Source organism: Chiloscyllium punctatum, chromosome 25, assembly GCF_047496795.1.
Source record: "Chiloscyllium punctatum isolate Juve2018m chromosome 25, sChiPun1.3, whole genome shotgun sequence".
NCBI classification, from domain to species: Eukaryota; Metazoa; Chordata; class Chondrichthyes; order Orectolobiformes; family Hemiscylliidae; genus Chiloscyllium; species Chiloscyllium punctatum.
The window spans coordinates 38,785,727-38,929,905 of NC_092763.1; the positions used below are offsets into that span (position 1 = coordinate 38,785,727).

At 41.5% G+C, this 144,179-nt stretch overlaps 1 protein-coding gene across 3 annotated transcripts; it reads right to left on the minus strand.

The window, feature by feature from the left end:
• Positions 1 to 7,583: 7,583 nt before the first annotated feature.
• Positions 7,584 to 87,368, minus strand: xpnpep2 (X-prolyl aminopeptidase (aminopeptidase P) 2, membrane-bound). Of its 3 annotated transcripts, none has more exons than XM_072595074.1 (22): positions 87,083 to 87,368; positions 80,017 to 80,114; positions 77,470 to 77,555; positions 75,132 to 75,242; positions 65,984 to 66,047; positions 60,071 to 60,178; positions 59,907 to 59,984; positions 55,990 to 56,136; positions 53,784 to 53,885; positions 51,360 to 51,441; positions 43,391 to 43,586; positions 37,642 to 37,731; positions 37,014 to 37,123; positions 35,369 to 35,446; positions 33,826 to 33,897; positions 32,678 to 32,738; positions 31,208 to 31,277; positions 23,917 to 24,021; positions 20,152 to 20,214; positions 17,781 to 17,857; positions 14,042 to 14,140; positions 7,584 to 10,287 (listed from the first exon to the last, which is right to left on the minus strand). In XM_072595074.1, exons 2-22 carry the CDS (start codon positions 80,063 to 80,065, stop codon positions 10,087 to 10,089), a joined length of 2,049 nt encoding a protein of 682 aa, XP_072451175.1. In that variant the 5' UTR covers positions 80,066 to 80,114; positions 87,083 to 87,368; the 3' UTR covers positions 7,584 to 10,086. The 3 variants fall into 3 exon arrangements, with proteins under 3 accessions (XP_072451175.1, XP_072451176.1, XP_072451177.1); XM_072595075.1 differs by lacking the exon at positions 87,083 to 87,368 and adding an exon at positions 80,947 to 81,039; XM_072595076.1 differs by lacking the exon at positions 80,017 to 80,114.
• Positions 87,369 to 144,179: the final 56,811 nt, after the last annotated feature.

Genomic DNA, 144,179 nt, shown 5'->3' on the forward strand with positions numbered 1-144,179 from the left:
TACTGTGCTGTAGATCTCTATGACTCTGACTTCAAAGATGTAAACGAACTATAGAAATAATTTTGTTCCATATTAGAGCAACATAATTTATTGGACTTTTAATCAGTGACCGCAATTACAGAGGAAACTCGATTATCTGACATTCAATTATCTAAATATCAGATTATCCAACAAGATCACAAGGTCCCAATGCTTGGCCAAACGATGTTATCCGGCATTTGATTATCCAGAATTCAATTAACCGAATGAAACACTCCCCACCCATGTCCTTCGGATAATCGAGGTTCCTCTGTACTATTTAGACTAGATTAGACTCCCTACAGTGTGGAAACAGGCCCTTCAGCCCAACAAGTCCACACCGACCCTCTGAACAGCAACCCACCCAGACCCATTCCCCTATATTTACCCCTTCACCTAACACTATGCGCAATTTAGCATGGCCAATTCACCTAACCTTTATTCTTTAATCTGCAGTTTTTATACACATCTTTCCTTGCTGCTTCAAAACTTAACTGTATTTTTTATTTAAAGGATACACCACAATGAAGGTAACTAATCAATGAAGTAACACAAGAATAGAAAATATCTTACTGAACTGTGAAAAGGAAAACTCTTGAACTTAAATGGACAAGGTAAAGCACATTCTCAACATTTTTTGAAAAATTTGGAGACTTGGGCTTAGATTTTCACAAAGTAGTGGGGACTTCAGGAGGTATCCAAAATGATTCTGGGAATCCAGATTCAGAAGGCCCATGCCTGTAACTGACAGACCTTATGTTTGTTGTCAGGGGAAAACATGAATGAAATTGGGCAACCCTGAACTCATAAGAATAATTTAATCACGTTGCTGAGTTCAAACAAGTCCCATTTTTTGTTGGAATGTGGCCTACTTAGAATCATAGAGTCATAGAGATGTACAGCATGAAAACAGACCCTTCGGTCCAACCCGTCCATGCCGACCAGATATTTCAACCCAATCTAGTCCCACCCACCAGAACTCGACCCATATCCCTCCAAACCTTTCCTATTCATGTACCCAACCAGATGTGCTTTAAATGCTGTAATTGTACCAGCCACCACCACTTCCTCTGGCAGTTCATTCCATACATGCACCAACCTCTGCGTGAAAACGTTGCCCCTTAGATCCCTTTTATATCTTTCCTCTCTCACCCTAAACCTACACCCTCCAGTTCTGGACTCCCCCACTCCAGGGAAAAGACCTTGTCTCTTTATCCTCATGATTTTCTAAACCTCTACAAGGTCACCCCTCAGCCTCCAATGCTCCAAGGAAAACAGCCCCAGCCTATTTAGCCTCACTCTATAGCTCAAATCCTCCAACCCTGATAACATCCTTGTAAATTTTTCAAGTTTCACAACATTTTTCTGATAAGAAGGAGACCAGAATTGCACGCAATACTCTAACAGCAGCCTAACCAATGTCCTGTACAGCCGCAACATGACCTCCCAACTCCTGTACTCAATACTTTGACCAAGAAAAGCATACCAAATGCCTTCTTCACTATCCTATCTACCTGCGACTCCACTTTCAAGGAGCTATGAACTTGCATTCTAAGGTCTCTTTGTTTAGCAACACTCCCTAGGACCTTACCATTAAGTGTATAAGTCCTGCTAAGATTTGCTTTCCCAAAATGCAGCACCTCACATTTATCTAAACTAAACTCCATCTGGCAATACTCATTCCATTGACACATCTGATAAGATCCAATTGTACTCTGAGGCAATCTTCTTTGCTGTTCACTACACCTCCAATTTTGGTGTCATTTGCAAACTTTCTAACTATACCTTCTATGTTCACATCCAAATCATTTATATAAATGTCAAAAGATAGTAGACCTAGTGCTGATCCTTGTGGCACTCCACTTGTCACAGGCCTCCAGTCTGAAAAGCAACTCTCCACCACTACCCTCTGTCTTCTACCTTTGAGCCAGTTCTGTATCCAAATGGATAGTTCTCCCTGTATTCCATGTGATCTGACCTTGCTAATCAACCTCCCATGGGGAGCCTTGTCGAACGCCTTACTGAAGTCCATACAGATCATGTCCACTGCTCTGCCTGACTTGTTATGACATCAGACCCCTTTACTTACATGATATAGGCTGGAGTAATGGATGGTGATTGCAAAGGCTCCTTTCAAGCGTGTGGCTGACCAGGAAACTCTTTATTCCTGCCATTGATGAAAGTCGGAAGTATTTATAGGCCACAAAATGAACACACCTTCCTTGGTCACTAGCCCTGCAATGGGACTTCAACCAAGAGCTTCTGAATTAGAGACAGAGACACTATTGACACTGCCAGAAGACATCTATAGAATATGTTTAGAGAGTTTATAATTATAATTGGTGAGTTGATTTTAACTAATACTCCATATTTGTAAGTTCATCTGCTTCATTTTCTTCATAATGGACAAATGAGTTTGCAAGTGTTGAGTTATTGGTAAGTTACATTTTTCTGGTATACAATTTATGCAAATTAATTATTTTTCATAATTTTTACTTGATATCAAATATATTTTTGACTAAAGTCATGCTGATATAAATGTGAAAATATCATTTTAGGACAATAAGATGAACAATTTTGATAAAATAACAGGGATTATTTTGGTACAAGCACATTGTATTTGTGTGCTAGTCTTAGTACCAATAATTTCTATTCTCTTGTCTTTGTGCTGGGAAACTCTTCCCTCATGACAGATAAAAATCAAAAACAACTGTCTAAGTGGTGTAGCTCTTAGCACAGGATTGAGCAGTGCAAATAAACCACACCAAGCTACAATGTTTTCCTGCTATCTGTGAAGATCTTTAACCATTAAAGCTGTGTGTGGTAATGCCAATTATCTCGTGCAGTACTACAGGTCACAGCTGCACTCTACTTCATGCCACAACCCCACTGCAATAGATCTGCAAAACTTAACAGTAATAAATCCTGTTCCGATGTGCTTCATACTCACATCAAATGATTGCAATTAACCAAGGATTCTAATAGTTCAGCTGTACTTGTGAGTCATTGTATGCCAATTTGTATCTGTTTGGTTCCTCCTATTATATTGTTACTACCATATATGCTGAAGTAATAGTCAAATTTTTTGACTACTTTTAAAGGTTAAATTTATTGGGTCGACTATTACATGGACACTACTTTTGAGGAGCTGAAATTCATGCCCATGAAAATTCATACTTTATCAGTAACAGAAGTCCAACTGATCTCCAAACGAATAAAGAAAAATAAACAAATTATGGTAATTGTGAAAATCTGGAGTGGAACACAATAGCCAGCGGTCTGGAAGACTGGGAGTGGAGCGGAACAATTGGTACACTGACTCATAAATGTTGATTTGTTATCTGTGAAGAACTAGGGTCAAGCTTCACACAAGATGTATGGAAAATTCCAGATTATTTATCCAAAGATAGTGGATTGACTTTTACATGAAATCAACTGTTCCTCACGTGTAATATGGTATATTGCCTTGTGCTTAGTCCTACAAAGGTATATAATGAAAAACCAAAATGGTGTTATAAAGATTGCTTCACTTCTTCCAGTTGGAGAATATGCTAAGGGTTAGTCAGATGGGGCACTATTGTGACAGCAATATCTCACTTTTTAAAATCTAATTGTGTTTTGTGGCATTTAACTGATCTTTATCATGTTTAAAACTTTTTTAAACATGTGAAAAGCGATATGATAACTAACATCATGTGGCTGATTTAAAGCAGGCCTCATAGAATCTGTAGAGAGAAACAGAGAGTAGAATTTAATAGTCAGGCCAGTGCCCCTTCCACTAAATGAGGAATTGTTACTACTCCATTGTGGCCATTTCTTGGCATCCCATTTGGATTAAATATGAATGAGGTATGCCCACTGTATGCCTTTAAGGTTGCTAACTCTGCTGGGGCAAATCCTTCCCTCCATCCACAATTTCATTGCCAAATAATCAGAGGCTACAGCTCTTTCTCTCTAGTATCAACAGTGCTGCTGGGATCTAAGGAAACTGGTGGTGCTGCAGCAGGCCAAATGCTGAATGTCAGTACTGAAGCATCGAGGTGAAGGTAGGTGGGATTAGATTACCAAAGTCAATCAGGAGACGGCAATGAGGAAAAAGTCATTGTAAAGGATGGAGAGGGCTCCCTTCCATTTCTATTCTGTCAATGATTGGTCCCTCCTTTGGGAGCAGGATGATTGAGAAGGAAGAAAATCTCATTAAGATGCAAGCATTCTTGCCAGGGTTCAATACCAGAGGTGGTGAGATGAAGTACCATGCTTGGCTTACAGTGTGGAATATCCATCCTCCACTATTTCTGCTCCAGACCAAATTGTAGATTTGGAGGGAATGAGGGTTGAAATCTGAAAGGTGACAAGGCTACACCTGAGGAGCAATAAATTCTAAGCAGAGTTTTGGCTTCATTTCAAAGATCTCTGATCAGATTATTATGTTAGCATTTGGTTCAAGGGAATTTGACTGAACAAAATGGTTGCTGTACTTGTATAAAGCCTGGTGACCTCACCTGGACTATTATGTAAAGTTTTGGTATCCTTATCTGAGGAAAGATATTTTTAGCATGGAGAGAATTCAGCAAAGTTATACCAGATTCATCACTGGTATGGCAGTGTTGTTTTATGAGATTGAGGAAGTTGGGTTTCTATTCTCTATAGTCTTGAAGAATGAGGTGAACTAATTGAAACTTGTAAAGTTCATTCAGGTCATGACAGTATAAATGTAGATAGATGTTTCCCCTGCTAGAACTCGGGGTCATAATCTTAATTTAAAAAGTAAGGCATTGGAAAATGAAATGAGGAAGAATACTCTCACTCAGAGCATGATGAATCTTTGGAATTCTCTAGCTCAGAGAGCTATAAAACCTCAATCATTGAGCAGGATGAATACAGAAACTGATAGACCTCTGGACACCATTAATGTCATACGATAGTTAGAAGATCAGCCATTATTGAATGGCAGGACAGGATCAATGGGCTGACTGGCCTACTCTTGTTCCTATGTTTCTAGGGAACTGTGCCTGAATATATAAACATGTTACCACTAGGCAGGTTTTCAAATCATGTTCATCTGACAAAACAGATGTAACTTGGTGGAATTAAGTTGGAAACTGTATGTAGTTTTCTTAGGTTGGATTTACTCCCTGTTTTCACCATACTTTCATTTTGTCAATAAGAAATGGGGTTATGGAGCTTAATTGTAAAAATTTGCAGTGGAAAGTTATGCTGTTGTTTGTTTAATACTATTTACTGGCATTTAAGTGTGTACAATACTGAGATATATCAAACCCATAAATACTAAGCAGTCAGGCAATAGATTTTGTATAGGTCGATACAGTGGGTCTACTCAGAAGATTACTGAAGTTTAGAGTTATTTCTGAACTATATTGCTTGCTTGTTTAATATCCATTTCCAAGATGTTTTTGTGGCTAAATTGAACAGAGTCTCTTTCTTCTAAACTGCCTCAGTGGTACCATATACAACAGTGACAGATGGTAGGAAGAATAGTCATACAGATATCCAGCACAGAAACAGACCCTTCGGTCCAACTGCACTGACCAGATATCCCAATCTGACTGAGTATCATTTGCCAAACATTTGGCCTATCTTCCTCTAAATGTTACCTGTTCATACATCCATCCAGGTGCATTTTAAGTGCAGTAATTGAACCCACCTCCACCACTACCACTGGCAGCTTTTTCCATACATACACGTGAAAAGGTTACCCCTCAGGTTCTTTTCAAATGTTTCTCCTCTTACCTTAATCCGCTGTACTCTAGTTTTGGACTCTCCCACTCAAGGAAAAAGGCCTCGGCTATTCACCATATCACTGCCCTGCATGATTTTATAGGTCTGGTTCAGGGAGGCATCAATTACTTTCTAAATGGGGAGAAATTTTAGAACGTCCAGAAGACTGAAGTGCAAAGAGCCTTGGGAGTCCCAGTCTGGGTTTCTCTTAAGGTAAACTTGAGATTGGTAGTTAGGAAGGCAAATACAATGTTGTCATCTATCGCAAGAGGTCTAGAATATAAAGGTAAGGACGTACTTCTGAGGATTTATAAAGCTCTGGTCAGACCACATTTAGAGTATTGTACCTCAGGAAAGATGTAATGGCCCTGGAGTGGGTCCAGAGGAGGTTCACGAAAATGATCCCAAGATTGAAAAGCTTAACATATGAGGAATGTTTGAGGACTCTAGGATATACTCAATGAAGTTTGGAAGGATAGGTGGGGGTGGGGGGGGGGGGGGGGGGGCGGGGTGGGTGGTCTGAAACATTAAGAATACTGAATAGCCCAGACAGAGCGGATGTTGGGAAGACAGTTCCATTGGCAAAAGAGACGAGGACCTGAAGGCACAGCCTTAGAGGAAGACCCTTGAGAACAAGAGTGGTGAATCTATGGAATTCATTGCCACAGAAGGCTGTGCAGGCCAGGTCATTGAGTATATTTGAAACAGAGATAGATATATTCTTGATTTCCATGGGGATCAAAGGTTTTGGCAGAGAGCCGGAACATAGGGTTGAGAAACCTATCAATGATGGCAAAGCAGACTCAAGGAGCCGAATGGCCTAATTTCTGCTCCTATGTCTTATGGTCTTATGGCCATACAATTTGTGGTGATGTTAAAGTCTCAATACTAGTCAGGTATGGGAGAACTTCAAATAGCAGTTTGGAATATTTTCATCCAAAATATTGTAGCTGTAACAGTCTTTATTTAAGAATATGGGGTAGGCCTTTTAGAATTGGGATGAGGAGAAATTTCTTCAGATGGAGAGTGGTGAGCCTGTGCAATTCTCTGCCTAAGAAATTAGTTGAAGCCAAAACATTGAAGTTTTCAACGAGTTAATATAGTTCTTTGTGTTAAAGGGACCAAAGATTACGGGGAGAAAGAGGAACGCGGTACAGGTACTGAGTTGCTCAGCTGTGATCATAATGAGTGGTGGAGCAAGCTTGAAGGACAGACTAGCTTACTCCCGCTCCTATTTACTCTGTTTCTATACAGTACTCCTTCACTGCTGTATGAACACTAAGTAAGATTAAGCGCTCAAAGCTCTGGACCAACGTTTGACATGTGACCTTGTACCTTCCAAGGAAAAGTGCTAGAATGGAGCTAATGCTGAAGAGAATTTATGAATGGAACATAATGAATCAGATAGTGTGAGAAAATTAAACTGTCTTCGTGCATTATGATACAGAGAAGTGATTTTGCAGCTAAATGTACCATAGGGAAATGTAAAACCACAAAACCATTATATATTTTTATAAAACTGAAACTGTCCTGTTTCTCACAGTGGTAGAAGTCTAAGTCCTTCTGTTCCCATAAAGACGAAAATAAAATAAAGTGTTAGTTCTTCAGTCTTAGAAGAACTCCACCTTCATATAAATAAAATGCTTTTAACAAAGTAAAACATCCCAAGGAACTTTAGAGGATGATAATAAACAGATACCAAAACTCAGAATTTAAAAATCAAGGACTTGTTTACCAATGAGCCGAAGTAAATCACAAAGCATGATGTTGATGGGGCTTGGTTTGAGTATGATAAACAAGGAGAAATCCAGACACAGTTACTGGTTAATGTTCATAGCAATCCAATGATCACAGTTTATTTTATTGTACACTTTAACATTTAAAAATCTAAAAAGAGTGAGAAGAGATATACTTTACTATTTCTCATGCTCACCTTTCAAAATAAGTAAAACTCTGAATACCAAGTTGGTAAGTTGAGGGCAAAGTGAGATTTTCTGAAGCAACAACAGAAAATTTGCGACTGGATTTTATAGAGGGGGAGAAGGTGCTCACCTCTGGAAGGAAAGGAAATCTTTTTGAAGGTCTAGCCCACAATAATAACAAACTGAATCGGTCGACACAGACTGCAAGGAAGAATTCCACACCTCAATGGACAGGAGGTCCCACCCTGATCAGTTGGCATTTCTACTAATCCTAGCAGCCCCAGAACTCAGTATTGTGCGCGATTGGGACCAAAACCGGTCCAGGAACAGGACAATGGCAAACAGAGACTGGGGAGGTCCAGGCTTTTAAAGTGGCAAGAGATTTGAAAAATTAGGGCAAGGGGACAAAGATTGGGGAGGAACAAAAGGGAGGTTACATCTTAAGGAGAGTGCCTTGAAGTACACAGGTCACCCCTTTCCTCTCTATCTTTGCATGGAAAGTCTTGTAGAAAAATGACATTTGCACTCTGGCAGCCTGCTATTGCTCAGGATCTTAAGGGCAGTGGAGGCAGATTGAGGCACTTATGTAGGTAGGTAGAAGTGGGTGCAGCAGATGCTGGAAATCAGAGTCTAGATTAGAGTTGTGTTGGAAAACCACAGCAGGTCAGGCAGCATCTGAGGAGCAGGAAAATCGACATTTAGGGCAAAAGCCCTTCACCAGGAATGAAGAATTCTTATGAAGGTAGTAAGGCGTCAATAGGTCTTAGTGCAGGTCGCTTTGTGAGCAACTAAACCTGCAGTAGCAAAATGGGGAACGAGTTAGAGATGAGTGGGATGGAGATATGCTAAGTATTCAATGTATTTTACACATTTCCAACTGCTACCCTGAAAACATGTCATGTGGGGTGGGAGGGGTATGTGCAAAGCAGAAACATCCTCGTTGCTTTGGTTAATTGCTGGGTTTCTGAGTCAGCTTGGGTGTTCCTTGCTCCCTCCCAAATATCTAGGGCACATATCAAGAAGCTATGTTTCCATTGAACAAGTTTCCATTGTGGCAAGGTTTTGTCAGAAGTAAGTTGTGGCAGAATTTCAACAGCCTGTGCAACTTCAGAATGAATTCTGCTAAATTCACAGGATCAAACTGATTTATAATGTTCATTGAAGATTCAAAGCATAATTAGGCCCCACAAAACAATACCCCTGGGATAGGGAACATAGAAATTAACTGCAGATCCTGCCATTTTGTGCCATGGTTGACTGTGTCAGCTGAAGAAAAAAAACCTTGTAAGTAAATTTGAATTTGGGATATTGATTGGTGTGAGAATGTTAATAGCAAGGCAACTTAATCTGAGACAACTAAAATATATAAGATCAAATGTGCTTTGTTTGTTGTTTGCTTCTTGCATTCTTCCTTTGATTACCTTTGAAAAATGCTACAAGATTGAATATTAGTGGAATCTACCATGGTAGATTGGTAAATTGGATACAAAATTGGGCTGGCATAGTTGAGCAGGATTATTTTTCTGACTGATGGTCTATAACCAGTGGCGTTCTGTAAGAATCAGTGGTGGGACCTCTGTTTGTAATTTATATAAATTATTTAGATGACAATGTAGGTGGTCCGATTAGTGGATAGTGAGGAAGGTTGTCAGGATGTAGATTAGTTAGAAAGTGGGCTGAGACATGACAGAAGGATTTTAATTTGTACAAGTGGGAGATCAAATGCAAGAAGAAAGTATACAGTAATAATCAGAGGGATCTTGGGGAGCAAGTCCATAACTCCCTGAAAGTGGCAACACAATTGGATAAGGTGGTAAAGAGGCATATAGCATACCTGCCTTCATTAATTGGCAAGTCATTTTGCAGCTGTATAAAATTTCAGTTAGGCCACATTGTGTGCAGTTCTGATTGCCACACTGTAGAAAGGATGTGGAGACTTTAGAGAGGGTGCAGAAGGGGTTTACTAGGATGTTGCCTGGATTGGAGTGTATTATCTATGAGATAGAAGTATATAAAATGATGAGAAGCCTGGATAAGGTGGATGGTGGGAGTCCTTTACCTGGAGTAAAAATATCAGGTACTCAGGGGCATAGGTTTAAGGTAAGAGGGGAAAAGTTTAAAGGGGTTCTGCAAGGCAATTATTTACACAGAGGGTAATGGATGCTGGGGAGCTGGTAGAAGCAGATATGATATCAACTTTTAGACAGACACTTGAACAGGCAGGGAATGGAGGGATATGGATCAAGTGCAGACAGCTGGGATTGGTTTAGAATGGCCAATGTTTGGCACTGACTCAATGGCCTGCAAGGCTGTTTCTGTGCTATACTGATCAATATTCTGTTTCTTTTAAGGAAGTGTCTTGTCTGTAAATAGTGAAAAAGATCAGATCCAAAGATTTTGGGTATTTTTAGAGAATCTTTCCTTGTAATAGAAAGCTTCCCAGCAAGGCTGTGGCCAGACTGATAAATGAGTATGTTACGATGATACCATGTGAAAACGGCTGTGTGTGTCTCTGAAGCCAATCGTACTCTTCTGTCAACTGTTGTGCTTGCAGTTCAGGGGACACAGTCCTCCAAATCCTCTCATAGTAATTGTTAAGCCAGTCAATCTAGAAAACAGCATTGAGAAGACAAATTAAGTTTTTGTATACAATACATAGTAACATTATGGGAAATAATAGAATATTATCATAATTAAAATTCTTTGCAAATGCATATTAATAATTGACTTGTGCTTCTGTTCTAATGTGAAATGTCATGTCTACTTAGACTATAAAACTGACCACAAATCCTAAAACACAGTGATGTGCTGATTATTGGTATCTTGTTAAGATGAAGTATAGAGTAGAATTAAAATGCTTATCATAGAGGGGAAATGAACCCTCCAGATGAATTATCATACTATAGAATAATGTCCATAGATTTCACTAAGAACTGCTTCCTAATTCATTGTTGGACTTGTGTTCTGAAAATAGAATACCCAACAGCAATTTCATCTCAGTCAAGGCCTTTTGCTTTGTGACTTGTAATGATAATTAATTTAATGGAATAAAGTGCTAATGGGAATAATTTTCCCCAGTGATATTTGTAAACTTTCTTTGTTTTGACTATATTTATACTTTCATTTCACGCAATCACTAGATCAATATTTGCTCTCCAGACAAACCTCAAATGTATATATTTATGAGTGACTTCTAAAGGACAATACAGGCAGAGAAAATGGCACTATAAAATCGAAGGTGATTTAAAACCATTTGTCTGCCTCAATATAGCCTATTTTATGATAAGGTTTATCATCATAGTCGCACACTTCCATTCTTGATTTGCATGGATATATAATAGATATTTTTAAACACCATTGCAATATGTGTGGGGTAGGTGGGATTTGAACCTAGACTTTTTAGCTCAGTAGTAAGGACACTACCACTGCACCGGAAGAGTCTGAATGGAGGTACATTATAAACAAAAAGTCACACTGCTCAGAGATGTTATGCCCCCTCTATGGAGCAGGTGGGACTTGAACCCAGACCTCCTGGTCCAGAAGTAGAGATACGACTGCTACAGCATAAAAATCACTGGAGCCATTATGTGAAACTGCAGCTTATTTGCCATTAAATTGGCAAACACATTCCCAGTGTCCTACGCAGGGTGGGTGCAGTGGGAAACTGAAAAACATCATAGTGAAGAAGAGGCCAATTCTCGAAGTATAGGACTGTCGACAGAAAACCTTACTCTGCAGCAAAATATGCTGTTCCTAACTTGCAATTGATCAGCAGCATTAAAATGGTCACCTTAGATACATAATTGCTGAAACAAAATGTTGATGTTGGACTACAACAGCATTTAAATCAAAATTGGAGCTAAGAAGATACCAGTGATATCAAAGAACACTATAAATAAAAGAAATGTAAATTTCACCTAAGTGTTATGCATAATAGTGTCATAAATATTTTCTATACAAGATTTTGATTCTCTTTTGCATTACACCCAGGGAATTTTCAGCCTCCAGTCACAAAGCAGAGGTTGTGGAAATGGAAACATTATGCTCGGTTGTATCTCTCATGGCCTGAGCTTTGCGGTACTTTCATTGAAGAATGATACAGAATTTTTATATGCAGCAAAGTCAAGCAGTAAAATAGTTTTAAATGAGGTGAATGGGTGTACACATGCCTTTCACCTAATTTCCCTGATTCTGCATGGATTAGTGCACATTTGGATGGACAAGAAGGAGGTAGGCTCTTGGTCCAGTGATGCATTGGCGAGAGGAATTGCAGAGAACCTGAGCACCAAATCTCAGAGCCAGGTTGAATGCAAGTGCTCCTTTCCTTAGCCCCACCAATACCAGCGTTAGGCTACAGGAGTTCAAAATGTTGTTACTGGATAATGACTAGACATGCTGTGCATGCTCATATGTCTTCCTCTTTACAGATGTTGGAACGTGGACTTTGGCAGAAAGGTGTCTGACCAACTTAGTTGAGGTTAATAAGGGTGAATGCAATGTTCCTCAGGTGTAGCGCATTTTCTCTGTGCGTTCGATGACTCTGCCCCGAAGCTTTTACGGTAGAAGTGCAAACAGAGGTTCAGCATAAGAGCAGAAATAGACCATTCAGCCCATCCAGTCTGCGCCACCATTCAATGAAATTGCAGCTGATTTGATAGCCCTCATCCCGAGTTTAAAAATAAGTGAATGAAAATTGTCGAATAAATATTCCTGATTGAAAAATCAAGGCTTTAGTGTGCTACAAGATGGTGATGATAAATCATCATAAAATATATAAAAGTGACAACAACAGAAATTGTTGGAAAAAAAGAACAAAAATAGAAGTTAATAGAAAAGCTCAGCAGCTCTGGCAGCATCTGTGGAGAGAAATCAGAGTTAATGTTTCAGGTTCTGTGACTCTTCCTCAGAACTGATGGTAGCTAGGAAAATGTTGGTTTACATGCAGAAGATAGGGTAGGATGAGGGGGTAAGGAGTAAATGACAAGTGGGGATGGAGCCCAAAGAGAGAGAGAGAGAGGGAGAGAGAGAGAAACAATTGGACAGACAAAGTAGTGGGTAATGTTCTGGCTAGGAACATGAATAGCTATTATTGGCTAACAATGGGTTACGTGTAATAGCAGACAATGTGATAACAAGGCCCAGTTGTGGGGGTCAGGGTAAGGACATGGGACAGCTCAAGTTATTAAACTCAGTATGGAATCCGGAAGGCTGCTAGGTACACAAGTGAAAAATGAGGTGCACTGCAGCAAGCCTGAGACAGAGGTGTTGGCTGGGAACATGACTGTGTGTTGGAGGAGTAGCAGGCAACTGGAAATTCAGGGATGTTTTTGCAGATGGAACACATGTGCTCTGCAAAGCGATCACCCAGTCTACACTTTGTTTCCCTAGTGTAGAGGAGATCACATGTGAGCAGCAAATGCGATCGACTAGATTGTGTGAAGTGCAGATAAATGCTACTTCACCTGGATGATGTGTTTGGGCCCATGGATACTGAAGAGGGAGAAAGTAAACAGGTGTTACACCTTCTGCAGTCGCAGCAGACGGTGCTATGAGGCTTCTGGGGGTGTTGGGAGTGAAGGAAGAATGGACCAGGGTATCTCAGAGGGAACAGTCCCTGTGGAAGGCTGATAAGGGAGGTGAGGTGAAAATGTGTCTAATGGTGCTTCTCACTGGAGGTGGCGGAAGTGGTGGCTAATGATCCTCTGGATATGGATGCTATTGGGATGAGAGGTAAGGACAAGGGGGGAGAGGGGGTGAGGGCTGAAGTGTGGGATATGGGTCAGATCCAGCTGAGGGTTTTGTCAACAACAATGCTGGGGAATGTTTTGTTAAGGAAGAAGTTCAACATTATGGAGGCTCCTTTGTCAAAGTTGGTACCATCGGACCAAATGCAACAGAGACAAAGGAATTGGAGGAATGGAATATAGTTGAATTGTTGGAAAATCTCAGACAGTCTGGCAGCATTTGTGGAGAGAAAGCAGAGGAAATATTTCGGGGCCACTGAACCTTCTTCAGAACTGACTACTTCAGATGTTGTTTTATCCACTTACAGCACATGCATTGTGTTCTGATGAAGAAGCTTGCTGAGCTGCGCAATCACAAATCTCGAACAACTTTTATTTATATTGCGCTTTTACTGTGGTAAAATAGCCAATGACATTCCACAGAAATATTTTCAAATAAACATTTGATACCAAGCCACACAGGGGTATATCAAGACAAGGGGGGAAAAGCTTGTCCAAAGGGGTAGATTTTAAGGAGAGAGAGAGGTGGAGTAGTTTATAGAAGGAATTCTAGAATTCTAGGATCAAGGCAAATTCAACACTGAAGTCGCACAGATTGGTCATACAAAAACAACACACCTGTTCCTTGTTCATGATGGACACATCGATCAGTTTTCGTTCATATGGAACAAGAGAAATATGCTCAAATGTCAGGTAGGGAACGCCTCTAAATGTGTACTATATAAAGAAAAAAACATTGTTATTTCATACAACTTTAATTTTCATAAATATCACTTGTACCTTTTGTTATGACTGTTTGTGATTCTTTAATCTGGCATAACGTATTTAAGCATTAACCTCATCTGTTTGACTAGGCTTAACCCAACATTTCAACAAAATATTGTTGGCAGAAATTGTGGCAGTCACAAACAGCAATACGGTAATAACCACCCAATTGTTTAACACAATTATTTACAAAATAAAAGGCTTAGATGAGGAAAGCGAACAGATAGCCAAGTTTATGGATGACAAAACATCATTGTGTTTTGAGGAGGGAGAGCAAGTGGTGAGGATGGTGCAAAGAATTTGCAGAGGAATATAGACAGGTTAGGTAAATTGGCAAAACGTGGCAGATGGAAAATGTGAGGTTATGTACTTTGTCAGGAAGAACAGAGGAGCTGAATATTATTTACATAGAGAATGACAGCAGAAAGTTACCACACAGGGATTTCAGAGTCTTTGTGTATAGATCACAAAAAGCTGGCATCCAGGTTTGGCAGGACATAGAATGTTGGCCTTATTTCAAGGAAAACAGTGTATTAAAGTCGGGAAGGTTTGTTAAAACCATATAAGGCTTTAGTCTGACCACTAGGAGAAAGTGAGGACTGCTGATGCTGGAGATCAGAGCTGAAAATGTGTTGCTGGAAAAGCGCAGCAGGTCAGGCAGCATCCAAGGAGCAGGAGAATCAATATTTCGGGCATTAGCCTTCTTCAGGATTCCTGAAGAAGGGCTTACGCCTGAAATGTTGATTCTCCTGCTCCTTGGATGCTGCCTGACCTGCTGCGCTTTTCCAGCAACACATTTTCAGCTTTAGTCTGACCACAGCTGGAACACTGTGAACAGTTTTGGGCCCCTCTGTAACAATGGATATATTGTCATTGGAGGCAGTCCAGAGAAGACTTATTAGATTGATTTGAGTATGGAGAGACTTTTCTTATAGGAAGAGGTTGAGTAAAATGGACCAGTATGCATTGGAATATAGAATAATGAGAAATAATCTTGCAGAGACAACATTTTTAGAAGGCTTGACAGGGTAAATATGGGAATGTGTTTGCGCTGTCAGGGACCAGAGATTGTCATCTCAGGATCAGGGGCCATCCCAGAATCATTGGTAGAAGGAGTAAGAAAGCAATTGGCAGCATGTACTGGAGCATTTTCAAAAAATGTTTGTTTTACAAAGAAGAAAAAGAACTGGTTTCCTGCTTCAGATCAGGTTGTACCATTTGTAATTAATAAAGCCATCTAATACAGCAAAGCACTGAATTCATTGGCATGCAGCTAAATAAGAGTCGCTGTCCACACAACATATAAATTGTCTTAAAAATGTGACATAAGTTTTACAATAAATTGCAATACCTGTTTACAATTACAAATTCAAATTTTCATTTGAACCTAGTGTAAGGTCGGAAACCACAATGTTGATCCACTTATTTCTACAAAGATTACAACAAAGTTGCTGTGTTTCTGACCATCTTTCTAACCTCTTTAAATGATGCAAGTAAAATGATGAGCAAAACCTAATGTGTTCATAAAAATCGTCTAAGCCTTATCATACAGACATTCAAGTAACAGGAGTTGGTTTGTGTCTGTTTTGATCTCATCTCTCGATAGATAGGTGGTGTCATGTTGGGAATCAGCACTCCATACATCTTCCAGGAAGTGATGATAAAGTTCATTTGGGAATGCCACATGCTGACGTGTAGACAGGCTGAGGTTCTGCAGCATGGTGAAGCATTAGGATCTTACCAGCTTGCTGGAGAGACTCATGTTACCTCATTTCAGGAAATTAAAAATCACACAACACCAGGTTGTAGTCCACAGGATTATTTGGAGGCACGAGATTTTGAAGCATTGCTTCCTCATCAGCACAACCACCTGATGAAGGAGCAGCACTCCAAAAGCTGGAGCCTCCAAATAAACCTGTTGGACTACAACCTGGTGCTGTGTTGATTTGTAACTTTGCCCACCCCAGTCCAACACTGGCACCTCCACATCATTTCAGGAAGGTTGTCAAACCATGAGCCACCCTACCAACCTTCGCATAAACCAAATCATCCGCCGACATTTCCGCCACCTCCAGAAAGACCCCACCACCAGGGATATATTTCCCTCCCCACCCCTTTCCGCCTTCCGCAAAGACCGTTCCCTCCGTGACTACCTGGTCAGGTCCACACCCCCCTACGACCCACCCTCCCATCCTGGCACTTTCCCCTGCCACCGCAGGAACTGTAAAACCTGTGCCCACACCTCCTCCCTCACCTCTATCCAAGGCCCTAAAGGAGCCTTCCACATCCATCAAAGTTTTACTTGCACATCCACTAATATCATTTATTGTATCCGTTGCTCCCGATGTGGTCTCCTCTACACTGGGGAGACTGGGCGCCTCCTAGCAGAGCGCTTTAGGGAACATCTCCGAGACACCCGCACCAATCAACCAAACCGCCCCGTGGCCCAACATTTCAACTCCCCCTCCCACTCTGCCGAGGACATGGAGGTCCTGGGCCTCCTTCACCACCGCTCCCTCACACCAGACGCCTGGAGGAAGAACGCCTCATCTTCTGCCTCGGAACACTTCAACCCCAGGGCATCAATGTGGACTTCAACAGTTTCCTCATTTCCCCTTCCCCCATCTCATCCTAGTTTCAAACTTCCAGCTCAGCACTGTCTCCTTGACTTGTCTGGACTTGTCCGACCTGCCTATCTCCTTTTCCACCTATCCACTCCACCCTCTCCTCCTTGACCTATCACCTTCATCTCCTCTCCCACTCACCCATTGTACTCTATGCTACTCTCTCCCCACCCCCACCCTCCTCTAGCTTATCTCTCCACGCTTCAGGCTCACTGCCTTTATTCCTGATGAAGTGCTTTTGCCCGAAATGTCGATTTCGAAGCTCCTGGGATGCTGCCTGAACTGCCATGCTCTTCCAGCACCACTAATCCAGAATTTGGTTTTCAGCATTTGCAGTTATTGTTTTTATCTCCGTTTTTAAACCATGAGCCAGTCAGGTAGTAGTTGGTCAGTCAGTCTTCCATCAGAATCAGTACCCCAGGCATGGATGCTTGCCTACTAATAGTTGCTGGCACGTCAGAGGGCAGCAGCTGATTGTTCAGCAGCAACACCGGGAAGGCTGCTGTTGTTGCAGCAAGGACAGGCACTGGAATACCAGAACTGACGAATGATCCAGGGTACAGGCAGGTAATATTTGGAAGGCATTTGTAAGATGGGATCGCTAGGAGGGGGTATAAGGGAGTTGGCAGTAATGACATGAGCATGTGGGTGGTTCTCAACAGGACCAAGCTTATTGATGTCAAGTCCCTCAATCAAGACTGACAGGCGGTGATGGAGACATTCAGGTTCATCACCATCCTGACTAATTAAATATCCTTTTTGCCTCCAAGCTTGCCATTAAGAGGGATGAAGATTCTGGCCATGGTTGCAAACTCAAAGGTTGACATTGGCATTGTTGGTAGGATAGAATTTGAATTTTAGATTTAAATAATAAGGTTATTGTTTTTATAAAACAATTGCTGCTAACCAAATGGAAAACTTTATCTGGGGTACATGAGACATAATGCAGACAAATGGACAAATATTACCTTAGTTTCTGCCTTTACTACAACAGAAACATCTTCAATTCGAATTCCAAATTCATTATCTTGATAATAACCAGGCTCTGGAAAGGAAAAATTAACATATCAGATGCAACATTATAAAGTACTTTCGGAGAAGAAGCAACAGGTGTAATTGTCGGCCTGATGATCATTTTTTTCACACAAAAGATGATCAATGCATACAGTGGGGTGGGTTACATGAAAAACTTAAAATCTGTTAACACTGTGCTGCTAACACAGCTCAATACTGTGACGGTGGGGTGTAGGTTGATATTTTCATTTCAGGTTAATTGGTGAATATAGGCCTTCCACATCTGTATTCACTTTTAGACTGTGTGAAATTTATCTACCAACAGTAAAATATTTCATTGTTTTCAGATGTACAGTTTGCACTTTGCATCAGTGTCTGTAGCACCTAAGACCACAGGACCATAAGAAATAGGAACAGGAGTAGACCGTTCTACCCCTAGAGTTGATCCACTACTCAGAAGGTTCATGACTGATCTGATATTCCTTGTGTTTTCCCTGTAAATCTCGATTCCCTAACTGATCTAAAATCAACTATCTCAGACTTTAACATACACAAGGACGCTGCCCACAGGTCACTGTGACAAGGCAACCCAAAGACTCAACCCACCTCACTTCAGTTTTAATTTGGTGCCCCTTTATTCAGAGACTCTGCCCTTTAGTACTAAACTATCAATAGGTAGTAAAGTGCATAAGTTCTGTAAATACATTGATGTAGTGTGTGAAAAGACATCAATTTAATGTGAAAATAACAGGGCCATAAATGGAATGACCTGTGGCCAAAGAAAATTGAGCTGGAAAATCTTGCCCTCTGTTTATATTAATTTCTCATTTTCTGTATAGAAAGGGGAAGAATTTTGGGAAATGATTGTTGATCTGCTGTGTCTCGACACATTTGTCAGGGGCTTCTACGTTCATGAGGAGAAGGGATGGCATTTCTTTGGCCTCACTGTGTACTCATCAGAAGATAAGGCAGAATGATGAAGAAGACTAAGGCTACCAACTTGGCCTCCAAATAACTGGGCAATTCATTCCTATTAGAAGTATCAATCAGAATCTTACTGTCAAATTTGGCATTTGGCTGCACATCTGATAGCACAGTGTCATTTTTGCAGCAGTCAGCAATGAAGGGAGAGTGTCTGTACTTGCCATCCAATTAAGCATGTCTAGCAGGTCCACAAGGTGGATTGTCCCTTGTGAGGACCCACACTACTGAATGGATGATAACACCTGCTTGTCCTGATGGCTATGAGACAGGTAGAAGACTTCAAGGGCCCTTCAAAATGGAGACCGCTCCGTAGCATTTTGAAAATGTCAGGATCATTCAGGGTCACAGATATCAGGGATCATCAGTATGGAGGGGAAGTCCCTTCACAAAATGGTTTGTGGTTGTGGCTGTGGTTCTATCATGTCAGTGGCTCCATGAGTAAAAGAAGAGCAGTCTCCTCTCTACTGCTAGGAGAAATCCACTACGTTTCTGTCGGATCACGGGCATTTCATGGGCGTGTACATCTGCTGTCAGGAGACTGCTTTGCTGGCACCCCACTCAATTTTGGTCACACAAACAACTTCAACAAAAACAGGTTTGTCACTTTGTTATTTATTGGCCTTTACAGTGTGCAAATTGGCTGCAAAATTTCTCTAGGTAAGAACAGTGAGTGCACTTTTAAAAGCAATTAGCAAGTTCTTGACAGTATGATAAAATTCCATGCATGTCCTCCAATTCACTCTGATGTAATTTGAAAGTGTTTAACTCAATCATAAAAGATTTGCCTTTTTGATCTCTTCTACTAGTTTGATCCCTTTCACAACACATGCCCCATCCACCCACCCACTGTCACTGACGGTGCATTCTGCAGTGTTAGAATGACCACTGCCATTCTCCACCAACTGCCACTGCCACAACACCCTCACACCTCAGGCGACTCTCTGTGTGGAGTTTGCACATTCTTCCCGTGTCTGCGTGGGTTTCCTCCGGGTGCTCCGGTTTCCTCCCATAATCCAAAAATGTGCAGGTTAGGTGAATTGACCATGCTAAATTGTCCATAGTGTTAGGTGAAGGGGTAAATGTAGGAGTATGGGTCTGGGTGATATACGCTTCGGCGGGTCGGTGTGGAGTTGTTGGGCCGAAGACCCTGTTTCCACACACTGTAAGTAATCTAATCTAATCTAATCTAAACCCTCCCCCAACCCCGCATCCAAGAACTTCCATGATTTTGAAATTGAAGAAATTAACAAAGAAATATGAAATGTCTGAGCTCTAGCTTTTCTTCATAAACTCTTCTGGCACAATTTACTGTTTAAATAATTTTCTTACGGGCAAACTTACCGATAGATGTAAACATCCCCTCCTGAAGTGGGCACGTATGAGGGCTTCCAATGCCAACTGGCCCTGTGCATCAACCAAAAACATAAACAAAATTCAATAATTTTCCAAATAATTAACTTGTTTTATGCTTCTAACCTATTCACTCTGAAGGTTCTGAATGACCAATACATGGAACAACTTTCTTGAAAGTGGAGTCGCAGGTCGACAGGATAGTGAAGGCGGCATTTGGCAAACTTGCCTTCATTAGTCAGTGCATTGAGTACAGAAATTGGAACATCATACACGACACTGTGGAGCTTCTTTTAGAATACTCCATTCAATTCCGGTTGTCCTACTTCAGGAAAGATGTTGGAGAAAGTGAGGGGTACAGATGCTGGACGGTCAGAGTCAACAAGTGTGGCACTGAAAAAGCGCAGCAAGTCAGGCAGCATCTGAGGAGCAGGAGAGTTGAAGTTTCAGATATAAGCCCTCCATCAGGAAGGTGGGGGTGGGAAGGGGCTGAGAGACAAATAGGTGACTGGGGATGGGGAAAGGTAGCTGGGAAGGTGATAGGTAGGTGCATGTTGGGGTGATGAGGATAGGTCAGTGGGGAGGGTGGAGTGGATGGGTGGGAAGGAAGATGGACAGGTAGGACAGTTCAAGAGTGTGGTGTCATGTTGGAAGGTTGGATCTGGGATGAAGTGGGGGGAAGGGGAGGTTTGGAAACTAGTGAATTTGTTGTGGATGCTGTGTGGTTGAAGGGCCCTAAAGCAGAAGATGAGGCATTCTTCCTCCAGGTGTTGAGTTGTTGAATTTGGCTGTGGAGGAGGCCCAAGACTTGCATGTTCTTGGTGAAATGGGAGAGAGAGTTGAAGTTGGTGGCCACAGGGTGGAGGGGTTGTTTGGTGTGTGTGTCCCAGAGATGTTCCCTAAAACATTCCATGAGTTGGCATCCTGTCTCTCCAATGTAGAGGAGATCACATTGAGAACAACTGACACGGTTGATGAGGTACTTGGATGTGCAGGAAAATCTCTGCTAGTGTGAAAAGATGCTTTGGGGCCTTGGGTGGGTGAGGGGGGAGATGCGGGCGGAGGTTTTAGACCTATTGTGTGGCAAGGGAAGGTGCAGGTGTGGAGGGTGGGTTGGTGGTGGGGGGCTAACGAGGGAGTCACAGAGGGAATGGTCTCTGTGGAACGCAGATGGGGTGGGAAGGGAAATATATCTCTGCTGGTGGGGTTCTGACTGTAGGTGGTGAAAATGGTGGAGGATGATGTGCAGCATGGGGTGGAAGGTGAGGACCAAGGGGGTTCTGTCCTTGTTGCAGTTGGAGGAGTGAGGTTCAAGAGCAGAGGTGCAGGAAGTGGAGGAGATGCATTGGAGAACATTGTTGATAATGTGGGAATGGAAATTGCAGTCCATGAAATAGGTGGCCATCTGGGATGTCCTGGAGTGGAATTGCTCCTCCTGGGAGCAGATACGGTGGAGGAATTCAGAATTAGAAGTAAGGAATCAGCGTTTATACAGGAGATAGGGGTGAGAGGAGGTGTAGTCCAGGTAGCTGTGGGAGTTGGTGGGTTTAAAATTCATGTCCATGTTGAGTCGGTCGCCACAGATGGAAACGGACGTATCCAGGAAGGGGAGGGAGGTGTCCAAGATGGTCAAGGTGAACTTAAGGTCAGGGTGGAAGGTGTTAGTGAAGTTGATGAAGTGTTCAACCTCCTCATGGGAGCACAAGGTGGCGCCGATATCAATGTAGCAGAGGAAATGATGGGGGATGGCGCAAGTGTAACTGCAAAAGATGGACTGCACCACGTACCCGATGAAGAAGCAAGCATAGCTGGAGCCCATGTAAGTGACCATGGCTACCCCTTTGGTCTGGAGGAAGTGGGAGGATTCGAGGGAGAGATTATTGAAGGTGAGGACCAGTTCTTCCAATTGAATGAGTGGGTTGGGTGGAAGGCTTCTGGTTTAGTCAGCACGAGAGGAAGAAACCAAGGGCTTGGAGGTCTTTGTCATGGTGGACGGATGTGTATAGGGACTGGATGTCCATGGTGAAAATGAGGCATTGGAAATCGGGAAAATGAAAGTCATGGAGGAGGTGGAGGGTGTGGGTGATATGGGAGGTGTCTCAAATGTATGTGCGGAGTTCCTGGACCACGTGGGACAAGGTGATGTCAAGATATGAGGAGATAAATTCAGTGGGGTAGGAGCAGGCAGAGACAATAGGTCAACTGCGCAGCCAATTTGTGGATTTTGGGTAAGAGGCAGAACTGGGTGGTACGGAGTTCCAGGGTTGGCTGCTGTGGATGGAAGATCCCCTGAGGTGATGAGATTGTGGATGGTCTGAGAGATGGTGGTTTGGTGATGGGAGGTGAGGTCCTGTTCGAGGGGTTAGTAGGAGGAGGTGTCTGTGAGTTCAGCGGTGTAGAGGTCAGTGCACCAAACTGTCACTGTGCCCCCTTGTCTGCTGGTTTGATGGTGATGTTGGAGTTGGAATGGATGAAGTGGAGCATGTGCATTGTGAGGGTGCGAGGTTGGAGTGGGTGAGTGAGGTGGACAGGTTGAGACAGTCAGTGTCACAGCAGCAGCTGGAGATGAAGAGTTTGAGAGCAGGTAACAGATATAGGAAAGATGTTGTCAAACTTGGAGTGGGTTCAGAAAAGATTTACAAGGATATTGCCAGGATTGGCGGGTTTGAGCTACAGGGAGAGGCTGACTAGGCTTGGGCTATTTTCCCAGAAACTGAGGGGTGACCTGATAGAGGATTATAAAATCATGAGGGGCATGGATAAATTGAATAGCCAAGATCTTTTTCCAAGGGTGGGGAAATCAAAAACTAAAGGGCATTAGTTTCAGATGAGAGAGGAAAGATTTAAAAGGGATCCGAGAGGCAATCTTTTCCTGCATAGGAAGGGTTTGGAAGGATATGGGCTAAATGCTGGCAAGTGGGACTAAATCAGTTTGGGTTATTTGGTTGATGCAGCCAAGTTGGACGAAGGGTCTGTTTCTATGCTGTGTAACTCTCTGACACTATAACTTGTCTTCAGCAATATTAGAAATTAACATTTGAAATAATAAACTCTCTCATTGGTCAATTTTATGAATATTATAGATTAGTTCTTTTTATAGAAATGTGTTTAACCAAATAGACAAAAATGGTTCAAAAGAGATTGGGTCTTTGACCCGATACAATACAAAAGTATTTGTTTATACCTGTCAATCATACGCCTATAAACTGACTCTAATATTATACTGATTGATTTATTGTCATGTGTCCCAAAGTACAGTGAAAAGCTTTGTTTATGAGCAATCTAAGCAGATCATAATAAGCAAGGATGCATAGATCAGAGTGTATTTGTTGATTTGGGTTGGTTACAAATGGATCAGAGTACTGATGCACACAGACATCATAGATAGCAAACACACAAACCTGAATACATTTCTTATTCCGAAACATACTAATTTTCATTCCTATGACTTGCTGTTTACAAACCTCCACCAGAGTGAGTGATTTCCTGGATTAATTTGGTCATTCCCTTCATAATGCTGAAAATGTTTGATAGTCAATTGCTTTTAAAACGAATTTTTTTTTTACTACCTTGGAAAGCAGGAAAATGTCTACATTTATGTACCACTTTTCATAAATGCCGAATGTTCACTGTGTTTTACATTCATGGACACGTTTCTGAAGAGTTGCCACTGTTGTAATGTAGAAATGTTTTTGTTATCTACCTGCATAATTAACTAAGTTGAAATGTAATGATTGCCAGTTTGATCATACTCACATTCATGTACACTGAGGAAGGTGCCAATTCCATGACCAGTTCCATGCATGTAGTTTAGTCCCGCCTCCCACAAAGCATGTCGAGCCCATACATCAAGCTCATCTCCTAATAACAAAAACATTATTAATATAGGACAGACAGTTTTGTGAGTTGAATCTTACCTTATTTGCAAAGTCTCATTTTTGACAAATTAATGGAAAATTTCTCTTCATGAGGCCTAGTGGATTTTATAAACACACTTATCACATTTGCCTCATTAACTATGTCCATTTGGCATCCCTCATTTGATGCTAGCATGTTTCTCTACTTGCCACAACCAGAATTATTTATAACAACTGGGGTACCCTAGGATTCCTGGTGCTGACACAATTTTTAAAAGTCTGTTGTACAAGTCAAACATTGTCAGTCTAGAGTAGTCTTGCACAGGATCCTGACACTGACTCATCTGTGTTGTCAAATGACTGTCCCCAAGCTCCTGGACTGGTATTGGATACTGCCATTGACTTACTATGCTGACAACCACGACAAGCTTTTTGGCTTTGAACCCATACTAAAAGCCAAATTAAGACAGAAACACTGTGTAAAAGTGAGGACTGCAGATGCTGGAAATCAGAGTCAAGATTAGAGTGGTGCTAGAAAAGCACAGCAGATCAGGTAGCATCTGAGGAGCAGGAAAATCGATGTTTTATAGACAATATAGACAATAGACAATAGGTGCAGGAGTAGGCCATTCTGCCCTTCGAGCCTGCACCACCATTCATTATGATCATGGCTGATCATCCTCAATCAGTATCCTGTTCCTGCCTTATTCCCATAACCTTTGATTCCACTATCCTTGAGAGCTCTATCCAACTCTTCCTTAAACGAATCCAGAGACTGGGCCTCCACTGCCTTCTGGGGCAGAGCATTCCACACACTCACAACACTCTGGGTGAAGAAGTTTCTCCTCATCTCTGTCCTAAATGGCCTTCCCCTTATTTTTAAGCTGTGTCCTCTGGTTCGGGACTCACCCATCAGCGAAAACATGTTTCCTGCCTCTAGAGTGTCCTATCCTTTAATAATCTTATACATCTCAATCAGATCCCCTCTCAGTCTTCTAAACTCAAGGGTATACAAGCCCAGTCGCTCCAATCTTTCAACATAAGATAGTCCTGCCATTCCAGGAATTGACCTCGTGAACCTACGCTGCACTCCCTCAATAGCCAGAATGTATTTCCTCAAATTTGAAGGCCAGGACTACACACAATATTCCAGGTGTGGTCTCACCAGGGCCCTGTACATCTGCAGGAGAACCTCTTTGCTTCTATACTCAATCCCTCTTGTTATTAAGGCCAGCATGCTATTAGCCTTCTTCACTACCTGCTGTACCTGCATGCTTGCCTTCATTGACTGGTGTACAAGAACACCCAGATCTCTTTGTACTGCCCCTTTACCTAACTTGACTCCATTTAGGTAGTAATCTGCCTTCCTGTTCTTGCCACCAAAGTGGATAATCATACATTTATCCACATTAAACTGCATCTGCCATGCATCTGTCCACTCACCTAACCTGTCCAGATCAACCTGTAATCTCCTAACATCCTCCTCACATTTCACCCTGCCACCCAGCTTTGTATCAGCAGCAAATTTGCTAATGTTACTATTAATACCATCTTCTATATCATTAATATATATTGTAAAAAGATGCGGTCCCAGCACTGATCCCTGCGGTACCCCTCTGGTCACCGCCTGCCATTCCAAAAGGGAGCCATTTATCACTACTCTTTGTTTCCTGTCAGCCAACTAATTTTCAATCCAAGTCAATACTTTACCCCCAATACCATGCACCCTAATTTTGCTCACTAACCTCCTATGTGGGACTTAATCAAAGGCTTTCTGAAAGTCCAGGTACACTACATCCAATGGATCTCCCTTGTCCATCTTCAGAGTTACATTCTCAAAAAATTCCAGAAGATTAGTCAAGCATGATTCCCCATTCATAAATCCATGCGGACTCTGACCTATCCTGTTACTGCTATCCAGTATCAGGCAAAAGCCTTTAATCACAGAAACACTGTGGGCCTATGCAGTATAGCTGAGGGAGCAAAATACTAAAAGGCGTGGCAACACAGAGAGGCTGTGAGCAACTGGAAAAGCACTAAGGGAGTGAGTAGTTTTGAGATGCAGCATGGTCCAAACCATACTCATACACAGGGATCCTACAGCGGCATTTCAATGATAGTTGCTGGTGCATTCTAAGCTCAGTGCTATGACAGTCAGTAAGGTTTGCACATGTTCAGTGTCAGAGCCTGTAAGCATGGGGTGCACACAGCCACTGCCCATGGAATGTGCCTTGAGATGTCGGTGCTGCGTGTCCAAGTTGGAGTTTCAGAGAATCAAATAGATTGTTGGAGTTGGTTGGTACCTGCTGACTTTCACATTGGCATTTCCTAGCATTTACCTTTATTGGATGAGTAGTAAAATGGGAAGCTGCATATTAAAAATGTCAGATTAGATAGTATGAGGGTGATAATGAGTGATAATTCACTAATAAGAATCTTGACGTGACATCCTGCGCTTAACTGGAAAAATGAGACTTGTTGGTTCTGACATTGAGAAAGGCCTCATTCAGTTCTCCATAGGATCCCAGATGCAGGGGAATGCTGGCATTTACTGTCCATTATTAAGAGCAATAATAGGCACCGGGAAAACATTAGTTCCTCGGTGGCTCAGTGAACTACAGAGAACTCATACAAGGTTTTTTGATGAAATAATCATTTCCAGTTGCTCCACAGGAGCATAATCAAATTAAGCTTGACATTCAGTGACATAAGGAGACAGGAGGGCAGGTAAACTAAAGCTGGGCCACAATGTGACTTTATACAGCATCTGAAAAGGAGCAGAGAGAGCATTAAGCTACCAGATTTGATTTTCAATCAGTTAAATAATTTCAGTCAGATCATGAGAAGTGTTACAATTAACCTTAGTGTCCTTTGGGGTTGAGGAGGATAACATCAGTTTTGAACTTTATCTCTCAATTAGTTCCAAACCATTCCTGCTGGGTACTTGAAGGTGTTGCCTGAAGAAAGTTTTATTCCCGGGTTAGATGTTCTGATGATAAAATCAGCTAGAATCAGTCATTAGTATGAGTCCTCCAAAGTACAATGACCACTTGTGTGGTGTCCTAAGTTTTTATCATCGATAGTCACAGGTGAGGTGCCGGAAGACTGGAGGTTGGCAAATGTGCTGCCACTGTTTAAGAAGGGCGGTAAAGACAAGCCAGAGAACTATAGAATGGTGAGCCTGACCTCGGTGGTGGTCAAGTTGTTGGAGGGAATCCTGAGGGACAGGATGTACATGTATTTGGAAAGGCAAGGACTGATTCGGGATAGTCAACATGGCTTTGTGCATGTCTCACAAACTTGATTGAGTTTTTTGAAGAAGTAACAAAGAAGATTGATGATGGCAGAGTAGTAGATGTAATCTATATGGACTTCAGTAAGGTGTTTGACAAGGTTCCCCATGGGAGACTGATTAGCAAGGTTAGATCTCATGGAATACAGGGAGAACTAGCCATTTGGATACAGAACCAGCTCAAAGGTAGTGATGCAGGGTTGTTTTTCAGACTGGAGGCCTGTGACCAGTGGAGTGCCACAAGGATCGGTGCTGGGCCCTCTTCTTTTTGTCATTTACATAAATGATTTCGATGCAAGCATAAGAGGTACAGTTAGTAAGCTTGCAGATGACACCAAAATTGGAGGTGTAGTGGGACAGGATCTGGGCCAATGGGTTGAGAAGTGGCAGATGGAGTTCAATTAGGATAAATGCGAGGTGCTGCATTTTGGGAAAGCAAATCTTAGCAGGCCTTATACACTTAATGGTAAGGTCCTAGGGAGTGTTGCTGAACAAAGAGACCTTGGAGTGCAGGTTCATAGCTCCTTGAAAGTGGAGTCGCAGGTAGATAGGTTAGTGAAGAAGGCTTTCCTTTATTGGTCAGAGTATTGAGTACAGGAGTTGGGAAGTCATGTTGCGGCTGTACAGGGCATTGGTTAGGCCACTGTTGGAATATTGCGTGCAATTCTGGTCTCCTTCCTATCGGAAAGATGTGAAACTTGAAAGTGTTCAGAAAAGATTTACAAGGATGTTGCCAGGGTTGGAGAATCTGAGCTACAGGGAGAGGCTGAACAGGCTGGTGCTGTTTTCCCTGGAGCGTCGGAGGCTGAGGGGTGACCTTATAGAGGTTTACAAAATTATGAGGGGCATGGATAGGATAAATAGTCAAAGTCTTTTCCCTGGGGTTGTGGGGTCCAGAACTAGAGGGCATAGGTTTAGGGTGAGAGGGGAAAGATATAAAAGAGACCTAAGGGGCAACTTTTTCATGCAGAGGATAGTACGTGTATGGAATGAGCTGCCAGAGGATGTGGTGGAGGCTGGTATAATTGCAACATTTTCGAGGCATTTGGATGGGTATATGAATAGGAAGGGTTTGGAGGGATATGGGCTGGGTGCTGGCAGGTGGGACTAGATTGGATTGGGACATCTGGTCGGTATGGATGGGTTGGACCGAAGGGTCTGTTTCCATGCTGTACGTCTCTATGACTCTATGACTCTTTCTGCAGAATAGAGTACAGCACTGGCACAGATAAGGAATCTGGTTTGAGAGCAACAATCTCATCTCTGAATGAGTCTTATTAATCACTCCAGTTTGTGAAAGAGATTTACTGATCAAATCAGAAAAATGAGTGCATGCAGCAAAAGACCTCAAAACTCAACGACCTGTTTGTAAACTCAAATAAAATCAAGCCATTTTTGTTGCATGAACTATTATATTGGTGAAATAAAGCCTATGTGGTGAAGTGGGAAATGACACAACAGATAAGAAGAGGCTCACTTGAAACTCAGAAAATGTTCCCCAAAAACTAAGTTTTAAAAGAGAAATGGCACATGTAGTGTTGCTTAATAATGAGTTTGAGAGAGAGTGTACTTCAAGGTAGCTATTACTCATAAATGAGATCCTCAACAAGAAATCCTATGTACCAATGACTAGTACACAGTAGCACTTCTGTTTAGTAACTCTTGCACAAGTAATGCAATAGATCCCAATATAATATTAAAACAAAATAGGCTGGAATTGCTTTTGGACTAACCTAATATATTTAATGACCCAGCCTTGACAGCCCTCTGAGGTAAAGAATTTGACAGATTCATTATTCTTTGAGAGAAGAAATTCCATCTCATCTGTCTTAAATGGGTGATCCCTCACCCTAAGTTCATTTATTAAACCTGCCTTATTACATATTACTAAAATCAATACAGCTAGATCACTGGTAAGATCCACAACTTATTGCTCTAAGAAAATGCCCCAAATAACGTTTATGAATTCTTCCTTGTGGCTACCTTTGTTAAGTTAATTTTCCCAATCTTTATTAAAAATAATCTCATACATAATTTACATACTGTTTTTCTTTATATGCTTTTATTATCTCCTGATTTATTCTCTGTCCTGCAGAAAACTACAGTAAAGGAACCCATAGACTACTTCCACCAATATCTCCTTCCCTCCAGCCATATAGACTATACAGCGGCTTTGGGGTGTTTAGCACTGCTACCTCACAGTGCCAGGGGCCTGGGTTCATCTCCCACCTTGGGCGACTGTCTGTGGGAGTTTGCACATTCTCCCCGTGTCTGAGCAGTATTCCTCTAGTTTCCTCCCATGATTCAAAGATGTGCAGGTCAGGTGAATTGGTCATGCTACATTGCCCATTGTGTTAGGTGCATTAATCAGGGAAATTGGTCTGGGTGGGTCGCTCATCGGAGGGTTGGTGTGAAATTGTTGGGCCAATTGGCCTGGTTCCACACTGTACCTTTTCACAAAATTCCACAATATTGCCTTTTTACACTGTGTCCCTTGTTGCTGCACTCTGGGTATCATTACCAAAATAGGCGTCCTGCAACGCGTCTAAATCCTTCTGCTTCATAAACTTACTGATCCCCTTTTCCTGAACTCTCCCCTTTCTAAACAGGAAAATTAGTCTTTACAGAATGTGAGGCAGAGATAGAAACTTCCTTTTTGTCTGGTTTTGAAAGGGTTAATGGTGAGGAATACATTAAACTCTATCCAATATGATGATGTCTTTGGACTTGCATGGTTAGAACAGCTAATTTTGTAGCCAGACCTACTATCTAAGACTCCTCATGGTCTTAGTGACAATGTCTATCATACTGATGTATCATGTGCCTGATTGCTATCATGCAATAAACTAAAACTTGTTTAAGATAAGTAACTCTCTTCTCATTTGATTAGCTAGCAGTTTTTTTTTTAGATTAGATTACTTAGATTACTTAGATTGAACCCGGGTCTCTGGCGCTGTGAGGCAGCAGTGCTAACCACTGTGCCACTGGGCGGCACGGTGGCACAGTGGTTAGCACTGCTGCCTCACAGCGCCAGAGACCCGGGTTCAATTCCCGCCTCAGGGGACTGCCTGTGTGGAGTTTGCACATTCTCGCCGTGTCTGCGTGGGTTTCCTCCGGGTGGTCCGGTTTCCTCCCACAGTCCAAAGATGTGCAGGTCAGGTGAATTGGCCATGCTAAATTGCCCGTAGTGTTAGGTAAGGGGTAGATGTAGATGTAGGGGTATGGGTGGGTTACGCTTCGGTGGGGCGGTGTGGACTTGTTGGGCTGAAGGGCCTGTTTCCACACTGTAAGTAATCTAATCTAAAAAACTCTCTTCTCATTTGATAACCTAGCAGTTTTCTACTTTTAAGCTGCAACAATCAGCCCTGTAGACCCCTGTCTAAAAGGGAATGGTAACCAAGAGTCCAACATGATGAGCAGTTGTGAAGGTCTTACACGTAACAAAACTTTATAAGTGCTATACAGAGTTACTGACAAAAAGATGGGAATGTGGGATTAAACCAGATGGTTAATTGTTAGCTGTATATACACCATGACTTGTAGCTTCTTCATGTGCTTCTTCATAGATTTCTATGGTACTTGCCAGGACTGGTGGTGTCACTATCTGTAGGCAATTTATAGGCACAATTTTATGCCTGCAATGTAAGAGTAATTGAAATCAAAGTTTGTGAGAAGATTTGTAGCTCGGGTGCTCGTTGTTGTGATTCTGTTCGCCAAGCTGGGAATTTGTGTTGCAGACGTTTCGTCCCCTGTCTAGGTGACATCCTCAGTGCTTGGGAGCCTCCTGTGAGGCTATGTTTTGGGCAGTGGGCCAAACTTCTTCAAATACAGTATATAGCTTCCCAGATGATAGCATACATTCAGAAAATTGCCCTTATTCATTCCATTGCTGACTTACCAATTGTCAATGTAGGGAAGATAGATCGAGCCAAATCAATGTTTCCCATCAGCACTCGAGTGTAAGCTTCCTGATGAGTATGCAAAAATTAATCATTTTTTGAAGGAGAGGATCATTCTGTTTTAGAGTGAGGTTTTAATTATGTCACTTGAAGAAATCTGCAACTGATCTAGATATTTTGACACAATTTCGCAACAGACCAAAAAATAATTTTTGAACAGTTCTTCCTATGAGAATATTTTAAATAGAACTTTAGAACTTTTTGCAAATTGTTAAAGATTATTACAATTCATAGCTACATTATGATTTCTTAAAAATTAAAACTTAAGAGAAGTTACAAACGAAACAGCTTTAAAATAAATGGAGGATTAGGAACCAATAGCTGCCTGAATTTTTAAAGGAAAGATTAAAGGAACGAAAGTGAATAAAGAGTAATTTCAGGAGAAAATGAGATTCTGGCATTGATATGCAAAACAAAACACAAAATCAAAAGAGACAAAAACCAAATTGGTGCATGACTTTGGCTAAGATTTAGTTGGAGGGCTGGAAATCATTTTCAACATCCTAGAGATGCTAGAGGTATATGGAAATTACAGGATGCTAACTGGAGAATGGAGAATGCGAGGGGAGATGCCACAGATCTTGGTGTGTGCCCAAGATTTGCAAAACTGTTAACCAGGAGCAGAAACGTGTAAAATCTATTCCTTTATTTGAATTATATATTTAAAAAAACCTAAGAATGTATTCACTATTGAAGAGGAGCATTAAACAAAAGGTGTTTGTAAAATTATGGAAGAATTTATTTGGGGAGTTAGTGAATCTTGAGAGCTAGTTTACCAGGACACAAGTGTCAATGCATCCATCCCTGACTCGACAACTGATTTTGCCAAATTTTAAGTATTCTGCCAGAAGTCCTGTACTTTAGAAGGCAATGGTAAGGTCGAGCTGCATCTGAGCTATTCCATCTGTAATGAGACTGGGAAGACAACATAAATGTCTCGGGCTATGTTAAGTCATTGGGTAATCTCATCCCAAGAAAGCCTTGTGCAGTGCCCCCAGTAATCTCATTTAATAAGAACTACACTTTTTTTTAAAGAAAGGGTCCAGCCTTTCATTGGGAGTTCAGCTTACAATCTGAGACTAGTCCTTTTATACCTTTTCAGGGCGGCATTGTGGGAATCTAGTTAGATGGTGATCAGGAATGGCAGAAACATGGCCAACTTTCTAGTCTGTAGAATATAGCTTTGTAACCAGCTCCTGCATAGAGACTAACTTACTCAATTACAGTTTGGGAAATGCAGTAAGGGTATTCTTCCTCTATATGGTTAGCTTTACTCTTGCAGTGTATTTCAAAACTGAGCTAGTGGAAAGCTCAAGAGTAAATAGTTTTACTTCTGGATCCAGCCTGAATGATCAACATAAATCTGCACAATTAAATGCTTACTGAAACAGAGTTGCAGACTTACTTACCTTCTGAAAATCGGTTGGGGTTCCCCAGTGTAATGTGCGGGTAATATCAGTTGTTCCATCCCTAAAATTTCGATATGATGTCAAACAGTTTTTCAAAGGAAGATTCATTTGTTCAAGGCAAAATGTGGCTGACTATCATTTTACTTCCTCAGGGTAACATGGTATAGACAAATAAATCTCCATCAATCACGACTTTTAGCAAACTTATAAATATGATCACTTCACACGTTTTCACATCTTTCAGGAACATCTGAAAGCATTTTACACATTACAAAGTACTTTGAAGTGTAGTAACTTTGAAATGTTATGTTAAGTAAGCAAACACTTTTGTATTTATATTTTGTCTGAGATATTTAGCACATTCAGCAATGAAGTGAATGATCAATTGTTGTGTTTTTAGGCAGAGCTAATTGAGGGAAGGATTGTTGTAACCACATTGGAAAAACGTTACATTCCACTTTGATAATGTCTTTTGATTTAGTAATACAGAACATAGAAAACCTTGCTCCAATATTTCTGATGTATCTAAAATATTACGACAAGGGGAAACTACCTAATACAAAACGATTGTTAGGTGATGATCTAGAAGAGGTAGAGAAGCTGTTTTTTCAACCCAACTAAGATGGTGCAATTTCTCTTGCATGGATTTTCTCTTTCTTATGTCTGATGGCCAAAGGACCACCATGTGGAAGAGGCTTAGTCGTCAATTACATTGAAGAATTCTCAGAAGCAAAAGGGAAGTAAAAAGTGCACTGATTATTGTTAATTTGCCTGCTAACACACCCAGTTTACTTTTTGCTTGTATTTGTTCTGTGTTGAAATCAAAAATTATCCCATTACTTTAAAATCATTCCTAAATCAAAACTGGGGTCCTTTTATCTCCTTTAGGTTATTCTCCCTCATTTTTTGTGGTCTTTTAAATCCAAATTTTAGCATTAATGCTTGAAAGTGATGTCACAATTGAAATCTAAAGGAAACTGTCAATAATATGGGAGAATCATATTTAGGTAATTATAGAATTTGCTCGACATGTTGCATTCCCACTGTGGGCCCATTGTTACTAAATCTACCCTGCACTGTAGATGGAATAAGTCTTCACCAGCAAGATCTGTTTCTCTAATAATTGTGTGATTGTGTCATGTACTTACAAGTATTGTCCTCCAGAATCTATCAGGTACATCTCATCTGGATTTAGCTTCCTGTTGGTTTCATGACTTGGACTAAGTCAAAAAGTGAAAAAAAAAGTCAATAACACTGGCAATTCAGATACAGTAAAACAGACTCAAATTTGAATCAGTAATTCAGCCTGTTAGCTTTGATTGCTGACAATTTTTAAGTTTTATTGGCATAGTTGCTTTGACATGTTTTCAATTTCTTAGAGCATAGAAATAGTTTTTCCTCTTTTGCACATCCTCACAATCAAGATTTATTGAACCATCCCTTTATCTACATCCTTCTTTACTTTGGTCTCAAATTTCACAATTCTTTCTGTCAATAACCAACCTTTCATAACTTAAAGTTCAGACAATCAAATACTTACTTCCTGAAATGGGGATTCGTTTACGTGAAATATTGGGGAAAGCACAATTGAGAAGGACTGTGCACAAAATATTGTTGCAAACCTAATTTTGTCTCTGTTTTTACTGCACTTTATGTTACCTTTTTGAAATATGCTTCCTGATTTTTTTTTAACTGCAAAGAAGGGCTGAATGTTCCTAATTTTTGGCTTAATATTATTTTCAGGTAGTTTCATGGAAGGCTTCCCACCATGGCCCATGAATATTTTTCACATGCAGTCTTCTGCTGCTCTCCTCACGATCTAAGCTCAATTGCATCCTTCACATTCAATCATGCAGCAGCAGAGGCAAAAGTGCTCACCACTGCCTGGGTCTTGTGCTGTTCATACCATAAGCACAATATTTAAACTCCAGTTGTGTAAAACTTTAAAAGCTGCAAGCCATAAACCTGCTGCTCCAATGTTTTTGTCAATGAGTTGTCTCAGAAAGGGAAGTTGGTACCCCATGTCTGGAATAGGGATTTGGAGATGCTGATGGATAGTGAGGTCAAGTGGAAGGACATTCTGTTTTCAGTGGATTTTCAAAGGCTACTATACCAGACACAGCCAGTCTGAGTCCAGATAGCAACCCAAATCAGTGCTGCTTCATGCACCAGGAGAAATGCCTGCCAGTGCCTGAAGATTAATCTTGTTCATTCTGTCTCTTTCTCACATGCACTCTAATGCTGTCAGTGCACAGTATCATCAATCTAATGGGTGTACAACTCTACTCTTGCACACATCCATCTCCACACAGTGGCTCTCATCCGCCTCATCATCATTTAGCAAATCTAAGCAGCTGCTCTTAAGGTAATGATTAGAACTCAGCTATTGACCTCCAGAAAATTATGACAAGTCGAAGAGGAGATTTAAGGTCATACTAAAAACATTTTTCTGTATTGCTCACAAGGGATGGGCACTTATTTTGCTGTGGCCTAATATAATATGTTTCTATTACTTTCACTGCAAAATCCAAACCATAAATTCTGATCTTTGCATTTAGTCGTGCAAAAGCATAATTCTATGGTATTATCACACTCACCTGTACAGAAGATTTATGTTACATGCAGTGACAGATTTAGCAGAATCAACTATTTGATCTTTACCTCATGGGATCCACATTTCTCTACACTGACCTGTAGTGAGCAAGGGCTGCATTCAAACCACTGGCAGAAATCGTCTCGAAGCTGATGCCCTTGGAATACTTTTGCTTGCTGTAAAAATATGTGACAAGGTTTTCCTCAACTGGTCCATGACATTGGTGATTGTTAGCTCATACAGTTAAAAAATGCATCAGTGGCTTGGAAATTGTTGGTAACAACATTGGCTGGATGTTTCATCTGTTGATGTGGCTTTCTCAGCCTATGATTTTATTTGACTGATCCTTGATTTAAAATAAACTAATTAGTGCCTGCACTAAGGTAGCAGGCAGAGGAACATTTTTCCATTAATGTTAGCAATGTTAATTTCTGGGCTTACACTGTTAATGAAAGATGCATTGATTGTAACAATGCAAACATTATTTAAAAATCTACTTTTGTGCATAACAGATTCAGTCACAGAATAGAAATTCTGTCGCAGTAAGGTAACAGTCTGAGGGTTGTATAAATGCTTGCCCAGCCAATGATGGTCAGATTCCCTGAATGAATAGATGAATCACACCACTCTTTAGATGTAGTTTCATAGCCACACATTATCCATTGCAAGTACTACAAGGAATGATCTTACATCAGTTGTACTTATTATAGTAATGCAATGGACATTTATTTCAATATATCCCTCACAACCACAGTGCGTGTTAAAGTTTAAGGTAGTCTTGGATTCATGTATCCTTTTTCATGATGGCAGTCAAAATGAGACAAACAGCTCTTTCAAATTCAAAGTTCTATATTGGAGATGCTATGTTGAAACTATGCATATGATTCAATATCAAACTGCGATGCTAATCTGTCTTGAAATAGACAATAGCTGCCAGGATAAAGCTCTGTGGCCAAAGTACAACATACTTCATTGTTAAAGCTATAAACTACTGGTACTAAGTAGACCTGGTGTCTAACTTCAGTATACTTAAACCTCAAGATAGTTGACATAATGCATCATACTTTGTGTAGGTATTTCTACACTAAAGGTCAATGTGCATTGTATATCTGCTACTTGGTAATTTTAAAACCTACAAGGAATACAGCAAAACATGGTAATTTTGAAGAGACGTTCCTTTATAAGGTTTAGGATTAGATGGCAATGTGGCTAAGCACAATGCCCTTTTGAAAAATAAACACAGAGGGATTTCTGTTCAACTTGATGCTGGCCTTTTGCCACAAATGAAACAATGGCATCAACTGAAGTATTTGAAGATGATCAAAACTTTGGTGACAATTTGAACAAAAGAAAAATCATCAAAATTAATGCACAAATCAGTGTATGATTACTCAATTTGTGCATTTCAAATTTCTTAAAATAAAGTATAATTCTAATTTCTAAGGTATAATAGTTTATTTTAGAATATCTTAAATTAATTGCATAGGAATGTTTTCAGCATTTACAAGCATACATTCCAATTTCTTCTACAGTTTCAATACTACATTCCATGACATAGTGATGAAACATTTAATACATCTGGAGATTGAAGCTTAGTAATTGTTTCAATGTATTTCAGTTTTGAAAATATTGTCCATGTGGTATAGAATGTTGGTAAATTGTGCTTTAGTAACATATTTGAATTAAGCATGAGCCAGTGTATACATGACACAGCTTCATTTAAATTTTCTGCAAATTTTGTACCTGCGTAACTTGTTGACATAGTTTGCACCCGAGAGCTCTGTCACATTTCCTTTTGGAACAGTTTTTTCCAGCCATACAAAATAGCATATGACAGCAACTGCATCACGCACCTGAGAAAACAGCAGCTTTCAAAGTAAAGACTGCATTATTATACCCAGATCCCAACAACCCCATCGCTGTTCCCTACATGAGCATTCTCATGATCATCTCTACATCATTTCTCATACCAGCGAGATAACCGCTATTGCAGGTCTCATTCCTAGATGGGAACATTTAGTATTTCATGTAGTCTTTTCTTACTGCTTTAAATGCTTCCTTCCTGACATACAATTTACATCTTGCTTGTTTAGCTGTATCTTTAAGAGGTTATGAAGCAGTTTTAAAGAGCTTACTAAAATATTGCTTTATGAATGGACATTTTTGCACAAGTACATTCATTAGTTATTTTTAGAAAATAATGGTAAGCTTGAATTATCCTGCTCTTGTTGGATGAAAATCATGCCACGTAGGAAGCTTAGCAAACCAGTTTGCTACCAATTTTGCTGTTGCTTACACCGCCTATGGCTTCGGTTGGATATGTTTCCTGTATGGGTGCATTTGTCTCTATCTATTATGTCAGTATACTCACATGTGCTGCTTTCAGTCCTTTCTGTTCTGTGCTGTCTTTAACAGATTTGGTGAGTTGCACTGGGGAATATTTATTAACAAGCAATTTTGACTGCAAGAATGGGAAAATAAAGCAATAATTAATGTTCAAGGCTCACCATTTACAAACACATGCACATAATTTTATACAAGAAATGAATTTGCTCAATGCTGTCTGAACTCAAATATCACTTTGTGATATTTCTGTCATTATTTCTGAACCCTGTAAATTGGAACAACTATTACATTGCAAGTTGAAATCCCAATTTTCTTCTTCTTGTGATGTGCAACATTTTAATCTCTGAATAAAAACCGAAAGAACTGAGGAAGCTGTAAATCAAATCCAAAAACAGAAATTGCTGGAAAAGCTCAGCAGCTCTGGCAGCATCTGTGGAGAGAAATCAAAGTTAATATTTTGGGTTCATTGACACTTCCTCAGAACTGACGGAGAAAGGAAAATGTCAGTTTATATGCAGACGTTCGGGTGGGGGAGGGGAAAAGGAGTAAACGATAGGATGGTTAGAGCTCAAAGAGAGAGAGGGACAGTAGAACAGTTAAAGGAGTCAATAACAATCTGTCTGGGGTGGGAGTGGGGGAGGTGAAAAGCTGTTAATGGAGATGGTTAATGGCTAACAACAGAGAGTATGTACAGGCAGGTTATGTGATAACAAGGCCTGGTGTGTGTGGTAGGGGACTAGGATGTGGGGGAGTTCAGACTAAAATGATTGAACTTGATATTGAGACCGGAGGGCTGCAGGGTCCTCAAGGTGAAACTGAGGTGTTGTTCTTCCAGCTCCCAATGATGCCGCCCCCAACAGTCCTGATTAGATTAGATTATTTACAGCGTGGAAACAGGCCCTTTGGCCACACCGACCCGCCGAAGCGCACCCACCCACACCCATTCCCCTACATTTACCCTGCACCTAACACTATAGGCAATTTAGCATGGCCAATTCACCTAACCTGCACATCTTTGGACTGTGGGAGGAAAACAGAGCACCCGGAGGAAACCCATGCCGACACAGGGAGAATGTGCAAACTCCACCCAGTCAGTTGCCTGAGGCAGGAATTGAACCTGGGTCTCTGGCGCTGTGAGGCAGCAGCGCTAACCACTGTGCCACCATGTCGCCCACAAGTCCTGCAACAGCCAAAGGTGTAACACCTGCCCATTTACCTCCTCCCTCCTCAGTATCCAAGGGCCCAAACATACCTTCCAGGTGAAGCAGAACTTTACCTGCACTTCTCATAATCTAGTCTATTGCATTCGCTGCTCGCAATGTGGTCTCTTCTACATTGGGGGAAGGAAATGTAGACTGGGTGACTGCTTCGAAGAACAGCTACGTTCTGCCCTCCAAAAAGATCCTGAGCTTCCAATTGCCTTCCACTTCAATACACTACCCTGCTCCCTGGTCAACATCTCTGCCTCAGGCTTGCTGTGTTCCAGTGAAGCTCAGCTCAAGCTGGAAGAATAACACCTCATTTTATGCTTGGTGAACCCTGCAGCCCTCTGGACTCAATATCAAGTTCAATAATTTTAGGGTCTGAACTCCCCCATGTCCTAGCCCCCTACCACATACACCAGGCTTTGTTATCACATAGTCTGCCAGTACACCCTACCTATTGTTAGTCACTAACAGTCTCCATTAACATGGAGATTGTTGTTGGTTCCTTTGTCTGTCCTCTTTGGGCTCTATCCCCCTCTATTGTTTACTACTTTCCTCCTCCCCCCCCATGCTATGTTTGCATTTGACTGACATTTTCCTAGCTACCATCAGTTCTGAGGAAGGGTCACTGGACCCGAAACATTAACTTTGGTTTCTCTTTACAGATGCTGCCACACTTGCTGAGTTTTTTCCAGCAACACCCGGTTTTGATTTTAATCTCTGATCTGGCAAAGGATTGGAACAAAGAGAACATAATTTATTTTTTTCTTGATACTTGATATCTTGGCTGTGAACACTGCACAATAAATAATGATACGTCTCTTGGGGATGTCAGGTTGCACTGATTGCACAGTTGTTTGCTTCAGTCTCCTGGGGGACTCTGGTATGTGTGAATTATAAATCCAGGGTGTGCAATGCTTACAGTGGATGGAGTTAAATGTTATGTCTTCTCACCAGGACAGTTGAATGTTAGCAGTTTAGTAAAAATGGGGTAACAAGAACATAAGATGAGTCTCATGGATAAGTTGAGCTTTCAGAAAGCAACAATGATGCTCAGAGAGGAGCTAGAAGAACAGATGAGCTTAGACTATTCCAGTAAAGAAGTCAAAATTATGGGCGAAAATGAGGTGCTAGAGACTAGAGTCAAAATTAGAGCGGTGCTGAAAAAGCACAGTAGGTCAGGCAGCATCTGAGGAGCAGGAACACCGTTGTTTCAGACAAAAGCCCTTCACCAGTAATTCCTCATTCCTGAAGAAGGGCTCCTGGTGAAGGGCTTTTGCCTGAAAGGTCGATTTTCCTGCTTCTTGGATGCTGCCTGAACTGTCGTGCTTTTCGAGCACCATTCTAATCTTAAATCAAAATTATCATTCAGTGAACAATTCATTACTCATTTTATCATGTGTTTGAACACAAGTGGGAAGGTTGAACATTCTTGCCAAGCTGTTAGATATAAGTGTGTAAAATAATGAATTATCTTATTCATATGAGATGATAATTCAAGACACTTAACATGAGGAGAAGATAATATTATGGATACCCCAAAATAAAAATTAAGGAATGTAGAACAATTTCCTTGGAGCTTGTACAGCTGTAATTTTGATGGTAACAGACGGTAAGTGAATCACAGGTTTTGAAGAAGTGTTCGAAAGTAAAGTCAACTATTTGACAGAGCATGGCATGAAGACTGAAGGATCAATAGTGCAATGCACTGAGTGAAGGATAAGAAGTGAGAGGAGGCAAGGGAAGCTTGCATGCATAGCTGTAAGAAATCAACAAGGTAAGTGATTCAAGACACAATTAGAATTCAGAAGTAAAGACAATAGCCTTGAAGTCATTTCACTTGGGTACTTGATGTCAGTGAACTTGGAAAAGGAGTGGATCTTGGAAATGCAGGATGGTTTAGGAGATCTGGTTGCAACATTCTAACCCAGTTTTATGTTGTGAAGGGTAAAAATTAGACAGCAGTTCCAGAGAGAATTATTAAAGTTAAGATGATATAAGAAACACAGTTTCGAATGTGCCCTCTATGTTTCACATCTCATTCCACTTTGCAAGTTGATATACTCGTAGAAGGTTGCACTTTCTGTGAACTACAATTTTCTGTTTTGAAGTGCAAAGTTCCATCTAACTAATGTTATTAAATATTAGGAGCAAATTACTGCAGATGCTAAAACCTGTACTGAAAATAAAAATGCTGGAGATTACAGCAGGTCAGGCAGCATATAAGGAAGGAAAGCAAGCTAATGTTTTGAGTCTAGATGACTCTTTGTCAGAGCTGAAACATTAGACACTAAAAGTTAGCTTGCTTTCTTTCTCTATATGCTTCCTGACCAGTTGTAGTGTCGAACATTTTTTGGTTTCAGTCATGAAATGTTACTTGACTGCAAAGCATCTAAAAACAGCTGGAACTGCAAACGTATATCCATTATCTACAACTTAGTTTTGAGTTATATTAACACATGACAGTTTTGATCCCTATCATCTGAAAAAAGACCAATTGCTTGTTTAAGCTTTCCTACTCACATTGATGTTAATAATGGGATGCATCAAATATACAGAAATTTTGAAAAGTTCATTCACTGCACAACTCACCAACAGGTGAAGAAACTGCAGTCGGTCTAAGAGGGGGCTTTACTCTTCTTGGCTGGCTGTTTGGAGGCAAGTCTGAATATAAAATCTAATAGGTGGTCTTCCCACTGCTACCTGGCTAAAATTTCTTAGGGAGCAGTGAAAGCTGTGGGTGACCTGTTCAGCCTGTTCCCTATTGATGTCCTTAAATTACCAATTAATGGTAATTTAGTAGCATCATTGCATACAACCAGTGTTTCATGGCACTGGACCTCTTGTGTGGGTTCCCTAGATTGACCCAAAAAGTTCACCATCAAAATTTCACCCTCTTTCTGAAGCTCTGAACCAAAACCCTCATTTCACAGTTCCCCTTCTCTTCCAGAAAGCCCTGACTCCAGACTTAACTGAGTTCCTTGGTGTGGTGGGACTATGATGAGATGTGTTGCAGTGTGGCATGACAGAATCATAGAATCCTTACAGAGTTAAGCAGGTCATTCAGCTCATTGGTCCACATCAAATCTCTGAACAGTATCCTACCCAGACCCAGCCTCCCAAATCCATCCCTGTAATCCTGCATTTCTCATGGCTAATCCATCTAAACTACGCATCCCTAGATATTATGGGCAATTTAGCATAGCCAATCCACTAACCTGCACATCTTCGGACGATGGGAGGAAACTAGAGCACCTGGAGGAAACCCATAGAGATAGTGGAAGAATGTGCAAATTCCACACAGACAGTCGCCTGAGGCTGGAATCAAATTCAGGTCCCTAGCACTGTGAGGCAGCAGTGCTAACCATAGAGCCACTGTGCTGCCATGTCTGATGTAGTGAGACTGTGGTGTTGTATGGTGTGGTGGGACTGCAGTTTGATGTGGGACTTTGATGTAGCATGGTGGGACAGTGTTGTAGTGTGGTGGGATTGTGATATAATGTGGTGTGGTGGGACAGTGTTGTGGTGTGGTGGGACATTGGTGTGGTGTAGTGGGATTGTGCTATAATGTGCTGTGGTATGAGGGGATTGTAGTGTGGTGTGGTGGGATGATAGATGTGTCATAGAGTGTCCTTGGAAATGGCAACTGCTCTGGCCAAGACCGTGAGAAATTACAGAGAGTTGTGAATTCAGCCCAGTCCATCACAAAAACCTACCTTCCTTACATTGACTTCTTCTACTCTTCCCACTGACTTGGGAATGTAGCCAACATAATCAAAACCCCTCCCACTTCACTTATGAATTCTTCCATTGGGCAGAAGATAAACAAGTTTGAAAATACATACCAACAGATTTAAGAAAAGCTTCTTCCCTACTGTTAATAGACTTAATGAATGGACCTCCCATATATTAGAATTGATCTTTCTTTGCCCCTGCTCTGTAGCTGTAACAATATATTCTTTGGGATTCACTATCCAAGAGAAACGTGAAATGTGACCATTGAATGTATTCAAGGCTGAGTTAAGTAGACGTTTGGTTAATGAGGGAGTCAAATATTATTGTGCGCGGGCAAGAAATTGGAGTTAAGGTCACATTAGATTAACGTTGCCATTATTGAATAACAGAGCAAGCTTGAGGGATCAAATGGCTAACTCCTGCTCCTACTACTTATGGGATCCTTTCTGCGAGATGGTGTCAAAGTTGAAAAAGGTTGAAGAAGTGTCGCTCAGAATAGTGATTGCAGAGCATTTCTCCTTTTCTTTATCTTAACAAAATAAATGAAAAAATGTTCTGCACTCAATATTTTTCACTAAGATTGACACTCATGGGAAATATTGACCAAGGCAGGTAGAGTAGCACATTTTAATTGTGACCAATTCAAAATGCAATAACAATTTTGCATTTAAAATCAAGAAGACTTTTGGAGGAAGGGAAGGAATGCAATGTTGGGCTATGAGGAAGAGAATGATTGGAGCATTTTGGATTTTTAATATACTGAGGAGACCAGAAATAGAGAGATTGCAACAGATGATATGTTTTGGGTCTGTTACAAAACTCCTCAAAATTTACCTCAGGAATGACTTCATAGACACCATAGTTTGTGTATTCCTGACCAATCCAGATTTTGACATTTCCTTTAGCATATTCCTGCAGGTCTTTCCGGATATCTGTGTAAGGTTTCAGTTGAACACACATGTCTGTTGTACAAGTTGTATTCAAATATTCTTTAATGTGTTGAGGCAGTCGTGATTCATTCACAAATAACCTGGTCATTAAAGTACACATAGAGATATTAGTTATAATCTGACAGAGTTACAGCATCTATGTAGTTTATAAATATCTCATTTATTTTATATATAACTGATAATTATGATATCTGAGCTCCAACATTGACAAGTCACATGTATGTATGTATATGTACACACACATTTGATATTCTTCAAGAAATGTTCACAAAGAGATAATTTACAGCTGTTCAGGGACATAAAAAGTTACTGTTTCAAAGGTTAAATTCGTCATTAGCTTCAAAGTTTGGGAGAAGATTTGTAGCTCGGGTGCTCGTTGTTGTGGTTCTGTTCACCGAGCTGGGAATTTGTCTTGCAAACGTTTCGTCCCCGGTCTAGGTGACATCCTCAGTGCTTGGACACCTCCTGTGAAGCGCTTCTGTGATGTTTCCTCCGGCATTTATAGTGGCCTGTCTCTGCCGCTTCCGGTTGTCAGTTCCAGCTGTCCGCTGCAGTGGCTGGTATATTGGGTCCAGGTCGATGTGTTTGTTGATAGAGTCTGTGGATGAGTGCCATACCTCTAGGAATTCCCTGGCTGTTCTCTGTTTGGTTTGCCCTATAATGGTAGTGTTGTCCCAGTCGAATTCATGTTGCTTGTCATCTGTGTGTGTGGCTACTAAGGATAGCTGGTCGTGTCATTTCGAGGCTAGTTGGTGTTCATGGATACGGATCGTTAGCTGTCTTCCTGTTTGTCTGATGTAGTGTTTTGTGCAGTCCTTGCATGGGATTTTGTAGACTACATTAGTTTTGCTCATGTTGGGTAATGTAGTGTACAAAATCCCATGCAAGGACTGCACAAAACACTACATCGGACAAACAGGAAGACAGTTAACGATCTGTATACACGAACACCAACTAACCACGAAACGACACGACCAGCTATCCTTAGTAGCCACACACACAGATGACAAGCAACATGAATTCGACTGGGACAACACTACCATTATAGGGCAAGCCAAACAGAGAACAGCCAGGGAATTCCTAGAGGCATGGCACTCATCCACAGACTCTATCAACAAACACATCGACCTGGACCCAATATACTGGCCACTACAGCGGACAGCTGGAACTGACAACCGGAAGCAGCAGAGACAGGCCACTATAAATGCCGGAGGAAACAGCACAGAAGCGCTTCACAGGAGGCTCCCAAGCACTGAGGATGTCACCTAGACAGGGGACGAAACATTTGCAAGACAAATTCCCGACTCGGCGAACAGAACCACAACATCGTCATTAGCTTATTTTTCTGCAATGTTGGCTCTCCTCTTAGTACATGATATAAGCTCATGAGGGAGAGGTTGATTGAAGCTGACCTAATACTTTCTGTACTGACTGTGTGGCGGATGAACAATAAGAGGCTGTTTCCCCGGGCACAGGCAGGAACGGGTGAGCTGGATTGGTTTTGAGCATACAACTGTCTAAGTATGTCCGTGATGTGAAGGTGCACATGTTGGACTGGGGTGGACAAGGTCAGAAGTCACATGACACCAAGTTATAGTCCAACAGATTTATTTGAAATCACAAGCTTTCAGAGCACTGCTCCTTTGTTAGGTGAAGTCCTGACTGTACCTGACCAAGGAGCAGCGCTCCTAAAGCTTGTGCTTTCAAATAAACCTGTTGGACTATAACTTGATGACGTGTGACTTCTGACAAAGTATATCTGCATTTGCAGCATCTGCAGGTTGGAGGCAAGCTCACAGACTGATCCAGAATGAGAAGAAAATGTGAAAAATTCAGTTGGTGAATGTTTCCAGTTTTAAATTGCATCAAGCAAACTGATTTTCCCAGTTTCCAGATGACTAGCAGTTAAATCTTAAAAAGAGTCTGAGACAGTATTTTTTTTGGATAGTTTTCTTTTACACAGAGAGAAACAAATGTAGAATAACTTTATTTCTCAAGCATGGAGGCTATAGTTCATCAAACTCATTTCCAGGAGTCTGTTGCTGCCAGATTAGGGATTGATTTTGAAAGCAGCAGTTATTTTAGGTTTCGTCCTTGTGGGAAAGATCAGATGAACTGCTATCAGATGGATCGCAGATGATCTAACTAGATCAGTGGGTATTTCAAGGGGGCGGAATGTTGGGTCTGGTGTTTCCTCTCAGTGTTTTGCCTGTAGACTAACTCTCGCTTTGCACTCAAGTGATTAATGAAGAGATGGAGCATAGGTAGGGATTGGGCCTTACTGGAAGTGATGCAGTAGCTGTTATTGGAAAAATACTTTGTTTTCAGGCCATAAACAGCCCAGCACAATTGCACAATGCAATCTCAATCTGTTATACATGTGGCTAGAACATTCAGAGGGCAATTAGTCACAGTTCATATTCTATCACCAAAGGCGAGGTAACGATAGTGTTTATACACATTCCTGGGATGTGTGTATTCCTGGCTATGCCAGTATATATTCCCCATCCATAATTGCCCTGAAGAAGATGGTAGTGAGCTGACTTCTTGAACCACTCTAGTATTTGGCTATGGGTACACTCACAGTTAGAGAAAGGAGTTCCAGGACTTTGAAACAGTGAAGAAATATCAATATAGTGCCATGTCAAGATGGTGTGAGGCTTGAAAGGGATTTTGTTCATGGTGATGTCCCCACGAAACTGCTGCCCTTTTAGTTCTAGGTGATAGAGGTTACTAGTTTGGAAGTTTGCTATCGTAGGAGCCTTCATGAGAGACCACAATGCATCTTGTAGGCAGTGCATACTGCTCTAACTATGTATCAGTGGTGATGGGAGTGAATTGGTGGGTGGCACGGTGGCACAGTGGCACAGTGGTTAGCATTGCTGCCTTACAGCACCAGAGACCCGGGTTCAATTCCCGCCTCAGGCGACTGACTGTGTGGAGTTTGCACGTTCTCCCCGTGTCTGCATGGGTTTCCTCCCGGTACTTCGTTTCCTCCCACAGTCCAAAGATGTGCAGGTCAGGTGAATTGGCCATGCTAAATTGCCCGTAGTGTTAGGCAAGGGGTAAATGTAGGGATATGGGTGGGTTGTGCTTCGGCGGGTCGGTGTGGACTTGTTGGGCCGAAGGGCCTGTTTCCACACTGTAAGTAATCTAATCTGAATGTTGAAGCAGATGGATAAGCAATCAAGTGGACTATTTTGTCCTGAATGGTATTGAGTTTTTTTTATGTTCTTGGAGCTAGATCAATCCAGCCAAGTGGAGCATATTCCATCAGACTCCTGGACTATGGGCAGGGAGAAAGGAGAAAGGAGGCAGGTTACCAGCCGTAGAATCCATCATCTCTAACCTGCTCTTGTATCCACAATACTTGTGCAGCTAGTCCAGTTCAGATTCTGGTCAATGGTATGCACCCCACCGCCGCCACCAACTCCCCCCTCCTCCCAACTCCCCAGGAATATCAAGGGGTGATGGTTACATTTTCTTTAATTGCCTGTTCTGAGTAAGAGTCACCGGACCTGAAATATTAACTCTGATTTCTCTTCACAGATGCTGCCAGACCTGCTGAGCTTTTCCAGCAATTTCTGTTTTTGTTATTGCCTGGCAGTTGTGAATGTCAATTACCAGTTATCAGCCTAAGCCTGGATTTTTCCAGAACTACATACACATCCCCACCCCTGACCTAATAGTGGAGAAAAGGTCATTGATGAAACAGTTCAAGATGGTTGGGCCAGAATCACAACTCTGACATGTCCTAAAGCTGAGATGTTTGACCAACAACAAACATAATCATCATCCTTTGAGCCAGCTATGACTCCAATAGCAGGGAATCTCCTGATTCCCATTGACTCCAATTGGTTAGGGCTCCCTCCCTGCTTCATCACGTGATCAAATGCAGCCTTCAGGTTGAAAACAGTCAGTCCTTTTCATGTCACCTTATATCTCTAATTGTTGAAAAGACCATAAAATAGAGAAAAAAAACCTAAAGATCAATTGATAAGTATTGATATGGACCAGACCAAACCCCCTCAAAATATATAAAGGAAATAGGCTAGACCCTAACTTCTTCTTATTTTAAATGAAAGTGTAAGGCGTTGCATTCCAGATGCAATTGGATTAGTCAAACAACTCAACTTTAAGCAAAACGCACTTTATCTTTTCAGTACCATTAAAATGCAGTCAAAATAAAAATAAAAGCAAAGAATTGGCTGGATCATAAGAACATAAGAACTAGGAGCCTGCTCTGCCATTCAATAAGATCATAGCTCATCTAACAGTACCTCCATCAAAATGCTTAACAAAATAATGTACTAACTATTTCTAATTAATTGTTCCAATATTGTAATATCCCTAAACACACTCTTGGCAAAGGCAGATTCAGTAAAATAGATTTGTCTCACATGCAATTCTAGCAACAGGAAGAGAACGCCAGCTTTTAGCTGTAACAGAGGGAGGAATAGAAGCTTCCACATCCTGCTTCAAGATCCCAATAACTAAAGAAATGTAAACCCATGGTTCTGTGGGAGCTTGACCATTCAGACTACTTCTATTGTTCCAACTTCAAAAAAAGTCCAAGATCTCGCAAACTGTTTACTTTATTGGCTTTGAGCAAGCACTCAGTATCTCTGTTGCAACTTTTCTTAAGAAATAAAAGGACAAAATATATTTATTAAAGCCAGAATATTGTCACAGTGTGGACAATATTTTGTTGGTTCATATTGTATGGTAGAATTAAAAGAAAACTTATATTTATAAAGCACTCTTCATGTCTCCAGGGTATCCCAATGCATTTCATATACTTCTGAAGCACAGTAATTGTTAGTCTATCAAATGTGGCATCTAAATTATGCAACCAGCAATGAGATAAATGACCAACTAATCTATTTTTGAAAGAGTGATTGAATACAAGTTCAGCATCTCAATTTGAATACAACAGTAACTTGGGTGGGGTCTAAATAGATTTACATTCTTTTGCTATGGAGAGTTTATGTTATTTGGGATCAATAGCCAATGATGAAGCTCCATAGCTCAATATATTCATTCTCCTGCAGCTTGAAATGTATTGTGAATTTATATGCATTTATGACACCATAGGACTTGCTGAATAATGGACATTGATTTTCAGGGTCATATACCTGTGGTCACAAATTACCTGAATACGTGAACTGACTGTGGCATTACTTTCAATTAGTCTTTGTATTTGCCTGGATAGATGGTGCCCGGATTACCTTATTGGTTCTATATTTCTAACAGCCTGAGCTCTCAGAGGCCTTCCTTGATTTCTTTCCGCTCCAAGGGATAAAGATGTTACCTTCGTCAATCATGGCATCAGTTATTTGCTTTCTGCAAGTACGAACTGCAGAGTAGCCTATCTGCCAGATACCCACTTTAACTGTAGGGAAGGTTCCTGCTGTTTAAAATGAGAATTCTGTTGCGACTTTCACAGCTATGGGAAGAGATGTGTCAGTTATTGAGTTTGCTGGTTAGTCAGCTTGCAGCAGCTGGCATAGCTTCATAATGTCAGATTAAGGTACCAATGAGACTATTTGTACTGCTTACGTTTGCCTATTCAGCTGACAGTAGTTATGTGATTGGAGTAAATGGATTGAATTTGCTGACTGTGATAAAGTCTGGGTTAACTGAAAAATGCTACTTCAGGTAAAACGATCAAGATTCAATATTGTTAAAATACTGTGAATATTAGATTCAAAAACAATCTTTGATTATTTTTGATGAGCAAGTTTCACAGAGATATAACATAATCCTTATTGTTTAAACTTCTGCTCTCCCCCTCCACTTATCTGTGTTCCCTTCCTAAAAATATTGAGATTTGCTGAAGTAAATTCCCTGAGACACTGAACAACTTCTTGTCTAAGTAACCTTATATAAGCTTTGATAGACTATTTATCTACAGTTGGCACTACAGCTGAGCCTGAACCCAACCTCACTCAATATTCATACACACATACTTTCCAGCAGCAAGCAAGCACAGAAACCTTAGCTGCTTTCCCGTTATCGTGCTTCAGCTGAGAATGAGATCAGCTAGCTGCAGTGATCACTGACTTATTAGTCTGACAGCTTGCCATCTTTAGAATTCAGCTGCTCTTTGAAAACTGAGTGGCTGACACCCTTAATGTGTCCCAATTCACTCAGAGTCTTTACAGGCCATTCAGCCCATTTGATCAATGCTGGCTGCTTGAAAGAACTACCAAATTGCAGCAACAAAACCTGTATTTACCTCGTGCCTAGGAAATTATAAAACATCCTAAGACACATCGCACCAGACTTATAATGTGATATTTGGCAAGTAAAACCACACGAGGCAGAATTGTAGAATCTTGGAGGAGGAAAGAGACACAGAGAAGTTTCAGGAGGAGTTTGAAGAATGTCAGTCCTCAGTAACTTGATGTACACCTACCATGATGGAGCAATTAAAATCATACCATACCTTAAGGCCATATCTTGAACTGTATGTGTCTGGTAAAGTCTTCAAAAATAGGGAGAGACCAAATAGGGATTTCAATTCAAAGCAAAAATGAATTTTTTTGAATTGCCATCAAGCTTATGGTTGGTATAATGTAGGAAGTTATTCAATAGCATGTTGGAAGAGTCAATGATAAAAATAACAAAGACATGGATAAATATTTCATTAGTAGATAAGCTCAGATGATGTGCCGTTGTGTAATGCTATGGAATGGAAATTGATGTTTTTGTGATAATGCAGATGTGTGATTGGAAACCCATCTTGAAATCACATATAACTTCTGGGGTGTGAATGATAGCTTAACGTTTGACTGCTCTTAAGGAAAAGATTAGAGTCTGAATAAAAATTATGGACTCAGTTCTTCCAATATTTAATAGGAGGAAATATCTAATCATCTTGTACTGAATGTTGATAACCAGTACAATAATTGAGTGGTTGTGGAAGAGTCTTAAAAGATGGTGGTGACACTGAGCTACATTTCATTAGTGTTCATGTGAAAACCAATCCTGTATTTTTTGGATGATGTGTCTGGGAGGCAGTATGTAGGTAAGAAATAGCAGAGGACTCGAGATATCTTTGGCAGCCACCAGATCTCAGGTGCTGTAGCTGCAAAAATACACATTACAAGAAATAGAGTAACTACAATGAGAATGCTAAGAATTGAACCAGGTGGATGGAGAGGTGTCATCCACAAAACCTCACTACAGAGGAACCTCGACTATCCGTAGGATAGGGATGGGGAGTATTGTGTTCGGTTAATCGAATGCTGGATCATTGATGCTGGATAACATAGTTAGCCAGGCGTCAGGGCCTTGCGATCTTGTTTGGATGATCTGAATGCCGGATAATCGAGGTTCCTCTGTATTGTGTTCCCTACAGCCAAGCCTGGGTCACATATATAGCAAAGAAAGCAATTGTTCTAATAATATCCCCAGGAATCCCACTGCAAATGAAGAAACAACATTTGCTTCTACTCCCTGCCTCTTATTTCATAACCATTTTTGTGCCCCACTTTTCATGTTTCTATTTTCTCAGTAACTCTGTAACGTGGTTCCTTATCAATATCTTTTGAAAATACAGGTGTGAAGTATCTACTGCATTTCCTACAAAGAACTCAAACATGTTAACTGAATATGATTTGCCTTACATACATGCTGGCTGTTTCTTGATCTCTAACCTGTGTTTCTCCAGCTGAAAAATAATTTCATCCTTGACAAACATCTCTAGTGTTTTTTCTAAGTTTTAAATGATCAGTAATACAAAAACAAACATGTTTTGATTAGAGTGTAGGTGAGTTTCCTAATATAATTTCACATTCTTGATATGTTTAGTTCAATTTAAACTTTGTTGTCCTCAGGAAAGAACAAACCTGATGAAATTTGTAGCCAACAGCGTGTAAGACTTGAAAAATGGATTGTATGGAATATCATTCCCTCGCAGGTTGAACAGCCCTAGATAAAAAATTCAGACAAGTTTATTTTAATCAATATGATTTGCACAATTATTAAAACTGTATTTTAAAAAGTTGGTACATATTGATTTCTGTCAGGAATACTCCCAGGAAATGATATTACTTCTTCATTGCCCTGCGAATTTACAAACAAACAATATATCATGCAGGTCACTTCCTGACATCCTGGTGACAGACGTCACGTCTTCATTCTGCTGCAGTCCACTATATGACATGCATTTGAGCAACTATGGCTGGTTTCCGAATGATAATTCCTGAGCACTGCCTACACACATGGGCAGTAGCATTCATTACAGCCACAAGGAATGTCATGGAATGGACTGTTGTGGTATTTAATTGACAAATCCATTGCAGAGGAATCTCTGGAGTAATCCTGAGTGTGCATTGAGATTTGTAGCTCTCTGCTGCACAACCTTACCATTATGAATGCATAGCCCTTCTATCAGGTATATAGGCTGATAGGCAGAAGGACTAGGGGAAGGGTAGTGGTAACCACCCAGGTCCTTTCCATTTGGAACATCAACAATCACCTCTTCTGACTTCAATGACACTAAATGTCACTTGTGTCTCTGGTCATCCATTTGGTGAAAAAGCAAAAATAGAAGTCACTACAAAATGGACACTCCAAACTATATTTAAAAATTAATGTCATATTGCATGCAAACCTCAACTCATCATCCTTGTGCATTTGGATGCTGCCTGTTTTCTCAAAACCTTTACATGCCTTAGTGCTCCAACATGGTGCCAAATATTGGCCAAGGCAGGACTGGTGAAAGGTTTCTCATTTCAAAGAGGAAGACTGGAAATAGTCTTGCAGGATGCTGTCCAGCAGTTTTACTCCTAGAATGGTCCACCTCAGATTGTACCACATTGACATGGGTAGCAGCAGTCTGGCTGATTGGCTAAAAGGCAATAGCCAGAAAGGTGGGAGTGTAAATGCTCAGTGAGGACAGCAGTTACCTGCTCCACAATGTCACTGCATCTCTCCAGGGCTGCTACTCAAAATCTCTAGTCATCTGTTGAAGATTGCTGGACAGCCTGTAAACCTCTTCAATTATTGATATGTGTAGCCATGATGGCAATAGTTTGAACTTGAGTAATGGTAAGATAACCACTTATGCTTTCAATGTGAGCTTCCACTGCAGATGCTGCTAGTAAGCCAGCCTTTAAGATGCCAGTATCTAAGCTGAGATTGTGAGAATGAATGAGATTGCTCCTTTTCATCACTGTGTTCCAGTTCTTCCACTGCTGGATCAGTTGACTGATCTAGAGTATTTGAAAGAAGAAAGGCACAAGGGTAGAGTTCTGGTGGAATGGATAGTGGAAAAGTAAGGAATAGATGCTTACACTATCTTATAAATCAGAAGAAATTATGACAAGTAGGAGTTGGGATGGAGGAGGAGATTGAAGCATATTGCCATTGTCAATGCTTCTAGCAATACCTCTGAACATGGCCTCACCTAAGCTGTTCTTACAATGCCCAGAAACATCTTGTCCAATGGAGTGAGTACATTTCCCTACTAGTTGGGTGCTGTTGGTTCTGGTTATATGTCATCTTTGTCCTGTGACCCTTCTATATCAAATGTGATGCAATGCTTTTCAGCAGCTTTCAGCTGTTTCTTGATAGTTGATTCAAACAAATTGGTGCAGACTAGTATCCGGGGTGTTTAGGACCTCAGGAGGAGGCTGAGCTAAATCATCAACTTGGCATTTCTCCAGCTCTTTGCTTCCTCTACTCGACCCCCCACATGTTCCATAGCACAAAGATGACTAGAACCCTTACAGTCCCAACCAAGGCCTTCTGGATTTGAACCACCAGTCCCCTCCAACTTTATCAACTCAACTTAACTCTTCAACTGCTTCCATAAACTCAAACAGAGCAAGCCTTCAAGCTATTGATTTTACTTTATAAATAGAAGGGATTCCTTCCTCCATTCTGTTCAGCTGAACGTGTTTAAGAGATTATGTTACCTAAATCACTGAGCTCAAATCAGTGTTATATATTGATGGATTTCATACTTTGAATGTTTCTGGTGCACTTTCTAAATACACCATGTGATCACATTCTTATTAAGATAGCCATCATGCAGGCTGACCCAGCTTTGTACACTAGAAAGGTATCTGTAGTTTTGAAACACTATACGCTACATAATCCAATCTCAGGAAACAAACAATCCGCAGCCAAATTCAATTATTCAATTTTGCTAAGAAAATCTTAATTTTAAATAAATATCTAATTCCCTTTTTGTATGCTATTTTATCTTAATGATTTACTAACTAAAACAGAGATTAAAATGATCCTTCAAAAGGAATAGCTCTTACATGCAGTTTCATCCAATGCAGAGATCAATACTGCAGTTGGCTGATAAAGGTTTTCCTTCATCTGTGCACGGATTTCTTTTACCTTCATTTGCCATGTTCTTTCTGTAATACAACATATAGATTAAAAACTGCCATCCTCTGACACAGTAAATTTATTGAGATTTCTTTTAAGATGAATTTACAAATGCAGAAGGACAGTTGTTCTTGACAGAATCACAGAATTTTACAGCGCAGGAGACTGCCATTCAGTTCATTTTGTCTGCACCAGCTCTTCAAACAAACATCTTTCTTTAGAAGGATTCATCTTAAGTTTATTTTTAATGACAAGGTCATACGGTAAACACTTACGAGGGAGGCTGTTTGTGCCATCAGAGCATAACAGATAGAGACAAGAAGTTGTAAGCCATTTTTTTCAAAGGTTGTTCCATGTGTGGATTGCTTTTTCTGTGAAGATACTTTGCTGACACAAACCTTCAGTTTCATTTTCTGCTCTTCTTATATCCTCCTGGTTTATTGTCAGTACTGCTACAGATTTATCTGCTTTAGGGAAGGCAGTTTGGTTGTGGAATGTTATCAAAGACTTGCAAATTAATCATGGGTCAGAAACAGAGCCTTTGGTCCAACTCATCCATGCCGACCGGATATTCTAAATTAATCTAGTCCCGTGTGCCAGCATTTGGCCCATATTCCTCGAAACCTTCCTATTTATATACCCATCCAGATGCCTTTTAAATGTTGTAATTATACCAGCCTCCACCACTTCCTCTAGCAGCTCATTCCATACACACACCACCATCTGTATGAAAATGTTGCCCCTTAGGTCCTTTTTAAATCTTTCCCCTCTCACCTTAAACCTCTGCCCTCTAGTTCTGGACTCCAGTACCCTGGAGAAAAGACCTTGACTATGTACCCCATCCATGCAACGCATACTTTTACTAACTTCTATAAAGCTCCAGGGTAAAACAAACCCAGTCTATTCAGCCTCTCCTTTTGCTCAAACCCTCCAACCTGGCAACATCCTTGAAAATCTTTTCTGAACACTTTCAAGTTTTATAACATCTCTCCTATTGCAGGGAGACCAGAATTGAATGCAGTATTCCAGAAGTAGCCTAATCAATGTCTTGTACAGCTGCAACATGACCTCCCAATTCCTATACTCAGTACACTGACCAATAAAGGCAAGCGTATCAAATGCTTTCTTCACTAGTTGCCTGCAACTCCACTTTTGAGGAACTCTGACCCTGTACTCCAAAGTCTCTTTGTTTGGCAATACTCTCCAGGGCCTTGCCATTAAGTGTATAAGTCCTGCACTGATGTGCCCTACCAAAATGTAGCACCTCACATTTATCTAGATTAATTTCCATCTGCCACTCCTCAACCCATTGGCCATCTGATCAAGGTCCCACTGCAGAGTCGGCTAGGCTTCCTTGCTGTCCACTACACCTCCAATTTTGGTGTCATCTGAAAACTTATGAACAATACCTCCTATATTCACATCCAAATTATTTATCTGAAGGATGAAGAGCAGTGGATCCAACACCGGCCAACGTAGCACACTGCTGGTCACAGGCCTCCGGTCTGAAAAGCACTCTCCACCAACACCCTCTGTCTCCTACCTTAAAGCCAATTTTGTATCCAAAAGGTGGATCTCCCTGTATTCCATGTGATCTAAATTGTTAAGCAGTCTACCATTCAGAACCCGGTTGAATGCCTTACTCAAGTCTATATAGCCAATGTCTACTGCTCTACCTTCATTAAACCTCTTTGTCATTTCTTCAAAAAACTCAATCAAGTAAATAAACTAAATTAAAATTGTGCTCATGATTATTCTACACAATGAAGAAAACAGCGCCTCTTAATTGTTACCTTACATGTCCTTCCAAAAGATTTTCTCACAGTTACTTAGCTAATCATAAATTTTGTAAGTGAACTAAATAGTAAATCTACTCATTATAAGGAAATTTAAAGTTGAGTTGCAGCAGTTCTGGTCATTTTGAAATTTTACCCTCAGATTTTTGTACTGGAGTCAATGCAGGATGCAGTGGGATGTCCTCTATAATTAAGGTGCTCCAGGTTATGCCTAAAGTTAGCCTTCTTAAAAAGAAAGGCAAAGAGCAATTGTATAATTTCTCCCCAAATACAAACTTGCAAGAAACAAAATCCATCTACACTATAATTTCCTGTAAATTTAAGAGAACTAATTTACCAAAGAACTCATCTGGCACTTTGAAAATATCGTCGGTAGGGTTTGGTGGGTGGTCCCCTACCCAGATAATATCCACTAAATTCTTTTCTTCAGCAACAAATTGTCGATTGCCTTGATGCAATGGATTTTTGTAACTTTCCCACTCCCCTATTTAAAAACAAAAGCACAGCAGAAATTAGAATGCATTTACCCATTGAGATGGTATATTTGCAGAATAGTCAATGTCTTACTGGTAGAAATAGTAAATGCTTGACAGCATCTTGTCAGGTCAAAACTCTTTTATGCATTGGGCTACTGTAATCGCACAGTAACTGTCTTTACAAAAGCAAACATCGCAGCCATCCTGTGTCAGCAGCGTTCCACAAAGAAAGAGAATTGAAATTAATCTTTCCTCGTGGAATTCTGCAAGGCAAGAAATTTTATCATGACACTAGGAATACATCCTGCTAGTCTTTGAAGAATTGCATAAAGTATTTAATGGCCATCTGAATCAGTAGTTGAAATCACATTGTAAAAATTCATTTGAATTTCAACATCATTCACTTCAACAAAAAGCCTCATCCTAATTGTAACATTTTAAGACAATAGCAATTAAAGATCTGCATCATATATTCATACATTCAAATTTGATGTTATCCCCTAAATTTTGTATAACATGTTCCAGCAAGATTATTGGATAGTAAATATAATAGGAATTTTGGATGTTTTTACCTCATTGACTATGATTATGTAAGTTGGAAATTCCCTCACTCACTCTTCTGGGTTTGGTGAGCTGTGGTTAATCATCGTTTTCTCCCTTGTGTTCAGTTTTATTTTGCTGTGCCAGTTATCATGTAATTCCAATATATTCTGAATGTCCTACAATCCTTCAAGAAATTCCTGCTTGAATTTGGGGGACAGAGTGGGAATCTCCCCTGACGATAATGCCCTCCTCTCCTCCATTATGCTTATTGATCACAAGTCTAACATTCTCATACAAACCCCAATATTTTAGTAATTCCTGCTGGAAAACCCCAAAATGCCCCATCTGTTAGATGCCTGTCCATATTACATCCATAACTTCTAATACTTTGCCTGTTCCCCTTTACAATTTTTATTCATCTGTTACCTTCCTTCAGCAGGTCTGACAGCATCTTTGGAGAGAGAAAAGCAGTTAACATTATGGGTCAGATCAGCCTCTTCAATTCTGACAAATAGTCATACTCAAACTGGAATGTTAGCTTTGCTTCTCTTTCCACAGATGCTTCCAAATCTGCTAAGCATTTCCAGCACTTTATTTCAGATTTCTCACATCTGCAGCAATTTTGCTTTTGTGTTATCCTCCAGAAGAGGATACAAACAGTTCATTAACTTCATGAACAACTTCCACCCTGACCTCAAGTTCACCTGGACCATCTCGGACACCTCCATCCCCTCCTGGACCTCTCCATCTCCATTTCCTCAACACATGACTCAACATAGACATCGACTTCAAACCCACTGACTCCCTCGGCTATCTGCACTACACCTCCTCCCACCCTGCCTCGTGCAAAAACATTATCCCTTACTCCCAATTCCTCTGCCTTTTCCTCATCTGCTGCCAGGAGGACCAATTCCACCATAGAACATCCAAGATGGCCTCTTTCTTCAAGGACTGCCTTTCCCCTCCCATGTGGTCAACAATGCCCTCCAGTGTATCTCCTCCCTTCCCGCACCTCCGCCCATGAACCACACCCCTCCAATCGCAGCAAGGACAGAAGCCCCTTGGTCCTTACCTTCCACCCCACCAACCTCTGGATATAACGCATCATCCTCCACTATTTCCGGCACCTATGAACAGACTCCAGCACCAGAAATATATTTCCCTCCCCACTGCGATCTGCGTTCTGCAGAGACTATTCCTTCTGCAGCTTCCTTGTTAGATCCATGTCCCCACAAATCCACCCTTTACTCCCAGCATCTTCCCCTGGTACCGCAAGAGGTGTAACACCTGCACCCAGACCTCCCCCCTCACCTCCATCCAAGGCCCCAAAGGATCCTTTCACATCAGGCAGAGATTTTCCTGCACCTCGCACACGTCATGTACTGTATCCATTGCTCCTGATTTGGTCTCCTCCACATTAGGGAGACAGGACGCCAACTTACAGAGGGTTTCAGAGAACATCTCTGGAACATCCATACTGAACAACCCTACTGCCCTCTGGCTGAACACTTCAACTCCCCCTCCCACTCCTTTAAGGACACGCAAGTCCTGGGCCTCCTCCACCACCACATTTCGAGTCACTGGACGCCTGGAGGAAGAATGCCTCACCTTCCACTTTGGGACACGACAACCACATGGGATCAATGGTGGATTTCACCAGTTTCCTCATCTTCCCTCCCCCCCACCCTATCCCAGGTCCAACCCTCCAACTCAGCACCGCCCTCTTGAACTGCCCTACCTGTCCACTTCTTTCCCACCTATCCTCACCACCCTCTACTCCGACCTATCACCATCACCCCCCATCTTCTGCTACCTATTGCATTCCCAGCTATCTTCCGCCCTGCCCGAATCCCTCCCATTTATCTCTCAGGCCCCTTGATCCTCCCCCACATTCCTGATTAAGAGCTAATGCTTGAAACGTGGACTCTGCTGCTCCTCGGATGCTGTCTAACCGGCTGTGCTTTTCCAGCACCACACATTTTGACTCTGGCTCATCACCTCCCTTACTCCTCTCTCACTCTCCTAGAACAGTAACATTTATTAAGCTACACAGTATTGTACGTATCATCTAATTTATTAGAGGCAGTTTCTGACTTATAACTATTCCTTTTTGTAAAATATATATATATATATATATATAAAACCATATCCAGATAAAATTTCGGCAAGGTGCATTCATTACAATCTTAACATTCCCAGCACTTCAAGTGAATTATGACTGGCCCAGACATTCTGATAGTTCGGGAGAGTAATTGGAGCTGTGCAGGTTAGTATTGTGAGTTAGGACTCTGCAGATTCCTCAGCATTGCTGGTTCTGAGGGAATTGTCTTGACAATTGAAATTTCTGATGGCAATTACCCTTTGTCTGAAACTTTCTGAAAGAATCAATTAAAGTCAGAAAATTCAGCGGATTTTGATGCACATAAGATCCATTGTTAGATTAAATCTTGCTCTAAATTCTGAGTAATATTAAATCAAACTCCCAATTCACCATTGATACCAACCACTGTACCTATCCCAACTAAGTTAGACTGCCCCTGTTTTGTTCAACTCACTTGACCCTTGACAACTATGCTGCTGAACTAATCCAAATCCAGAACCATCGTAATTGGCCCTCCCCTGTCTCAACACCCACCTCCATTGCCTTGCTCTTCCAGGACCCCAAACCCCAGCTGACTTGAATATAAGTTGGTAATTTTAAAGTTAACCAGTGTTTTTGATTCTATTTGAAATATCTGGGCCATGAAATTTACAGTGAGTGAAATAACTAGGTGTGAGCCAGAGAGAGAGAGTGCCAGAATAATGCTGCTGCTAGCACATCTGGGAACATTTCTCATGCACCAATAGTGCCACATGCTGGAATTTCACTGCAAGCATTTATAAAAAGCACCGATTGAATTAATATTAAATTTATAAGAATAATAGGAAGATTACAATGGCAGTGAGAATGTGACACTTACTTGTGTTCCTTGCCATTGGGTAAAATGAGCAGTCAAGAAAATATATTCACCACCAAACAAAATATATTCAATATCAAACCTTGGGCTCTAAAACTGGATTATTGCAGAAGGGCAACACTGCAGGTGAGATTGTAAGTGTTAAAGAATTGTTCTGGTTAGAGGTCTTTGGATAAAACTGAATTAGAATTTGAGATTGCACTAAATCGTGATGTAGTTATGGTGCTGATTCTCAGAGTAAGAAGACCAGAAAAATCTTGTAAATAATGTTTCCTTACCAATGGAAAAGACAAAAGGGTCAGCAGCGACTATATCTCCTTCCCTTGTTTCATTCAAAATCCAGTCTATAATTGTTGCTAAGAGAAACAACATATGTTTAGAAAAATAAATGCAGTCAAAATAATGTTGGATCATTAAGTCTATCACTACTGTTAAGACTCACTTTCCCCTTTGTTGAGCTCCCAGTTGCAATCCATTTGACGTTCAGCTTGAATCCAGTAACGTCCATCGGTCCAGAGTGCAGCCTTCATCTTACTGACTACGGCAGTACCTATGGAACAATTAGGTGGCCACATTTTACCAGGGATGCTCTTTATTTCTCTTTGAATTGCACCTAAAAAGTGGCTTTTTCCCAAATTGATAGTGAAGGATTTTGAATTATTTTATTTGGATTAGAAGCTCTGAATTACTTCATGGAGAGCAAAATTTTGCAAACAAGCAAAATAACAAAAATAAAGCATGAACAATTGTTAAATTTGATCGAAATCGAAAGGTATACTGACAAACCTGACCAAGTGAATGCATCGTATTGTAACTTTAAATGATTGAGTAAATGAGTGATTCAAGATTTTCCATACTTTGAGAGACATAATGAACCTGCATTTAGATAATTCCCTAAATACATCTGGAGTTGAAGTCAAAGATCAGCCATGATAGTATTGTATGATGGAGCAGACTTGTTAGGCCATATCGTCTACTCCTGCAGGGCATCACCAAATGATTTATAGCCTGTGATGCATTCCGGAATTGCAGTAATTGTAATAATGTGAGAAGCATAGCTGTCAATTTGTACAGAGAAGACCACACAAACAAGAAGAAAGGAACATGGGAAATAGTAGCAGGAATAGTCTATATTTGAGTTTGCTTGGCTAGTTAGTTAGAACGTGGCTGATCAGTAAGTAATTAGGAAGGCAAATGATATGGCCTTCGTTGTAAGAGGAAGTGAATATAAGAACAAGGAAGTACTATTGCAGCTGTATATAGCTTTGATAGAATCATGCCTGGTAAATTGTATTCAGTTATAGTCTCTGTACCTAAGAAAGAATTGAGGGAATACAAAGAATTTTCACCAGATTCATTCCTGGAACGGAAAGCCTGTCATATATGGAGAGGTTGCATTAATTGGGTCTGTATTCACCAAAGTTTAGAAGAATAAAAGGGGACTTTTACTGAAATATTTACCATGCTGATCAAATTCTGACCGTTTGTAGACAACTGATCTATTCTGGCTGTTGATTGTCTTAGTGTGTATTACAAGAGCAGGAGACATTACAAGAAAGGAACCATCATTCTGGCTAGTCAAGCATTCACTGGGCTAGCTGTGCCATTCAATCTGATAGCTCAGCATCCTTTGGGAATAGAAGGCTGTGTGTGCATTCATTTACCCACTCAAGAGAAGTATGCTCATCCTTGCTTGCAGCAGGTGAATACTGAGAACTGAACTCTTCCTATGCAGCCTAAGGTTGCTTGTTATCAATGTTTCAATGTTGGATGGAGGTGAGGGGGGAGGTCAGGGTGCAGGTGTTACACCTCTTTCCAAACAGCTCAGACAGGAATATTCCCAATGGAAATTCAATCAATCCTAATTGATACTAATAGATGTTTTTGAAACATCCTAATAGATGTTTTTGAAGGCAATATTAGACATTTATACTTTGATTCATCTTTCTGGTATATGAGTTACCAATTTTTTTAAAAATCCTAATTGATACAATTAGGACTTTTAAAAAACTTGGTAACTCATATACCAGAAAGATGAATCAAAGTATAAATGTCTAATATTGCCTTCAAAAACATCTATCCCTATATTATTTTAATTATCAAATGAGTTTCCATCTATTCACCAGTTCTGTGTAAATCTGGATACTAAAGTGTAATTCAGACAGCATCCCTCAGGTAGGGACATCAGAAATTGTGTGCAAGAATCTCAGTATCTAAATAAGGCACCTTCATCTTTCAGACGGAAAGTTTGTGGGCTTCCTTCAAGGACTTTAATGCCAGAAGTATACGAAATAAGGTAGGTGAACTTGCAGCGTGGGTTGGTACCTGGGACTTCGATGTTGTGGCTATTACGGAGACATGGCTAGATCAGGGACAGGATTGGCTGTTGCAGGTTCCAGGGTTTAAATGTTTTAGTAGGGTCAGAGGTGGGGGTAAAAGAGGGGGGGGGGGTGGCTTTGCTTGTCAAAGATAGTATTACAGCGGTGGAAAGGAAGATGGACGAAGATTTGCCATCTGAGGTAGTTTGGGTTGAGGTTAGGAATAGGAGAGGTGAGGTCACCCTGTTAGGAGTCTTTTACAGGCCTCCTAATAGACCTAGAATCGTTGAAGAAAGGATTGTGAAGATGATTCAGGAGAAGAGTGACAGTAATAGGGTGATTGTTATGGGAGACTTTAACTTTCCTGATATTGATTGGGAAAGCTATAGCTCAAGTTCGTTAGATGGGTCAGTGTTTGTGCAATGTGTGCAGGAGAGTTTCCTGACACAACATGTAGATAAGCCAACAAGAGGTGAGGCCATACTGGATTTGGTTCTGGGTAACGAACCAGGCCAGGTATTAGAACTAGAGGTAGGTGAGCACTTTGGGGACAGTGACCACAATTCGGTGATTTTTACTCTCGTGATGGAGAGGGATAAGTGTGTACTCCAGGGCAAGAGTTATAGCTGGGGGCAGGGAAAGTATGATGCGTTGAGGCATGACTTAGGATGTGTGGATTGGAAAAGTAGATTCCAAGGCAAGAGCGTAATTGATATGTGGAACTTGTTCAAGGAGCAACTATTGAGTGTCCTTGATAAGTACGTACCTATCAGGCAGGGAGGAAAGGGTCGTGTGAGGGAGCCGTGGTTTAATAAGGAATTGGAATCCCTTGTTAAATGGAAGAGGGCGGCCTTTGTAAAGATGAGGCGTGAAGGTTCAATAGGGGCGATTGAGAGTTATAAGGTAGCCCGGAAGGACCTGAAGAGAGAGCTAAGAGCAGCAAGGAGGGGACATGAAAGGCCCTTAGTTGGTAGGATTAGGGAAAACCCTAAGGCTTTCTATAGGTATGTTAGGAATAAAAGAATGACTAGGGTAGGAATAGGTCCAATTAAGGATAGTAATGGGAAGTTGCGTGTGGAGGCTGAAGAGATTGGGGAGGCACTGAATGAATACTTTTCGTCAGTATTCACTCAGGAACAGGACATTGTTGTTGATATGAATACTGAGGCACGAATAAGTAGAATGGATGGCTTTGAGATATGTAGAGAAGAGGTGTTGGAAATTCTGGCAAGGGTGAAAATAGATAAGTCCCCTGGGCCTGATGGCATTTATCCTAGGATTCTCTGGGAAGCAAGGGAGGAGATTGCAGAGCCATTGGCCTTGATTTTTGTGTCCTCTTTGTCTACAGGAGTAGTGCCGGAGGACTGGAGGCTAGCAAACGTGGTTCCCTTGTTCAAGAAGGGGAGTAGGGATAATCCTAGTAACTATAGGCCAGTGAGTCTCACTTCTGTTGTGGGCAAAGTCTTAGAGAGAATTGTAAGGGATAGGATTTATGCACATCTGGATAAGAATAATGTGATCAAGGATAGTCAGCATGGTTTTGTGAAGGGCAGGTCGTGCCTCACAAACCTTATTGAATTCTTTGAGAAGGTGACTAAGGAGGTAGATGAGGGGAAAGCGGTAGATGTGGTATATATGGATTTTAGTAAGGCATTTGATAAGGTCCCCCATGGTAGGCTACTGCAGAAAATACAGAGATATGGCATTGAGGGTGAGTTGGAGGTTTGGATTAGGAATTGGCTGGCTGGAAGAAGACAGAGGGTAGTAGTTGATGGCAAAGGTTCATCTTGGAGTGCCGTCACTAGCGGTGTTCCGCAAGGATCTGTTTTGGGACCATTGCTGTTTGTAATTTTTATAAATGACCTGGAGGAAGGGTTAGAAGGTTGGGTGAGCAAGTTTGCGGATGATACGAAAGTCGGAGGAGTTGTAGACAGTGAGGAAGGATGTGGCAGGTTACAGCGGGATATAGAGAAGCTGCAGAGCTGGGCAGAAAGGTGGCAAATGGAGTTCAATGTAGCTAAGTGTGAGGTGATTCACTTTGGTAAGAGTAATAAAAAGATGGGGTACTGGGCTAATGGTCGGATACTTGGTAGTGTGGAAGAGCAGAGGGATCTTGGTGTCCATGTACACAGATCTCTGAAAGTTGCCACCCAGGTAAATAGTGCAGTGAAGAAGGCATATGGCGTACTGGCTTTTATTGGTAGAGGAATTGAGTTCCGGAGTCCTGAGGTCATGCTGCAGTTGTATAAGACTCTGGTGCGGCCGTATCTGGAATATTGTGTGCAGTTTTGGTCGCCATACTATAGGAAGGATGTGGAGGCACTGGAACGGGTGCAGAGGAAGTTTACCAGGATGTTGCCTGGTATGGTAGGAAGATCCTATGAGTAAAGGCTGAGGCACTTGGGGTTGTTTTCATTGGAGAAAAGAAGGTTTAGGGGTGACTTGATAGAGGTGTACAAGATGATTAGGGGGTTAGATAGGGTTGACAGTGAGAACCTTTTTCCACGTATGGAGTCAGCTATTACAAGGGGGCATAGCTTTAAATTAAGGGGGGTTAGATATAGGACTGATGTTAGGGGTAGGTTCTTCACTCAGCGAGTCGTAAGTTCATGGAATGCCCTGCCAGTAGCAGTAGTGGACTCTCCCTCTTTATGGGTATTTAAGCGGGCATTGGATAGGTATATGGAGGATAGTGGGTTAGTGTAGGTTAGGTGGGCTTTGATCGGCGCAACATCGAGGGCCGAAGGGCCTGTACTGCGCTGTAATGTTCTATGTTCTATGTTCTATATGAATGATCAGCTCTGTCAGTTTTTTCAGTGTGTTACACCCTCTGAACAAGGCAAGTAGAAAATTATACTCATGTGGTCTTGTAATCTTATTCTATTGGCCCATAATCCTTAATTCAAATATTTGGTTGATTTAGATTAGCATGAAGAAATCAGTTTCAACTGGTTCTGTTCCCAAGTGTTTTGTGCCCTTTCAACTCCAGCAACAAGATTCAACATCATTACAATGTGCTGGATAATGAAAAGCCGACAGCTGAGGAAGGAATATTGAAGGTATGTTCATGCACTTCCATTTTAATAGTCTGGTCTAATTGCCAAAACATTATACCACTTCAATGTGCAAAGAATCAAAATGAAGTTCAGTATATCATTGAGGAGAGGAGCAGTTAGTCCTGGCTATGAAAAATGATTTTTAAAAAAAGACTAGCAGAACAATAATCTATGTAAAGTAGTTTTTACTGCAGCAGAGCTAGAATATGCCTCCAAAGATGTGGAAATTAAATCAAAGAAATTGAAATAAAGGTACCTCTTTTAGGCAGATGCAAGACTCATCCAGTTTCAGTTCTACACAACTCCATCATACCTTCCCATTGTAATAGCGTTGAAACTGGCTTCCATTAGTTTTTGAGAGAAAGATGTGTTGTTTTTGTGTTTCTGTAGTTTGTGTGGGTGCAGAGGGGTGCATTTCAAATGAAAACTTACTTGTTTGGTTTGGGATTCCCATAACTAATCAAATTGTGTCTCTTTTGAAAGGGCAAATCTTAGGCCATGACTAATTACAATGGAATGAACAGAGTTACCTTTCAACAACATAGTGCTGAAACTAGAATAGGCTGCCATTACATTTCTATGTTTCTATGTTTTTTTGGGAACATACTTTCCTTGATCCTGTGAGTTTCAAGCAAAAGCTTGTTATAGTTCTTATTAAATGCAAGCTTGTCTACAGAAGATGATGTTTGCATTGGACATGACTAAAGAAAGTCAAATTGTAGCACTGGTGACAACTTGAGTGCTGAAACTGTACTGATAGTTATAACCATTTGCTATTATTGAATTTTAAACAATTCTGTATCCTAAGCCATTGTCATGAGGCCATGCGATGTTGTATTGTGTTACATTTGGTGTTATTTGTGGCAGATGGAAGCAAATATCTAGATTTTGATCAGCACCTGCCCAAAGAAAAGCATTAAAGTTATCCTCTTCTCCAGTGGTTTGAGTATACACGATCATTTTCTTTCTTGTCTGTGTTACCTGCAGTTCCAGTGAATCCTGTAATCCACGCCCTTCTTGCATCCTGTGGGCCAATGTACTCACTCTGAAAAACATCATAGAGTAATCTGAAATTCCACTTACAAAGAATTTCCTGGATGATTCTTTCCAATCAGTAGCACAACAAAGAACTATGCACACTGAAACAAAACAGAAATTGCTGAAGAAACTCAGGTCTGGAAGCATCTATGGAGAGAAAAGAGAGTCAATGTTTACATGGTGCTCTTCACAGGTGTTGTTGCAAGTAATTTCTGCCATTACAATGGAGAGCAGTATATCTGATTTCCACTGAAGTTACAATCAGAAAGAAAGCCTTCATGATAAACAATGCGACAACTGAGTGATAGCTCTGTGCTGCAACTTCTCTTAGTAAAAGACTGATCTCCCCTGTAAAAGGTTAAGTTTTTAGGTTATGGCTAATTACAAAGGAATGATGTTGAACATAATGTGATGCTGAAGTTGGGGTAGCCAGTCGTTAAACTTCTATGTTTCTATGTTTCCCCTGTGGAATACTATTCCTGATCCCATAGATTTCAAGCACAACATTGTTAAGTTCTTAGTAAACACAGGGTACAGAAAATTACTTTTGTAATGGACAAGACTGAAGAAATGCACATTGTAATACTGCTTATACCACCTGAGGGCTAAAACCACCCTGATACATTGCTGCAGGACATTAATAATTCAATTCACTTGTACCAGGCCGACATCAGCTGTTAGCTGCAATGCATTGGTGCTGACCCCCATCTTTAATAAGAATTATACAAAATATGATTAGCAACATCCTAATATCAGAGCAGATCTATTGTTAGAAAGAATTAGCAAAGCATTGCAGTAGTTAATTATGTTGAAAAATAAGTCTGAAAATTTGTATATTATGTCATTCAGAAGATATACGATAAACCTTTAAGGGATATTCTGATGATCAAAGATCAGCAAGGTGGCCTTTGTCTGGAGCTGCATGAGATGGGGGAGAAAATAAACGAGTATTTTGCATCAGTGTTTATGTGGAAAAGGATGTGGAAGATATAGAATGTTGGAAATAGATGGTGACATCTTGAAAAATGTCCATACTATAGAGGAGGAAGTGCTGGATGTCTTGAAACACATAAAAATGGAAAATCTGCAGGACCTGACCAGGTGTACCCTAGAACTCTTTGGGAAGTGAGAGAAGTGATTGCTGGGCCCCTTGCTGAGATATTTGTATCATCGATACTCACAGGTGAGGTGCCAGAAGTCTGGAGGTTGGCTAACGTGGTGCTATTGTTTAAGAAGGGCGGTAAAGACAAACCAGGGAACTATAGACCAGTGAGCCTGAAGTCAGTGGTGGGCAAGTTGTTGGAGGGAATCCTGAGGGACAGGATGTACATGCATTTGGAAAAGCAAGGACTGATTGGGATAATTAACATGGCTTTGTGTGTGGGAAGTCATGTCTCACAAACTTGATTGACCTTTTTGAAGATGCAACAAAGAGGATTGCTGAGGGCAGAGATCATGGTGGACGTGATCTATATGGACTTCAGTAAGGTGTTCGATAAGGTTCACCATGGGAGACTGGTTAGAAGGTTCATGGAATACAGGGAGAACTAGCCATTTGGATATAGAACTGGCTCAAAGGTAGAAGACAGAGGGTGGTGGTGGAGGGGTTGTTTTTCAGACTGGAGGCCTGTGACCATTGGAGTGCCACAAGGATTTGTGTTGAGTCCACTACTTTTTGTCATTTACATAAATGATTTGGATGCGAGCATAAGAGGCATAGTTAGTAAGTTTGCTGATGACACCAAAATTGGAGGTGTAGTGGACAGCAAAGAGGGTTACCTCAGATTAAAACCGGATCTTCATCAGATGGACCAATAGGCTGAGGAGTGGCAGATGGAATTTAATTTAGAAAAATGCGAGGTGCTGTATTTTGGGGAAGCAAACCTTAGCAGGATTTATACACTTAATGTGTTGCTGAACAAAGAGACCTTGGAGTGCAGGTTCATAGCTCCTTGAAAGTGGAGTTGCAGGTAGATAGGATCGTGAAAAAGGCTCTTGGTATGCTTTCCTTTATTGGTCAGAGTATTGAGTACAGGAGTTGGGAGGTCATGTTAAAGCTATACAGGACATTGGTGAGGCCACTTTTGGAATATTGCGTGCAATTCTGGCGTCCTTCCTATTGGAAGGATGTTGTGAAATTTGAAAAGGTTCAGAAAAGATTTACAATGATGTTGCCAGGGTTGGAGGATTTGAGCTATAGGGAGAGGCTGAATAGGCTGGGAATGTTTTCCATGGAACATCGGAGGCTGAGGGGTGACTTTACAGAGGTTTATAAAATCATGAGGGGCATGGATTGGATAAATAGACAAAGTCTCTTCCCTGGCCTGGGGGAGTCCAGAACTACAGGGCATAGATTTAGAATGAGAGGGGAAAGATATAAAAGAGACCTAAAGGGCAACTTTTTCACGCAGAGGGTGGTACATGTATGGAATGAGCTGTCAGAGGAGGTGGTGGAGGCTAATAAAAGAAAGGAAAAAACAAGTCCCATCCTCTGCTTCAATAAAATAAAAACCAAGACCTTTTAACAAAGAAAGACATATATTTGATTAAGGATTGGGCAGAGAGTGATATCTTTATTGAATTACAGCTATTTGCTCAACATGTTTGGCTTCACTTCACAGATCAAACTCTAAATATTCCAAGAGGAGATCTCTGAAAAGATTACTGACTATTAGCGCAGAATAAATATATCAGGTCCTTCTGAGGATGATCAAAAAGATCCAGAGAAGGTCTGGAGAATACTTGAAGACCAGTTGAAGGTGGAAATCAACTTCTGGATTAACAGATTCCAACTCACGTCACATAGTCAGTTGATGACTTTGCCCCTGGATACTGCGTGTTTAATGGCTGTGGGGCAGCCAATATTAACTGCAATGTGTTCACCATCTCCAGGGACTGGGAAGGCAAATTTCATCACCTTAAAGATCCCTGACCACGGAGAGGTAAACCTCAATGTGACGTGAAAACTTTCCAGCCATGTTAACCAAATACTTCACAGTAATGAGGTAAATCGTGAATTGGTCAAATCCTTTGATACCATGTGCTCATGCTCATGTTAAAAATGTCTGCAGAGGAAATTTATCATGCAATTTGTTGCTTGAAGATAGAGTTTTCTATTAAAATATTTGGAAGCAATGAACCAATGCCTTGTGAGCAGATCCAAGAAATCATTGCCATTAGCATTCAGTCAACATTAGAAACAGAAAAACAAATCTTCTGTTTCTTACTCATATTTACTGAAGATATAAAAATAATGTAAATTTAGTCCAACAGATTTGGGTCTTAATGGACATCACTGTTTCACTGACGGCTGGTTTATGGCAGCAATCTCACTGTGTGGTGTTGAGGAAATTTTCTCCCATATTGATGTGGCACTGCCTGAGTGAGGGCTGCTGCTCTCTGCGTATGCAAATCAGCAGCCTGCCATTCCTGCCATTCATTTTAACAGATGGAAATATCAAAGCAAACAAGAACCTTGAGAAGGTGTCAGGGAGGAGGAAATATATGATCAACAGGAGAAGCCTTCATAAAAAGGATCGGTTCTTGCATCATTTTTGGTGCTGTTAACTAAAGCTACATTTTATTTAGTTTTTCTTTATAGAATCCCAACAGTGTGGAAACAGGCCCTTTGGCCCAACAAGTCTACACAAACCCTCTGAGGAGTAACCCACCCAGATACATTCCCCAAATCTGTATTAACTCCCTGACTAATGGACCTAACCCACACATCCCTGAACACTATAGGCAATTTAGCATGGTCAATTCATCTAACCTGCAAATCTTTGGATTGTGGGAGGAAACCAGAGCACCTGGAGGAAACCCAAGCAGACAATGTGCAAACTCCACATAGACAGTTGCCCTAGGCTAGGATCGAACCTGGGTCCCTGGTGCTGTGAGGCAGCAGTACTGACCACTGAGCTAACGTGCTGCCTGTGATGGATGAGGAGGTCTTCCCGAGGAAGTATTGTTCTCACCCACAATCTTCCCATTGTTTGTTGCATCATCTCCTAAAAATGCGGTCATATGCTTCTTTGATGGCTGCCCCTGCCTCCCATCCATGTGCACTCTGTCCATTGGTATGCTCGAGCAGTGAGATTTACTAAGGTAGGAGCTGAGAGCAAATCATGGCTTGGTGTTAGATCCACTAGTGACCATTTGCGAGCTTGATCACTAAATTGTGATCAGGGGCTGGATTTAGTGCAGCACACGACGGCAGAAATCTTGGTGGCTATGCCCATTTAATCATGGGAAATGCTACCTGTCAGTATCCCAGAGTCAGGAAAATGTTCTGCAATTTAGATGCATAAGGAAACACACTCATTCACAGCAGGCTATCAATGAGACAATTGACATTCATTAACCCAAAACACACCAACATTTACTGTTGGTGCATGGATTACCTGTAGGTGGTGTGGCTTTTCCATGCCTCCTAAAAGTCATCAGGCCAAACCTTATCAGATTTGGGCCTGCAACCTCTTAGAGGGGGAGCTCTCTTTCCAAGCTACAGTGCAGGGACTCAGCATTGCAGAGGGCAGGGGTGGCCACTGTAGGCCAACCGTGTCTTTGCCTCCAACACCCCTGCCATATTGTCCAGCAAACAACCCCATTCCCCAGGCTCCATTCCACTCTCTCACTCTCTGTCCGGTTTTGCATTCTTATTTAGATGTTAATAACTTGATTGTGTTTTAAATTAGTTTTTCTACACATTATTAGAGAAGCAAATCTTGAGATTGCTCTCCTTAGTCATGTGACCTTACATCATCAATATATCATGTTCACCTAGACTCATGCTGTTACTCCAATAATCCACAGATCTTTCTGTTATTCCAGGCCTCTTACTGGTGCATTTCCACTGGAATCACCCCACTTTCAGCTGAGCTTCTGACAATGGAGAGTTCACAGGCACTACTTGGCTCGTAAATCTCAGGGTCCTGAATCCCTGGGAAGACCTAAAGCTGGCCACTTGAGTGCCTGACAAACAATTAGTCCTGTCAGGCCTCCTTTCAGAAACAATCAGTGTACAAATCAGTAACAGTTTCAGTAGGTTCTGTCCCAGAAGAGTAAGATTAATGTTTTCTCTCTTGAAATTGGGGCACGAATTGCACTGGCCAGGTCACCATTCTGTGTGGGTGTCAAATCCCAAACAAGAAGGGTCAGTGGCCTTAAAACATTACATCTATTTCTTTTTCCACAGATGTTGCTAGGTCTGGTGAGTTTCTCCAGCAATTTCTGTTTCTGTTTCAAGAGATCTGGCAAGTTAGTACAAAAAAAAAGGATTGACAAGATCATTGGGCTATTGGTACAAATTTAAACAAGTCCATGTAGTCATTTAGTCAGAGAGAAAGGAGGGGGCCAGCTCCATGTAGCTAAAGTGTTATCATTAGCTCCATGTAGCTCATTAGCCCCATTAGCTCTTGGTCCAAGCTAGCTGCAGAGTAGGATGCTCCAGGTGGAGCTCCTCTGTTTTGCCAGTTCTTTTTCCATCTTTTTCCTTCTTTTTTCTGCAATTTTTCTTCCACAACTCCCCAACTTTTAACTTCTTAAACTTACCCGGAGAGAATAGAGGTGAGTCCGAGCCCAGCTGGCATAGGAGGCCAGCTGGGGACTATGCCAGAGTCTGAGGCGAGTCGCAGATCGGAGCTCAGAGTTGGAGGCAGCGAGGCCTCGTGTTCTGAGGCCCAGTCGGCACAGACTCAGTGAAAATGTAAGTAATTTTTAATCTTATTCTGAATTTTGAGTAATTTGAATATTTTCTAAAACTTTATATTCCTGTGCTGGACTACTCTTTTTGAATTCTGGAAGAAACACATGAAGTATCTGTACCTAAGATGGCGCCAAAGCGGTGACATTACAGACTTTTCACTGCACTCATTCGAGTGCACATGACAATAAAGGCTATTCTATTCTATTCTATTCTAAGTAGCTGAAGTATAGAATAAAAACCTGGGAGTCATTGATATCACAGAGCTGCTGGGGAGCTAGAGCTCAGAGAATTCCAGGGCCACTGGCCCCTCAGTGAAAGTGAACAATGTCTGCGCAGTGATGATGGAGCTGAGACATGGGAAGAAAGCCATGGGGCATATTTGCCATGTCAGGAAAGTTGAAGTGAATGTCTGCTCTGTGAAGCTGGCAGTTGGAGCACAATTACAGAGCTGGGATAATGCCAGTGCTAAAATGCTGGGGTGCAGCCTTGTAAAATCAGTGGGATGTAGAAAAAGTGATTCAGTAGCTGAAAGGTGAGCAGTCACTGGAGCAACTTCAGCCAGTGTCCTATTGTCTGACAAGCCATTGCAAGCCAAAGTAACAGGAGGACTTCCAGGCTGAGTTGGATAGGCTGTTGAAGAGAAATCAAAGACAAAATCCTTGACTTGGAAGAGTTGAAATTCCTTGTGAGAAAGTTGGAATTAGAAGGACTTTGAGACTTATAGTCATCTCTGATATCTGTGTGGCCTTCTGAAAAATATTGTGGGACCTGTCCTGGTTGTATCTTCCATCTAATGTGCGGTTGTGCTGCATTTAGTTTGTCTGTTAATTAATGTTTACCTCATGTTAATTCTGGAACTTAGAGTATCAGAAAGATAGAATTGACTGTCTTGTTGACTTTTATAACAACAACATTTCTTCTGTTTGTTTAAAACCATGGAATCTTCTAGCTTTATTATCTTAGCATAATAGTTAGAATTTCAAATTTCATCTGTTTTAAAAAGTGTATTCAGTTTGATTTGTTTATTTATACGTTGCAATGTACAATGGCTGCCTAAATTATTATAACCGTTATGTAGAACTACTTAAAATTCAGAAGTGTCAGAACAGTAAAAGCAAGGCTTTTGAGGTAGTACCAATTAATATGCTTTACATTCCAGTGTATTTTGCATATTTGTCTAAGATGATTGAAAATGTTATCTATCATTTATACTTTTTCTCATTATATCAATGTGCACAAACAAGTGTGATCCAAAAGTCCAAGTGTTCACTCTTATTCAAACTAAGTCTCTTCAGTGGACTTGAAACTGTGAAGTAAAGAAGATTAATGTGAGCAGGGACAGCTAATTGTGCCTGCAGTCATGATATGTCTTAGCATCTGGATCAGTTTGTGGGGAAACTTATGTGCCCTTACTGTAACAGCTTGTTGTTGCATTTAATTGCTGATATGAATAAAAAATTGAAATTACATTTTTATTCCAACAAAAGCATATGTATAAATTTGCTGCTAGTGACATTAGGATTGAATAATCTGAAAAATAATATGATTTTCATACATCACTTTGTTAAAAAAAAGGCATGGAAATACATGATGACTGGGAAGGAGCTTTCATCAGAGGGACCTTGGTCATTGCTTACCAATCCCTTAAGGTAGCAGTTCAGGTAGATAAAGTGGTTAAGAAAGTAAGTGGGATACTTGCCTTTATTAGTCAAGGCCTAGAGTTTAAGAGTAGGGAGGTTGCGCTGGAACTGTGTAAAATGTAGGTTAGGCTACAGCTACGATAATCTGTGCAGTTTTGAAATCCACATCATAGGAGCAATGCAATTGCACTGGAGAGGTTGCAGAGGGTGTTACCTAGGCTGGGAAATTTTAATAATGCAGAGAGATTGGATAGACTGGGGTGGTTTTCTTTGGAGCAGAGGCAACTGAAGGGACATGTATAAAGTTGTAAGGGGCATAGATAGGCTGTACAGGAAGACACATCTCCCCTTGGTGGAGGGATCAATGACCAAGGGGCATATGTTTAAGGTAAGGTCCAGGTGGTTCAGAGGGGAGGTAAGGGAATTATGTTTTACCCAGAGGGCGACGGGAATCTGTAAGGGTGATAGAGGCAGAAACCTTCAAAAGATATAAGAAATATTTAGAAGTGCATTTCTTATGAGCTAATTACTACAAAAGGGGATTAGAGTCATTAGGTGCTTGCTTTTGATCAGTGCAGACTTGATTGGCTGCAGGGCCTTTTTCTTGACTCTCTATGACTCAAAGGTAATGATGTGATTTCTCTGAAGATGAACTAAAGGCTAAATGATTGTTAATAGCCTCTACTCCAATCAGAGCTTTTAGCAAAGATGCTCTGGACAAATAAGAAAGTCATGTTATTGATGCCTTATGGAAGGTGACACAAGCAAAACGCTATAGTCAATTATACGCTTTAAGTGCAGTCAACACAATTGCTATGATCAACAAAGTGGACCAGACCAGTAACATCGAGCATAGATACAGTTTGTCACAGTCACCCAGAAGTTGCTTGGAGTTTCTTCACACCTACAGATCATATAACACCAAAGACATTGGGTACACATATGTAGAAAATTTGGTTTCAAAGACCAGTGAGATTCTGGAACAAGAATCTAGTGACAAACAAGGCAGTATAATGCCACAACACTGGCAAATGGAAAGTTGTCCAAATGTATCCAAATATATTGATGAAGTGAATAACCAATAAATGTACACTAGGGACAACTTCTTTGCTGTTCTTCAAAATGATGATGTGGAGGTGTTAGGGTTGGGCTGGAGTGGACAAAGTTGAAAATCAAACAACACTAAATTATCGTCCAACACATTTATTTAAAAGTACAAGATTGTGATTTTCAACTTCAAAATAATGTCATGACATCTTTACCTCCACCTAAGAGTAGATGAAGTCTCAGTTTAATGTGTTACTTGAAAAACAACATCTTTGTTTAAATATTTATTTCATAATTTCTAATTCCTTTGTGTTTAGTAGATATTGGTCTCACTCATCAATTCAAAATCTGATGCCCAATTCTGTACATAACGTAGAATCATAGAATCCCTGCAATGTGGAAACAGGCCATTCGGCCCAACAAGTCCACACCGACCCTCCGAAGGGTATCCCACCTAGACCGATCCCCTATTGTATTATGTTACATTTCACCTGACTAATGCACCTAACCCACACACCCCTAAACACTCTGGGCAATTTAGCATGGTCAATATTACATAACCTGCACAGCCTTGGACTATGGAAGATATGAAACTGAAATTTATACAAGAATTGTACTGCCAGAGGGACGGTAAGTGTGTTCCGTCATAGATAACATTTAACTTAATCAGTTATAATTAAATAGTAGTCCATGTACTCACCAAATGGGGATCTGTGGCAGGAATCACATAGACACTGATATTGTATAAATCCATCAATGAACGGAGAGCACTTAGGCGCAGTGACGTGTTGGTAACTGTGGGAGGCAGATACTGAATACAAAAATAGATAGTAAATCTAATAGTATATAACAATAATCTTCATTATTGCAAAAGAGTCAAGAACAGAATTAGAGCTAGATTTAAGTGAAGTACTAAATTTAAGTTTTACATCAAAATTTGTTTAGGTTTTAGTCTTTAAGTTTTTACCTGTTCTCAAATTATACACTTCTCGGATAATATAAACAACACTCTTAACTGTTCTCTAGTGTTGTCCAATAAGGCCTAGTGACCATTTTGCCTCATATTACAAATATATGCAAGGGATAGGATGATTCAACACATGCAGTGAGTGTTGGGCACGATTGGGAGATAGTAACATGGTGATAGTAATCTAGAGGCCCATATTGATGTACTGGAAATATAAGCTCAAATTCATTTGGGAAGCTGGAGGAATTCAATGAATTAATCTAGAATATCAAAGTGACCATGATAACTATAATTGATTGGTATGAAACCCAACTGGATCAATGATATCCTTTCAACCATCCTTATTTGCTGGTCTTGCCTACATGGGAATTTAGAATAACAATTAAATGTAGTTGACTTTTAACTGCAATATTAATAAACCAATCTGTTAAAGGAAAGTTAAACTGGACAACCAATCTTGGTTGTGCCTGTGATACCCAGATCCCAAAAAAAGAATGAGGAAATTGGACAATGCTGTTCTAGTGGGTATATGAAGCAGAGGTGTAATACAAAGTTGTACAAGTTGAAAGGTCATCTGTCTGTGATTTGGTAGCTTAAGTCAATCAGTTGTCACTAACCCAGCCTCCTGAATCACAGATGTCAAGGTTCCTGCTTTGGACATTGTCCAGTGGGTCCCACAAAAAGGTTTACCCAGGAGGAATAAGTCTAATTACATTTATCAGCATGGCATGTACATGAAGTGTGAACATAGACATTAACTCTTAAACATTTTCTTTATGGGATGAGGCCATTGCTGGCAAGTCCAATATTTGGTTCCCCAACTTTGGTTGCTTTTGAGAAGGTGGTGGTGAGTCACTTTCTTGAATGTAAAAAAAGGTTTCTTTGATATTGTATACAAGGAAGAGCCATTGTGTATGAGAGAGGAAGGTAAGATACATTCAAAGAAATATATTACAGTCCCATGTTCGGTATCAATGATCAAATTAGCTTTTATGTATTTTACATGTTATTTAATATATTATTTCTAATTTTGGCATTGAAGATAATTTCTTCAACTGTTCTACTTACCATTTGGGTTTGTGTTGTACGCATAACAACATTTCAATCATAGCTGCTACGAACATCATCTTACATTGAAATAATCAGAAGGTGAACATTTGCTGTGGTATGTTTCCAGAGTAGTTACAAGGATAAGAATTAAAGGAAAGCTATAACTCAATAATTAAAACATTATTCTCATTTCATTTGCTTTTGTTTTTATTTTTCCCCAACATTTTCTCAGTGATTTATTTGTATGTAATTCTTCCAGCTAAAAGATAGTTTGCTTAATGCCTCATACTTCTTTTGTTGCTACTAATGTTGCTGCTGAGGCACATGAATAATTGATACCACCAGGACCTGAGGGGACAGATATCTCATCCTGTGGATATGATGCATAAATATTACATTAAAAGATCTTCAGTTTATAATCGGAATTTTTAAATTGTTTCCAGTTAAATTTATAGGATATGTTTGTCTTACTAGATATAGTTATCCTTCCATGATCTTACCCCTTTGGTCATTATAGTAAAACAGGATATCCCCTGCGATGCCACTAAAATTGCTGCAAGTCAATAAGACTCAGGAACAGAAAACTCCTCAGGAATCTTTCTGGAAGAATTTTTGTGACATTTTAAAATATTTATTTTAATGGGTTTACATTAAGGGCGTGTTAGCTAATAATGGAATTATCTCAATCAGCATCCTTCAGCGTTCAGTGATCAAAGAAGAACAAGGGAAATATGGAATCAGAAAAGTCAGCTCAGTCCATCAGGGTAGTTTATTCCATACTGTCTAATGTGATCATATAAAACCCCATATTTTTCCAATCCCACATAACCTCTGATAGACCCTAGACTCTGGCCAATATTTCGTACTGCTTAAGCACAAAAATCACTGTGTCTCATTTTTTAGAGGTAGACTTTCAGATCTTATTAATTTTTACCTCTCTCTCACCTCAACTTTCATTGCTAAGCAAATCCTATGTTAGTTCTTTTCTTTTTCTTAAGTGTCAATTATTGCAGCTACTTACTGGAGGGATGCTTTCACAATCTTTCACCAGACCTCCATCAGGTTTATCCGATTGGAAAGATCGACAGCTTGCCAGCTGGAATAATCCTAGAATAGTAAGAATCACAGTAGAGCTATGAATTATAAGTTTCAGTCTCCTGGAATCAAGAGTCAAACTAATTTAGAATAATTGAGTTGAACATTGGGACATCAATCCTTAAATCTGTTGGTGACTGAATGTGTAATTGAAAAGATGATGATAAAAGCATAAAAATAGATGCTACTGCTAGCAAGAAAACTAATTCCTTGTTTGTTAAACTGTCAGTCTAAACTTCTGGTAATGCAAATGTTAAACAGTTTGAGCAGTAAAATTAACAACGTCTGGAGTGGCTAAGTGCTTCAAATAGCAGGTGTTACAATTCCAAGTTTGATGAGATTGTTATGTTTTGGGATGTATTTTTAAATTTAAATGAAAGAGGCCAAGTGACCTGTTCTAAAGCATAACTGATTAAACACTGTGTGATTTAACTGTTACACACCATAAAACAACCCTCCACCACTTTGCATCCAAATATCAAGCTCACCCTGAATCCCATGTGATCTAACTTTACTAATCAGTTTACATTTGAAATCTTATCAAAGACTTTACTAAAGTCCAAGTAAACAATGTTTATTGCTCTGCCCTTATCAATAGTTTTGGTACTTCCTCAAAAAACTCAGTCAAGTTTGTGAGATATTATTTCCTTCATACAAAACCATGCTGACTATCCTTAATCATTCCTTGTCTCTCCAAATTACTTTGAAGAGAAAAATTATAAAAGTTAACATTAGTTTTGAAATGGTTTCTTATATTGAACAATTGGACCTAGACTTTTGCAATAACCAAGAATTTCAGAGAGGAATGGTGCCCTATTAGAACCAGTAAATTACCATGCAATAAAATACAAGCCTTTGATCTTCTTAAGTGGGAGATGGCACAGAGCAGGGTGACACTAGGCACATGGACACATAAGATGGCCGCTGAGCCATAAGTTGGCCACTTGACACACAAGACGGCCACCGGACCACAATATGGAGAGAGACAGCAGAGCAAACACAGATACTGCCTGGGTCCACCAAAATGTGAGCACAATGCACTCACAGCCTAGTTGATTAGTTTAAGGTCGGTGGGAAAGAATACACATGAGTACCGGATGCTGCCCACTGAAGTGTCTGTGTTCAGCCAACATCTTTGATAGAAATGCTATCTGTTTGATACGGACTCAATATAAAATGCTAATAGCCAGGGCTGCAGTAATCTTCTTTCTCAGGAAGAATGATTAGCACCCATTACTACAGTAATGGGCTTCCGCGCAGACATTGACATTGACAGTCATTCACTTCAAATTGCTGAAAACGTTTCCATCATGTGCAAGGTTCTTATCAAGATTATTATGAATACATAACTAATATTCAAAGAGATTCAAACCCCTCAAGATATGAAATGCAAAATCCCTCCTTTGCTATGGTTCTATATTGCAAGAAGCAGTACTGCAAATGAACAAGATTATTTCAACAGATCTTCTCCATCTGATGGCCTTTCCTAATAAGGCACTACAGCAGAAAGATCATGGAAGACCTCCAATTTCAGGCTCTCCTCTAAGCCACACACCATTTGGACTGCTGCATATGTTCTACTGACAATGATAGTCACCACTGATTGGTGGCTGGTTCAAGGAAAGACTAACATATTCTTAGGATGGGCATTAATCCCACAGTTCTGTCTGGGTTTCCCACATCACAATAACAAAAAATATTACACACGTCATAAGGAGAAAATTAAACCTATGTGAAACAACAAATATTGGTGCAATATGGAATCACACTGAAAGGAAAGGGGAGGCAATCCCTCGTGGCATAATTGCTAGACTATTAATCCAGACTGTCAGCTAATGTTCTAGGCACCTGGGTTCAAATCCTTTCACGGAACTGAATTTGAATTGAATGTTAAGAAGAATATCTGGAATTCAAAATCTACTGAGGACCATGTAACCATTGTCAATTGTCCAGAAAAACCCATTTGGCTTGCTAATTCCCTTGAGAGAAGAAAATCTACTATCCTCATGTGATTCCACACCCAAAGTTGACTCAAAACTGCCCTCTGAAATGGTCAGCTATTTAGTTTAAGGGCAGCTAGGGATGGACAAATAATAATGCCCATGTCCCATTTGTGAATAAAATAAATCCTAACTGTACTAACGGGCAGTTTAAAAGTTGCTTTAAAATGAAAAAGCTTACTAAAGTACCGTTTACTGTTCTTTTTCTTCAATGAGAGACATTCAGAAAGTGCATCATAAGCAATTTTGCAGCTTTTTAATTTTAAAGAATGACAATGTTCAACATGGTTAGCTTCAGGTGGAATATTCAGAAAATTGTGAAATGTAACAGATAGCTTAGTTAATTATTGTCTAATCCTAATTCTTCATAATTTAACCAAACTAAAATAGCACAAAGGAATCAAATTTACTAAGTACGGTTGAGATTGAAAAAATATTCACATTAATCTTTAATACAAAGCAAGTTTAATTACCTTCTAGTATGAAGAGCCATGTCCAGACAGCAATGCAGGTAAGTCTCATATTCTTAGTGTGAGTCTGCTATGTGGTGCGATGTGTTCAGCATAGCCAACTGAGAAAGTTTACGATCAGCCAAATGTTAATAATTTTTATCAAAGTCACATGGATATATTGTTGTCACATGAGCAACAAATATAATCTGTCATTGGCTCCACATTTCAGGACAATAACAATTATACCTAAATTCTCCACTGTGCACATTTAATCCTCAATTAAAGTTGTCGCTATGTCTTGAAAATTACAACTCTAAATGAAGTAGCTTTAAGTGAATCATAGGTTTATGGATGGATTAGTACTGGAGTCAGAGTTGAGTTCCTTCAAATGTTTTTCATTGGAGAAACCAATGTCTATTTCTACAACATATGTGTGCAGGTCCGTGCATTCCGAGCTAAAGTGACTTGCAAATAAAATGTCATAAAATATAAAATAAATATCATAAAGATTGAATGGAAAATATTGCATGATTATGGGAAAATACAGTGGAATGGGACGACACATAAACATGCAAATGGACAAATTAGGTGAGGTTGTAGACCGATTAGTTCCTTCAACTTGAACCCCATTTAATAAGATTATGGCTAATCTGATGCCGATTTCAACTTCACATTCCTGTCTCCCCTGATCATCACAGAATCATGACCAACAAAGGAGTCAATATACCTTGCTCTAAAAATATTCAATATCCCCACCTCCACCAATCTTTGGAAGAGAATTCCAAAGGCTGTTGCCCTTTGATATGAAAAATATCCTCCTAATCTTAGTTTCAAATGGGTGATCCTTGATTACTAAATTATGTCTTCTATTCTAATTGAATAACCTTTTCAAAAAGTCCAAGACAGGCATGAAAGATGAACATCATGTGCTGTAGAATTTGATTGACCCACCAGTAGAAGCTAAGGAGAGGCCGCTAAGTCTGGTCCTCTGGCACTGTCCCATCCACAGAAAATTTCTGCTATATTTTACTCCATGAGTTTTGAAACTCTTGATCCTAATTGCTTTCTTCTGTAGGTTTTCAAGTTCTGCCACACCCAAAAGTAAATGGTTGTCAATAATTAGACAAATAACAAATGGAGGAGGCTCCACAAATATTCTCATCTTTATACATGGAAAAGCCCAACACATTGGTGCAAATGACAAGGCTGAAGCATTTGAAGCAATCTTCAGCCAGGATAGCTAACTGGATAATCCAACTCAAATTTTTCTTGAAGTCCCCAGCAATGCAGATGCCAATCTTCAGGCATTTCAATTCATTCCACAAGAAATCAAAATATTTGAAGCTACTGAATACTGCAAAGGCTATGGGCCCTGCAATCCAACGGTAAGATTGAAGATGTGCTCCAGAGTCAGCTGCATCCTTGGTCAAACTGTTCCAGTACAACTGTAACTCTAGCACCTACTTGACTATGTGGAAAATTGCTGAGATCCATCTAGAAGGACAATGGTAACAAATGCATGGGAACATCACCACCTGCAAGTTCCCTTCCAAGCCATTCATCATCCTGACTTGGAAATATGTCATCATTCCTTCACTGTCACTTGGTCAAAATCCTGAAATTCTCTCCCTACTGACAATATGTGTCTATATTCATCAAATGGACTGCAGAGGTTCGAGGGGCAGCTCAGCACCATCTTCTCAAAGCCATTGAGGTTTGGACAATAAATGCTGGCCCAGTCAGCTATACCCACATTCCGTAATAATTTTTTTAAAAAAAGTCTTATTTCACTCATCTGGGGTGATAAACCCATGGATCAGGAGGTCCAGGTTCAAGTCACACTTGTTACAGAGGTATGTAATAACATCTCTGAACTGGTTGATTAGAAAAATAGATTAAATTTTAAAAATGACAAACAGATCTGTGAAGCTGGGAAACCCTGCTGCATCCAACTCAAAATGTTCATTTCTGTCACATGACAACAACCTGGCATCTAAACATCACATCAGAGTCACAAGTACTGCAACATCACTGGATTTTCCACACCCTTCTGAAACCATCTGCTTCCTGTATTAGAGATGTTTCATAAGTGTAAGTTTTTGGCTGTCATGACAGCGTGCTTTATCCTGTCATGTGATCTAAATGACATCTGTATAAAAGTGTCTTAATTTCACAATTACATAGTCAAGGTAGTGCAAGGAAGGTAGAGGTACACAAAATGTATCTTGAAAATATTTTATCAGAAAATAATGCTGGCTATGTTTCTCGGGTACCAGGTGTTCAGGTAAAAATATCAGTGAAAGGAATGATTTCATTCAAATTATACAGAACAGATTAATGGTCTATAAAGATGCAATTCTTGTGAATTTATTTTCCTCAGTTAACATTTCACACACACCAGTTAACAAATTAGCATAATTTACTGCCTATGTTATTTTATCATAACTTTTGACAGCACTACGTTCAAATAGGTCAGAGAGGAATGAAAGGGGGATGCAAACTTAGGTATTCAAATGTTGCAAAGAATAAGATCAACTACAGAAGAATTACACAGGCATGTTTTCATGGCAAAATTCCTGGGTTTTAAAGTTGTAAATTACTGCCTCTCCTCTGGACTGTATTTCAGTGCAACTGTAGGAAAGGGGAAGTTGGCAGGAACATAACAGAGTTATAAATAAAAAAACATACAATGTAAGCAATCCTGAAGAAGATAAATGCAATCTAAAGTTAGAAGATATCGAAAAAGTATAATTTTGTAAAACACATTATACCAATTATTGGAATATTGGAAGCAGACTGAGCTAAAGACAATGGGCAAGATCTTATATGGCCTGTCGACCTGGGCTATTATAAAATATATCCCACATTTCCAAGATCCCGGATGGCAGAAGCCACTCACTGCATTTTCTGGATTTTGAAGCCAAGATTCTCGCCAGGCAATGGTGTGATGCCTATTAATGGAGATAAGTGCTTGTTATTGGCTTCTTTAATAGAGAATCTTGCTTTGTTAATATGGAATTTCCTAGTGTGCCACCCATTACACAGAATCTAAACATCTACTATTCCTGACTTGAAGGTCTGACCAAATACTTGGTGACATCAGCTCTCTGCTTGATCCTCTGGGCCACCAACTCAGACACCTTGTGTTAACATCTCAGTGTATGTTCCAGGTCACCTACCTATGCTCACATCCCCATATAGAAAGGTTGAAATCCACCATCTATTAGAAACCCTTCAGAAATCTCATGGCACCTCTGCAATCCACTTACAATCCTGCACTTCACTGCTGCACCTCAGGAGGGATCAACCCCAACTTTTGAAATGCTGCTGCAAGGACACTTGTTTACAGGGAAAAACACCCAGCTCTTGGAATAGAGCAGTTTGCAATTTAGGGCAACTCACTTGCTCTCTTAGTACTTATTGGATTGCCCACAATATCCCTGCCACTCAATGAGAATCATGGCTGATCTAGTAATACATAACTTCACTTTCCCCTGTAACCCTTGATTCACTCACTGATTAAGAAGCTGTCTCTCTCAGACTTCAAAATACTTCATGACCAGCCTCAACAACTTCCTTTGGTAAAGAGTTCCACAGATTCACAATTCTCTGGGAGAAGAATTCCTCCTCATCTGTGGTTTTAATGTATGACCCCCTTGTTCTTAGATTATACCCTTTGGACCTAGACTTGTCCACAAGGGGAAACAATTCTTTGTTTTATTTCCGCATCCGCCCTGGCAAGTCTTCTAAGAATCGTGTATGCTCAATAAGGCTGCCCCTCTTTCTTCTAAACTCTAATGAATACAGGCCCAATCTGCTCAATCTCTCCTCATATGACAATTCCTGCATGCCTGGTATCAACTAGTGAACCTTCTCTGGCCTGTCTTCAATGCCATTGCATCTTTCCTTCGATAAACAGCCCCAAACTACTGGCATTATTCCAGCAGTGGTCTGACTATTGTTTTATATAGTTTTAGCAAAACCATAATACATTCATACTCCATTCCCTCTAAAATAAAGGCAAACATTCCATTTGCCTTCCCTATTACTTGATGAACTTGATACCAGCTTTTTATGTTTCATGGATAAAGATTCCCAAATCCATCTGTAGTTTTCTGTAGTCTTTCTCCACTTAAATAATATTCAGCTCCTTTATTCTTCATGTCAAAGTACATTACTTTACATTTCTCAATATTATATTCAATCTATCCAGATTTTGCCCACTTGCTTAACCAGTCAATATCGCTCTGTAAACTCTTTGTGTAATGCTTGTTTTCCCAGCAATTTTTGTGTTATCCACAAACATGCCAATAGTACAATCACCTTCTTTATCTGAATGAATAACATAGATTTTAAATGATTGTGACCCAAGTACTAATTCCAGGGGTATTCCATGAGTTATACACTGCCAACCCTTATTCTAACTCTCTGTCTTGTATTAGCCAATTCTCTATCCATGCTAATATATTATTATTTCCAACACCATGGCTCTTATCTCATCAAGTAGCCTAACGTGCTGTACATTATCAAACACCTTCTGAATATACAAATATATGACATTCACTGCTTCCCCTTTATCTATCCTGTTTGATACTTTCTCAAAGAATTCTAATTAATCTGTCTGGCATGATTTCCCTTTTATGAAGCTAGAATCAGTTCAAGTTTATGTTAAATTTATAATAAACTCTAATGTTTTCCCAATAAGAGATGTTAAGCCAATTGGTCTACAGTTATCAGCACTTTTGTCTCCTTCCTTTTTAAAATTTCTGTTGCTGTTTTCCACCTGGTATGAAAGGGAGGGATTGAATGAGACAAAAGTGACTTGCACTAAAGTGGGAAAGTGATTAACTGTTCCAACGAGTAGATAGAAGAGAGAGCATGCTGAGTTAGTGGTATTGGGTGGGTGAGAGCAAGTGAGCGAAAATGTTGATGAGATAGAGTGGTAGAGCATGACTCTTAATTGAAGATTTATGCAATAGCAGAGATAGAGTGAGTGTGAGATAGGAGAGACAAGATGATGGCTTTTAACTTGGCAGAATGGAGAAGGTAATTGACTTTCTTCCTACAATACTATGCATTCTTCCAGACATGTTGTGGTTTTGTTTGCTGAGCTGGAAATTTGTGTTGCATTTTGTCCCCTGTCTAGGTGACATCCTCAGTGCTTGGGAGCCTCCTGTGAAACGCTTCTGTGATGTTTCCTCCGGAATTTATAGTGATTTGTATCTGCCGCTTCCAGTTGTCAGTTCCAGCTCTCCGCTGCAGTGGCCGGTATATTGGGTCCAGGTCGATGTGCTTATTGATTGAATCTGTGGATGAGTGCCATGCCTCTAGGAATTCCCTGGCTGTTCTCTGTTTGGCTTGTCCTATAATAGTAGTGTTGTCCCAGTTGAACTCATGTTGCTTGTCATCTGAGTGTGTGGCTACTAAGGATAGCTGGTCGTGTCGTTTCGTGGCTAGTTGGTACTAACGACATGACCAGCTATCTTTAGTAGCCACACACTCAGATGACAAGCAACATGAGTTCGACTGGGACAACACTACTATTATAGGACAAGCCAAACAGAGAACAGCCAGGGAATTCCTGATGAAGGGCTTTTGCCTGAAACATCGATTTCGAAGCTACTTGGATGCTGCCTGAACTGCTGTGCTCTTCCAGCACCACTAATCCAGATTCTGGTTTCCAGCATCTGCAGTCATTGTTTTTACCTAGGGAATTCCTAGAGGCATGGCACTCATCCACAGATTCAATCAATAAGCACATCGACCTGGACCCAATATACTGGCTACTGCAGCGGACAGCTGGAACTGACAACCGGAAGCGACAGGTACAAATCACTATAAATGCTGGAGGAAACATCACAGAAGTGTTTCACAGGAGGCTCCTAAGCACTGAGGATGTCACCTAGTCAGGGGACGAAACGTTTGCAGCACAAATTCCCAGCTCAGCGAACAGAACCACAATGAGCACCTGAGCTACAAATCTTCTCCCAAACTTTGAATTCTTCCAGACAGCTAAAACCACCCTGACTTGGGTGAAAACCTAGCCAAGGATGGCTTGGTCTGGTGACATGGCCAGCCCAGTACTGGTGGAAGAGGATGGAGGAGAGCCCTCCTCTGTATCACCTCATTCACCCGGACCTGCAGGTCCCTGTTCGCAATGGGAAGTGACAATATCCCCTCCTCTGCCATATATAGGGCAAATGCCACTCACTGTGCAGGGCAGCTCTGGATAAAATCCAGGAATACAGTATTCCATTGAAAAATGCATTCATTATGAAAATATTTCTACATAATAAATGATTAGAAGTACAGAATCTGAAGTTATTGGATACGTAATGGTTCTTCTTTAACATTGTGAAATAAAAGCAAAAATTCTGCAGATTCAGGAACTCTGAAATATTCCTGTGCAGCACCTTGTCAAAGGCCTTCTTGAAGTTCATGTAGATAACATCATTGGCTGTCCTTGGTTGAACCTGCTTGTTACTTCCTCAAAGAATTCTAGCAGATTTATTAGGCCTGACTTCTCCTTGCTGGAACCATGCTGACTTTGCCCTATTTTAATATACACTTCCAAATATTTCAGAAATCTTATCCTTCATGATGGATTCCAGGATCTTACCCATGAGTGAGGTTAGGCTAATTGGTCTGTAATTTTCTGTGTTTTGCCTTACTCCTTTTTTAAACAGAGGTGCCATATTAACAATTTTCTAGTCTTCCGGGACCCTCCCTGATTCTAACAATTCCTGAAAGATCACTACTGATGCCTCTACTATCTCTTCAGCTATCTCCCTTAGAACTCTGGCCTGAATTACTTTCCATAGAGTAGCAATAAGTGATTTACTAGGTTGATCATCTCTGTCACACGCCTCCCTATCTGATCATTATAATTAGCATTTCAGAATGCAGAAAAGAACGACATTACATGCCATGTATAACTTAATTAATATAACTTATTACTTAATATAATTTCAAAAGAGCTTACTGAGTTTCTTTCAATTAAAAACAAGTTTGAGAATAAGATACAAATGGTAAACTTTTAAAAGTTAACCTCGAAACAGCAAGTTGAAAATTAAATCTGTGTACTCACCTTGCAATATGTAAAATATTAAATCTGGCAGTTAGTTATTTTAAGGAAAACGGGATTTTTCTTTGATATTCTATACTCCAGAGAACTGTGGATATTCAGTTGTTGCATATATTCAAGATGGAAATTAATAGAGTATCGGTAACTAGAGGAAATGAAAAGATATGGAGATTATGTTGAAAGGTGAAGTTGTAGAAGAAAATCAGCCATGATCATTTTAAATGTCAAGCATTGCCCACTCTTGCTCCTATTCATAGATTACAGGGAGAGTGCAGGAAGAGTTGCGCAGTGAGCAATGAAGCAATTATGGAGTCCAGAGAAAGGGGCGGGAAGGTTCTGTAAGGATTAAACGTTGACCTCTGATGCATGGTTTCTGTTTGTTCAGCAAATTCCTTACTTTATAATGTACAAGTTACTTGCTATATATAGCTAGAAATACTGCATTATGCCAGGCCTAAAAATGAACTGGAGGCAGGATGGATATGGCACAGTCCATCAGCTCATTTGAACAAGGAATGCAGTCGCAACAAGTTAACTCTGTCATTACAAATATTGCAAAAAGAAATGGAGACTCAGATTTTAATAAATCAAGATGCCACAGTTCAAAATAAAAGTTTGGTCATGTTTGTTCTTACAGTTAATGTTTAATTCCATCTATTATTTCAAAGCCAAATGAGGTTTACCAATTATGTTGTTGGATGGCTAAAAGGTCACATAGTGATTAGATAAAGTAATTTTTAAAGTCATTAGACAACAGGAGGATAATATTAAAGGAGGTGTGTGTGACTGAAGCGGTTAGCAACACAAAAAGGTATACACCAGAAGAAACAGGTCAGGGGATGTCTGAAATTAGTCTTTGAATTTCACGAGCAACAAGCTGTGATCACCCATTGGACACCCTAATGAAGCTCACTAAGTAAAGCTTGATGAATATTGGCAGCTTAAATTTCAGATATTGTCCCTGCAGTGGAGACTGTTAGGAGAGTTACAAACATTGGCCAGATGCTAGTATAGAATCTGAAGATGATTTGATGTTGGAGACATGCCCAAGTGTATCATGTCTCATTATATGGAGAAGTGTGCTCAGTCCTCATTTGCAGAGTATTCAACTGATGACTTTTCTGAGGAGCAGGAGAACCCAGCTCAGAAAGAGTTTGCAGCCTTAGGGCTCATTAAGATGTGTGGGGTACACAGATGGCACAGAGTGTTCCAGCTCGAATTCCATTACCTGGGAATGAGTGAGTTGCTGTGCCTCTGAGGCTCTCTATTTCCCAGGACAGTGTGACAGATCTATGGCAGATGCTGAAGCAGGACGTGAGGAGGCCGGGTCTGGGTGGTCATCCTCTCCTGGTAGCTGTGGGAGTCGCTAAGATGTTGATTGTCTATGTGACTGACTGCCTCCAGGGGACAACAGTTGACCTGTGAGGAGATTCTCACTTGTGTACTACAATTGCATCAGAATAGCAACCAATGCCATCTGTACAAGATCATAGCAGTTCATTTACATCTCCTAAGACAAGGTCAGTGCTGCAGCCTGAACATTTGGATTTGGTAAGATTGTTGGGTTCACCCAGGTCATCTGAGGATTACTGGGGGTAAAGTGTATCCATGTGAGCATGACTCATGGCACCATTGCATAACCTCTGATAACATAATGCACGGGTTTAATGTTGCCCATGCCTTGGTCAAGGCCATGGAGCAATAGAGTAAAGGGCCAGATAGGGTTTGGTGGGCCTTTTAAGACCATAAGAACATAAGATATAGGAGTGGAAGTAAGGCCATTTGGCCCATCGAGTCCACTCCGCCATTCAATCATGGCTGATGGGCATTTCAACTCCACTTACCCGCATTCTCCCCGTAGCCCTTAATTCCTTGTGACATCAAGAATTTATCAATCTCTGCCTTGAAGACATTTAGCGTCCCAGCCTCCACTGCACTCTGTGGCAATGAATTCCACAGGCCCACCACTCTCTGGCTGAAGAAAAATCTCCACATTTCTGTTCTGAATTTACCCCCTCTAATTCTACGGCTGTGTCCACGGGTCCTAGTCTCCTCGCTTAACGGAAACAATTTCCTAGCGTCCACCCTTTCCAAGCTATGTATTATCTTGTAAGTTTCGATTAGATCTCCCCTTAATCTTTTAAACTCCAATGAATACAATCCCAGTATCCTCAGCCGTTCCTCGTATGTTAGACCTACCATTCCAGGGATTATCCGTGTGAATCTCTGCTGGACACACTCCAGTGCCAGTATGTCCTTCCTGAGGTGTGGGGACCACAACTGGACACAGTACTCCAAATGGGGCCTAACCAGAGCTTTATAAAGTCTCAGTAGCACAATGGTGCTTTTATATTCCAACCCTCTTGAGATAAATGACAACATTGCATTCGCTTTCTTAATCACGAACTCACCTGCATGTTTACCTTTAGAGAATCCTCAACTAGCACTCCCAGATCCATTTGTACTTTGGCTTTATGAATTTTCTCACTGTTTAGAAAGTAGTCCATGCTTGTATTCTTTTTTCCAAAGTGCAAGACCTCGCATTTGCTCACATTGAATTCCATCAGCCATTTCTGGACCACTCTCCCAAACTGTCTAGATCCTTCTGCAGCCTCCCCACTTCCTCAGTACGACCTGCCTGTCCACCTAACTTTGTATCATTGGCAAACTTCGCTAGAATGCCCCCAGTCCCTTCATCCAGATCATTAATATATAACGTGAACAGCTGCGGCCCCAACACTGAACCCTGCGGGACACCACTTGTCACCGGCTACCATTCCGAAAAAGAACCTTTTATCCCAACTCTCTGCCTTCTGTCAGACAGCCAATCCTCAATCCATACCAGTAGCTCACCTCGAACACCATGGGCCCTCACCTTGCTCAGCAGCCTCCCGTGTGGCACCTTATCAAAGGCCTTTTGGAAGTCTAGATAGACCACATCCACTGGGTTTCCCTGGTCTAACCTACTTGTCACCTCTTCAAAGAATTCCAACAGGTTTGTCAGGCACGACCTCCCCTTACTAAATCCATGTTGACTTGTTCTAACGTTTGGCACAGTTCTGACAGAGGGTGCCACATCAGTGTGGCATTTTGTGCTCTGCTTAATCGAAGCAGGCAATGAGGCAATTTGCTGTATATTGAGAAACTGGGGGAACAGGAGCAGCTTTCCAAGGGGGAGGAAGCTGTTGTTGTCCATGGAGGAACTCAGCTATGCTAGGCAGACAAGCTAGACGAAACCTCATTGAGTCTGGGTGCAGCAGACAATTGGTGAATTGTAAAATCTCCTTTGGCCATGATGCTGAAATCTGGTTTGCATTGATAGGGTGAACATCAGCCTCTGTTTATTTTTTTACATTCTTTATTTCTTTCTTTAAATAAAAGCTTATGTTTGGAATTGCCTGATTTGATTTGATTTGATTTATTTATTGTACTAGTATTTGCCTAAATACAGTGAAAAGCTTTGTTTCACAAGCAGTACAAGCAGATCATAGAAGAATACAAGGTTCTGGCTGCACAGGAGGTGCACAAAACAAAGCCACCATTAGTAAGACCAACATTGTTAGAAATTGGAGAGTCCATTCGGCAGTCTAGTAACAGTGGGGAAGAAGCGTTTCTTGAACCTGTTGGTGTGTGTTTTCAAGCTCCAGTATCTTTTAACTTAGAAGAGGTTGGAAGAAAGCATTACCAGTATGGGAGGGTTCTTTGATAATGTTGGCAGCTTCCGCATTAACGAGAAGTATAAATAGATGGGAGGTTGGGCTCCGTGAACACAATGGTCTGTGAACACAATTTAATATAGTTTCTTATGGCCCTGGGCAGAGCAGTTACCATACCAGGCCATTATGCACCTGGATGGAATGCTTTCTATGGTGCACCTGTAAAAGTTGGTGGGGATCCTTATGGACATACTGAATTTGTTAAGCTGCCTGAGGAAGAAGAGGCGTTGTTGTGCCTTCTTGACCATCTTATTTATGTGGGAGGTCCAGAATAGATTGTCAGTTGTCTTCACTCCTAGGAACTTGACAATCCTGACCCAGTCCACCTCAGTTCCCTTGATGTAGATAGGGGCGTGCCCTCCTCCTTTTTTCCTGAAGTCAATGATCAGTTCTTTTGTATTGCTGACATGAAGAGAGAGGTTGTTGTCCTTGCACCATGACACCAAGCACTCTATTTCCTTCCTGTATTCTGACTCACCATCATTTGATATCCATTCTATTATAGGAATGTAGTCAGCAAACTTATAAATGGCGTTCATTCAGAATTTAGCTACTGAGTCATGGATGTACAGGGAGTACAGTAGGGGGCTGAGAACTCATCCTTGCGGGGTGTCAGTGTTAAGGATTATCGTGGAGGCGGTGCTGTTGTCTATCTTCCCCGACTGTGGTCTCTGGGTCAGGAAGTTGAGGATCCAGTTGCAGAGAGTGGGGCTGGGACCTAGGAGTTTTGAGATCAGTCTGGAAGGGATAATTGTGTTGATGGCAGAACTGTAATCGTTGAGTTGGTGCCTGACGATTGTTATCCAGATATTCCATGGATGAGTTGTTGAGAATGGGAGCCGTGGTTTACTAAGGAAGTTGAATCTCTTGCGACGAGGAGGAAGAAAGTTTTTGTTAGGATGAGATGTGATGGCTCAGTTAGGAAGCTTGAGAGTATAAGTTAGCCAGGAATGACCCAAAGAGAGAGCTAAGAAGAGCCAGGAGGAGCAACGAGAGGTCATTGGCGGATAGGATCAAGAAAACCCCTAAGGCTTTCTATAGGTATTTAAGGAATAAAAGAATTACTAGAGTAAGATTAGGGCCAATCAAGGATAGCAGTGGGAAGTTGTGCATTGAGTCAGAGGACATAGGGGAAACGCTAAATGAATACTTTTTGTCAGTATTCACACTGGAAAAAGATAATGTTGTTAAGGAGAATACTGATATACAGGCTGCTAGACTAGATGGGATTGAGGTTCACAAGGAGGAGGTGTTAGCAATTCTGGAAACAGTAAAAATAGATAAGTCCCTGGGCGAGATGAGATTTATCCTAGGATTCTCTGGGAAACCAGGGAGGAGATTGCTGAGCCTTTGGCTTTGATCATTTTGTCATCATTGTCGAGAGGAATTGTTGCCAGAAGACTGGAGGACAGCAAATGTTGTTCCCTTGAAGAAGGGGAGTAGAGGCAACCCTGGAAATTATAGACCTGTGAGCCTTACTTCAGTTGTGGGAAAAGTGTTGGAAAGGGTTCGAAGAGATAGGATTTAGAATCATCTAGAAAGGAATAAGTTGAATAGGGATAGTTAACATGGTTTTGTGAAGGGTAGATTGTGCCTCATAAACCTTATTGAGTTCTTTGAGAAGGTGACCAAACAGGTAGATGAGAGTAAACCGGTTGATGTGGTGTATATGGATTTCAGCAAGGCGTTCGATAAGGTTCCCCACAGTAGGTTATTGTACAAAATGCAGAGGAATGGGATTGTGGGAGATATAGCAGTTTGGATCAGTAATTGGCTTGCTGAAAGAAGACAGAGGGTGGTGGTTGATGGGAAATATTTAGAGTGGAGTGCAGTTGTTAGTGGGGTAATGCAAGAACCTGTTTTGAGTCCACTGCTGTTTGTCATTTTTATAAATGACCTGGATGAGGGCATGGAAGGGTGGGTTAGTAAATTTGCGGATAACAGTAGAGTTGTTAGGTTACAGAGGGACATAGATAAGCTGCAGAGCTGGGCTGAGAGGTGGCAAATGGAGTTTAATGTGGAAATGTGTGCGATGATTGATTTGGGAAGGAACAACAGGAATGCAGAGTACTGGGTGAATGGAAAGATTCTTGATGGTGTAGATGAGCAGAGAGATCTTAGTGTCCAGGAACATAGATCCTTGAAAGTTGCTACTCAGGTTAATAGGGTTGTTAAGAAGGTATATGGTATGTTAGCTTTCATTGGTAGAGGGATTGAGCTTTGCAACCATGAGGTCATGTTGCAGTTGTACAAAACTCTGGTGCAGCAGCATTTGCAGTATTGCATGCAGTTCTGGTCACAGCATTATAGGAAGAATGTGGAAGCTTTGGAAAGGGTTCAGAGGAGATTTACTAGGATGTTGCCTGTTATGAAGGGAAGGTCTTACAAGGAAAGGCTGAGGGACTTGAGGCTGTTTTTGGTCGAGAGAAAAAGGTTGAGAGATGACTTAATTGAATTATATAAGATAATCAGAGGGTTAGATAGGGTGGACAAAGAGAGCGTTTTTCCTCGGATGGCGATGACTAGCATGAGGGGATATAGATTTAAATTGAGGGGTGACAGATATAGGATGGATGTCAGAGGTAGTTTCTTTACTCAGAGAGTAGTAGGGGCATGGAATGGCCTGCCTGCAACAGTAGTAGACTCATCAATTTTAAGGGCATTTAAATGGTCATTGGATAGGCATATGGACGAAAATGGAATAGCACAGGTTAGATGGGCTTCAGATTGATCTCACAGGTCAGTGCAACATCAAGGGCTGAAGGGCCTGTACTGCGCTGTAATGTTTTATGTTCTATGTTCTATGAGTGTAGGGCTCAGGAAAAGGTGTCCGCTGTGGACCTGTTACATTGATAGGCAAATTGCAGGAATCAAGGCAAGCTGGGAAACTCAAGTTGATGTGGGCCATGGCTAACTTCTCGAAGCACTTCATGATTATGGAGGTCAGAGCCACTGGTGGTAGTCATTTAGACAATTTGCATGTGTTTTCTTTGGTACTAAGATGGTAGTGGTTTTCCTGAAGCAGGTGGCAACTTTGGTTTGTAGGAAGGAGAGATTGAAAATGTCAGTGAGTCCCACAGAATCTAAGTGCACGGCCGAGAACTCCATCCAGGCCCTCACTCTCCTCGGGTTGACTCTCAGGAAGACCGATGTGATGTCTACAGCAGTGGCAGAGGGAACAGCCACAACTGGGGCTATCAGGGTAGGTGGCACCACACCACTGGCATTCTGCCCAAACTGAGCTTAGAAAGCATTGAGCGCATCAGGGAGGGGTGTGTCTTTGTCCGCTATCTTGCTCTGCTTTATTTTGTATCCCATTCTGTTGTTTAGGCCAAGCCACAGGTGGCAGGTGTCCATATGGTTGGCCCAGTAGTGCCTCTTGGCATCTCTGATAGCTTTGTGGAGATCATATCTGGATTTTCCATATAAGCTTGGGTTGTCCGACTTGCGTGCCACATGCCTGGTCTTTAGTAGGCAATAGGTTTCTTGGGTTCATCCAAATGCTTCTGGTTGGTGAACGCATGCATTGATGTCTTTGGTACACAGTCCTCCATGTATTTGCTAATGAAGTCCATGGTAGTGGTGGTGTAGGTTGTCTGGGTTGTCCGGTGAGATCTTGAATATTGTCCAGTCCACCGAATCTAAGCAGTATCGGAGAAACTCTTCCGCTGCCTCAGACTAGCATTGTGTTACTTTCTGTGAAGGATCCTCCCGTTTCAGCTTCTGCTTGGAAATTGGAAGGAGGAACATAGCATTGCAATTGGATTTTCTGAAGTATGGATGGGGTATGGAGTGGGGTGCATCTTTGATGGTTGTGTAGCAGTGGGCAAAGATGTTCCGTCCTCTAGTGGGGCAGGAGACATGTCGGTGGTATTTTGGCAGCACCCTGTGAAAGTTGACCTGTTTACAGTCGCTAGTCATGATGATTAGATTAGATTTAGATTACTTTACAGTGTGAAAACAGGCCCTTCGGCCCAACAAGTCCACACCGACCCGCCGAAGTGCAAACCACCCATACCCCTACATTTACCCCTTACCTAACACTACGGGCAATTTAGCATGGCCAATTCACCTGACCTGCACATCTTTGGACTGTGGGAGGAAACCGGAGCACCCGGAGGAAACCCATGCAGACACGGGGAGAATGTGCAAACTCCACACAGTCAGTTGCCTGAGGCGGGAAAGATGAGTAAGGCTTCAGGGAATTTCATCTCCAGAGATTTTGTAGCGATGTAAATTTCATCTGGAGCAACCTTCACTTCTGCCTGTGGTGATACGTAGACTGCTGTCAGGATGGTGGAGGTGAACTCAGGCAGCAGGTAGTAAGGTCAGCATTTCACTGTCTGATTGCTTGCCTGTATGTCATGTGCCTCTACTGGATGTTGATGAGCTACAGTCTACAGTGGGTCTTGGGGACACGTTAGCATTGACTTAGAGAGTGTTCAGATGGGGATGTAGGTATGGGCAGACAACGTGTCTGACCTAAAAGTGAGAGAATAGTGTTGCATATGCGAGGGAGTGTCAGTTATGCTGGCTATGTATCGTAGGTAGCGTGGTGTCATGGTAGCTGTGCCTCGACATTACTGGTAAGGAGAAAGTGAGGACTACAGATGCTGGGGATCAGAGCTTAAAAATGTGTTGCTGGAAAAGCGCAGCATCAAAGGAGAAGGAGAATCGACATTTCGGGCATAAGCCCTTCTTCAGGAATGAGGAGGGTGTACCAAGCAGGCTAAAATAAAAGGTAGGGAGGAGGGACTTGGGGGAGGAGCGTTGGGAATGCGATAGGTGGAAGGAGGTTAAGGTGAGGGTGATAGGCCGGAGAGGGGGTGGGGGCAGAGAGGTCGGGAAGAAGATTGCAGGTCAAGAAGGCGGTGCTGAGTCTGAGGGTTGGGACTGAGGCAATGCTGGATTGTCAGTGCTTGTTCAGATACACAGCAACCTTTAAAAGATGGTGCAGGCACAAGGAATGTCCGTCTTTCAGGGAATAGCCCAGCATTTGGCAAGTTATTCTGGGAATAGTACATGTTAAGATGGGGCTGGAATTGAAAGTGACAGACACCATATGAGCATGGTAGGTAATTAATGCAGTGAATTTAGTAAGATACAGCAACAGAACTGTCTGTCTTGTTATGAACAACCCTTCAAACTATTCAATTCTACTCAGACTCAGTCAAAAAAACCTAAGATTCAGCCCTATTTAACTGATTTAATGCTACACTGCCAGTTTCAATGCTCTACCGAGCTGCTCCCATATCTCATCCAGCTCTACCTCCAGCATTATTTGGAGATCATTCCTTACAGCTATGTTCAACTGAACTCCACAGGTTTGCCCTGAGATTGTAGAAGTGTTTAGTGGCCCCTGGAGCTGTTAAAAATTGTAATGTCTCTAGGAAGTTGGTGCATTACATGTTGAAGGACTTTGGCCTGGCCTCAAACATTGTGCACAGACCACTTACTCCCAGGCATGAGTGCTGTGTTTCCTTGTACAATAGTATGGCAGGGAGAATAGCAGAGGCAATACACAGCTTAAAAAAGTGCTGCAAGAAAGAAGAGCAAGAGAAGGGTTTTCAGCAGAAGGCCAAATCCACCAGGACTGTTCAGGAAATAACTGACCTACTCAAAGCCAAACAAGTTTTATGTCAAACCTTCAGTAAGGTTAACTTCACTGAAATCTGCTTCCTCCTGCACCCACAACTGTACCTTACATGAGGGCAAGGACAGAATTGCTGGATGTTGTGATGATGGTCATAGAATTAGAGAGACAGAATCATCGAGATCTTTCGCACAGAAAAGGGCCCGTGTCGCGCTGGTTGAAAACAACCACCCAGCTATTCCAATAGCCTTGTACACTTTGGCATCACAGATGCACATATGAACCTTTAGGTTATGAGGATTTCTGCCTCTACCACCCTGACAGGCAGTGAGTTCCAGGTTCCCATCACCCTCTAGGTTAAAAAGCTTTTCTTTGCATCCCTTCCAAGCCTCCTGCCCCTTCCTTTCAATCTATGTTCCCTTATTATTGATCCCTCCACCATGTGGAAATTTCTTCTCATCTACCCTGTCTATAATCCTTCATTTTATTCCTCTCAATTATATCCCCTCTCAGTCTCCTCTGCTCCAAGGACAATGACAACATGATAGCCAATCTCTCTTCATATTTAAAACTTTCCAGCCTAGGTAACATCCTGGTAAATCATCGTTGCACCCTCCCTCATGCAGTCACATTCCTCCTTTAATGTGGATTCCAGAACTGCACATAATCTTACTGCTGAACTAGACAAAACTGTGACAATAACTGCAATAGCTGAGATTTTATTCAGTGAGAAGTTTAAATACCCACCTGAATTGCTGCTGAAACTTGTCTCTTTCCCTTGTTAGTTTTCTGAGCAGTGAAATCATGTTTGAAGTGACTGTAAAGAGGTCAACCAGATGGATCTCACAGAATATGAGTTCCCTGATGGGGCTGTTAACATGGTCCAGTCAGAGAGTCCTGGCTGACAAATAGAAAGGGTGTGTCAGAGATACTGACACTCCAGGACCTGGCTCTGAATGAGGCAGTACTAAAGTCAAGGACTGTTCTGTGTAAATAAAGGGTGACTTGGTGACAGGATACTGGCCTCTGGGGGGTTGTTTCATTATTGTGCTCCAGTAATATTTGGAGCCAAGTCAAAATCAATAAAAAAAAACTTCCATAATGCTTCTTGGGGGCTTTAACTTAATTTATAATGACCCACCTGCATCCAGTTCAGTGATCCCTGATTTAGGTGAGTAGCTGAGGACTTTCTTTTCACTTAGTGGTAGTGCCCCTATGGCTGGATTGGGAGGCCTGGATTCAAGCCCTATCTGATCCAGAGGTGTGGGAAAACATCTCTGAACAGGTTAATTAAGAAAATTAGGTTATTAAAAAAAAGGTAGGTGAGTAGCTTTCTCACCAGCGTCCAGTCTGGTAAACTCAGATGTGGGAATGCTGGAGTTGAACCAACAATATCCATCACTCCTCCATGTAGTTTCAACCTGTCAATTATTAGGTGTTAAAACTTGTCTGATCATCACAAATCAGGATCAGTATTAACTCTTCTTTTAGTTCTATCCACTGGCCCTACCTTCTCCCTGATCATTCTCTTATTCCTCATGTATGAGTAAAATGCCTTTGGGTTCTCTCTAATCCTTTCTGCCAAGCCTTTTTCATGCCCCCTTCTGGCTCTCCTCAGTCCATTTCTGAGCTCCTTTCCAGTAAGCCTGTAATCCTCTAAAGCTGTGCTAGCTGCCTTCTTCCTTTTGATGAGAAGCTCCTCTGTTCACATACATTCAGTGCACAAATAACTTATTGGCAGTAAAATGGGGTTGAAGTTCTTGGGATAGATTAGAAGGAGGATGTTAAGGCATAGCTTTAGGATGAGCTAAAACAATGGGAAATCAGGGGTTTGCACATTTGAGGAACGTGGTCAGTGCCAGATGTAATTTCCAGATAAAGGGATAATTTGTTGCAATAAATTATTTTCATCCTGTCTCCACATAACTGGACTGGTTTTTCTCTTCTGCTTCTAGCAGTGTGAGACTACCCGGAGATCCGCATTGCACCCATCCTGACCCCACCTCCAATTATTATCTGTGCCTCTTATTCCTGTGGGTGAAAGAATACAACTAAAGCTGGGTAAATGTTACTCAATTAATATTAAAGGGCTACAGACGGGATTGTTTATGGTGGTTGTGTGAAGTTACACAGCGTTGCCACATCACTCTCTGCAAGGTGAACCTATGACAGAAGATGATCGACCAGAATGGGAGCAATTGTTGAGGTATGTTGAGATGGAATTTCAAGGTCAAATCAGCAGAAGTGAAGCATTATAATCCATTGTGAAGTGTAGTGAGATTTGTTGACCCACTATACCGTCCAAGTCTGAGGGCAATTTGCTAGAGAACATGTGAGATCTATCTTGATCCTCTTTGCTATTTGATGTGTACTGTAGTGCTTGATTGTATTAACCCTATTTATCACATTTAAATTCTGAGCATTAGAATTAAATTGTGCATATTTTATAGATTATATTACTGTTGTAACATTGGATGATAAAAATTATTGTTTTTTTATTTAAAATCATGGAATCTTGTGGTCTTATTTTCTTGGTCTAGTAAATCTGTTGGATCTCGCACTTTGTCCACTTCATAAAAAGGTTACTTGTCCTTGGATAGATTGCAACATAAATTTGACAGCGTATTCTGGGATCATAACATAATCTGGGGCTTTTCCACTGTTTGAAATCTCCAGACAAAATTAAGTGCTGAGATTTGCTGAGATGAAGGCTGATTAACATTTTCATGGTGAATTTTCCTATATACACTGATAATCAAACTGGCTTTGTGGGTCTCTTTGACTTTCTAGGAATGATTGGAACTGGGAAGGAGGTGGTTATGTGGAGATAAGGAAATTGCCAATCGCAGAGTGTGTTGAGCAGAGATACCAGCAGCAACAAGTATTTTTGAGGAGCTCCCAAATTTGCACATCCAGGCAGCCTCTCATTCATTAGCAAGCTTACTGCTTTCTCATTTGTGGACCCAACTGAAAGTTGTGCACATTAGGCTAAGATACTCTGTGATTTTCAACTGTTATCCTTCAGATAGTCAGCAGCAAAATATTAAATAACTTTATGACTTAACTTAGAGTCAGCAATAAATGATCATGCTGGACTCTGAATGGTGTCTTTCTTATTAATAATTTTCTCTGCTTCATGTAGACATAGTGTCAAAGAAATCTTAAACAAAATGTAGAAGACAATTCCCTTTTGTTTTAATCATTAAATTGCATTTGCGTGTTCAGATTAAAAAATTCAATTTACAACATTGCTTGTTTTGTAAAAATGTACTATATTTGTAAAGGTACATTACAGTGCAATTCAAATGTGTCAATTCACAGATTACTTTTGTGAAAACACTGCACTACTCTAGACAGTTTCACTCCACTTATAATGCATATTGCTCCCACATTTATATTACAAAAAACATGTTCTGACATATGTCACCTGAAGGGTTCAAGGCTTTTGGGATGCCATTCCAGGAGGTTTGTAAATTATCATTTTTATCATTTAGCATTTTCGGTAGCTGCCTCTGTATATTCCTCAGCAGGCAATCCTGGACTTTAGACTGTGCCAGGAGAAATTGAGCACTGCAGATGCTGGAGACCCGAAACGTTGATTCTCCTGCTCCTCGGATGCTGCCTGGTCTGCTGTGTTTTTCCAGACCACATTTTTCAACTTTAGACTGTGCCAGTCTGCAATGCTCTTGTCTTCCAAACAATGACAGTGACTTTTCATGCTGGCCTATTGTCATGAGGTTACGTGCAACTGTACGATCCAAAGTACACTTTGTACACTAAGTTTACTGCTCAGTAAAAATATAAAATAATGTTTATCTGTTATATTTACAGATTTATGGTACTTTCCATAGTCATCTGTAGCAATAACTGTGCTCTGTGTATTTAGATTACTTACAGTGTGGAAACAGGCCCTTCGGCCCAACAAGTCCACACTGCCCCACCACCCACCCATACCCCTATATTTACCCCTTACCTAACACTATGGGCAATTTAGCATGGCCAATTCATCTGACCTGCACATCTTTGGACTGTGGGAGGAAACCGGAGCACTCGGAGGAAACCCACGCAGACACGAGGAGAAGGTGCAAACTCCACACAGTCACCTGAGGCGGGAATTGAACCCGGGTCTCTGGCACTGTGAGGCAGCAGTGCTAACCACTGTGCCATCATGCCGCCCCATCGTGTAGAATACTCCCCTCATGATATTTTATATTTGAATTGCCTGCTATCAGGCATGTCTCAGCCCTATTTGCATGATAGAATCCCTATTTAAAAAGGCATGATCTAGAGATCTGAGTCATCTCCTTGCAAGTATCACCATTTTCCTCTAGTTAATGTTTGTTTGTGCCAAAGTGTGTGACCAGTAAACCTGGTGAGTGAGTAGTGGCAAGAGGAGCATATGGTGGATGTTATTAACCATGAACTTAAGAAACTCAGGGTTAGCCATGTTGTATGGTTATTAAAATTCTAGACCAATGTTTTATTCTGTGGTTAGTTCACATCCCTAATTAGGGAAGTCATGCAGTTATCATTGTCATGGCTGGTAAGGAAAATCGTTGAAATTGATAATTATAATAACGTATTGAAAATACATGACACAGATGCAAAGTCAAATAAATGGCTACGGCTATGCTCACACTTACAAGTGACAACTATTTTTACAGGTAACTGTAGACAGTAGCTGGCAATCTCATGATGCACCTCCGTATTTGTGGAAAGTTGCAAGGTTGCACTTTTTCTAAAGCATGGTGAAACACCATAATCAGAGTAAAATCTCATCTCATCATAACTGTGTGTAAAATAAGCAAGTCTGACTTCCCTAATTAGGGATGTGATCTAACCACTAAATAAAACATTGGTTTGGAATTTTAACAATGATACAATATTGCTAACCCTGAGCGTCCTAAGATCCAGGGTTAATAACACCCACCATATACTCACCTTGCCATCACTCACTCATTAGGTTTAATGGTGATACTTGCAAGGAGATGACCCAGATGTCAGTCAACCTCTAGACCTTGATTCATTTAAATAGGTATCTTGTCATGCAGATAGGGCTGAGTCATGCCTGATAGCAAGCCAGTTAAACATAACATATCAGATGTTGTATTCCAAACTCAGCAGCAGTTATTGTTACAGATGAACCTTGGAAAATATAAATCAGTAAATATAAGATAAACAATGTTTTATTTATACAGAGCAGTTATAAACCTGCATTCCAAAATGTGTTGTGATTAAAGAAATTTCGAAATTCCAAATGAAATAAAAAGGAAAAGTTCCGTAAGAAACTAAGCAAGTCTGGCAGCATCTGTGGAGACAGAAATAAAGTTGCTATTGACTGAACAGGTTAGACTTTTATTCATTAAAGCTTAGAAGAATGAGTGATGGTCTGATTTTCTTTGTTTCTATGTTTCTATGATTGATACAGCAAGATTCCCTGGTAAGTAAAATGAAACAAAGAACTGCAGATGCTAAAGATCCAAAAAAAAATCAGAAATTGCTGAAAAATCTTAGCAGCTCCGCAGCATCTGTGAAGAGAAAACAGAGTTAATGTTTTGAGTCCAAGTATCATGGCACTCAAAATGTTATTACTATTTTCCCTACACAGACACTGCTAGAGCTGCTGAGATTCTCCAACAAGATTCTAAGTGGACTTAATGGAGTAAATCTTAAGAAAATGTTTCCATTACTGCGGAATCTTAAACTATGGGACATTGTTACGGAATAAGGGGATTCTTATTTAAAATGTAGATGCAAAGGAATTTCTTCTCCAAGAGAGTAGTGAATTTCTGCAGTTCCTGAGCCCAGAGACTTGTGGAGCCGAGGCCATTGAAAGTACTTAAAAAGGAGGTTAGGTAGATTTTTGAAATATTGGGGAGTTGATGGCTATGAGGAGATAACACAAGAGGTAGGCCTCTTAGTTAATGGGTAGGCAGGAATGAGAGGCTGAATAGTCTACTCCTGTTCCTATTTCTTACTTTCTTATGCCCAGAGAGCCTTGAGTGCACTTATACAAGGACCATCAAATGTGCAGGTACAACAAGCAATTAGGAACTCAACTGGTATATTGAGTTTTATTGCAATGAGTTTGCTGTAGAAATATAAGAAAGTCTTACTACAATTGTATACAGCTTTGGTGAAACTACACCTGCAGTGGTGTTGTCTCTATGTCTAGGCCCTCAAATCTTGCTTCACCATTCAATAGACTCAAAGCTGATCCAATTACTCCACATTCCTTCCTACCTATGATAAATTTTCAAACCCTTGTTTATCAAGAATCATTGTCAAATTGAACAACCATACCTTTGGTTACTTCATCCAAGTCTTTTTTTATAAACAGTGAACCAGTAAAGCCCCAATACTGACCCCTGCACATAAATGGACGTCATTCATGGAGGTTGGGAGACTAAAGCAAATGACTGTGTTATGGAACCCATGTTATGCAACCTCTAACTGAGGTCAACCTTAGATATGATACAGCCCAATCTCCAACCAGGTCCATCACAAAGCAAATGCTTTATGTTTGGAATGACACAGGGTCCTTGCGGTACACCCTAGACAGAATGTGCTGTATAATCCCAGTATGCTGTGCTGTGCACAACTGGCACAGGGAAAGAACAAATGTTATGGAGAATGAAGAGCTGGGAGATTGCTAACAGTTTTCTGAGGAGGAAGATCAGAACATTGTGCAGGAACAATATCAGCTTCACAGTGGTAGAGCAATTCACTGTCAGGCACAACAAACCAGACACAATTGACAACTGCTTCCAATAGAACTGAGTTGGGAGAAGACATCATTCATTAACTGTAAACTTATTGTTGCTCAAAAGGCAAACAGACCATTTTAGGTTCAGATGCAAATGCAATTTCTTTGTTTGTACTTTCTTCACTTTTCTGTTCTTTAATAAAAGTTAATTTTTAAAAACTCTTTGTAGTTTTCCAACATGGGATACTCAATGACAAGATGTAATACCCCGAAGGGTATTAGCGAAAGGGTAGTGGTCCAAAGGATGTGTAGCCCAGGAGTTTCAGTTTTGTAACTGCAGCTGATTTCAAGTGCCAATATAGATACAAATGCGATAATTTATTTTCAATGCGCTATCTATGTGCCCTCAGACGGTTTCCTTCCCACTATATCTCCTGTGAAAGGCAATTCCTGGTTCAAAGTGTTTGACCTGATGCCCAGTTTTAAAAATGGTGCCAGTAGTGGGAAACCTGGAATTCCCAACACAGTGAATGGTAGTGAGATAACTACTCTACAATTCATGGAGTGAAACCCTTCCTTAAATTCTTCAAAGTTGATACAGACGATTTTGACAAAATTCGGCCAGAGTATCTAAATACATCTCCCCCTCCCCTAACCACTACTCCAAAAAAGCATTGTCTATGTTATTCCTTGGGATGGTCAGTAGAACCACCAGCTGGTAAAGAGGAATGCCAAAGGAGGCAGAGGTGATGGGGTGGTGGTCATTGACAGAGAAGGGCAAATGGAGGTCAGGGTCAAGGAGGAGGTTACAGCAGCCAAGGAGGAACTCGTGCCAATAGACAAGCTGGACGAGGTCACAGTGCTAGAGGAAAACGTAACAGAGGCAGAAGAGCTTGAGGTTGAGTAGGAACAACAGAAGAACAGGTGAGGAACAGGAGTTTGGGTTGACAGAGGAGCAAGAGTTTGAGGCAGCAGAGAGTCAGGAGGAATTCAAAGTGATAAAGTAACTGATGTGGCATGGGAGCTAGAGGAGATCAAGATGGTACAGGAGGTTGTTGAGGTGGCAAATGAGTGGTTCGGAGTTATGGTAGTATAGGAGGGTGCAAGGCAGTATAGGAGCAGGAACAGATCAAGTCAGCACAACAGCAGGAGGAGGCTGAGAAAGTGAGTTGACCAAAACAGTGCACATCACCTTTGTAGGATTCATGAGATAGTGCCACAAAATAGATAAGTGCCAATAATGAGTGAGTTGGTGTTCAAATCACCATCTGCTCAAATGCAAGATGGCCATCCAAGATTTAGGATGATTAGGGTCAAGGAGTGGAAGGCAAGCAGCTAATTACAAACCATGGAAATCTGAGTTCAGATTGCTTTTACAGTTCTTTTCATTTTTATGGTCTTTATTGTTTTTTAAGTTGTTGTCAGTTTTATGGATTACATAGCTTTTTATGGATTTCACTGTTGTTATAGTTTATTATATGTTATAGTTGTGAGTTGTATGGTTTTTATACTTTTATTGATTTATAGGTTGTATACCATACAGATTGGAAAGAATTATAATGCTAAATGAAAACATTGATACACCCAGATCTAACTTGCCATGCTTTATCAATGCTTTTTACCTGTGCATGTCGCTGATTGTTTTCAATGTACTTCATGTGTTTAGAACCTTTATTGATGCTTTTGAGAGCTTCATTTAGAAAGCTTTGAGAACTCCTGATGCCTTAATCAAAAGCTTCTGGATATCTTTGCGGGCTTGGTGATTTGACATCAATGGGCTTATGCAGTGTCTAAGATGCCTAAACAGCACTGCAATTTCTTTGAGTGCTATCATTGAGAGCAAAAAAATAATATTGACGAGTCGAATAGATTTTTGATTCAGGATAATTGACTCATATGTTCTGAATTATTGTGCCTTTCTGTGTTCTGCACATTTTTGACTAAAGAGAAAATCAAATTACCGTCCTGCGTCTCCAGCGTCTGGATCCTATCCTTGGAGGAACTGGTATCAGTTTCCACCACTGGGACTCTGTGTTCTACCTCATTCGTCCTTTTCTCCAGAACACCCAGCTGCTGTTCATACTTCTGCAGCATGATAGAGATCGGGGCCAGCTTCTCCTCTATCTGCTGACCCAACATCTTGCGGGATTTTGTGAGTTCCTTCACCAAGGCCTGTTAAGAAACCGAGTCCAAGGATTCTGCAGGATGGGCCATGGGCCTGGCCTCAGATGCTCCTCCTCCCTTCTTCAGCATCCCTGGACAGTGAAAACCAAGTTGAATTTTAACAGTTTCCTCCATGACCATCCCAGAGTCCCAGGATATTGTGGTCGTCCGGGTAGGGCAGGTTAAAAGTTCGACCCACTTGCGCTGCGGTGTGGAGTTTTGCAATCCCATCACCACTATCTTGGATCCCCAGAGGTATTTTCTTAATAAGGAGAGGCTAGAAGTCAAGGGGGAATGAAGAAATATGAAAGTTCATGTACAGAAATCACCAAGAATGCCATTCAATCACCACAGTTAGAAAGGCAAATGGAATACAAACATTTATACCAAGAAAGCTGAAATGAAAAAGAGAGGAAGCAATGCTTCAGTTGCACAAAGATTTGGTCAGACCTTATTGAGTATGTTGCATTATACTTCAAGCATTGAACTTCAAATGGGTAAAATTGGCCTTAGAGAGGAAAGGTGCAGATCATAAAAAAATTGAAATTGAAATTGTCTTAGATTCCCTTAAATTAAGGAGGTTGAAAGGTAATCAATTTGAGGTCTTTATGATGAGAAAGGGATTCAGTAGGTATGTAATAAAACTACTTAGCAAACTAATTTTATAATTAGAAATAAGCATTTTCAAAGAGTAAATTTTAAAAGCACACTTACTTTTACAAAGGGGTGTGCAAATCTGGAATTCTATCCTTAAAAAAAACTGTGGAACATATCTTAGTTAGAACTTTCAAGACTGAATGGATAGATTTTTGTTATGTAAGGCTATCAAGGACATTGTGCTGTATGTCAGCCATCACTTACTGAATGGTTGAACAGGTTTGAAACTGAATGGTTTACTGTTTGGCAACCTCTCTCGAATCTAGTCATCTTGTGATTATATATTCTGTCGACATTGAAAGTCAATGGCACAAACTAGAAAAGTGAAACTAATTGCACTGCTACTCAATCTGTTACCAAAACACAAGAAAACATGATAAAGTCTATTTGAGTTACATTAAAACTACTTCAGAATACTTACTTACCATTAACTCCTTCCCATAAAATACTATTGGAATACCAGCCTACAAAACATTGAATAATGTTAGATAGTTCTAATCATCCATAACCTAAAATACCATTACAACAATATTTATCCTTCCATTTTGCTGTGATCATCTTAAATTGCTACCTTGAAGTCTATTTCACACAATTATCATTCCCAGAAGTATTTTCTGATATCAGACCAAATGTGCCTCGAGTGGAATACAATAGTGTACCTTATAAAATTTCTTCCATTTAAACTGGAATTACAGATTTGTCTTTTCCAATTTGTCTTTCCAGTCACTTCATTTTCACACATACTTCCTCAAGAGCAATTCTTAAATGTCACTGCCAAAGGTGAGTGGCCAGCGGAATTTATTGAGGACTGGTTGCCAAAATTCCGGCAGAGTTTCAGAATACCTTAGATGGATCTGTACATCTCTTTGACACATTGGAGAAGTCAAGAGACTTTGTGGACAAATTAACTTAATCTGAACAATTTAGTATTTGGTGTTGTTTGGATATGTCTTTGTCTTTTGTTTTAAAAAGAAGAGGAAGTATGGTTGGGGCTTTCTTTTCATTTTTTTTATTGGTAATAATCTGGTCTAAATGATGTATGATGGCAGTTGAAATGTGTACTATCAGTTTCTAAGTTGTTATACCAACAGATAGGTGGGGTACCTACCCTTTTTTTTCAAAATTTCTTTACTCACATTGTTATTCCATGGTGTATTTTCTTTCTTTTCTGCTTGTGTTTGCGGTGCAGCTCTAGCTAGGAGGACGGAAAATGGTTGGGGTGGCTAGATGCCTATTTTCAGGCAGTTTACACCCGACTCAGGTATTTAAATGCCTGGGCTGCAGTATTGGCAGCAGGATGGGAAGTTGAGTTTTGGGAAGTGTAGTTGCCCCCTTTGGGCAGGGGATGTGTTCTCCTGTACAGCACTTGTGCTTTATATGTTGGTTTGTTTTTTTTGGGTTTTTGTTTGTATATAGTCTTTGATAGCTTTGTAGGTTTGTTAATTGCAGTGGTTTTAGGTCATGCAGTTTTATGTTCAATGGATCTTGCAACACTAAGGCTCAGAGATTTGTAATTCCAGTTTCTCCCCTCTAGAATCTAAATGTTACTGCAGAAGGTTATGGCCAATGACTTGATTAAATGGTGTACCTGGAAGATCAAGGGGATTCACTCACGAATTAAGAAGAAGAAGGTAGTTTTGAGTCTTAGAAAGGAAAATGTGGATATTGCTTTGTTACAGGAGACACATGGATGATTGGGAGCATTTGAAACTACAGCAGAACAGCTTTGATCAGGTCATCTTTTAATACTAGAAGTAGGAGAGTGGCTATATTGGTTAGGAGGAGTCTCCCATTTAAGTTTCTAGAGTGTGTTAAAGACACACCGGGATGTTTGTAATTCTGAAAGCCCTGATAAACAGGGAAGAATATGGTGCTTAAATGTTTATTGCCCTCTGGCCCATCCTCTCAAATTTCTGGTAGATGTGTTCTCTAAACTGATCAGTCTCGAGTCCCAGCATATCATTACAAGGGGAGATTTTAATAGTCTCGTGGAAACCACAGTAGACAGGCTGCCCAAAGGACCTCCAATATCCTCTGTACAAACTAAATAATAATTTGATCTGTGTGGGAAGTTAGGGTTGGTGGACGTCTGGAGATGTCTCCACCCTACAGGCAGGGATTTTACGTTTTTGTCCAGTTCACACAGACGTCACAGCAGGATTGATTTTTTTTTCTGACCACTGTGGCAACCCTGGACTTGGTGGCATCTTGTACGATTGGTAATATTACCATCTCCGATCAGTGTATCTGTTGGTTAAGATTAAGGACTTTACAGTAGGCCTGAGGCACTGGCGAATGGATCCCTTTATCCCTTTGTGTGGAGTACTTCTCCAGGAAATTTCAGGCGTTCCTAGATGTTAACTCAGGCTCAGTTAGTAGCCCGTCCATCATTTGGGAAACTGCCAAAGCCTATGCCGGGGTCAGTTATTTTCTACTCTGCCAGTAGGAAGCAGCAGAAGGGTGAGCAGCAACATCTCCTCGAAGCATGGTTGAAGGTAGCCAAGAAGGCTTACTTTGACAGGCCCTCATTGGTGAAACTACAGAGGATTAAGGTGTTGAAGTCTGCATTGAATTCCGTGCTCAAGGAGACAGCAAAGAAGGAGCTTACTTTCGCAAAGCAAAGTTATGTGAGCATGGTGACAAGCTAGGTACGTACCAAGCATATCTTGCCAGGAAACGGAGCACCCCTCAAGCCATACACTCATAGAGTCATAGAGATGTACAGCATGGAAACAGACCCTTAAGTCCAACCCATGCAGACCAGATATCCCACCCCAATCTAGTCCCACCTGCCAGCACCCGGCCCATATCCCTTCAAACCCTTCATATTCATATAACCATCCAAATGCCTTTTGAATGTTACAATTATACTAGCCTCAACCACTTCCTCTGGCAGCTCATTCCATACACAGCTCATTCACCCTCTGCATTAAAAAGTTGCCCCTTAGGTCTCTTTCATATCTTTCTCCTCTCACCCTAAACCTATGCCCTCTAGTTCTGGGCTCCCCGACCTGAGGGAAAATACTTTGTCTAGTTATCCTATCCATGCCCCTCATAATTTTGTAAATCTCTATAAGGTCACCCCTCAGCCTCTGATGCTCCAAGGAAAACAGCCCCAGCCTGTTCAGCCTCTCCCTGTAGCTCAGATCCTCCAACCCTGGCAACATCCTGATAAGTCTTTGTTGAACTCTTTTAAGTTTCACAACATCTTTCCAATAAGAAGGAGACCAGAATTGCACGCAATATTCCAACAGTGGCCTAAACAATGTCCTGTACAGCTGCAACATGTCCTCCCAACTCCTGTAGAAGAAAGTGAGGACTGCAGATGCTGGAGATCCTGAAGAAGGGCTCATGCCCGAAACGTTGATTTTTCTGCTCCTTGGATGCTGCCTGACCTGCTGCGCTTTTCCAGCAACACAGTTTCAGCTCCCAACTCCTGTAGTCAATACTCTCACCGATAAAGGAAAGCATACCAAATGCCTTCTTCACTATCCTATCTACCTGCGACTCCACTTTCAAGGAGCTATGAACCTGCATTCCAAGGTCTCTTTGTTCAGCAACACTCCCTAGGACCTTACCATTAAGTGTATAATTCCTGCTAAGATTTGCTTTCCCAAAATGTAGCACCTCACATTTATCTGAATTAAATTCCATCTGCCACTTCTCAGCCCATTGGCCCATCTAGTCAAGATCCTGTTGTAATCTGAGGTAACCCTCTTCGCTGTCCGCTACACCTCCAATTTTGGTGTCATCTGCAAACTTACTAACTGTACCTCTTATGCTCACATCCAAATCATTTATATAAATGACAAAAAGTTGTGGACCCAGCACCGATCCTTGTGGCACTCCACTGGTCACAGGCCTCCAGTCTGAAAAACAACCCTCCACCACCACCCTCTGTCTTCTACCTTTGAGCCAGTTCTGTATCCAAATGACTAGTTCTCCCTGTATTTTGTGAGATCTAACCTTCTAACCAAACTCCTATGGGGAACCTTGTCAAACACCTTACTAAAATCCATATAGATCATGTCGAGCACTCTGCTCTCATCGATCCTGTTTGTTACTTCTTCAAAAAACTCAATCAATTTTGTGAGACATGATTTCTCACGCATAAAGCCATATTGACTATCCCTAATCAGTCCTTGCCTTTCCAAATACATGTACATCCTGTCCCTCAGGATTCCCTCCAACAACTTGCCCACCACCGACATCAGGCTCACTGGTCTATAGTCCCCTGGCTTGTCCTTCCCAGCCTTTTTGAACAGTGGCACCACGTTTGCCAATCTCCAGTCTTCTGGCACCTCATTTGTGACTATTGATGATACAAATATTTCAGCAAGAGGCCCAGCAATCACTTCTCTAGCTTCCCACAGAGTTCTAGGGTACACCTGATCAGGTCCTGGGGATTTATCTACCTTTTTAGGACATCCAGCATTTCTTCCTCCGTGATATGGACATTTTTCAAGATGTCACCATCTACTTCCCTACATTTTACATCTTCCATGTCCTTTTCCACAGTAAATACGGATGCAAAATACTCATTTAGTATCTCCCTCATTTTCTGCAGCTCCACACAAAGGCTGCCTTGCTGATCTTTGAGGGGTCCTATTCTCTCCCTAGTTACCCTTTTGTCCTTAATGTATTTGCAAAAATGCTTTGGACTCTCCTTAATTTTATTTGCCAAAGCTATCTCATATCTCCTTTTTGGCCTCCTGATTCCCCTCTAAAGTATACTCTTACTGCCTTTATACTCTTCTAAGGATTCACTCAATCTATCCTGTCTATACCTTACATATGCTTAATTAAAAATCACACAACACCAAGTTATAGTCCAACAGGTTTAATTGGAAGCACTAGCTTTCGGAGTGATGCTCCTTCATCAGGTGGTTGTGGAGGATCCAATTGTAAGACACAGAATTTATAGCAAAAATTCACAGTGTGATGTAACTGAAATTATACATTGAAAAATACCTTGATTGTCTGTTGAGTTTTTCATCTGTTCGAATACCATGATAGTTTCACTTCTTTCATGTGTAAATCACAAAACATTTTTGTAAAGAAAGTTGCATTCTCAGGTTAACTGTAACAATTGGTGTTAGCCAGACAATATGTTGAAGGTATTAGCCCCCTGTGTTCTCTGTCTGTGCCATAATGTTTAGACTGATTCTAATCTAAAAAGTGAGATAACAGATTAGAATCAGTCTAAACATAATGGCACAGACAGAGAACACGGGGGGGGGCTAACACCTTCAACATATTGTCTCGCTAACACCAATTGTTACAGTTAACCTGAGAATGCAACTTTTTTTATAAAAAAGTTTTGTGATTTACACATGAAAGAAGTGAAACTATCATGGTATTCGAACAGATGAAAGACTCAACAGACAATCAAGGTATTTTTCAATGTATAATTTCAGTTACATCACACTGTAAACTTTTGCTATAAATTCTGTGCCTTACAATTGTGTCCTCCACAACCACCTGATGAAGGAGCAGCGCTCCGAAAGCTAGTGCTTCCAATTAAACCTGTTGGACTATAACCTGGTGTTGTGTGATTTTTAACTTCGTACACCCCAGTCCAACACCGGCATCTCTAAATCATGACTACATATGCTTCTTAACCAAACCCTCAATTTCTTTAGTCATCCAGCATTCCCTATACCTACCAGCCTTTCCTTTCACCCTAACAGGAATATACTTTCTCTGGATTCTCGCTATCTCATTTCTGAAGGCTTCCCATTTTCCAGCCATCCCTTTACCTGTGAACATCTGCCCCCAATCAGCTTTTGAAAGTTCTTGCCTAATACCGTCAAAATTGGCCTTTCTCCAATTTAGAACTTCAACTTTTAGATCTGGTCTATCCTTTTCCATCATTATTTTAAATCTAATAGAATTATGGTCTCTGGCCCCAAAGTGCTCCCCCACTGTTACCTCAGTCACCTGCCCTGTCTTATTTCCCAGGAGTAGGTCAAGGTTTGCACCTTCTCTAGTAGGTACATCCACATACTGAATCAGAAATTTTTCTTGTACCCGCTTAACAAATTCCTCTCCATCTGAACATTTAACACTATGGCAGTCCCAGTCTATGTTTGGAATGTTAAAATCGCCTACCATAACCACCCCATTACTTTTACAAATAGCTGAGATCTCCTTGCAAATTTGTTTCTCAACTTCCCTCTGCTATTCGGGGGGTCTGTAATACAATCCCAAGAAGTTGATCATCCCTTTCTTATTTCTCAGTTCTATCCAAATAACTTCCCTGGAGGTATTTCCTGGAATATCTCCCCTCACCACAGGTGTAATGCTATCCCTTATCAAAAATGCCACTCCCCCTCCTCTCTTGCTTCCCTTTCTATCCTCCCTGTAGCATTTGTATCCTGGAACATTAAGCTGCCAGTCCTGCCCATCCCTGAGCCATGTTTCTGTAATTGCTATGATATCCCAGTCCAATGTTCCTAACCATGCCCTGGGTTCATCTGCCTTCCCTGTTAGGCCTCTTGCATTGAAATAAATGCAGTTTAATTTATTAGTCCTATCTTGTCCCTGCCTGCCCTGACTGTCTGACTCGCTTCAGTTCTCACCTGTACCAGTCTCAGATTGATCTCTTTCCTCACTATCTCCCTGGGTCCCACCCCCCGACCTTACTAGTTTAAATCCTCCTGAGCAGCTCTAGCAAATTTCCCTGCCAGTATATTAGTCCTCTTCCAATTTAAGTGCAGTCTGTCCTTCTTGTACAGGTCACTTCTACCCCAAAAGAGATTCCAATGATCCAAATATGTGAATCCTTTTCCCATACACCAGTTCCTCAGCCATGCATTCATCTGATCTATCCTCCTATTCCTGCCCTCACTAGCTCGTAGCATTGGGATTAACCCAGACATTACTACTCTTGAGGACCTCCTTTTTAAATTCCTGCCTAACCCTTTGTAATCTCCCTTCAGAATCTCAACCTTTTCCCTTCCTATGTCATTGGATCCAATGTGGACAATGACCTCTTGCTGGCCCCTTTCCCCAGTGAGAACATTCTGCACCATCTCTGAGACATCCATGATCCTGGCACCAGGGAAGCAACACACCATTCTGATTTTTCGTTGCTGGCCACAGAAACATCTGTCTGGACCTCAGACTAGAGAGTCCTCTAACACAATTGATCTCTTGGAACCCGACGTACCCCTCATTGCATTTGAGCCAGTCTCAACACCAAAAACTTGGCTGTTCATGCTACATTCCCCTGTGAATCGATCTCCTCCTACATTTTCCAAAACAGCATACTTGTTTGAAATGGGGATAGCCACAGAAGACTCCTGCACTAACTGCCTACCTCCCTTACCCTTCCTGGAGTTAACCCATTTCTGTGACTGTATCTGTGACCTTTCCCCCTTCCTATAACTGCCATCCATCACATACCGTTGCTGTTGCAAATTCCTGATTGCCTCTAACTGTCTCTCCAAACGACCCACTTGATCTGATATGATTCACAACCAACAGCATTTATTGCAGATATAGTCCGCAGTAACCTATAAACTCTCCTTAAACTCCCACATCTGACAAGAAGCGCATATCACTCTACTAAGCGCCATTTTTGCTCCTTCCCAATCTACAGATCCAAAAAGTAACACTGTCTTATTCCTCTACAAAACACTGCTCCAGGTTAAATTAATTGTTATGGCTTATATTTTAAGTTTAATCAAGAGACATATCTCAAAAAACATAATCAAGAAAGAACCCACTCTACTCACTACTGCCGATTCTCTGTAGGCCACACTTAAAACAATAATTCATTTATCTGATTCTGTGCTGTGAACTTCGCCCGACAGTTCCTCCAAGATCAGTTATGAATTTCACTGTTTGTTAATTTTCCCAGATGCACTCCGATGTCCAGCGATACACGAATTCAAACAGCAAAGGTGGTAACTGTGCAGGTTCACTGTGGTGTCAGTTTCTTTCTCAATCTCTCTTCTGCACTGACCTCACTATGTGCTTCCTTTTGTCTGTTCTTCTCCCTTTTTAAAACTGTCGTTGTTTTTGACTTTTTTTTCTCTCAAAGTTCCAAAACATAGCATATGAAACAGTAATTGCTGCTCCTGGAATTCAAGGAGATCACCTCCAACACCTAAAATAACTTAAAAAAGGAGCAGCCAGAAATTTCTCCATTTTGGATTACCCAGAATCCTCTTCATTACATCAATTAGAGAAGGGTCTGGGAACCTAACATGTGATTCCAAAAAGATTAACATGGCACTCCGGAGATTTTACTTTAAGATATACCAATCTGAGGGTTATGAGGAGGGACGGGCCAAAGTGGAGTCCCTTTTCAAGGATCTGGAGCTCCCCGGGTGAGATTCCTGAGCAAGAGTCTTTTCTCAATACTCCCTTATCAGAGCAAGAGGTGCAAGAGGCTGTGAAGCAGCTTCAGAATGGAAAGGCACCCGGTCCTGATGGAGTTCCCAGTGAATCCTACAAGGAATTTAAAACATATTGTCAGGCTGATGCTCAACATGTTCAATGACTCATGCACTCATGATCGTCTCCCGCCATCTTTGAGAGAGGCCAATATTTCGCTTATTCTTAAAAAAGGGAAGGTCCTGGAGGACTGTGCTTCATACAGATCCATTTCACTCTTAAATGTGGACTTAAAAATCCTCTCTAAGACTCTAAGGCTGGAGACTGTGTTACCTTCTATTGTTAAAGAGGACCAGACGGCTTCATAAAGGACCGCAGGTCCTCCAATAATGTTAGGAGGCTGCTTAATGTAATTCAAGCGTGTCAACAACAGTCAATACAGGGATTAGTGATTTCTCTAGATGCAGAGAAGACATTTGACCAAGTTGAGTGACTGTACCTTTTTTTATACCCTGGAGCGGTTTGGCTTGGGAGAAGCCTTTATAAGATGGGTAAAGGTTCTCTACAGTGACCCTCTCGCTGTGGTCATCACCAATGGGGTACAATCAAGCAATTTTAACATTTTTAGGGGCAGCCAGCAGGGCTGTCCCCTTTCGCCATTGCTTTTTATGTTGGTGATTGAACCATTGGCGGAGGCCATTTGGAGGGATCCCAAAGTATCAGCTCCAGAAGTGGGGTCAAAGTTACATAAGATTTCATTGTATGTGGTCGATGTCCTCATTTTTTTGTCAAATCCAGCAGTTTTGGTGCCTCGCCTGATACAATGCATCTGCACATTCAGCACCTTTTCGGAGTACAAGATTAATTTTGCAAAATCAGAGTCTATGCCTATGGGTGGTCTTACGAAGGTGCTAAGCTTTGATGGCGAATATCAATTCCTGTTTAGGTGGTCACATGAGGGTTTTGTGTATTTGGGCACATTCATTACTCCAGTTCTGGATCGGTTGTTCAAAGCTAAGTTTGTTCAATTATTTGACAAAATCAAACAAGACCTTCAAAGATGGGAGGCGCTGCTGGTCTCATGGTTGGGTTGGACAGTGCTTATTAAAATGAATATTCTCCCCTGTTTGTTGTACTCTGTATGGATGCTCCCCCTGATTTTTGATAAGCAAACGTTCAGGAGACTGAACGGTTGGTTCAGCTCCTTTATTTGGCATCGTAAGCAGCCCTTTATTAAATGAACTAAACTGAAATAACCTCACAGATTGGGGTAATGGATCTCCGGTACATTAAAAGCTATCAACTAAGCTTGTTTTTCGCTTACGTAAGTGATTGGGCTTGTGGGAACCCTCTTTCAATATGGTTAGATATCGAAACCTCTTCAGGCTGGGTGCTCCCTCAGTAGCTTGCTGTTTTTGGACAAAATGAAGACAGTTAGGAAATATTGCCATAACCCAGTAGTTATCAGTACTGTTAAAGCATGGAGGGCAATTCGGCAGAGGGAAGGCACTATTGGAAAAACGTCTTCTTTTACACCTATAGTATGTATGCCGGGTTTTTAGCCGGGAATGATAGATTCAGGATTCAAACATTGGGCAGCTAGGGGTGTGACTTGCATGGGCAATTTATTTGAGGGAGCCACAATGATGTCCTTTGATCAGTTAGCATGGAAATTCAAGCTATCTAGCAGAGACATTTTTCGTTTTCTTCAAGTTCAGGATTTTATTCAAAAAAAGACTATACTTTTGATTGATCCATACAAATCTGACATAGAGAGGAGGGTGCTCAGTGCTAAGGGTACACTTTCTGTCAGCACTTTATATCATCAATTGGGGTACGCCTCTCAGATGAGTTTGATCGACTCTGCAAGGTGTGGGAGAGAGAGAGCTAGGCATTAAGGTCTCCACAGAGGCATGGTAAAATATTTGGGAAAATGCAAGAAAGATATCAATTTGCAACAGGACCTATGTTTTACAGTTGTAGATTCTCCACAGGGTCCACTTGGCTCCAGATCATTTGTCAAAAGTTAAACTAGGGGTATCTTTAACATGTCCCAAGTGCAAGGTGGTATGGGCACTTTTACCCATTGTCTCTGGTCCTGTGGTAAACTTCAAACATACTGGAGCACTGTGGTGGATGCAATGGAGGGGATTTTGGGTGTAAGGGTGGAGAAGGACCCGATCTCTCTTTTTCTTGGCCTGCCCAGTGTGTTCCCTGTAAATGCACATAAGAAAATGCTTTTCAACATCCTCACTTTCTGCAAAAGAAAGAATATCTTGTCAGGTTGAGTATCTGAAAATCCCGTGAGCCTGTCAGATTGGCAGAAGATTGTTGTGGAGCATATCCCATTGGATTTTCTCACAAGTATGGTATCACTATCTCCCTGTTGAAATGGTAGGGAAACGTTAGTCATCCTCTAATTGGTAGGGACTGTCCCAGACTCTGAAGAATCTTGAAGGATGACCATCAATGCATGCACTATTTCTAGGTCACTTCTTCTCTGGCATGTAGATTATCAGGCCCTGGGAATTCATCAGCCTTCAATCCAATCAATTTCTCCAGACTTCTTTCCTCTCCTGTGCAGTAGAGCCTACTATGGCACCACAAATTTAGTTGCTGCTGTTTTCCCTCAGTGGCAATTCCCTCAATTGTATCCAAAGTGATACATCCATTTTTCAGGGAAATGGCCACAGGAGATTCCTGCACTGCCTGCCTAGTCCTCTTACGTTACCTGGTGGTCACCCATTCCTTTTCTGTCTGTACATTCAGCTTGTGGTGTGACCAGCTCCCAATACATTCTATCCACAAATGTCTCAGCTTCACGGATACTCTATAGAATCCCCAGCCGCTGTTCCATCTCCAAAATCCAAGTTTCCATGAGCTGCAGCTGCAGACGCTTCTTGCACACATAGTGATCCGAGGCACTGGAAATAAGTTTGGAAACCAGTTTCAGAAGTAGAGCAGGAGGAGCATACCACAGCTTTGAGCTGTCCTACAATGATTTACCACATTAAATTAAACCTTTTGGAAGATGCTTAATGTCAAATAACATCAATTTCTCTAGGGCCCTCCTTGTCCCAGAATATAACCCCTAGAAACTATAAGCCATTTGGGGTGGCACAGTGGTTAGCACTGCTGCCTCACAGTGCCAGAGACCCAGGTTCAATTCCTGCCTCAGGCGACTGACTGTGTGGAGTTTGCACATTCTCCCTGTGTCTGTGTGGGTTTCCTCCAGGTGCTCCGGTTTCCTTCCACAGTTGAAAAATGTGCAGGTTAGGTGAAGGGGTAAATGTAGGGGAATGGGTCTGGGTGGGTTACGTGTCGGTGTGGACTTGTTGGACCAAAGGGCCTGTTTCCACACTGTAAGTAATCTAATAAAAGGGCCTTATAAACTATAAGTGATAAAAATTGCAAATATTTACCTGACCTTACCTATTATACACCAATTAGCTCTCTCTCAGACCTTGTACTCCTGCAATTGAGTAAGATCCCTCCAGTTTTTCAATGATGTTACTGTTTGTTTCTTCCCAACAAATGGGAGACCCTTTCCAGATTGCTTCATTGTAATGGTGAATATGAGGACACCCTTCCCAAACTGCTTCACCATGATGCTGACTGTGAGGACACCCTTCCCAAACTGCTTCACCATGACACTGTCTGTGAGGACACCCTTCTTAGACTGCTTCACCATGACGATGATTGCAAGGACATTCTTAATAAAAAAACAAAGAACAATGGATATGCGAAATCAGAAACAAAAAACAAAATTGCTGAAAAAAACTCAGCTGGTGTAGCAGTGTCTGTGGAGAGAAAGAGTCGAGAGTGTATTGCTGGAAAAACACAGCAGGTCAGGCAGCATTCGAGGAACAGGAGAATCGACATTTTGGGCCAGAGCCCTTCATCAGGAAAGTCCATTATTGGACTTGATCGTTGGAAACTAAGTGGGCTAATTGGATCAAGTGTCAGTGTGGAACATTGAGGAGCCAGTGATCATTATATCATAAGGTTCAGAATGGTGGTGGAGAATGAGATGCAACAATCCAGATTAGGTGATATCTCTTGGTGGAGAGCTGACTTCAATGAAGCAAGACGAGAGCTGGGTAAGATTGACTGGAATAAGAGGTTGGCAGGAGAACCAGTAACTGAGCAATGGGCTACCAACAATGGACTAGCCAATCGCTAGGGTACAGTTGAGGTATATTCCCTTAAATGGGATAGTATGACAAACGAATCCAGATTTATCTGGATGACAAAGGAAATAGAAATTAAGTGAAGCATATATGATCAATAAAATGTACGCAAAATAAGTAAAACCTATAAGTGGGACAGTGAAAGGACTGAGTAGTACAGAACTTCTCAGAGTTGTGACTAACTTCTTAACACAACGTATCAAGCGCATCTTTAAACAATTTATTTCTGGGATATCACTTATTCACTGGATAGGCCAGTATTTATTGCTCATTACTGATTGCCATGGGGAAGATTGCATGAACCTGGAATACAGTCCTTGGGGTTTAGGTACACTAACAGTGTTGTTTGGGAGGGAGTTTCAGGCTTTTCATCCACAAGCAGTTTGGAGGGTGGTGTGAGGTTTGGAGGGAAATGTGCGGGTGGTGATGTTCCCGTGCTACAGGTACTGTTGTTCTTCAAAGTTATAAAGTTTGAAGTTTATATGTGCTGTTGGAGGCCCCTAGGTGAGTTACTGCAGTGCATCTTTTAGATGGTACACACAGTTGCTACTATGCATCAGTAGTGAAGTGAGTGGAAGTTGAAGGTGGAGGATGAGGTGCAAACCATATACTTTGTCTTGGTTGATGTTGAATTTCTTGAGTGAACTCATTCAGCCTTGTAGATGCTGAATAGACACTGGGTGTGAGCAAGCGAGTTAGTTGCCACATAATTCCTAGACGTTTGCATGCTTTTGCTGTCAAATAATTTATATGGCTGGTCCAGTACAGCTTCTGACCAATTGTAGTCCTCAAGGTGTTAATAATGGAGGATTCAGAGATGATGACCCCATTGACTGTCAAGGAGCAATAGTTAGATTGTCTTGGTTGATGCAGCCATCACCTGGCACTTGTGTGGCATGAATGCTCCTTGCCACTTATCTACTTAGGTCTTGCTGCCTATAAACATGATTTGCTTCAATGTCTGAGGAATCATGAATGGTGCTGAACATTGCACAATCAGCAAATGTTCCCGCTTCTACCACGATTAAGTTCATTTGTTGTTGTATTCGTACTTCAACAATGTAACGGAGATGTTTGTACAGAATTTTGAAAAATCTGCAACACTCTGGCAGACCATTTGGCCTTACTGGTTCCTGCTACTGTTTATGCTCTAGACAAACCTCCTCCCGTCCCTCTTCACTTAGCCCAATCCTTTCTCCCTCATGTTTCCCTAAATTTTATCTGTGTTTCTGTTGTTACCCTCAACTACTCTTTATGGAAATAAGTTTTACATTCCAGCTACAGAGTAGTTATGCAAATTGTTCCTGAATTTCTTACTGGATTTCCGAGGGATTAGAATTGTAAGACGTATTCTTCTCGCTCTACTTTATGAAACTATTTCAGAATCATCATCCTCAATCAGGTCACAGTGCAATATGCAATTCCCGAGGGAAGGAGCTCCTGCCTCTTTGTTTTTATTCTAGTTGAATTGGTCTGGAGAAAATACAGAGAAAATTTACAAGAATGTTGTCAGGGCTTACAAATTGCAGCCATGAGGAAAGATTGGATTAGTGACAGTAGTTTTTCTTCAAATAGAGTAGGCTGAGGGATGACTTCATTGAGGTGTACAAAATGATGAAGAACGTAAATATAGTGGACACCAATGACTAGGAATAAATGAGAGATGAAGCTTTAGGGGCTGAATAGGGATTAATTACCAGGGGCACTGACTGAAGGCGATTGACAGAAGGACTTGAGGGGACATGAAGAAAAAAATGATGGCGCTCTGATGGAGGCCTGGAATTGCCTGCCTAGTTTGATGGTTAAAATGGTTAAAATTTAAGTGAGACCTAGATTTGCACCCGAAGCACTGTAACTTAATCTGTCCTTTGTTGCGATCATGTATTTTGGATTAAGAGAACAGTAATGTGATTATATGAAACTTGTATTGCATTTAAAATTTGCAATAATTCTCTCAATTGTGAAAACTTAAAATATGTTATGTTTGGTGGTCACTTAGAGCAGTTGATCAGATGGCTAGAGGGTGGTACAGAATAACAATGGAGAATGGAATATCATGCTCACAAAATGTCCTTCAAACTATAATATCAGCTGCCTCTCTCGAATGGAGAAAGGTGGCTATGGTCCTTCACTGACTAAGGCTAACTACCAAGTTACTACTTACAGTATAAATCAAGTCTGCTTCTTAGCACATCTTTAATGACTAAGAGTCCTTGTGGTATTTTGCCCTTAGTGGTCACCTTAGATAAGTGTATTAGATAACTGTTGAATTATTTCATTTTATATATTTATGTATGCCTTTGGTAGCAAAGGCTCTAATATTTTCATGTGAAGGCATCTTATCATAATATCTACAGATGCTATTACTGGTGCTCAGGTAGAGAGCTCCAGCCTCCAAAGGTAGTAATCAGTGATGTAACTTAAGCAAAAGGGCATTTGCATGTTTGTGATTGAACATTACTAATACAATTAAAAAGAGTCAATAAAAGTAAAGCTACCTTGCCATCAGAGCACTGAATGATTGCCTGTGTAATTTGTTTGAATGGAAACAAAAACATAGATAGCCAGCCAGAGAGTCCATTGGAACAGTGTAGACTGGAGTTGTGCATCAGGATCATACAGAAACCATGTCACAGCTGACTCCATCGGAATTGCTTGAGGAATTTAAACTGTCAATGACCAATTCACCTGCACTACAAGCATCTGGGAAAATTCTTTTAAAGGTGGAAACCTCAGAGAGTTTTGACTTGAATTTAGTAGTCATGCAGGGCAAGTTAGAGGATTGCAATAGTTGTTCTAATTCATCAGTAATCATTAAACTGAAACCTCAAGCTCTCCACTGAACTGCTACACCCCAAAGAATGATCAATTCCCTGACCTCTGACAACCTTCCATCCATCCTGACCAGAATCCCCACTCCACCCATCCTTACCAGGCCCAACACCCACTTCCCTTGACCAATCTCTATCCTCATTAGCCTGACCCTCCTCATCAAAAATATATTTTAGGTAGTGTCTTCAGTGGTCTGGTTAAAATGGAATATAAGTATCACAGACTAGTAGAACAGCCTCTGAAATTCAAATTTGTTGAATGTGAATGGAAGTTTAGTTAGTGCCAGGGAAGCTAATCATAGTTTTGCTACCATTTGAATTTTCAATAGGACACACTGCATAGCTCCTGGGTAGAAAAGATAGCACATACTGAAATCACTTCTCTTTTGGTAGATTAGAGCCACATTAGAGTATTTTTGATACCAGCTAAATAAATAAAGATACGGTGTTATTTGTACAGGAGGCTTTTCCCTAGGATATCCTCTGCAACTTTCAGTTGTGTGAGTATCAAGAGAGTAAGGCCAGTGTTGCCATCACACAAAAATGGTTGGGGGAAGAGCTGGACTGGCAACACAACATTCCAGGGTGTAGGATCTTTAGGCAATTTAGAAGAGAATGTAGAAGGGGTGGTGGAGTCTCACTATTAATTAAGGAGTTAGTTACAGCCATAAGGAAAGATGATATCTTGGAAAGGTCTTTAAATGATGTTTTGTGGGTAGAACATAGGAATGCCAAGGGGGCAGCCACATTACTGGTATTGTATTATCGGCCTCTAATGAGTCCTCAGGAAATAGAGGAACAAATATGTAGACAGTTCACAAGTGGTGTGGAAGAATAATTATCATGTAATTATTGCAGGAGATTTCAACTTTCCCAAGATAAATTGAGATAGTCATAGTGTTGAGGATTAGAGGGGGCAGATTTCTTGAAATGTATCCAGGGGAGTTTTTTTGTATCAATATGTGGAAGGCTCAAGAAGCAATGGCATTGTGCGGGATCTGGTTTTGGGGAATGAAGCTGAACAAGTGTTCAATGTGACAGTGGGAGAACATTTTATCCATTGAGACCACAACATGGTACGGTTCAAATTAGGTACAGCAAGGAGAAAGAAGGTCCGAAAAAGATGGTTTTGGATTGATTTTATTAAAGCAGATTTTATTAAAATAAAACAGGATTTGGCCAAAGTTGACTGGGAACAACTGTTTTCTAAGTCTACAGTGGAACGCAGAGGGGCATTCAAAAAGGAGCTAGGTAGAGTATAGGTCCAACATGCACCGTTTACAGGGAAATACAGGGAACCCTAGATATTAAGAACAAAATAGGATTGTATGAGGAAGTAGAGAAAGGCTGTTAGAAAATCCAAAGAGAGCAATTCAGCTCTGACCCTAGAGAACTGTAGGAAATGCAAGAGGGACTTAAGAAAACAATTCAAAAAAGCATTGGAGGTCATGAGAAAGGACTTGCAAACAGGATATAGGCAGAACCTTAAGATAAATACATTAAAGGGAAGAGGTTAACCAGGGAAAGAGTAGGGCCAAATAGGGACCATGGGTCAATCTGTCTGAAGTCACGGGATATTCAAAGATTGTTAAATAGATACTTCTCTTCAGCCTTCACTCTGGAAAAGGAGAACATAGGTTTGGGATTCAGAAAAAGAGATTGTGAGGAATTTATACAGTTTGACATAGGAAATGGGGAGGTATTGAAAGCTCTGACAAATTAAAAAAAAACAAATCACCTGACCCAGATGAATCACATCCCAGGCTGCTGTAGGAGATGAGGGGGAAATTGCAGGGCATCTAACAGAAATTTTTAATTCCTCTCTGGCCACAGGGGGAGTTCCAGAGGACTGCATGGTAGCTAATGTGGTTCCACGTTTCAAGAAAGATGTTAGAGATGAACCAGGAAATTATAGACGAGTGAGTCTTATGTTAGTGGTAGGGAAAGTCATAGAGTCATAGAGTCATAGAGATGTACAGCATGGAAACAGACCCTTCGATCCAACCTGTCCATGCCGACCAGATATCCCAAACCAATCGAGTCCCACCTGCCAGCACCCGGCCCATATCCCTCCAAACCCTTCCCACTCATATACCCATCCAAATGCCTCTTAAATGTTGCAATTGTACCAGCCTCCACCACTTCCTCTGGCAGCTCATTCCATTCATGTACCACCCTCTGCATGAAAAAGTTGCCCCTTAGGTCTCTTTTATATCTTTCCCCTCTTACCCTAAACCTATGCCCTCTAGTTCTGGACTCCCCGACCCCAGTGAAAAAACTTTGTCTATTTATCCTATCCATGACCCTCATAATTTTGTAAACCTCTATAAGGTCACGCCTCAGCCTCTGATGCTGCAGGGAAAACTGCCCCAGCCTGTTCAGCCTCTCCCTGTAGCTCAAATCCTCCAACTCTGGCAATATCCTTGTAAATCTTTTCTGAACCCTTTCAAGTTTCACAACATCTTTCCGATAGGAAGGAGACCAGAATTACACGCAATATTCCAACAGTGGCCTAACCAATGTCCTGTACAGCTGCAACTTGACCTCACAACTCCTGTACTCAATACTCTGACCAATAAAGGAAAGCATACTAAAAGCCTTCTTCACTATCCTATCTACCTGCGACTACACTTTCAAGGAACTATGAACCTGCACTCCAAGGTCTCTTTGTTCAGCAACACTCCCGAGGACCTTACCATTAAGTATATAAGTCCTGCTGAGATTTGCTTTCCAAAAATGCAGCACCTCACATTTATCTGAATTAAACTCCACCTGCCAATTCTCAGCCCATTGGCCCATCTGGTCAGATCCTGTTGTAATCTGAGGTAACCCTTTTCGCTGTCCACTACACCTCCAATTTTGATGTCATCAGCAAACTTACTAACTGTACCTCTTATGCTCGCATCCAAATCATTTATGCAAATGACAAAAAGTAGAGGACCCAGCACCGATCCTTGTGGCACACCACTGGTCACAGGCCTCCAGTCTGAAAAACAACCCTCCACCACCACCCTCTGTCTTCTACCTTTGAGCCAGTTCTGTATTCAAATGGTTGGTTCTCCCTGTATTCCATGAGAGCTAACCTTGCTAATCAGTCTCCCATGGGGAACCTTGTCGAACGCCTTACTGAAGTCCATATAGATCACATCTGCTGCTCTGCCCTCATCAATCTTCTTTGTTACTTCTTCAAAAAACTCAATCAAGTTTGTGAGACATGATTTCCCATGCACAAAGCCATATTGATTATCCCTAATCAATCCTTGTCTTTCCAAATACATGTACATCCTGTCCCTCAGGATTCCCTCCAACAACTTGCCCACCACTGAGGTCAGGCTCACTGGTCTATAGTTCCCTGGCTTGTCTTTACCGCCCTTCTTAAACAGTGGCACCACGTTTGCCAATCTCCAGTCTTCCGGCAGCTCATCTGTGACTATCGATGATACAAATATCTCAGCAAGAGGCCCAGCAATCACTTCTCTAGCTTCCCACAGAGTTCTGGGGTACACCTGATCAGGTCCTGGGGATTTATCCACCTTTAACCATTTCAAGACATCCAGCACTTCCTCCTCTGTAAGCTGGACATTTTGCAAGATGTCACCATCTATTTCCCTACAGTCTATATCTTCCATATCCTTTTCCACAGTAAATACTGATGCAAAATATTTATTTAGTATCTACCCCATTTTCTGTGGCTCCACACAAAGGCCGCCTTGCTGATCTTTGAGGGCCCCTATTCTCTCCATAGTTACCCTTTTGTCCTTAATATATTTGTAAAAGCCCTTTGGATTCTCCTTAATTCCATTTGCCATAGCTATCTCATGTCCCCGTTTTGCCTTCCTGATTTCCCTCTTAAATATACTCCTACTTCCTTTATACTCTTCTAAGAATTCACTCAATCTATCCTGTCTATACCTGACATATGCTTCCTTCTTTTTCTTAATCAAACCCTCAATTTCTTTAGTCATCCAGCATTCCCTATACATACCAGCCTTTCCTTTGACCCTGACAGGAATATTCTTTCTCTGGATTCTTGTTATCTCATTTTTGAAGGCTTCCCATTTTCCAGCCGTCCCTTTACCTGCAAACATCTGCCTCCAATTAGCTTTCGAAAGTTCTTGCCTAATACCGTCAAAATTGGCCTTTCTCCAATTCAGAACTTCAACTTTTAGATCTGGTCTATCCTTTTCCATCACTATTTTAAAACGAATAGAATTATGGTTGCTGGCCTCAAAAATGCTCCCCCACCGACACCTCAGTCACCTGCCCTGCCTTATTTCCTAAGAGTAGGTCAAGTTTTGCACCTTCTCGAGTAGGTAATCCACATCCTGAATCAGAAAATTGTCTTGTACACACTTAACAAATTCTTCTCCATCTAAACCTTTAACACTATGGCAGTCCCAATCGATGTTTGGAAAGTTAAAATTCCCTACCGTAACTACCCTATTATTCTTACAGATAGCTGAGATCTCCTTACAAGTTTGTTTCTCATCACTATTGGGGGGTCTATAATACAATCCCAATAAGGTGATCATCCCTTTCTTATTTCTCAGTTCCACCCAAATAACTTCCCTGGATGTATTTCCGGGAATATCCTCCCTCAGCACAGCTGTGATGCTATCCCTTATCAAAAATACCACTCCCCGTCCTCTCTTGCCTCCCTTTCTATCCTTCCTGTAGCATTTGTATCCTGGAACATTAAGCTGCCAGCCCTGCCCATCCCTGAGCCATGTTTCTGTAATTGCTGTGATATCCCAGTCCCATGTTCCTAACCATGCCCTGAGTTCATCTGCCTTCCCTGTTAGGCCCCTTGCATTGAAATAAATGCAGTTTAATTTATTAGTCCTACCTTGTCCCTGCCTGCCTTGACTGTTTGACTCACTTCTGTTCTCAGCTGTTCCCGTCTCAGATCGATCTCTTTCCTCACTATCTCTCTGGGTCCCACCCCCCCCCCCCCACCTTACTAGTTTAAATCCTCCCAAGCAGTTCTAGCAAATTTCCCTGCCAGTATATTAGTCCCCTTCCAATTTAGGTGCAATCTGTCTTTCTTGTACAGGTCACTTCTACACCAAAAGAGATTCCAATGATTCACAAATGTTAATCCTTCTCCCATACATCAACTCTTCAGCCATGCATTCATCTAGTCTATCCTCCTATTCCTGCCCTCACTAGCTTGTAGCACTGGGAGTAATCCAGATGTTACTATCTTTGAGGACCTCCTTTTTAAATTTCTGCCTAACTCTCTGTAATCTCCCTTCAGAATCTCAACCTTTTCCCTTCCAATGTCGTTGGTTCCAATGTGGACAATGACATCTTGCTGGGCCCTCTCTCCCGTGAGAACATTCTGTACCCTCTCTGAGACATCCTTGATCCTGGCACCAGGGAAACAACACACCATTCTGCTTTTTCTCCACTGGCCACAGAAACGTCTGTCGGTACCTTGGACTACAGAATCCCCTAACACAATTGATCTGTTGGAAGTCGACGTACTTCTCGTTGCATTAGGTCCAGTCTCAATACCAGAAATTTGGCTGTTTGTGCTATGTTCCCAGGAGAATCCACCACCCCCTACATTTTCCAAAATGGCATACCTGTTTGAAATGGGTATATCCACAAAAGACTCCTGCACTCGCTGCCTACCTCTCTGACCCTTCCTGGAGTTAACCCATCTATGTGACTGTATCTGAGACTTTCCCCCCTTCCTATAACTGCCATCCATCACATACTGTTGCTGTTGCAAATTCCTCATCGCTTCTATCTGTCTCTCCAACTGATCCACTCGATCTGATAAGATTCGCATCCAACAGCATTTATGGCAGATATAATCCGCAGTAACCCTTAAACTCTCTTTAAACTCCCACATCTGACAAGAAGTACATGTCACTGCAAAGGCCATTTTTGCTCCTTCACAATCTGCAGACCCAGAAAATAACACCGTCTTATTCCCCTACAAAATATTGCCCCAGGTTAAATTAATAGCTATAATCAAGAGACTTATCTCCAAAAACATATCATCATGAAAGAACCCACGGTATTCACTAATACAGCCTTTCTCTTGGACAGACTTAAAACAACAATTAACTTATCTGATTCTGTGCTGTGAACTTCGCCCAGCAGTTCCTCCAAGATTAGTTGCGAATTTTACTGTTTGTTAATTTTCCCAGATGCACTCCAATGTCCAGTGATACACGAATTCAAACAGCAAAGGCAGTAAGTGTGCAGGTTTTCTCTCTCTCTCTCTCTCTCTCTCTATCTATCTCTCATGGGAGGAAATTCTGAAAGGGGGAATTAATATCCACTTGGAAAATCCATTTGGGTTAATTAGAAGGTAATCAGCATGGCTTTATCACAGGGAGGTAATACTGAAGAAATTTATTAGAAATTTTTGAAAATGTGATCAAGTGTGTTGGAGAGGGAATTTCGTTTGATGTAGTTAACATGGATATTAGCAAAGTTTTTGACAAGGTCCTACACGGGAGACTGATTGAGAAGGTTAAAGCATATGGAACTCAGGGAAACCTGGTGAGATCGATCAGAGACTGGCTTAGTAATAGGATACAAAGTGACATGGTAGAAAACTTTGAGTGTCTGGAGACTGGTGTCCAGCGGTGTACCACAAGGATCAGTACTAGGACCCTAGTTGCTTGTTATGTACATAAATGATATGGATGAAAATGTAGGGGGAATTAAACAAGTTTGCAGATGACATCAAGATTGGTTACCTGGATAATAGAGAAGAAAACAGTTGTAGGTTACAGGATGATATAGATGGTTTGGTCAGATAGATAGAGGAGTGACAGATGACATTCAACTTTCATAAGTGATAGGTGATGCACTCTGGAAGAAGAAATAAGATGAGGGAGTATTTAACAAATGGCAAGACACTAGATAGCTCAGAGGAACAACAGGATCTTGGGGTAATTATTCACAAATCTCTGAAGTGAACAGAGCATGTGAATAAGATAGTTAAGAAGATATTTGGGACACTTGCCATGGCCTAAGATTATAAGAGGAAGGAGCTAATGTTGAAGTTGTACAGAGCTCTGGTCAGGCCACAGCTGAAGTAGCCTGTGTAGTTCTGGTCACCTCACTACTGGAAGTCTGTGATAACACTAGACAGGGTACAGAGGAGATTCACCAGGATGTTGCTATAAAGAGAGATTTGATTGGCTTAGATTGTTTTCTTTAGAACAGAGAAGGCTGAGGGTGGATGTGATTGAAGTCTTAAAATATTATGAGGCATATGGACAGGATACGTATGGAGCAGCTAGCTGTTCCCCTTGGCTGAGTGGTCCATCATGATGGGGCATAGCTTTAGGGTAAGAGACAGGAAATTCAGAGGGGATTTGAGAAATACAAACCTTTTTCACTCAGAGGAAATCTGGAATGAACTGCCTGAGAAGGTTGTGGAGGCTGGAAATCTTAGAGCCTTTGTAAAATATTTGGATGAGTACTTGAAATATCATAACATTCAAAGCTATGGAACAAATGCATGAAATTGGGATTAGTGCACTTTTAGTGGTAGTTATTGTTGGTGCAGGATCGATAGGCTGAAGGGCCTTTTCTGCACTGTATGACTGTATTATTCTATACACAGGATTATGAGAGACCTCCTATACTCATGCTTTTGGGGGAACAACACTGCTGTTCTCACTGTGTCATGCTCTACTTGCTGTCTTGCATCACTGTGCTGATAGTGTATTCTATTTACATATTCAGAATATTGTGCTACTCCCAGTAAAGTAATATCACATCAATCAACATGTTTAAGACATTCCAAAGCTGACAATGTGTTGCTGGAAAAGCGCAGCAGGTCAGGCAGCATCCAAGGAGCAGGAGAATCGATGTTTCGGGCATGAGCCCAAACTAAAGCACTAAATTTTAAAGCTGCCCACTATGGAATGCCTAACTCTCTCTCCCTGAGCAGGATCAACCTGACTCATTTAAACACAGGGAGCTTTGACAAAAGCTGGCAACCCAAAGGAAGTGACAGTCTAATGGTATTGCTGCTAGCAAACCAGAGACCCACATAATATTTTGGGGAGCTAAGCTTGAATCTGACTATGGCAGATTGTGGAATTTGAATTGGGCATCAAAATATGACAATGGAACCATTTTCAATTACAGGGTGGCAAGGTCTAGTGAGGGGCAGACATTTTGGAGTGGGGCTGTGAATTTGAAGTGCTACTACTGAGATCAAAGTGCCGGCTTTGGTGAATGTCAGGAGTTTTACCTGCCAGCATGCTCAGCAGAAAAGGACGAGAAACAGGAGCAGCAGCAACTGTTTAAAAAGTTAGAGGCCAGATAAGAGATTGAATTTTTCCTTCCTACTGGAAGATCGTATGTTGCCTCTTTGGTGCCAGGGTCAAGAATGTCTCTGAGTGGGCACAGTATATTCTTAAAGTTGAGAGTGAGTAACCAGATGTTGTGGCCCATATTGGTACAATCGACATAGGCAGGAAGAGAGTTGAGGTCCTACAAAGGGAATAGGGTTAGGTAGAAAGTTAGGTCAAAAGTGAGCTAGGTAGAATGTTGAAAAACAGTATCTTTCGGGTTGTAATCATGGGATTACTTTCTGTGTCATGTGCTAGTGAGGTCAGAGAAAGGATGGTAATACATGGCTATAAAGCTGGTGTAGGGGGGATCTCTTTCAGGGAAGGAGGGACATGTACATGAAAGATGGGCAACACCTAAAGTGGAAGGACACCAACATCCTTGCAGGGAGGTTTGCGAATGCCACTCGGGAGGGTTTAAACTGGTGTGGCAGGGACCATAAGACCATAAGACATAAGAGTGGAAGCAAGGCTATTTGGCCCATCGAGTCCACTCCGCCATGTAATCATGCCTGAAAGGCATTTCAATTCCACTCACCCACACTCTCCCTGTAGCCCTTAATTCCTTGCGAGATCATGAATTTATCAATCTCTGCCTTGAAGACACCCGGCTAGGCCTCCACTGCTCTCCGTGGCAATGAATTCCACAGGCCCACCACTCTCTGGCTGAAGAAATGTCTCCTCATTTCCATTCTAAATTAACACCCACTAAATTTAAGGCTGTGCCCATAGATCCCAGTCTCCCCGCCTAATGGAAACAACTTTCCAGCGTCCACCCTTTCTAAGCCATGCATTATCTTGTAAGTTTCTATTAGATCTCCCCCAACCTTCTAAACTCTAATGAATACAATCCCAGGATCCTTAGCCGATCATCATATATTAGGCCGACCATTCCAGGGATCATCTGTGTGAATCTCCGCTGGACACGCTCCATTGTCAGTATGTCCTTCCTGAGGTTTGGAGCTTTATTAAATCTCAGAAGCACGTCACTGCTTTTATATTCCAACTCTCTTGAGATAAGTGACATCATTACATTTGCTTTCTTAATCACAGAGTCAACCTGCAAATCAACCTTTAGAGAATCCTGGACTAGCACTCCCAGATCCCTCTGTATTTTGGCTTTATGAATTTTCTCACTGTTTAAAAAATAGTTCATGCCTGTATTCTTTTTTCCAAAATGCAAGACCTCACATGCTTATGTTGAATTTCATCAGCCATTTCTTGGACCACTCTCCTAAACTGTCTAAATCTTTCTGCAGCCTCCCCACTTCCTCAGTACTACCTGCCTGTCCACTTGACTTCGTATCATCGGCGAACTTCACCAGAATGCCCCCACTCCCTTCATCCAGATCATTAATATATAAAGTGAACAGCTGTGGCTCCAACACTGAACCCTGTGGGACCCCACTTGTCATCAGCTGATATTCCATCAAAGAACCTTTTATCCCAACTCTCTGCCTTCTGTCAGCCAGCCAATTCCCAATCACTGCCAGTAGCTCACCTCAAACACCATGGGCACTCACCCTACTCAGCAGCCTTCCGTTAGGCACCTTATCAAAGGCCTTTTGGAAGTCTAGATTAATTAAATCCCCTGGGTTTCCCTGGTCTAACCTACTTGCTACCTCTTCAAAGAATTCTAACAGGTTTGTCAGGCACAACCGCCCCTTACAAAATCCATGCTGACTTGTTCTAATCTGATCCTGTATTTCCAAGAATTTAGAAATCTCATCCTTAACGATGGATTCTAAAATTTTACCTACAACTGAGGTTAGGCTAATCGTCCTATAATTTTCCATCTTTTGTCTTAATCCTTTCTTGAACAGTGGTTTTCCAATCATCTGGGACTTTCCCTGACTCCAGTAATTTTGAAAGATCACAGTCAGCGCCTCGCTATTTCCTCAGCCACCTCTCTCAGAACACTAGGATGTTGCCCATCGGGGCCAGGAGATTTATCAGTTTTTAGAACCTTTAGCTTTTCTAGCACTTTCTCTTTTGTAATGGTTGCCATACTCAACTCTGCCCCCTGAGTCTCCTTAATTGTTGGGATATTACTCATGTCTTCCAATGTGAAGACTGACACAAAGTACTTATTAAGTTCTTTAGCTATTCTCTTATCTCCCATCACTAGCCTTCCAGCATCAGTTTGGAGTGGCCCAATTTCTATTTTTGCCTCTCTTTTGTTTCTTCTGAAAAAACTTTTACAATCATTTCTAATACTACTGGCTAGCTTACCTTCATATTTGATCCACTCCTTCCTTATTTCTCTCTTTGTTATCCTCTGTTTGTTTTTGTAGTCTTCCCAATCTTCTGATTTCCCAGTGCTCTTGGCCACTTTATAGGCTCTCTCTTTTTCTTTGATACATTTCCTGACTTCCTTTGTCAGCCATGGCTGCCTAACCCCTACCCAGATAGTCTTTATTTTCTTTGGGATGAACCTCTGAACCTTGTTCTCAATTGCACCCAGAAACTCCTGCCATTGTTGCTCTACTGTCTTCCCCACTAGACTCTGCTTCCAGTCAACTTTCGTCAGTTCCTCTCACATGTCCTTGTAAGTACCTTTATTTAACTGCAACATCATTACATCCGATTTTGCCTTCTCTCATTCAAACTGCAGACTGAACTCTACCATATTATGATCACTGCCTTCTGACTGTTCCCTTACTTTAAGATCTTTTATAAAGTCTGGCTTATTACATAGAACTAAGCCCAGAATAGCCTGCTCCCTTGTGGGCTCCATCACAAGCTGTTCCAAAAAGCCATCCTGTAAGCATTCCATGAATTCTCTTTCTTTGGATCCACTGGCAACATTATTCACCCGGTCCACCTGCATATTGAAGTCCCCCATGATCACCATGACCTTGCCTTTCTGACATGTCCTATCTATTTCCTGGTACATTGTACACCCCTGGTCCTGACCACTGCTGGTAGGTCTGTACATAACTCCCATTATGTTTTTTTTGCCTTTGTGGTTCCTCAACTCCACCCACACAGACTCTGCATCATCCGACCCTATGTCAATCAGTGCCATAGCTTTAATTTCAAAACAACGCCACCCCCTCTGCCCGTCTTCCTGTCTTTTCGATAAGTTGCAAATCCTTGGATGTTTAACTGCCAGTCTTGAACCTCCTGCAACTATGTCTCTGTGATGCTTGTTGCCTGTCACATCATAATCATTCACAATGATTTGTGCTGTTAATTCATTTACTTTGTAACGAATACTATGAGCATTCAGGTAAAGCACCTTAATGCTAATTTTCTTATCCTCATGATTTCCAACATCTCTCATAGTATGTCGCCATTTATCCTTTCTTTTTGCTTCATTCCTAGTCTGCCTTGAACTTTAACACTGCACACGTTAACCTGCTGCTTATCTTTCTACTTGACTCCATACTCCCTGTTGCTTTCCCTTTCCCATCACCCTGACTCACAAGTTTAAAGTCCTAGTGACCACCCTATTTATCCTTTTCACCAGAACTCTGGATCCAGATCGATTCAGGTGGAGACCGTCCCATCAATACAGATCCCTCCAAAATTGGTTCTAAAACTGATGCCAATATCCCATGAAATGGAGTCTCTCTTTCCCACACCAATCTCTTGGCCACATGTTTACTTCCCTAATTTTCTTATCCCTATGCCAATTACCACATGCCTCAGGCAATAATTCAGAGATTATGATCCTTGAGGACCTGTTCTTCAATTTCCTTCCCAGTGCTTGATAATCCCCAAACAGGTCCTCCATCCTGGCCTTGCCTGTGTTTTTGTGCCAACATGGACCACAACAACTGGATCCTCTCCCTCCTGCTCCAATATCCTTTTAAACCAGTTGGAGATGTCCTACAACAGGCAGAAAACACACCATGTGGGACTCCTGACCCGGCTCGCAAAGGATACTATCTGTCCCCCTAATTATAGAATCCCCTATAACAACTACTTGTCTTATTACTCCCCTCTCTTGAGTGGCCTTCTGCACCATGGTGCCATGGTCAGATGGCTCATCCTGGCCACAGCCTTTCTCGTAATCCACACAGGGAGCAAGAATCTTATACCTGTTGGACCCGGTCAAGGGATAAGGCTCCTCCACCCCTGAACTCAGAATCCCCCTACCTGCCTCACTTACAGTCACACTCTATTATCCCTGAACACTAATTGAATTTGAATTACTTAATCTAGTGGGTGTGACTGCCTCCTGAAACAAAGTGTCCAGGTAACTCTTCCCCTCCTGGATATGCCGCAGTGTTTGAAGCTCAGATTCCAGATCATCAATTCTAATCCCGAGTTCTTCCAACAACCAACACTTGCTGCAGATGTGGTCACTGCCGTTCACAATGGGATCAGCCAGCTCCCACATCATACAGTTACAGCACATCACCCGTCCAGCCATCTCTACTTATTTCATTAATTTATACAAATTTATGAGTTAGATAATTTCTGGTATATCTCTATGGTCTTATTCAACTAAACAACTAATAGTAAACTTTTAATCTATCACATGATACACAAGAAATATAAATTGAAACACCTTACCTTAGCAACACATGAGAGTCCCTTTTTTTTGGTTAGAGGAGGAGGATGGGTGGGAGACACTACAAGTATAGTGTCTCACGATTCAGCTGCTGCCCAAGTATATACCCAGCAGTCCTCTGCTCCTTGTTGTGGCCTCTCCCTCTGCTGCTCCTTTAAAAAGAGAGAGTGCTCCTCACTCACATCTCGATAAATGGAGACCCCGACGCCTGAGGTAAGTTTTAAAAAAGTTTTACTCACCTTCCCAGCAGTCCTCTGCTCTTCACTCTCACCTCTTGACAAATGGAGGCCCCGATGCCTGAGGTAAGTCTTTAAAATGGTTTTACTCACCTTCCCAGCAGGAATGTTGGAATGAGAGTAATAGATCAGCATGTGGCATGATTGAGGGGAGGGTAGAGGTCAAGTCAAGTAAGTCTGATAGGAAGCACAAGTCAGACCAGATTAATGAACATGGGGGGACCAGCGGCCTGAAGTGTATTAATTTCAATACAAGGAGTATAACATGTAAGGTAGATGAGCTGAGAGCCTGGATTAGTACATGGAACTACAACGTTGTAGCCTATTGAGAGAAGGGCCTGACCGGCAGCTCAATGTTTCAGGGTTCAGATATTTCAGGCGTGATAGAGAGATGTATAAGTGGTTGGGAGAGTTGCATTATTTATTAAGAAGTATGTCCCAGCTGTACTGTTTTAGATAGATTAGATGTTTTAGATTACTTACAGTGTGGAAACAGGCCTTCGGCCCAATAAGTCCACACCGCCCCGCCGAAGCGTAACCCACCCATACCCCCTACATCTACATCTACGCCTTACCTAACATTACGGGCAATTTAGCATGGCCAATTCACCTGACCTGCACATCTTTGGACTGTGAGAGGAAACCGGAGCACCCGGAGGAAACCCACGCAGACACGGGGAGAACGTGCAAACTCCACACAGTCAGTCGCCTGAGGCGGGAATTGAACCCGGGTCTCTGGTGCTGTGAGGCAGCAGTGCTAACCACTGTGCCACTGTGCCGCCCACTTTTTTTTTTGAGAAATAGAAAATACTGAGGGAAGACATTTTGTAGAGGTCTTTCAGCAAGGCCTTATGGGTAGAACTCAGGAATAAGAAAGGTGCAATCACTATGATGGGATTATACTGTATACCTCCCAACAGCCAGCAGGAGAAAGAGGAACTGAAAGTAAGCAGATCATTGAAAGATGTAAAAATGACAGGATTGTTGTAGTGGGTGATTTTAACTGGGAAGTTAAAATTGGCTAGGATTCCATTAGTTCCAGGAGTTTAGATGGGATAGAATTTGTTAGGCGCATCCAGGAAGATTTCTTGGAACTATATGTAGATAATCCAACTAGGGCAGGGGCCAAGCTAGACCTTGTATTAGGGAATGATCCCGCCAAGTGATTGAAGTTGTAGTGAAGGAGCTTTCTGGGGCATTGGCAAAATTCAGGAATCCTGGATGACGAAAGATATTGAAAGTTGAGCCAAAGCAAAAGGAAGCTTGTGTAAGATTTAGGGAATTGAAAACAGGCAAGGCCTATGAAGAATATAAAAGAAGCAGGAAAGAATTTAAACCAGGGATTAGGAACGCTGAAAGGGACCATGAAATATCCTTGGCCAATAGGAGAATCCCAAAGCATTTTATATATATATTAGGAGCAAGTGGGCTACCAGAGAAAGGGTTGGTCCTTTCAAAGAAAAAGGAGGGAATTTATGCATTGATGCCAGAGGAAATATATGAGGTCCTTAGTGAGTACTTTGCATTGATACTCATCAAGGAGAAAGACATGGATGATGGTAAGTTTAGGGAGGGGTGAATCTTCATATTCTGTGGCATGTCGATATTAAGAAAGGGGGAGTGTTGGTATCTTGAAAAACATTAAGGTAGAAAGTCTCCAGGGCCTGATGGAATCTATCCCTGGATACTGAGGGAGGCAATGGAGGAGATTGCATGGATCTTCTGGAGAATAGCCAATATTGTTCCTTTGTTTAAGAAAGGTAAGAGAGATAATCCAGGAAATTATAGGCCTGTTAGCCTTATATAGAGTCATAGAGATGTACAGCATGGAAACAGACCCTTCAGTCCAACTTGTTCATGCTGACCGGATATCCCAACCCAATCCAGTCCCACCTGCCAGCACCCGGCCCATATCCCTCCAAACCCTTCCTATTCACACACCCATCCAGATGCCTTATAAGTGTTGCAGTTGTTCCTGTGGCAGCCCATTCTACACATGCACATCAATGGTAGGAAATTATTGGAGAAGATTCTTAGGGACAGGATTTGGAAAAAAAAATGGACTTATTACAGGCAGTCAACATGGCTTTGTGCAGAGGAGGTTTTGTCTCACAAATTTAATTGAGTTTTTTGAGGAAGTGATGAAGATGATTGATAAGGGCAGGGCAGTGGATGTTGCCTACATGAACTTTACAAAAGCATTTGACAAAGCCTCTCATTTTAGGCTGATCTAGCAAATTAAGTCAGATGTGATCCATGGTGAGATGGTAAGTTGGATACACTTGTGTCACAAGTTTCTTTACACAGAGGTGGTAGGTGCCTGGAACGCACTGACAGGGGTGGAATAGAAGCAGATGCGATTGCAATGTTTAAGAGGCATTTGGACAGACAGATGATCCATATCCCTCTATTCCCTGCACATTCATGCAAAACAAATTCTTTCAAATTCCAATCTGGTATGAAGTAAGGCTGTGTGATAATGTGTGCATTATTTACAATCTCACCTCATCAAAGATCACCTGCAATCTGGTCTATCTAAATGGATAATACCTTAACCACTGTCACCTATGAGCCAAAACTAAATTTACTGTTGTTAATATACATGATCCACAGCTTGCAGAAGTCTGCAGTGTCCATTACTCATTCTACAATTGATTTGCAGATCACTCTTGATCTCTCAATTCTGCACACAAGAGATTTGACTTATCCTGGAACATCGGCAAAGTGAAGAATGTGCAGACTCCACACAGACAGTCACCCAAGGCTGGATTTGAACGTAAGTCCTTGGCACTGTGAGGCAGCAATGCTCTTCTTGGGGTTACCATTGAACAGAAGCCAATCTAGCAGAGCCATATGAAAGCTTGACAAGACCTTTGCAGAAAGCAACTCACTTCCTGACTGCCCAGTGCTCATTAATCATCTAAAATGGGCAAGGCAAGCGTGTGATGAAATACTCTTCAGTTGTGTGGATGGGTGCAGCTCTAATAATGTTCAAGAAGCTAAACACGATCAGGTCAAAGCATCCTGCTTGTTTGATACTCTATTCACTCCCTTCACTTTTTCATAGAGTTGCAGCAGTGTGTACCACCTACCAATGCATTTGAGTTATCACTGAGGCTTCGAACAGCACAATTAAACATGTGACTGCCACCATCTAAAAGGAGAAGAGTTGCAGATGCATTAGAGTGTTGCCACTTCCAAGATTCCTGCCAAGCTACGTACCATCCTGACGTCCAATTATAACACTGTAACTTCACTGTTGCTGGGTTAATATCCTGGCACCCTTCCAAAACTGCACCCATGGGCCTACCTACACCACATGGGTTGTTGTGGTTCAAGCAGGTAGCTCACCACCACATTCTCTAGAGCAATTAAGGATAAATACTGGCCTAGTCAGCAATGCCAACAGTCCATGAATGAAGAAGAGAAGGATGTGTCAAGCAATTATGAAGGCTAATAGAATGCTTTTCTTTATCGTACAGCTCGTGTAGATGGGATAAATTTGAGCAGTAAAGAAGTTCTGCTTCAATTGTACCGACCACTACTGAGGCAGCACCTTATATACGGTGTGCAGTTCTGTCTAAGAAAACACATGCTTGCAGTAGAAGGAGTGCAGTGAATGGTCACTGGACTGATTTCTGGGATTGTTGGATTGTGCTATGAGGAGAGGTTGAAGAGATTTTGCATGGATTCTCTGGAATTTACACAAATCAGAAGTCATCTGACAGAGACTTACAGAATTTTAAAAGGGCTGGTCAGAGTTGATACAGGAAGGATATTTCCATTAGTCGGAGGGTTGGTGGTAGGAGTGGGAGGAAGGGGTGTCTCGAACCAGAGTAAACGAGAAACCATTCAGATCATAGATACGGAGGAACTTCTTCCCAGCATTCAATTACATGATCAGCTATGATCTAATCTGGTGGGACAGACCTGAGAGATTGGTGACTGACTCCCGAAATCTCTACCTTAATGGAGAGATTCTGGAACACATTGAGCACTTTCCATGCATTGGTGAGGCACAATGACAATGGCACAATCTCTTCAATATTTAGTTGGAGGAAATCTTTGCCTGTCCATTAGTGGATGTCGACAAGCTGTCCGATAATTTTGAGATAGTGAAGGCTCAGCATATGTGGTGGTGAGCTGGAGCTGGGTGTTGTCAATGTCCATATGGAGTCTATGTTCTTGGATGATGTCATCAAGGTAGAGTATATAGATGAAAAATGGAAGAAACATCAAGGTTATGAGACAGAAACAGGAAGAGACGCAGTTGTATGTTGCCACTTCATTTTTGACTCTAACTATAACAAGTAGAGTTAGGATTATTCAAGTATCTTTTCTCTATCTGCAAAGTTTTCCTTCCTGGATCAAAAATTCAATTTATTTCTAAAACGTTCCACTATTAATGAAGTTAAAATCTAGGCAAAAAGACATACACTTTTTATACAGTGGTTCTGATGATTTGTTGAAAGCATTGATGCTTTTAGTGCTGCTTTACTAATGCTGTAGCCCAAAAACTCTGGACACTCAAGTAAAAGCACAGTGGCTCAGTTGTTAATACCGATGCCTTACAGTACCAGGTACCCAGGTTTGATTCCAGCCTCGGGCGACTGTCTGTGTGGAGTGTTCCCATTCTCCCTGTGTCTGTGTGGGTTTCCTTCCACAATCCAAAGATGTGCAGGTTAGATAAATTGGTTATTTTAAATTGCCCACAGTGTTCAGGAATGTTAGGTTAGGTGCATTAGTCAGGGGTAAATGTAGGGTAGGGGAGTGGGTCTGGGTGGGTTACTCTTCAGAGGGTAAGTGTGGACTTGTTGGGCTGAACGGCCTGTTTCCACACTGTAGGGATTCTAATTCAATGTACCTATTCTGGAGCTCTGAAATATATACAAAATATGAAAGTGATGGAGAAACTCAGCTGGCCTGGCAGCGTCTGTGTAAAGAGACAAAAAGTTAACAGATCAAGTCCAATATGTCCAGAAGAGTCGTTTCAGCCTCAAACCATTTATTTGTTTCTCTTTCCACAGATTCTGCTAACCTCACTAAGTTTCTCCAGTACTTTCAATCTGAGCACTGTGTCAGTTCCATCCAATGGACAGTAGATGACAGTACAAGGCAACAAAAGTCGATGGATCGGGCTCAGTAAATACAATTGCAGCCATGTAAACCCTAAGTGAGCTAGTTAGAAAGAATGCCAATAAGAAGTTATATTCATATAGTTATTGTCTTAATAGCTCATGGCAACCCTATAGAACGATTGCTATTTGCTTTCCTTGCTTTTTTGGTTGACCAACCAAAACTGCAGTGAACTAACATTTGCAATAATGGAACAAATTCACATGATGGTCACCTAGCAAAAGACATGAATCATATTGCTGAGCAACCAGTTTAGTAAAGTGTGCTGATGAGAGAAAGGCATGTTGCTTTGGTTGATGAATTCTTTTTGTATTATTATCTGAAAATGAAGAAAAGCTGAATAAATTGGAATAAATGTAGATACATTTAAATGGGATAATCAAAGAACTGGGAAACTTGTACACAGGATGTCAGATTCTACAACCTGAAGTGACGAGGGGAAAATGTGGAAGAACAGCAGTTTGAAGGAGAATACTATGTTAAGAGAAGTGCTGCCAAGTTTTGTCTGATGGCTCTCATCGAATGAGTGCTAGTTACTTTATGTCGATTTGGGCAGCATGGTGGCTCAGTGGTTAGCACTGCTGCCTCACAGCACCAGGGTCCCAGGTTTGATTCCAGCCTTGGGTGACTATCTGTGTGGAGTCTGCACATTCTTCCCATATCTGTGTGGGCTTCCTCTGGGTACTCTGGTTTTCTCCCATAGTCCAAAGATGTGCAGGTTAGGTGAATTGGCCATGCTAAATTGCCCATAGTGTTAGGTGCATGAGTCAGAGTGAATTGGGTCTGGGTGGGTTACTCTTCAGAGGGTCAGTGTGGACTTGTTGGGCTGAAGGGCCTGTTTCCACACTGCAGGGAATCCAAAAAAAATGTACATTCAAGGAGGTTCCAAGCATCAATCATATTTCACACCAGTTTTGTTAACTAAAGTTAATCAAAATCAAGAAGGCAATAAGAATACTTTGGAACTACCTCCTAGCTGCCATTCCCATGAATAGACAGAACTGATGACACAATATTTTAATTCTGCTTTCACTTCTTCAGCTAAATTGCTATTAAACATTTTGTTATTGCAGACTTTGTGATGCAAGGGGTGCTGAACCTGCCTCCGAGTCCCAGAATCTCAATTCTCACTCTAAAACTTGATGTTGAAGGAAGGTGCATTTATATGGCGGCCAAAACAGGTTGAGAGTCAACTTTTAAATCCTTCTAACATACACCAAGGGCATCGAGTAAGAATAGAAGTAATTCCTCATCACCTCAGGAGATCTCCCACCCACAGCTTCCAACCTCATAGTCCGGGAACCCCGCACTGCCCGGTTCTACCTCCTTCCCAAGATCCACAAGCCTGAGAACCCTGGCCGACCCATTGTCTCATCATGCTCCTGCCCCACTGAACTCATCTCTACCTACCTCGACACTGTCCTATCCCCCCTAGTCCAGGAACTCCCCACATACGTTTGAGACACCACCCATGCCCTCCACCTCCTCCAAGACTTCCGTTTCCCTGGCACCCAATGCCTCATCTTCACCATGGATATCCAATCCCTCTACACCTCCATTCGCCATGACCAGGGCCTCCAAGCCCTCCGTTTTTTCCTTTCCCTACGTCCCCAACAGTACCCTTCAACTGACACTCTCATTCGTTTGGCTGAACTGGTCCTCACCCTTAACAATTTCTCCTTTGAATCCTCCCACTTCCTCCAGACCAAAGGGGTAGCCATAGCCACACGTATGGGCCCCAGCTATGCCTGTCTCTTTGTTGGCTACGTAGAGCAGTTGATCTTCCGTAATTAAACCGGCACCACTCCCCACCTCTTCCTCCGCTACATTGATGACTGCATTGGCGCTACCTCGTGCTCCTGCGAGGAGGTTGAACAATTCATCAACTTCACCAACCCATTCCACCCTGACCTTAAATTTACCTGGACCATCTCTGACACCTCCCTCCCCTTCCTGGACCTCTCCATCTCCATTAATGACGACCGATTGACACTGACATTTTTTACAAACCCACCGACTTCCACAGCTACCTGGATTACACCTGTTCCTACCCTACCTCTTGCAAAAATGCCATCCCATATTCCCAATTTCTCCACCTCTGCCGTATCTGCTCCCAGGAGGACCAGTTCCACCACAGAACACACCAGATGGCCTCCTTCTTTAGAGACCGCAATTTCCCTTCCTGCGTGGTTAAAGATCACCAGGGGCATCTCGTCTACATCCCGCACCTCCGCCCTCAGACCCCACCCCTCCAACCGTAACAAGGACAGAACGCCCTTGGTGCTCACTTTCCACCCTACCAACCTTCGCATAAATCAAATCATCCGCCGACATTTCCGCCACCTCCAAACAGACCCCACTACCAGGGATATATTTCCCTCCCCACCCCTTTCTGCCTTCCGCAAAGACCGTTCCCTCCGCGACTACCTGGTCAGGTCCACGCCTCCAAACAACCCACCCTCCAATCCTGGCACTTTCCCCTGCCACCGCAGGAAGTGTAAAATCTGCGCCCACACCTCCTCCCTCACCTCTATCCAAGGCCCTAAAGGAGCCTTCCACATCCATCAAAGTTTTACTTGCACATCCACTAATATCATTTATTGTATCCGTTGCTCCCAATGCGGTCTCCTCTACATTGGGGAGACTGGGCGCCTCCTAGCAGACCACTTTCAGGAACATCTCCGGGACACCCACACCAATCAACCACACCGCCCCGTGGCCCAACATTTCAACTCCCCCTCCCACTCTGCCGAGGACATGGAGGTCCTGGGCCTCCTTCACCGCTGCTCCCTCACCACCAGACGCCTGGAGGAAGAACGCCTCATCTTCCGTCTTGGAACACTTCAACCCCAGGGCATCAATGTGGACTTCAACAGTTTCCTCATTTCCCCTTCCCCCACCTCACCCTAGTTCTAAACTTCCAGCTCAGTAACTGTCCCCATGACTTGTCCGGACTTGTCCTACCTGCCTATCTCCTTTTCCACCTATCCACTCCACCCTCTCCTCCCTGACCTATCACCTTCATCCCCTCCCCCACTCACCCATTGTACTCTATGCTACTTTCCCCCCACCCCCACCCTCCTCTAGCTTATCTCTCCATGCTTCAGACTCACTGCCTTTATTCCTGATGAAGGGCTTTTGCCCAAAACATTGATTTCGAAGCTACTTGGATGCTGCCTGAACTGCTGTGCTCTTCCAGCACCACTAATCCAGAATCTGGTTTCCAGCATCTGCAGTCATTGTTTTTACCTAGAAGTAATTCCTAGTCAGCCATATGACGGAATGAAATTCGAACCTTTACCATCACTATTCATAACTGTAGGTTGCAACATGCATGTAAAGGTGTCTGTTACCAACTCTGAATCATTGTGGTGGTATTCCAATTGGCCGATAATTCATGTTGATTAAATCAGTTTCAACAGCATGGAGTTTCATGTTTTGACTGGGTCAGATTTGAAACTGGCCTCCTGCCAGACCCAGGAGAAAGTGAGGACTGCAGATGCTGGAGATCAGAGCTTAAAAATGTGTTGCTGGAAAAACGCAGCAGGTCAAGCAGCATCAAAGGAGAAGGAGAATCGACGTTTCGGGCATAAGCCCTTCTTCAGGAATGAGGAGGGTGGGGAGGAGGGACTTGGGGGAGGGGCGTTGGGAATATGATGGGTTGAACGAGGTTAAGGTGAGGGTGATAGGCCAGAGAGGGGGTGGGGACGGAAAGGTCGGGAAGAAGATTGCAGGTCAAGAAGGCGGTGCTGAGTCTGAGGGTTGGGACTGAGAAAAAATGGGGGAATTGGAAATGAGAAAGCTGGAGAAATCTGCATTCATCCCTTGTGGTTGGAGGGTTCCTCGGCGGAAGATGAGGCGCTCTTCCTCCAGGCGTCGTGTTGCTATGGTCTGGCGATGGAGGAAGCCAAGGACCTGCATGTCCTTGGCTGAGTGGGAGGGGGAGTTAAAGTGTTCAGCCACGGGGTGGTTGGGTTGGTTGGTGCGGGTGTCCCAGAGGTGTTCTCTGAAACGTTCTGCAAGTAGGCGGCCTGTCTCCCCAATGTATAGGAGGCCACATCGGGTGCAGCGGATGCAGTAAATGATGTGTGTGGAGGTGCAGGTGAATTTCTGAGGGATATGGAAGGATCCCTTGGGGCCTTGGAGGGAAGAGAGGGGGGAGGGGTGGGCACAAGATTTGCATTTCTTGCGTTTGCAGGGGAAGGTGCCAGGAGTGGAGGTTGGGTTGGTAGGGGGTGTGGATCTGACGAGGGAGTCGCGGAGGGAGTGGTCTTTCCGGAATACTGATAGGGTTAGGGAGGAAAATATATCCCTGGTGGTGGGGTCTGTTTGGAGGTGGCGGAAATGACGAAGGATGATACGATGTATCTGGAGGTTGGTGGGGTGGTAGGTGAGGACCAGTGGGGTTCTGTCCTGATGGTGATTGGAGGGGCAGAGTTCAAGGACGGAGGAGCGGGAAGTGGAGGTGATGCGGTGGAGAGCATCGTCAGCCACGTCTGAGCGGAAATTGCGGTCTTTGAAGAAGGAGGCCATCTGGGTTGTTTGGTATTGGAATTGGTCCTCCTGGGAGCAGATGCGGTGAAAGCGAAGGAATTGGGAATATGGGATGACGTTTTTACAGGGGACAGGGTGGGAGGAGTTGTGGGAGTCAGTCAGTTTATAGTAAACGTCCGTGTT

Excerpts from the sequence above, each read along its gene's own strand:
- xpnpep2 (XM_072595074.1), bottom strand. The coding sequence starts at position 80,065 with ATGAGACTTACCTGCATTGCTGTCTGGACATGGCTCTTCATACTAGAA. Across the intron at positions 59,985-60,070 it reads GGAGCTCAACAAAGGGGAAA|CAACAATTATAGACTGGATT; the intron begins GTGAGTCTTAAC and ends TGTTTCTCTTAG. Across the intron at positions 53,886-55,989 it reads AGTGCCAGATGAGTTCTTTG|AAAGAACATGGCAAATGAAG; the intron begins GTAAATTAGTTC and ends GTTGTATTACAG.